The sequence below is a fragment of the Leptosomus discolor genome, unplaced genomic scaffold, assembly GCF_034619465.1.
Source record: "Leptosomus discolor isolate bLepDis1 unplaced genomic scaffold, bLepDis1.hap2 HAP2_SCAFFOLD_119, whole genome shotgun sequence".
Lineage (NCBI taxonomy): Eukaryota > Metazoa > Chordata > Aves > Leptosomiformes > Leptosomidae > Leptosomus > Leptosomus discolor.
Genome location: NW_028237834.1, coordinates 27410 through 170564, shown reverse-complemented (window position 1 = coordinate 170564; position 143155 = coordinate 27410). Strand labels below are relative to the sequence as shown.

The 143155-nt window shown below is 53.1% G+C and overlaps 1 pseudogene; it reads right to left on the bottom strand.

Annotated features, from left to right (window-relative positions):
- Window positions 1-60321: 60321 nt before the first annotated feature.
- LOC147412696 (axonemal central pair apparatus protein HYDIN-like) lies at window positions 60322-125329 on the bottom strand (annotated as a pseudogene).
- Between the last annotated feature and the right edge of the window lie 17826 nt (window positions 125330-143155).

The window sequence follows — 143155 nt, the reverse complement described above, 5'->3', positions numbered from 1 at the left end:
CACACAGTGGACGGAGATAAAGTCCCTGTGGTACACACGAGAGGTATGTTAGGAAAGACTGTTTGGATTAATCCCACATCAGGCAAAGGCACACCCCTCCATGGGGTTGTTTTTGCTCAAGGACCTGGTTACACTTGGTGGGTAATGCAGAAAAATGGGGAAACCCGTTGTGTACCACAAGGAGACCTAATTTTAAGTGAGAACTCTGTGTAAGGTTTCATTGTGTATATATGTATATATGTATCTGTAAGGGGGCATTGGGTTGGGTATGGTGTAGATGGTAATAGAATAAGGGGTGGATTATGTCCTGGGTTACAGTGTAAAATGTGCCAGAAAAAAAAAAAAAAAATAATTCTATTACCATCTTCAGGAGCTGTTGAGACCAGGTGGGGCGGTGCTCCCTGCCTCCCCCCTCTGGACTATCTCCTGTCAATGGGCACAACAATGCCTTATCGCCTGACCCATCGGTAACTCGCTCCTGGGCTATCTCCTGTTAATGGCCCATCAAGGAACTGCCTCACGACTCCCCATCCCATTGTGAGATGCTCCGCCCGGGGAGGGGGGGGGGGGGGGGAAGGAGCCAAGCAGTCCATGCCAAATAAAAACGGAGATTTTGAACACCCTAGCAGCCTTTCTTCCACTGGATTCCCAGAGGAGCTTTTCCCCCCACTGGAGTTCCAGAGGATGAGAGCTACCTGCCGACCACTGGACCTTCGGAGGAAGACCAGACTCTTTTACCTGATTGCTGCTTCCACAGAACTACACCCATCACTTCAGGAGGACTGCAGCCAGCATCTTATCGGACTGCTACTGCCACCCTAACAGGGTGTCAGGTTGTATTTCTGACTCTGTCAGTGTAAACCAGTGGGTTGTTTGTTTTTCCCTGCCTGGTGTTATATATATATATATATTAGTAAAGAACTGTTATTCCTGTTCCCCATATCTTTGCCTGAAGGCCCGTTAATTTCAAAATTATAATAGTTTGGAGGGAAGGGGGTTGCACTCTCCATTTCAAGGGAGGCTCCTGCCTTCCTCCACAGACACCTGTCTTTTCAAACCAAGACACATGGAATGACAAATAAACCCTCTGAAAATATTAGTTGCCATGAACTGCCATAGAAACGCTCTGGAACTACCAGTTGCCATGGAATGCTATCGAATGCTATAAAACTTCTAATTGCCATGGAATACCAAATAAAGGCTCTGGAACAACTAGTTGCCATGGAATTCTATAAAACGCTCTGGAACTTCTAGTTGCCATGGAATGCCATGGAACGCTTCAGAACTTCTAGATGCTATGGAATGTCATGGAAACACATCGCAAAAAATACTTGCTGTTAAACGCCATAGAAAGGCTCTCAAAATTCTAGTTGCCACAAAATACCATGGAACCCTCCAGAACTCATAGTTGAAATGGAATGACGTAGAAACACTCTGGAAATTCTATTTGCCAGGAATGCCATAGAAACGCTCTGTAAGTACTAGTTGCCATGGAATGGCATGGAACACTCCGGAACTTCTAGTTGCCTTGGAATGCCGTGGATCGATCTGGAACTTCTAGTTGCCATGGAATGCCATAGAAACGCTCTGGAACTACTAGTTGTCATGGAATGCCATGGAACACTCTGGAAGTCCTAGTTGCCACGGAATGCCATAAAAACACTTTGGAACTACTAGTTTCCAGGTAGTGCCATAGAAACGCTTTGGCACTACTGGTTGATATGGAATGGAATGGAACGCTCTTGAACTTTTAGTTGCCATGGAATGCCAAATAAACCCTCTGAAACTATTAGTTCCCATGGAATGCCACAGAAACGCTCTAGATATACTAGTTGCCATGGAATGCCATGGAACACTCTGCAAATTCTAGTACCTATTGAATGCCAAATAAGCCCTCTGAAAATACTAGTTGCCATGGAATGCCATGGAACGCTCTGGAACTTCTAGTTGTCATGGAATGCCATTGAAACGCCCCTTAATTACTAGTTGCCATGGAATGCTGCGGAACGCTCCGGAACTCCTAGTTACCATGGAATGCCATAGAAAGGCTCTGGAACTACTAGTTGCCATGGAATGGCTATGGAAACACATCACAAATAATAGTTGCCGATGAATGCCACAGAAATCCTCTCAAAATTCTACTTGCCATGTAATGCCATGTAATGCTTTTGAAATTCTACTTACCATGGAATACAATGGAATGATCCAGAACTTCTAATTCTAATGGAATGTCATGGAAACACATTGCAAATAAGAGTTGCCATGGAATGCCATAGAAACTCCCTGGAACTACTAGTTGCCATGGAATGCCATGGCATGCTGCAGAAATTCTAGTTGCCATGGAATGCCATAGAAACGCTCTGGAACTACAAGTTGCCATGGAACGCTATGGAACTTCTAGGTGCCATGGAATGCAATGGAACGCTCCTGAACTTCTAGTTGCCATGGTATGTGTAATGGGTCTGCCTGAGAAGCACCCCTCACCGTGCTGTGCAGTGGTAGCTTGGTAATACACCAGTGTTTTGACTAGTGCTGAGCCGGGCTCACACAGCACCAAGGCTGCTTCCCCACCATTTCCCCAGTAGGCTAGGGGTGGGTAAAAACTTGGAGGGTATATAGCCAGGACAGCTGACTCAGATTGTGCAAAGGGATATTCCATACCACATGACGTCTGCTCAGCAATATAAGCTGGGGAAAAGAGGAAGAAGAGGGGGACATTTGTTTCGCGTTTGTCGTCCAGAGCAACCGCTACACGTACCGGAGCCCTACTTCCCAGGAAGTGGCTGGACATCGCCTGCTGATGGGAAGTAGAGAATAAGATCTTTTGTTTTGCTTTTGCTTCCGCATGCGGCTTTTGCTTCATTAAACTGTCTTTATCTGACCCAACTGCCCGTTGTTATACTTTGTCTCCCCTGTCCAGCTGAGGGGGTGAGAGTGATAGAGTGGCTTTGGTGGATACCTGGCATGTGGCCAGGGCCAAACCACCACAGTATGCGATAGAAATGCACTGGAACTCCTAGTTCCCATGGAATGACATAGAAATGCTCTGGTACTACAAGTTGCCATGGAATGCAATGGAATGCTCCGGAACGTCTAGTTGCCATGAAATGGCATGGAACGCTGCAGAACTTCTAGTTGCCATGGAATGCCATAGAAACGCTCTGGAACTACTAATTGCCACAGAACGCTATGGAAGACACTGGAACTTCTACTTGCCATGGAATACCATAGAAATGCTCAGGAACTAATATTTGCCATGGAATGCAATGGAACGCTCCAGAAATTCTAATTGCCATATAATACCATGGAACGCTCTGGAACTACTAGGTGCCATGGAATGCTATGGAACACATTGGAACTTCTACTTGCCTCGGAACCCTCTGGAATTTCTAGTAGCCATGGAATGCCATATAAACTGTCCAGAACTACTAGTTTCCGTGGAATGACATGGAGTGCTCTAGAACTTGTAGTTGCCATGGAGTGCAATAGAAATGCTCTGTAACTACTAGTTTCCATGGAAGGCTATGTAACGCTCTGGAACTTCTAGTTGCCATGGAATGACATGGAACGCTGCGGAACTCCTCATTGCCATCAAAATGCCATAGAAATGCTCTAGAAATACTAGTTGGCACGGAATGTCACGGAACTCTGCGGATCTTCCAGTTGCCATGGAATGTCATGGAAGCACATCGCAAATAATAGTTGCTATGTAATGCCATAGAAACGCTCTGTAATTACTAGTAGCTATGGAATACCATAGAAACGCTTTGGAACTTCTAGTTGCCACCTAATACCATAAAAAGCTCTGGAACTTCTACTTGCCCTTGATTAGTGTGGAACGTTCTGGAATTTCTAGTTGCCATGGAATGCAATGGAACGCTCCAGAACTTCTCGTTACCATGGAATGCTATGGAACACACAGGAACTTCTAATTGCCACGGAAACCATGGAATTTCTAGTAGCCATGGAATGCCATCTAAAACGTCCAGAACTACTAGTTGCCATGGAATGCAATGGAACGCTGTGTAACTTCTAGTTGCCATGAAATGCCATGGAACGCTGCAGAACTTCTAGTTGCCATGGAATGCCATAGAAATGCTCTGGGTCTACTAGTTCCCATGGAATGCCATGGAAACACATTGCAAATAACAGTTGCCGTGGAATGCCATAGAAACGCTCTGGAACTACTAATTGCCACGGAACGCTATGGAAGACACTGGAACTTCTACTTGCCATGGAATGCCATAGAAAGTCTCTGGAACTTATATTGGCCTCCTAATGCCATAATAAACTCTGGAATTACTACTTGCTCTTGATTGGTATGGAACACTCTGGAATTTCTAGTTGCCATGGTATTTGATAGAAACGCATTGGAAATCCTAGGTGCTATGGAATTTCATGGAAAAACATCGCAAATAATAGTTGCCATCGAATGCCAAATAAACCCCCTGGAATTACCAGTTGCAATGGAATGCCATAGAAACGCTCTGGAACTACTAGTTGCCATGGAATGCAATGGAACACTCTGGAACTCCTACTTGCCGTGGAATGTCATGGAAACACATCACAAATCATAGTAGCAATGGAATGCCACAGAAACGCTCTGGAACTACAAGTTGCCACGCAACGCTATGGAAGACACTGGAACTTCTAGTTGCCATGGAATGCAATAGAAAGTCTGTGAAACTTCTAGTTGCAACCTAATACCATAAAAACCTTTGGAACTACTACTTGCCATTGAATGGTATGGAACGGTCTGGAAATTTTAGTTGCCATGGAATTCAAAGGAACATTATGAAACTTCTAGTTGCTATGGTATGTGATAGAAACGCACTGGAACTCCTAGTTGCCATGGAATGCAATGGAACATTCCGGAACTTCTAGTTGCCATGAAATGCCATGGAAAGCTGCTGAACTTCTACTTGTCATGGAATGCCATGGAAACACATCGGAAAAAATAGTTGCCGATGAATGCCACAGAAACCCTCTCAAAATTCTAGGTGCCATGGAATGCCATGTAATGCTTTGGAACTCCTGATTGCCATGGAATGGAAAGGAACGTTCGAGAACTTCTAATTCTAATGGAATGTCATGGAAACACATCGCAATTAGAGTTGCCATGGAATGCCATGGGATGTTGCAGAAATTCTAGTTGCCATTGAATGCCATAGAAACGCTCTGGGACTACTAGTTGCCATGGAATGCAATGGAATGCTCCGCTACTTCCAGTTGCAATGGAATGCCAAATAAAACATCTGGAACTACCAGAGGCCATCGAATGCATAGAAACGCTCTGGAACTTCTAGTTGCCATGGAATGCAATGGAACCCTCTTGAACTTCGAGTTCCCATAGAATGCAATGGAACGCTCCAGAAATTCTAGTTTCCAAGGAATGCCATGGTCAGAAGAAGCAAATGCATTGGGCTTTGGTGTTGAGGTCAGAAGAAGTAAATGCGTTGGGGTTTTCCGTTGGTGTTTGTCGCTGGGTTTTGGCATTGGGTTTTGCCATTGGGGTTTGGCGTCGTGATCAGAAGAAGCAAACGCGTTGGGGTTTGGCGTTGGGGTTTGGCGTTGGGGTCAGAAGAAGCAAACACGTTGTGGTTTGGCGTTGGGGTCAGAAAAAGCAAACGCATTCGCGTTTTGGCGTTGGGGTTTGGCGTTCGGGTCTGGTGTTATGGTCAGAAGAAGGAAACGCGTTGGGTTTTGGCATTGGGATTTGGCGTTGCGGTTTAGTGTTGGGGTCAGAAGAAGCAAACAAGTTGGGGTTTGGCCTTGGGGTTTGGCGTTGGGGTCAGAAGAAGCAAATGCATTGGGGTTTGGCGTTGGGGTCAGAAGAAGCAAATGCGTTGGGATTTGGCGTTGGGGTCAGAAAAAGCAAACGCGTTGGGGTTTGGTGTTGGGGTTTGGCGTTGGGTCCAGAAGAAGCAAACTCGTTACCGTTTGGCGTTCAAGTCAGAAGAAGAAAATGCGTTTGGGTATGGCGTTGGGGTTTGGCGTTGGGGTCAGAAGACGCAAACGCATTGGGGTCTGGTGTTGGGGTCAGAAGACGCAAACATGTTGGGGTCTGGCTTTGAGGTCTGAAGACGCAAACACTTTAGGGTCTGGCGTTGGGGTCAAAAGACCAAAACGCTTTGGGGTCTGACGTTGGGGTCTGGCGTTGGACTCTGGCGTTGGGGTGCGGCGTTGGGTTCAGAAGACGCAAATGCGTTGGGGTCTCGCGATGGGGTCTGGCATTGGAGTCTGGCTTTGGGTTCTGGTGTTTGGGTCTTCTGACCCCAATGCCAAACCCGAACGCCAAACACCAACGCCAGACCCCAACGCCAAAACCCAACGCCAAACACCAACACGTTTGCGTCTTTTGACCTTAACGCCAAATGACAACGCCAAACCCCAAAGCCAAACCCCAACGCCAAACCCCAATGCCAAACCCAACGCGTTTGCGTCTTCTGACCGCAACGCCAGACCCCAACGCCAGACCCCAAAGTCAGACTCCAACACCAGACCCCGATACCAGTCCCCAATGCGTTTGCGTCTTCTGACCCCAATGCCAGACCCCACCACCAGACCCAAGGGCCAGACCTCAATGCCAGACCTCAATGCCACACCCCAACGCCAGACACCATGGCTTTTGTGTCTTCTGACCCCAACGCCAGACCCCAAAGCGTTTGCGTCTTCTGACCCCAAGGCCAGGCCCCAACGCGTTTGCGTCTTCTGACCTGAACGCCAGACCCCAATGCCAGACCCCAACACCAGACCCCAACGCATTGGCGTCTTCTGAACCCAACTCAGAACCAAATGCGTTTGCGTCTTCTGACCCCAACGCCAGACACCAAAGCGTTTCCGTCTTCTGACCCCAACGCCAGACCCCAACACCAGACACCAACACGTTTGCATCTTCTGACCCCAACGACAGACCCCAATGCCAGAACCCAACGTGAGACCCCAACGCCAGATCCCAACGCGTTTGCGTGTTCTGACCCCAATGCCAGACCCCAACGCGTTTGCGTGTTCTGACCCCAACGCCAGACCCCAATGCCAGACCCCAACGCGTTTGCGTCTTCTGAAACCAAAGCCAGATGACAACGCATTTGCAACTTCTCACCCCAACGCCAAACCCCAACACGTTTGCAACTTCTCACCCTAACGCCAGACCACAATGCCAGAATCCAACACCAGACCCAACGCGTTTGCGTCTTCTGACCCCAACGCCAGACCCCAACGCCAGACCTCAACTCCAGTCCCCAACGCATTTGTGTCTTCTGACCCCAACGCCAGACCTCAACTCCAGACCCCAACGCATTTGTGTCTTCTGACCCCAATGCCAGAACTCAATGCGTTTGCGTCATATGTTGCGAGCGCCACCCCGAAAGTCAGACCCCAACGCGTTTGCGTCTTCTGACCCCAACAGCAGACCTCAACGCATTTGAGTCTTCTGACCCCAACGCCAAACCCCAAAGCGTTTGTGTATTCTGACCCCAATGCCAAACCCCAACGCCAAACCCCAACGCCAAAACCCAACGCAAAAAACAAACGCCAGACCCCAATGCGTTAGCGTATTCTGACCCCATCTCAAACCCCAAAGCGCTTGGTGTTCTGACCCCAACGCCAAACCCCAACGCCAGACCCCAACGCGTTTGCGTCTTCTTACTGCAATGCAAGACGCCAACGCCATACAACAACGCGTTTGCGTCTTCTGAACACAACGCGAAACCCCAATGCCAAACCCCAACGCGTTTGCATCTTCTGACCCCAATGCCAGACCCCAACGCCAGACCCCAACGCCAAACCCCAACAAATTGGCGTCTTCTGACCCCAAGGCCAGACCCCAACGCGTTTGCATCTTCTGACCCCAAGGCCAGACCCCAACGCATTTGCGACTTCTGACCCCAACGCCAAAACCCAACGCCAAACCCCAAGGCCAAACCGCAACGCCGAACGCCAACGTGTTTGCGTCTTCTGACCCCAATGCCAAACCCCAACGCCAAACCCCAAGGCCAAACTGCAACGCCAAACGCCAACGTGTTTGCGTCTTCTGACCCCAATGCCAAACCCCAACGCCAAACCCCAATGCGTTTGCGTCTTCTGACAAAAACGCCAAACCACAACGCCAAACCTCAAAGTCAAACCACAACGTGTTTGCGTCTTCTGACCCCAACGCCAAACCGCAACGCCAAACACCAATGAACGCCAAAACCCAACGCCAAACTCCAACACAAAACCCCAACGCGTTTGCGACTCCTGACCCCAACACCAAACCCCAATGCAAAACCCCAACGCGTTTGCATCTTCTGACCCCAACGGCAAACCCCAATGCCAAACACCAATGCGTTTGCGTCTTCTGACCAAAACGCCAAACCCCAACGCCTTTGCGTCTTCTGACCCCAACACCAAACCCCAACGCCAAACCCCAACGCGTTTGCGCCTTCTGACACCAAAACCTGACCCCAAAGCCAAATCCAACGCGTTTGCGTCTTCTGACCCCAACGCCAAACCCCAACGCCAAACCCTAAAGTTAAACCCCAATGCCAAAGACAAACGCCAAATCCCAACGCCAAACACGAAAGTGTTTGCGTCTTCTGACCCCAACGTCAAACCCCAACACCAAACCCCAATGTGTTTGCATCTTCTGACCCCAACGCCAAACCCCAATGCGTTGGCTTCTTATGAATCCAACGCCAAACCCCAACGCCAAACCCCAACGCGTTCGCGTATTCTGAACCCAACACCAAACCGCAACACCAAACACAAACGCGTTTGCGACTTCTGACCCCAACGCCAAACCCCAATGCAAAACCCCAATGCGTTTGCGCCTTCTGACACCAACACCTGACCCCAACGCCAAACCCCAAAGCCAAACACCAACGCGTTTGCGCCTTCTGACACCAACACCTGACCCCAACGCCAAACCCAACGCGTTTGCGTCTTCTGACCCCAACGTCAAACCCTGTCTTGGTTTGAAAAAAGACAGGTGTCTGTGGAGGAAGGCAGGAGCCTCCCTTGAAATGGAGAGTGCAACCCCCTTCCCTCCAAACTATTATAATTTTGAAATTAACGGGCCTTCAGGCAAAGATATGGGGAATAGGAATAACAGTTCTTTACTAATATATATATATATATAACACAAGGCAGGGAAAAAACAAACAACCCACTGGTTTACACTGACAGAGTCAGGAATACAACCTGACACCCTGTTAGGGTGGCAGTAGCAGTCCGATAAGATGCTGGCTGCAGTCCTCCTGAAGTGATGGGTGTAGTTCTGTGGGAAGCAGCAATCAGGTAAAAGAGTCTGGTCTTCCTCCGAAGGTCCAGTGGTCGGCAGGTAGCTCTCGTCCTCTGGAACTCAGGTGGGGGGAAAAGCTCCTCTGGGAATCCAGTGGAAGAAAGGCCGCTAGGGTGTTCAAAATCTCCGTTTTTATTTGGCATGGACTGCTTGGCTCCTTCCCCCCCCCTCCCCGGGCGGAGCATCTCACAATGGGATGGGGAGTCGTGAGGCAGTTCCTTGATGGGCCATTAACAGGAGATAGCCCAGGAGCGAGTTACCGATGGGTCAGGCGATAAGGCATTGTTGTGCCCAGTAACAGGAGATAGTCCAGAGGGGGGTGGGGGGGGAGGCAGGGAGCACCGCCCCACCTGGTCTCAACAGCTCCTGAAGATGGTAATAGAATATATTTTTTCTTTTGGCACATTTTACACTGTAACCCAGGACATAATCCACCCCTTATTCTATTACCATCTGCACCATACCCAACCCAATGCCCCCTTACAGATACATATATACATATATACACAATGAAACCTTACACAGAGTTCTCACTTAAAATTAGGTCTCCTTGTGGTACACAACGGGTTTCCCCATTTTTCTGCATTACCCACCAAGTGTAACCAGGTCCTTGAGCAAAAACAACCCCACGGAGGGGTGTGCCTTTGCCTGATGTGGGATTAATCCAAACAGTCTTTCCTAACATACCTCTCGTGTGTACCACAGGGACTTTATCTCCGTCCACTGTGTGCAAGGGTCCAGACTGGGCGGGACCAGCTCGATTGATGGACCCTCGGGTATTGACCATCCAGGTGGCCTTTGCTAAGTTCAGTTCCCAATTTTTGAAAGTCCCCCCTCCAAGTGCTTTTAGGGTAGTCTTAAGTAGCCCATTGCACCGTTCAACTTTCCCGGCAGCTGGTGCATGATAAGGGATATGATATATCCATTCGATTCCATGTTCTCTGGCCCAAGTGCTTATGAGGCTGTTCTTGAAATGTGTCCCGTTGTCTGACTCGATTCTCTCAGGGGTGCCATGTCTCCAAAGAACTTGCTTTTCCAGGCCCAAGATGGTGTTCCGGGCAGTAGCATGAGGCACAGGGTAGGTCTCCAGCCACCCAGTGGTTGCTTCCACCATGGTCAGCACGTAGCGCTTGCCTTGACGGGTTTGGGGAAGAGTGATGTAGTCAATTTGCCAGGCTTCCCCATACCTGTACTTCGACCATCGTCCACCGTACCACAGAGGCTTCACCCGCTTGGCCTGCTTGATTGCAGCGCAGGTCTCACAGTCTTGGATAACCTGGGAGATACTGTTCATGGTTAGATCCACCCCTCGGTCCCGTGCCCATTTATAAGTGGCCTCTCTGCCTTGATGGCCTGAGGCATCATGGGCCCATCGAGCTAAGAACAACTCTCCTTTATGTTGCCAATCTAAGTCTATCTGGGACACCTCTATTTTTGCAGCCTGATCTACCTGTTCATTGTTACGATGTTCTTCATTAGCCCGACTCCTGGGGACATGAGCATCTACATGACGGACCCTCACAGGTAGCTTCTTTACCCGAGTGGCAATATCTTTCCACTCATCAGCAGCCCAAATTGGTTTTCCCCTACGCTGCCAGTTGGCCTTATTCCACCTTTCCAGCCAGCCCCACAGAGCATTGGCTACCATCCACGAATCAGTATAAAGGTAGAGCTTTGGCCACTTCTCTCTTTCAGCAATGTCCAGGGCTAGTTGAACGGCTTTGAGTTCAGCAAGTTGACTTGATCCACCTTCTCCTTCAGTAGCTTGTGCGACCTGTCGTGTGGGGCTCCATACGGCTGCTTTCCACTTCCGGTTCATCCCTACGATGCGACAGGAACCGTCAGTGAAAAGAGCATATCGTGTTTCCTCTGCTGGTAGTTGGTTGTACGGTGGAGCTTCTTCAGCCCGCGTCACTTGTTCCTGCTCCTCTTCGTCAGTGAGGCCAAAGTCTTCACCTTCCGGCCAGTTCGTAATTATCTCCAAAATCCCAGGGCGATTTGGGTTTCCAATACGGGCGCGTTGTGTGATGAGGGCAATCCATTTGCTCCATGTGGCGTCAGTGGCGTGGTGGGTGGAAGGAACCTTTCCTTTAAACATCCACCCCAGCACCGGTAGTCGGGGTGCCAGGAGGAGTTGTGCTTCGGTGCCAATCACTTCCGAGGCGGCTTGGACTCCTTCATAGGCTGCTAGGATTTCCTTCTCTGTGGGAGTGTAGTTGGCCTCAGACCCTCTATAACTTCGACTCCAGAATCCCAGTGGTCGGCCACGAGTCTCTCCAGGCACCTTCTGCCAAAGGCTCCAGGACAAACCATTGTTCCCGGCCGCAGAGTAGAGCACGTTCCTCACCTCTGGTCCCGTCCTGACTGGGCCAAGGGCTAGCGCATGAGCGATCTCCCGCTTGATTTGGGCAAAAGCTTGTTGCTGTTCAGGGCCCCAGTGGAAATCGTTCTTCTTGCGGGTAACCAGGTACAGAGGGCTCACAATCTGGCTGTACTCAGGAATGTGCATTCTCCAAAAACCTATGGCGCCTAGGAAAGCCTGTGTTTCCTTCTTGCTGGTTGGTGGAGACATCGCAGTGATCTTATTGATGACCTCGGTGGGGATCTGACGCCGTCCGTCTTGCCACTTTACCCCCAGGAACTGGATCTCTCGGGCAGGTCCCTTGACTTTGCTCTTCTTGATGGCAAAACCAGCTTCCAGGAGAATCTGGATGATCTTCTCTCCTTTCCCAAATACTTCCTTTGCTGTGTTCCCCCACACAATGATGTCATCGATGTACTGCAGATGTTCCGGAGCTTCACCCTTTTCCAGTGCAGCCTGGATCAGTCCATGGCAGATGGTGGGACTGTGCTTCCACCCCTGGGGCAGTCGGTTCCAGGTGTACTGTACGCCCCTCCAGGTGAAGGCAAACTGAGGCCTACATTCTGCTGCCAGAGGAATGGAGAAAAAAACATTTGCAATGTCAATAGTGGCATACCACTTTGCTGCCTTGGACTCCAGCTCGTACTGGAGTTCCAGCATGTCCGGCACGGCAGCGCTCAATGGTGGAGTCACTTCATTCAAGCCACGATAGTCCACAGTCAATCTCCATTCTCCGTCAGACTTGCGCACAGGCCAAATGGGGCTGTTGAAGGGTGAGTGGGTCTTGCTGACCACCCCTTGACTCTCCAGCTCGCGGATCATTTTGTGGATGGGGATCACGGCATCTCGATTCGTCCGATACTGCCGGCGGTGCACTGTCGAGGTGGCAATTGGCACTTGTTGCTCTTCCACCTTCAAGAGTCCTACTGCAGATGGGTTTTCTGATAGTCCGGGCAAGGTGTTCAATTGCCTAATGCTCTCTGCCTCCACAGCAGCTATCCCAAATGCCCACCTGAGACCTTTTGGGTCCTTGTAATAGCCGTTCCGGAGGAAGTCTATGCCCAGAATACACGGGGCCTCTGGGCCAGTCACAATCGGATGTTTCTGCCACTCCTTCCCAGTAAGGCTCACCTCGGCTTCCAACAGAGTCAATTGCTGCGATCCCCCCGTTACCCCGGCAATGGAAACAGGTTCTGCCCCCACATGTCCCGATGGCATTAGGGTACACTGCGCACCAGTATCAACTAACGCTTTGTATTTTTGTGGCTCTGACGTGCCAGGCCATCGGATCCACACTGTCCAAAATATCCGGTTTTCCCGTGCCTCTCCCTGGCTAGAGGCAGGGCCCCTCTAGCACTGGTTACCATTCCCTTCCTGGACATACATACTAGAGGTTCCTTCAAGGGGATCTGTCAGATCATCCTCCCTTCTGTAATATCTGGCAGCTCGGTCCTGGGAGGTTGAGGCTACCTTCACTTTAGTGTTACTCCCCCGGTTAGTGTTTCCCTCCTTGAGTTGACGCACCCGTGCTGCCAGGACAGAAGTGGGTTTCCCATCCCACCTTCCCATGTCTTCCCCATGGTCGCGCAGGAAGTACCATAGCTCAGCTCGTGGGGTGTACCCTCTCCCTCTAGCTGGGGGACGTTGGGCTCCGACTTTGGGGCCTGTGACTTGTACCGGTGCCAAATGGGAACTGCTCCTCCTCACCTCCTGCTTTATTTCCCTCATCTCCTCTTGTAGGCTCTTAATCACAGCAGAAACGTTAGCCTGCATTGGGCCATTGATCATGCTTTCAAAATTTCTAAGCTTGCTCGTGACAGAACCCACTGTCTCTCGGTCGTTATCTGCATTAATCATTGCAATGAAGGTGGAGTATTCGGATGGCCCTAGATTTGCCAGATTCCACAACATTTGCCCTGTGCACCTGACTTTGTCAGGGTCATTACCATGCTGTCCATCCCTCCCAAAGAGTACTTCCAATACTGCCACTTCTCTCAGCTGCTGGATCCCTTCCTCAAGGGTCTTCCAGCGCATTCTGTGATGGTGCTCCTGCATTCTCTCTCTGTGGACAAACCTCTCTCTCACACTCATTAAAAGCCGCTCCCAGAGGGAAAGGGTCCCTGGCTCCCTTACAAATACCAGATTGACACCTGAGTCCTGAGTCAAGGGTCCCAAATTCCTTGCCTCACTGCCATCCAGTTGCACACCCGTACCCATAAGATCCCAGACCCGAAGTAACCAGGTTGTAAAAGCCTCACGCCCCCGCCGTACGATGTCTTTGTGCAGATTACGGAGACTGTCGTACGTCAGGGACTCTGTGATTATCTCAACCACTGGCTCGCCTGCAGGTTCTGAGGGCCCTCCTTTCTTAACTGAGTGGTCTGATTTCATCTTAGATTTCCTCGTTTCCACAGGGGCGACTGCTGCTGGCTCTGACTGCCCTTGCGTTTCAGCTGGAACCTGGACGGTTGTAACGTCTGTGGGTTCTACTGCTGCACCATTAGACTCTCCCTCTTCAAGGCAGGAGGAGGGATTCCCAGCAGCTGAGAGAATGCACTCCTTCAGCATCTGGCCCATCTCACGTATCTCCTTCACCCAATCCGAGTGGTTCATTTCTGATGTGAGCTGTGAGGCAGGGTCAGATTCTGGAGCAGCATTCCTAGTCAGGGTAGTTATCCAAGCCAATCTCCCCTGATCTCTGAATACTGAATAAAACAGGATTATCAGCAACACCAGCCACTGTATGATATCATTAGCACTTAGGAAAGCTCTGAATCCTTCGAAAACTGGTGGAGTAGACCCAAAGAGCTGGGTTAGGGGTTGGGAGAAAGTTTCTCCCGGTGTCATTTCCTCACAGTAGGTACCATTATTAAAGTAACCCCAAAAGCATACATTTAGTGTTTGATAGCTCCGAATCCATGTGCCCGCCTTCCAGAGGAAGTTAATAAGCCATGAATTCCTCACCTTATTAATCCATAAAACAAACTGGATAACAGTCACGGTAGCCTTAGTTATAGGACCCATGTTTAGATAAGGGCCTGCAAATGGGAGAAATACAGCCACCACCACATGCCACACGAACCGGGATAAGCTAGCCCACATGATGCCACTTAACAAGGAATCTATATCCAACGCACAAGAACCGTTATTCCTTTTATCTCTCGATGCCCTCGGGCCCCACGTTGGGCGCCAAAATCTGTCTTGGTTTGAAAAAAGACAGGTGTCTGTGGAGGAAGGCAGGAGCCTCCCTTGAAATGGAGAGTGCAACCCCCTTCCCTCCAAACTATTATAATTTTGAAATTAACGGGCCTTCAGGCAAAGATATGGGGAATAGGAATAACAGTTCTTTACTAATATATATATATATATAACACAAGGCAGGGAAAAAACAAACAACCCACTGGTTTACACTGACAGAGTCAGGAATACAACCTGACACCCTGTTAGGGTGGCAGTAGCAGTCCGATAAGATGCTGGCTGCAGTCCTCCTGAAGTGATGGGTGTAGTTCTGTGGGAAGCAGCAATCAGGTAAAAGAGTCTGGTCTTCCTCCGAAGGTCCAGTGGTCGGCAGGTAGCTCTCGTCCTCTGGAACTCAGGTGGGGGGAAAAGCTCCTCTGGGAATCCAGTGGAAGAAAGGCCGCTAGGGTGTTCAAAATCTCCGTTTTTATTTGGCATGGACTGCTTGGCTCCTTCCCCCCCCCTCCCCGGGCGGAGCATCTCACAATGGGATGGGGAGTCGTGAGGCAGTTCCTTGATGGGCCATTAACAGGAGATAGCCCAGGAGCGAGTTACCGATGGGTCAGGCGATAAGGCATTGTTGTGCCCAGTAACAGGAGATAGTCCAGAGGGGGGTGGGGGGGGAGGCAGGGAGCACCGCCCCACCTGGTCTCAACAGCTCCTGAAGATGGTAATAGAATATATTTTTTCTTTTGGCACATTTTACACTGTAACCCAGGACAAACCCCAACACCAAACCCCAATGCGTTTGCGTCTTCTGACCCCAACGACAAACCCCAACGCGTTTGCGTCTTCTGACATCAAAGCTAATCCCCAAAGCCAAACCCCAACGCCAAACCAGAACGCCAAACACCAACGCGTTTGTATCTTCTGACCCCAACGCCAAACCCCAACACCAGACGCCAACGTGTTTGCGTCTTCTGACCCTAACGCCAAACCCGAACGTGTTTGCCTCTTCTGACCCCAACGCCAAACTCCAACGTCAAAACCCAACACGTTTGCGTCTTCTGACCCCAACACAAAAACCCCAACGCCAAACCGCAACGTGTTTGCGTCTTCTGACCTCAACGCCAAACCCAACGCGTTTGCGTCTTCTGACCCCAATGACAAACCCCAACGCGTTTGCGTCTTCTGACCCCAACGACAAACCCCAATGCCAAACCCCAACGCGTTTGCCTCTTCTGAAGCCAACGCCAAACAACAACACCAACCTGAAAGCGATTGCGTCTTCTGACCCCAACGCCAAACCCCAACGCATTTGTGTATTTTGACCGCAACGTTAAACCCCAACGCCAAACCCCAAGGCCAAACCCCAACGCCAAACGCCAACGCGTTTGCGTCATCTGACCCCAACGCCAAACCCGAACGCGTTTGCCTCTTCTGACCCCAAGGCTAAACCCCAACGCCAAACCCCAACGCGTTTGCGTCTTCTGGCTCCAACGACAAACCCCTACGCCAAACCCCAACACGTTTGCGTCTTCTGACCTCAACGCCAAACCCCAACGCAAACACCAACGATTTCAAACCCCAATGGAAACCCCAGTGCCAAACCCCAACTCATTTGTGTATTTTGACCGCAACGTTAAACTCCAACGCCAAACACCAACGCGTTTGCGTCTTCTGACCCCAACGCGTTTGTGTTTTCTGACCCCAGTGCCAGACCCCAACGCCAGATACCAACGTGTTTGCATCTTCTGACACGAAGGCCGGACCCCAATGCATTTGCGTCTTCGGACCCCAAGGCCAGACCCCAACTCGCTTGCATTTTCTGACCCCAACGCCAGACCCCAAAGCTTTTGCATCTTCTGACCCCAACGCCAGACCCCAACGAATTTGCGTCTTCTGACCCAAACGCCAGACCCCACAGCCAGACCCAAACGTGTTTGCTCCTTCAGACCCCAACGCCAGACCCCAACACGTTTGCATCTTCTGACCCCAATGCCAGACCCCAACAACACACCCCAAAGCGTTTGCGTCTTCCCACCCCAATGTCAGACCCCAACGTGTTTGCATCTTCTGACCCCAACGCGTTTGCATCTTCATACCGCAAGGCCAGACCCCAACGCATTTGCGTCTTCTGACCCCAACGTCAGACCCCAATGCCAGACCCCAACGCGATTGCGTCTTCTCACACCAACGCCAGATCCCAACGCGTTTGCGTCTTCTGATCCCAATGCCAGACCCCAACGCGTTTGTGTCTTCTGACCCCAATGCCAGACATCAACACGTTTGCGTCTTCTGACCCCAATGCCAGACCCCAATGCTTTTTCGTCTTCTGACCCCAACGCTAGACCCCAATGCCAGACCCCAACGCAAGACCTCAATGCCAGAACCCAATGCCTGACCCCAAAGCGTTTGCGTCTTCTGACACAATGCCAGACCCCAACGCGTTTGGTTTTTCTGACCGAAACACCAGGCCCCAACGCCAGAATCCAACGCCAGGCTCTAACGCCTGTCCCCAACGTGTTTGCATCTTCTGACCAATACGCAAGGCCCCAACGCCAGACCCCAACGCCAGACCCCAATGATAGACAGCAACACGTTTGCGTCTTCTGACCCCAACGCCAGACCACAACGCAAGACCCCAACGCAAGACCCCAACACCAGACCCCAACGCGTTTGCAACTTCTGACCCCAACGCCAGACCCAAACGCGTTTGCATCTTCTGACACCAACGACAGACACAAACACGTTTGCGTCTTCAGATCCCAACGCCAGACACCAACGCGTTTGCGTCTTCTGACCCCAATGCCAGGCCCCAACTCCAGACCCCAACGCGTTTGCGTCTTCTGACCCCAACGCCAGACCCCAATGCGTTTGCATCTTCTGACCCCAACGCGTTGTTGTCTTCTGACCCCAACGCCAGACACCAACGCCAGACCCCAACGCGTTTGCTCCTTCAGACCCCAGCGCCAGAACCCAACGCGTTTGCGTCTTCTGACCCCAAAGCCAGACCCCAACGCCTTTGCGTCTTCTGACCCCAACGCTAGATGCCAGCGCCAGACCCCAACGCCAGACCCCAACGCCAGACCCCAACGCATTTGCGCCTTCAGACCTCAATGCCAGACCCCAACGCCAGACCCCAACGCCAAACCCCAACGCGTTTGCGTCTCCTGACCCCAACACCAGACCGCAACGCCAGACCCAAACAGCAGACCCCAACACCAGACCCCAATGCGTTTGCGCGTTCTGACCCCAACACCAGACCCCATCGCCATACCCCAACGCCAGACCCCAACGCCGGACCCCAACGCGTTGACATCTTCTGATCCCAACGGCAGATGCAAGACACAAACGCGTTGGGGTCCGGCGTTGGGGTCAGAAGTCGAAAACGCGTTGGGGTCTGGCGTTGGGATCAGAACGCGCAAACACGTTGGAGTCTGGCGTTCGGGTCTGCTGTTAGACTCTAGCGTTGGTATCTGGCGTTGGGATCAGAAGACGCAAATGCGTTGCTTTCTGTCATTGGGGTCTGGCGTTGGGGTCTGAAGACGCAAACGCTTTGGGGTCTGGCTTTGGGGTCTGGCGTTCGACTCTGGCGTTGGGATCTGGCGTTGGGGTCAGAAGACGCAAATGCGTTCGGTTCTGGCATTGGGGTCAGACATCGCAAACGTATTGGTGTCTGGTGTTGGGGTCTGGCGTTGGGGTATGGCGTTGTTGTCAGAAGATGCAAACGCGTTGGCGTCTCGCGTTGGGGTCTAGCCTTATGGTCTGGCGTTGGGGTCTCGCGTTGGGGTCTGGTGTTGGGGTCAGAACGCGCAAACGCTTTGCGGTCTGGCGTTGGGGTCTTGCGTTGGGGTCTTGCGTTGGGGTCTGGCGTTGGGGTCTGGCATTGAGGTCAGAAGAAGCAAACCCCTTGGGGTCTTGCGTTTCGGTCAAAAGACGCAAACGTGTTGTGGTTTGGCGTTGGGGTCTGGCGTTGGGTTCAGAAGACGCAAACGCGTTGGGGACTGGCGTTAGGGCCTGGCGTTGGAGTCTGGCATTGGGGTCTGGCGTTTGGGTCAGAAGACGCAAACTTGTTGGGGTCTGGCGTTGGGGTCAGAGACGCAAACGCGTTGGGGTCTGGCGTTGGGGTCAGAAAAGGCAAACGCGTTGGGTTGTGGCGTTGGGGTCTGGTGTTGGGGACACAAGACGCAAACGCGTTGGAGTCAGTCATTGGGGTCAGAAGACCCAAACGCGTTGGGGTCTGGCGTTGGTTTCCGGCGTTGGGGGTCAGAAGACGCAAACACGTTGGGGTCTGGCGTTGGGGTCTGGCGTTGGGGTCAGTAGACGAAAACGCGTTGGGGTTTAGCGTTGGGTTCAGAAGACGCAAGCGCGTTGGGGTTTCTCGCTGCGGTTTGTCGTTGGGGTTTGGCGTTGGGGTTTGGCGCTGGTTTTTAACGCTGGGGTTTGGCGCTGGGGTTTGGCGTTGGGGTTTGGCGTTGGGGTTTGGTTTTGGGGTTTGGCATTAGGGTTTGGTGTTGGGGTCAGAAGACGCAAACGCTTTGGGGTTTGGCGTTGGGTTTTGTCGTTGGTGTCAGAAGACGGAAACGCGTTGGGGTTTGGCGATGGGGACAGAAGACGGAAACGCGTTGGGATTTGGCGTTGGGGTTTGGTGTTGGTGGCAGAAGACGCAAACGCGTTGGCGTTTGTATTTGGGGTCAGAAGACGCAAATGCGTTGGGGTTTGGCGTTGGGGTTTGGCGTTGGGGTTTGGCGTTAGGGTCAGAAGACGCAAACGTGTTGGGGTTTGTAGTTTGTGTTTGGCGTTGGGGTTTGGCGATGGGGTTTGGCACTGGGGTTTGGCGTTGGGTTTTGTCGTTGGTGTCAGAAGACGGAAATGCATTGGGGTTTGGCGTTGTGTTCAGAAGACGCAAACACGTTGGTGTTTGTCGTTTGGCTTTGGCGTTGGGGTTTGGCGCTGGGGTTTGGCGCTGGGGTTTGGCGTTGGGGTTTATCGTTGGGATCAGAAGACGCAAATACGTTGGGGTTAGGCGTTGTGGTCAGAAGACGCAAATGCGTTGGGGTTTGGCGTTGGTGCTTTGCGTTTGGGTTTGGCGTTGTGATTTGGCTTTGGAGTCAGAATACGTAAACGCTTTGGGGTTTGGCGTTGGGGTTTGGCGTTGGGGTTTGGCGTTCGGGTCATAAGATGCAAACGCGTTGGGGTTTGGCGTTGGGGTTTGGTGTTTGGGTTTGGTGTTGTTGTTTAGCGCTGGGGTTTGGCGTTGGGGTCGGACGACGCAAACGCGTTGGGGTTTGGCGTTGGATTCAGAAGACGCAAAAGCGTTGGGGTTTGGCGTTGGGGTTTGGTGCTGGGGTTTGGCGCTGGGGTCAGAAGACGCAAACACTTCGGAGTTTGGCGTTGGGGTTTGGCGTTGGGGTCAGAAGACGCAAATGCGTGGGAGTTTGGCACTGGGGCTTTGCGTTTTGGTTTGGCGTTGTGATTTGGCTTTGGGGTCAGAATACGTAAACGCATTGTGGTTTGGTGTTGGGGTTTGGCGTTGGGTCAGAAGACGCAAACGCGTTGTCATTTGGTGTTGGGGTTTGGCGTTGGGTTCAGAAGACGTAAACGCGTTGGGTTTTGGCGTTGGGGTTTGGTGTTCGGGTCAGAAGACGGAAACGCGTTGGGGTTTGGCGTTGGGGTTTGGCATTGCGGTTTGGCCCTGGGGTTTGGCGCTGGGGTTTGGCGCTGCGGTTTGGCGTTGGGGTCAGAAGACGCAAACGCGTTCGAGTTTGGCGTTGGGGTTTGGCATTGCGGTTTGGCGCTGGTGTTTGGCATTGGGGTTTAGCGTTGGGGTCAGACGATGCAAACACGTTGGGGTTTGGCGTTGGGGCTTTGCGTTTGGGTTTGGTGTTGTGGTTTGCCTTTGGGGTCAGAATACATAAACGCTTTGGGGTTTGGCGTTGGGCTTTGGCATTGTGTTCAGAAGACGCAAACGCATTTTGGTTTGGCGTTGGGGTTTGGCGTTGGAGTCATAAGACGCAAATGCGTTGGGGTTTGGCGCTGCTGTTTGGCATTGGGTTTTGTCGTTGGGGTCAGATGACGCAAACGCGTTGGTGTTTGGCGTTGCCGATTGGCGTTCGGATTTGGCGTTGGGGTTTGGCGTTTGGGTTTGGTGTTGTTGTTTGGCGCTGGGGTTTGGTGCTGGGGTTTGGCGTTTGGGTCAGACGACGCAAACGCATTGGGGTTTGGCGTTGGATTCAGAAGACGCAAACGCGTTGGGGTTTCGCGTTGGGGTTTGGCGCTGGGTTTTGACCCTGGGGTTTGGCGCTAGGGTTTAGCGTTGGGATTTGGCATTGGGGTTTGTTTTGGGGGTTTGGCGTTGGTGTTTGGCTTTGGGGTCAGTAGACGGAAACGCGTTGGGGTTTGGCGCTGGGGTTTGGAGTTGCGTTTTGGCGTTGGGTTCAGAAGATGCAAACGCGTTGGGGTTTGGCGTTGGGGTTTGGCTTTGGGGTTTGGTGTTGGAGTTTGGCGCTGGGGTTTGGCGCTGGGGTTTGGCATTGGTGTCAGAAGACGCAAACACGTTAGGGTTTGGCGTTGGGGTCTAAAGATGCAAACGCATTGGGTTTTGGGGTTGGGATCAGAAGATGCAAATGCGTTGGTGTTTGGCGTTGGCGATTGGCGTTGGGATTTGGCGTTGGGGTTTGGAATTTGGGTCAGAAGCCGCAAACGCTTTGTGGTTTGGCGTTGGGGTTTGGCGTTTGGGTTTGGCGTTGTGGTTTGGCTTTGGGGTCAGAATACGTAAATGCTTTGGGGTTTGGCGTTGGGCTTTGGCGTTGTGGTCAGAAGACGCAAACGCATTGTGGTTTGGCGTTGCGGTTTGGCGTTGGGGTCAGAAGACTCAAACGCGTTGGGATTTGGTGTTGGGGTTTGGCGTTGCGGTCAGAAGACGCAAACACGTTGGCTTTTGGCGTTGGGGCTTGACGTTTGCGTTTGGTGTTGTTTGGCGCTTGGGTTCGATGCTGGGTTTTGGCGTTGGGGTCAGACGACGCAAACGCGTTGGGGTTTGGCGTTGGGTTCAGAAGATGCAAACGCGTTCGGGTTTGTCGTTGGGGTTTCTCACTGGGGTTTTTCGTTGGGGTTTGGTTTTGGGGTTTGGCATTGGGGTTTGGCATTGGGGTCAGAAGACGGAAACGCGTTGGGGTTTGGCTTTAGGATCAGAAGATGCAAACACATTGGAGTTTGGCGCTAGGGGGTGGCGCTGGGGTTTGGCCTTGGGGTCAGAAGACGGAAATACGTTGGGGTTTGGCGGTGCGGTTTGGCTTTGGGGTAAGAAGACGCAAACACGTTGGGGTTTGGCATTGGGGTCTAAAGATGCAAACGCGTTGGGTTTCGGGTTTGGGATCAGAAGATGCAAACGCGTTGGTGTTTGGCGTTGGCGATTGGCGTTGGGGTTTGGCGCTGGGGTCAGAAGATGCAAATGCGTTGCGGTTTGGCGTTGGGGTTTGTCCTGTGCCTGTACGCAGACCCTGATGAATTGGTATTCCTGCACCCAAATTATCCATCGCCTGCTCTGTTACTAAGTCGTAATATTCTAATTGCCAAACCTCACGGCGTGCCGAAAATAATGTTGTTTTCGTTAACATTTTCCAATCATGTGGTGTCATTACATATGCCACCCGCACTGCCTCTATTAATGCTACGGTGAACACATTTTGTAATCCATTTTCTGTAATAGTTTTTTTTTTTAAGCTCTTTAGAAACCTGGTGAGGCAAACCCTCATTAGTTGGGAACCGGTTTTATTTCTTTTTAACAGGGAAGGCAAAAGTAAAATTAGCCCGTTTTATAGCTGCTTCTTTACATTTCTGCGCTGCCGACTCGATCTCGGCTAACTCCTTCAGAAAGGGATTAGCAGGTGCCGTAGACAATATAGAACGTAACAGCGGTGGTGGTGAAAATTACAGCAGGGGGGTGGGGGGGGCAGTGTCTCTAATAGCTGAGGAGGTAATGGTAATAGAGGGTATAAATCTGGTTCCCCCTCTGCACTAAGCAGCCCAGGGTCAAAAGGGGCTTCAGTCTCAGAATTATTTGGGACAGCTTTAGCTCGATCATATATATTTTGGCCCTTTGGCTCCCGTTTCTATCTTTTTTCTTTTTTTTTTTTCCCCCTTTTTCTAACAATAGCCTCTAAAGGTTTGAGCTGCTCCAACATGGAGTATAAAAACTGCCGTGTCACAAGAACAGCATCAGGAATCTCAAAACCTAGCCCTTTAGGTGTCTGTAAGCATTCCTTTACTCGCTCCCACATAGCGCTATCAAGTGCGCCATCTACTGGGAACCAATTACGATGTTCTTTTACCAACAGCAGCAATCACATTAGATGGGTTTTAGTTACACGGTAACCAGCAGCACGCAATACCTGTTGCGGTGCTTTTTAGTGTAATTTAGCTCTTGCGAAGCCATCTGTCCCATTACAATGATCGTGTAGTTTTCCTGTTCAACGGGTGCAGGTGCTCCTATTTAAGGAAGGTAGCCACAAAAACCTTAGTAGAACTATAAAAAGCAAACTCGCCTGGAGGTTTTCCTCACACAGGGCACCTAGCTGCAGGTATGAAGGAGATGCAGACTTCGTAGACTTTTTCTAGGTATATTCTTTAATCGGCACGGATGTGCGGCATAGCAAAGGAAGCTCTCTTGCTTCTCTCTTTCAAGCAATTATACAGAGCGAGCTCATTCCTGAACTAAAAAGCCAAGGGGGATGTTTTAACATTCTTCCCTGGCGCGCCTGCGCTCGTGACTGTTTGTGGTTACGTCCTCTCTCACGCATCCTCCCAGGCGGTTTCCAGCCTGGCTTTTTTGTATGCTCAACATTCATTTTGCCATGGGGCTTGTTTGGAACACCTGGTCTTTTATCATGTTTATTCTTATATGTTGAACATTAGCTTCCCGCTTCTATTTTAGTCTCAATCAATCTTCCGTAGTATTGGCACTGCGCCCACAAGGTAGCAAATTCAAAAACTTGTTAGGGGGAGATTCAAAGTGGAACATAAAAAGCCATGGGCTAAAGTTTCTAGGACAGGAAATTCAGTAAATGATAACAGAAATAAAATTTTTAAAGCAACATGGTACAGGACAGGAAAAAACTAAATCAAGGGAAAGGGAACTAGATAAATGGAGACATTAAAAGAAAATTTAAATAGCCAGAGAGCAAGGAAAATGGAAAAAGAAATAGGGAGCGCAAACTGAATAAGGGACAAAAGAGTCAAATGTGACGGGGCATGTGACAGACAAGAAAGGATTAAAACTCAGGGATAGTCAGCTTAACAAAAGGAGACAGAGAAGGAAATCTGAAAATGCAAAAAGCTACAGTATGGTCATCAGACAACTGAAAATAAGAGACGGCAAACTAAATTACCTGTACAGGTGTAGAAACGCTTTTTAAAGCCAAGAGATTGAGAGGAAAAAAATTCAAAAACAGAGACAGCAATCTAAATTAATAGAGTTGTGGGGGAAAAAAAAAAATCATAAAAGAAGCACAGGCTGCAGGACTCATGGGAAGGAAATAACAAACAAACGTGTTAGCTGGGACAAAATTAAGCACAGAAGCCACATGAGGCAAGACAAGCAAACCTAAAAAATAAAGGCTGAAAAAAAGAGACACACATCAAAAGTAAATTCAAAAAGTGACCGGGTACTCAAGAAACTGGAAACTATTAAAAAGAAGGGTAGAGAGCTGGGTCAAAGGAGAGGGAAAAAAAAAAAGTGACTAGGTAGAGGACAAAAAAAAACAAACTTAAAAACACCACCAGCAAACTAGATAAAAGCAGACACAGAAACAAAATTTTTAAAGCCAAGAGACTAAGACAGGAAAGAATGGAACAATAGTCAAAATAACAAGAGAGGAAAGAACAAAGAGCCACAGCAAAAGAAAATGCCAAGGTAGAAAGAATATCTAAATAGTCAGGGCGTAGAGGAATGCACAAAATAATTTTAAAATGTGTCAAAATTAAGACAGCAAATGGGATCTAAGGAGACACAGTTTTAAAAGGAAATAAGACAAAAAAAATTAAACACAGTGATGGAGAACAAAAATGGATTAAAAAAAAGTAAATGAAAGAGCACTAAGGAAAGAAAGGAAATAATAAAAGTAGGCATAAAAAAATAAAAGATATGGTTACTAGGGAAATGAAAAAATTATTAAATAGGGACAGCAAACCAACAACAAGTAGAAAGAAAATGTGAATAACATCAGCACTAAGGAAAACTAAGAAATAATTAAAACACCAGCAAAGGGTATAATCACTGCTACTCTCCATTTCTTTCTCCTCATTTGCCCCAGTTCTCCCTAGTTTCCCCATCTTTGCCTCCGTTGGCCCCGGTCCCCCTCCCTTCTCCTTTTTATCTCTGTTTTCCCCCCATTTCCCCCCTGTCCAGTGTATGTGATGCTGAACCTGGGCCTTTCTTACAGCTCTTACCTGGAACAGACTACTCTGGTTCTCTCTGTGACTAAAGCCCAATGCCCGCACATCCAGCCAGCTGCGGAGCTGCCACCACCAGCAGCACCAGTGGAGCACCCACCCCAGAGCAGAATGAGCTCCCTGTTGACTTACCAAGAGCGCCACAGCATCCATTGGTCTTTCCTTAACCCCGCCGTCACCCTTGCTCCATTCCCAAGCGCACTATGGCTTCTGCCAGACTATCCCAAAGCACACTGAGCTCCCTACTAAATTGCTGAGAGTGCTGGGTCTTTTCCGGGCTTCTCAAAAGCCCACCAAGTACCCTGCTGCCTTCCACCATCCAAACTTTGGCAGTTATCTCTGTGCAGACCAATTAGGACCCAATTAGGTTAAAAAAAAAAAAGCAAGTGGAAAAAAAATATCCCCTGACTGGGTTTTTTTTTTCTTATTAGAATATCTTGGGTTTGGGTGGTGTGTTTGTTTTGGGGTTGTGGTTTGTTGCTTTTTTTATACAAGGCCTAGAAAAGAAAAATACCTTGACTTCAGCTACAACATGTTAACAACGCTTACATACTACCACACAACCAAAGCCAGACACATGCACAACGCTCACTTCACCTACCCTATAAACCACCCCTCCCTCTCCGCTCTGCCATTCGCCCACTGCTTGCCACCACAGGTCTGCGGCTCTCCTCAGGAACAGGGTTCCCGCTGGCCTCCAAAATCGCCCTGCCTTTGAAAACCCCAGCCCGAGGCCCTCCGCAGTCCAAACATTTACAATTAACAGTGCCACACAGAGTGATAGGGACTGGGGGAAAAAAAAACCCACACAGACAGGGCAAAAGAAAAAAAAGAGACCCGGCACCGTACGGTGCAATGCAGTCTTAGATCACAGTCAAGACCCAGCTCAACACAAAGCTGTATGGTGCGACACAAGACCCAGCACGACACAGAACCATACGGTGTGACACAGTCTTAGACAACAGTCAAGACCCAGTGCAACACAAAGCCGTACGGTGCAATGCAAGACCCGGCACAACATGGAACCGAAAAGTGCGACGCAGTCTTAGACCACAGTTGAGACCCCGTGCAATACAAAGCCGTACAGTGTGACACAAGAACCCCGTGCGACACGGAGCCGTACGGCGTGATGCAGTCTTATGTCACAGTCAAGACCTGGCGTGACACATAGCCATAGTGTGTGATACAAGACCCAGTGCCATAAGGAGCTGTACGGCGCGACACAGAGCCATAGAGTGTGATGCAAGACCCTGTGCAATATGGAGCCAGAGTGTGATGAAATATGCAGCCGTACGGTGCAACACAATCTTAGATCACAGTCAAGACCCAGCATGACACAGATCCGTATGGTGTGATGCAGTCTTAGATCACAGTCAAGACCCAGCACAATGTGGAGCCATACAGTGACACGCAATAGCAGGTGTGACACAGCCCTATGGTACGACAGAGCGCCGTACAGTGCAATGCAGTCTTAGACCAAAGTCAAGGCGTGGTGCAATACAGAGCCGTAGAGCACGACGCAAGACACAGCACAATAGGGAGCCATACGGTGCGACGCAATCTCAGTCCACACAAGCATGGTGCTGCAATGCAAGATGAACACAATGCCATGCCATACAGTGTCCTACAAAAACAGAACGCTACAGTGCAATACCGTATTAGGTGACCATCAGTACAGATACAGAGCAATACAATACAAAACCAGAACAATGGACATGTGAGAAGCTGTGCTTTAAGACTTAAGCCCATAAGGGCACCAGGATGAAAAGCTGTAGGGCAGCTTTATGGAAGTGGATTTTTCAAGAGCAGATCGTACCCGCCCACATTGCCTCTACAAGGGCGACCCTCCAGGAACATTCACAATGTCAGGCATGCTTTTGGCTCCGATGAAAATAAATGCTCAAGGGGCTTGATAGCGAAGCGGCAAATCACCTGAAACCCTACTGACACACGTACCAAGCATAGAGAGCCCAGGGGGCGAAACAGAGACCTGTGGAAGGCATCGTCTAAGAGACGGAATGCAGATGACAAATGACGCTAAGCCACGGACACGGGCTGGAACGGCCCTGCTCCACACACGTTCGCATCCTGTGTAACAGACCCCGGGCCCTCTAACCGCTCTCAGACTTAAGCCACCCCTAACAGCCTTGTCCACAACTCCAAATTTAAATGCCCTGCTAGCCCCAGCCACCCACCGCTTTTTGCCCCTTGACTTACCTTTCAGAGGGCAGGGTCCAGAATCCCTCCTCATCAGAAGCACACGATCCGAGTGGGATGCTCCTGCATTCACCAGGTTCTTCATCGCTTGCAAGACAGAACGCCACCCGTCACAGACATGCCACACCGCATTCATCTCTACCCAATGACACCCACCTTCTAAGTGCTGCGCCCAAGAAATCAGATATCATGTCCAGCATCTCCCACGGAAACCAGAAAACTGATGAAATATATCACCTGTTACACTCAGAAGTTACCATCCGCTCTGCAGTTCCTAGCCTGCCGCTCCTCTCTCATCCACCGACTCGCCTCAAACCCTCGGCCCTTTGAGGAGAGCCCACGGGGCACCCGCAAAGCCCAAGACAAATGCTTAACAGAGTCACCACGTGATCCTCAGCGATTCAAGCTTAACTATGCCGCTTATCGAGTCTCTTGCCTTTTCTCAACGCGCTCTTCGTCATGCGACTTCTCCCACCCCAGAAGGAATGCGGCACCTGCCAAAGAAACAGAGGAAAGCGTACGCTAAGATACCGCCCAAAGCCTTGGCTCGCTTGAGGCTCTTTCCCTCCGTCTCGGTCGCTTGACCGGCCAGAGTCAGATTCTTTAGTCTGCCTGCCCCCTGTCAAACTCAAACAACGGGGTATTATTCTGGCTACATCAATAATATGACATATCAAACTGCTACCATAGCACAGTGGTCATCGCGCACGTTGCCAGAATTTGCTCTAGCGTGGATCTCTCACTTGACATTTTGATCCGCACCTAGAAAAAAACAAATCAGCGTAATCTAGTCAGAACCACTGACAGTCACGTCGCATCTCTGATATCAGACACCTGCCCACCTTTGTCCGGCGCTCGACTTTCCTCTTCTCTCGCCCTTTGGCGTGGGGTTCGTCGCTCCACATCTGAAAAAGCGACCCAAACAAACCCTTTAAAACAGTTACCTGCATGCTGACCGGTACCTCGATGAGACCCAAGGCCTATCTTATTTTTGCATGTGCCTTCTAACTACAGCATTAAAACCACTAATTGAGCCCCACGTGTGCTGACTGCCACAAACTGCTGCTCCCAGAAGGTGAGACTCCAACCTGAGACGCACCCGCAAAACTCTGCAAGTCACTGTGGCAGCTGTCTACAGCTACTTGCCTGGAGATGGACTGTACGGTCTTCACCAAAATAATCCGGGCGGATCAAGTTATCACACGACAATAGAGTTATGCTACCCTGCCTTTAATATCGCTACATCCCCAGGCAAGGCAGATCCAACCCTGACATGAAGTCCAACAATACACACCAACACCATGAGAAACACGATCATGAGGCACAATAAGACCACAATCAGATGTGACTCGAGTGAGGAAGATGCTGCAGGCAGAAAAGCCCTATGGAGCCTCAAGGGAGGAAATTCTTCGCAGTCATCACAGAATAGAGTCGAATGTAGCGGTCCGTTACATGAAGTTATGGTCAAAACAGAAGACCGATGCACGAGAATCCTGACTTTGAGACCTACAAATGAGGAATGCCCAGAAACTCAAGAGATAGGAGACCGATCCACGTCTCACGCTTGTTATGCAAGAAAAGAAGCATCTGACTGACCCTATGCCGATGAGGCTGGGCATTCGAGATGCCCAGGATGGCACCCGAGATGCCCATCTTGCTCCTTGAGCACAAAGAGCAATGAGAACCTCGAAACCAAAAAACATCCAGGACACAGAAGATTGACTAGACAAACCACACAAGAACACAGAGACAGGCTGGAACTACCTTGCCCAGCACACAACACTTGTGTTGAAAAGTAACCCAGCTCCCTTTAACTGTCCAAAAGCAACTGCTCCTGGACAGCCCTCTCCCCTATACTAACTCTAAAATTCCCTCCCCCAAAATCCTAACCTTATCGCCCCACAAGCCACCCCCACCAACCCCAGGACCTGTCCCATAACTTAGCATTCAAAGGGCCAGGGTCCAAATCCATTCTCAAAGGAAACACATCAGATCAATGGGACACTCCCCTGGTATCCATTTCTTCTTTATCATCTGCAAAATCCAAACAAAACAAAAAACCCAGTCCTGGCAGATAGCATCACAGCAGTCACGAACAACCTTTCCCACAACACACACACCGCCAAAAAGCACCGTGTCATTCCACTCCTCAACTGCTCCTCACCTGTTCCAAAGCTGGACACTGCAGCCATCATCACTTATGGCACCTGGGATACTAGGAAAGAAAATTACTGTTGTGCTTACGAGACATCACCAGTCCCATGATCCTCCTCGCTAATAGCCAGCTCAACTCTAATGCTTGGCCGAGTCCAGAGGCGGCCCACACAGTGCCTGAAAAAACAAAGATAAGCGCTTAACCAAGTTGCCATGTAATATTTGGCTCTTGGATGCTGACCCAGCACACAGCCTCAGCTTCTCGGACAGTTCATTGGCATGCAGCTTCGTCCTTCCGAGCCCATGTGTGGCACCTGTGAAAAACAAGGCAAAAAATGTGTTCAGAGCTACTGCCCGAAATAGACGCTTGTCCACAGCAACTCCTAGCTACTGCTCCTTTACCTCGCCTCCTCCCTGGTCCGGTCTCCGTCATTTTGAGTGGCCACATTGAGGCTCAGGTACCACCTGTAAAACACAAACAACAAGGGACACCTAAAACTTCACCGACAATATGAAAACTGAAAAGTAACTGCTACTTCACCCACTAGCCACAGCTCACCTTGCCAGAGTCAGCACCGGCACCAGCATCCCGCTTTGCACATTGCTGTGCATGTTCAAATTAGAAAAAAGAAAACCATAATGTAGCCACATAGCCACCGGTCACAACTTCCCTCCAACACCCTGCACCGACTCACCTTCTGACAGGGCTCTGCTCACCACCTCTGTTGCTCTTCAGAGAGCTACTTGTCCCTCTGCATCCAAAAAAAATTTGTTACACAGCTTACCCAGGTGCCAATCAAGAGCTTCCCAATTCCAGAGCTCTCATCTCTGCTTCAGAGTACCACCTAGAGGCCAAGGGCAGCCTGCCATTCAAAACAACAGACCCAGCTTAGAGGCACACACACAAGTCTTATCACCTTTGAGATGCAATCTGCTTCGCTCCCACTAAACAACCCCTCCCAGAAGGCTCCCATCCTCTGTAGAACACTCCCGAAATGACTGGCCGCCCAGCCTGCCACCGGCTACTCAACCCAAGATGACTGTACAACTGTTGCCTAAACAGTTTATGGATATCAAAATGTTAACCAGAGACACTTATCACTATACCACCTACCCCTGACTCTACAGCCCCGGGCAGAGCAGCTCCAAGCCACACACACACAGACAAAGGGAGACCAATGCTACACAGAACTCTACAAATGAGGTGACAGAAAGATGAGAGAAAGCTATCGGCAAGAAGGATGACTCCCAAATGAGTTGCGTAGTCGGGCAAGACGACCTACAGAGCCGTAACGCAAGGTGAGGAGTTTCTATGGCAGCCCCAGAAAAAAAAAGGCAGGAACCTAATGGCCCATTCCGAGAAGTTACGGTCAAAACAGAGATGACTGATGCGCAAGAAGCCTGTCTTCAAGACCTAAGAATGCAAGGATGCAGGGAAGAGGTCTCAGTCCGCAGAAACGGACAGCTAGCAAGCAGAGCTGCCGGTACAGCCCAGAGCCACGCCACAAATGAGGACGGCCTGGAAACGTCCGAGATGCAAGACAGATCCATGCTTGAAACTCCTCACGCAAAGAAAGAAATGCCCAACTAGCACTATGTCAACCAGTACAGGCATTTGAGACCACAGGGATGACGCCCGAGACATCTGGCTTGCTCTTCAAGTGCAAAGCGGAATGAGGACATTGAGACCTGAGAAATTTCCTAGACACAGTGAATGGACTAGACAAACTACATAACACCACAGAAACAAGCTGGAACTGCCCTGCCCATGCTCATCTGGTGCCAAAATGTAACCCACTCCTTTCCCTGCCCAAGGAGACGTGTTCCTGGACAGCCCTCTCCCCTATGTTAACTTTAAAATCCCCTCAGCGAAATTCCCAAACTTATCTCCCCCCTACCCCACCGCCCCCTACCTCCAGCACCTGTCCTGCAACTTAGCTTGCAGAAGACCAGGGGTCCAAATCCATCCTCAGCAAGAGAAACACGCCAGCCAAATGGGACTCTCCCACAGACTCCAAGTTCTTCTTACTTGTCTGTAAAATCCAAATGAAAAACCAAAATATTGCTGCCAGACAGCATTGGACCAGTCAATGCCAACCTCTGACAAAACACACCCCCACAAGCCACCCCCCCAAGAAGGGCCATGTCATTCCACTCCTCACCTGCTCCGCACCAGTTCGAAAGCTGGGCGCTGCAGCCCTTGTCGATCATGGCACTTGAGATACCAAGAAACAAAATTACTGTTGTGCTTGTGAGAAGTCACTGGCCCCGCAGTTCTCTTCACTAATAGAAGTGGTTACACTAATAGAAGTTACCGCCCAGTAACTTCCAGCTCACCTCAAACACACATCCTATTCTAGAAGCAGCCTGCACATCACCTGCAAAAGAAAAGGTAAGTGTTTAACCAAGCTGCCATGTAAGACTCAGCTCTTAGATGCCGACCTAGCACACAGCCTCAGCTGCTCGGACGGCTCATCAGCATGCAGCTTCGGCCCTCCGAGCCCATGTGTGGCACCTGTGAAAAATGAGGCAAAAAACAAGGCAAAAACCGATTGCCATGCTACTGCCCAAAACCGATGCCTGTCCGCAGCGATGCCTAGCTCCTGCTCCTTTACCTCACCCTCTCCCCAGGCCAGCCTTCATCATTTCGGGCAGCTGCGTTGAGGCTCAGGTACCACCTGTAAAACACAAACAACAAGGGACACCTAAAACTTCACCGACAATACAAAAACTGAAAAATAACTGCTACTTCACCCACTAGCCACAGCTCACCTTGCCAGAGTCAGCACTGGCACCAACATCTGGCTTTGCAAATTGCTGCACACCTTGAAATTAAGAAAAAAAAACAAACCATAATGTGGCCACATAGCCACAACTTCCCTTCAACACCCTGCACCAACTCACCTTCTGACAGGGCTCCACTCGCCTCCTCTGTCGGTCTTTAAGAGCTACTCGTCCCTCTGCATCTGAAAAAAAACAAATTGTTACACAGCTTACCCAGGTGCAGATCAAAAGCTTCACAATTCCAGAGCTCTCATCTCTGCTTCAGAGTACCACCTAGAGGCTAAAGGCAGCCCACCTTTAAAAACAACACACCCAGCTTAGAGGCACACACCCACAAGCCTTAACACCTTTGAGATGCAATCTGCTTCGCTCCCAACTCAACCACCCCTCCCAGAAGGCTCCCATCCTCTCTGTAGAACACTCCCAAAGTGACTGGCTGTGCAGTCTGCCACCAGCTACTCAACCCGAGATGACTGTACAACCGTTGCCTAAATGGTCTAGGCATATCAATATGTTAACCAGAGATATAGCACCTACCCCTGACTCTACAGCCCCAGGCAGAGCAGCTCTAAGACACACACACAAAGACAAAGGGAAACTAACGCTACACAGAACTCTACAAAAAAGGCGACGCAAAGATGAGAGAAACCTCTCGGCAAGAAGGATGACTCCCAAATGAGTTACGCTGTTGGGCAAGACCTACAGAGCCATGAGGCGAGGAGGTTCTACGGCAGCCTCTAGAAAAAGATTTGAACATAACAGCCTGTTATAAGACGTTACGGTCGAAACATAGATGACACGTGCGCGAGAAATGTGGCCTCAAGACCTACGAGCATAACGATGCAGGGAAGAATTCTCAGTTTGCAAAACCCAACAGCTAGCGAGCAGAGCTGCCGATGCATCCTTGAGTGACATCGCAGATGAGGACCACCCAGTAACTTCCAAGATGTGAGACCCATCCGCGCTTTAAGCTTGTTATGCAAGAGAAGCGGTGCCTAACAGGCACTATGCTGGCACGTACAGGCAGCAGAGACCCCAGGGATGGTGCCCGAGATGTTAGTCTTGCTCCTTGAGCCGAAAAAGGAATGAGGACATCGAGACCCGAGACACATCCAAGACAGAAGACCAACTGGACAAACTACATAACAGACAGGCTGGAACTGCCCTGCCTGGCGCATCCTAGTCTGGTGCAGAAAAGTAACATGGCTCCCTTTACCTGCCCACAGGGAACTGTCTCTGCACAGTCCTCTCCCCTGTGCTAATTTTAACTCCATCCCCGCAACTTCCATCCTTGCCCTGTCCTCAGCCCTGGCCCCTCAACTTAGCTTTCAGAGGTCTAGGTGTCCGAATCCATTCTTGACCAAAAAACCACCCACATTAGCTAACTCAGATGCTGGTGCAATCCCCAGGTTCCTCCATCATCTGCAGAAAAAAACCCACCAAATAACAAATTCTGCGATCAGTAATCATCACATCAGCCAACACCAACCTCTGCCACAACACCCCCTTCATTGGAAGCACCACGGTGTTCTGTTCACCTGCTCCGATTGCAGTGTTGGATGCTGCAGCCATCATTGCTTGTGGCACCCGAGATACCCAGAGACGTAAGATTACTGTTGAGCTTACAAGAAATCACTGGCCTCGTGAGCCTCCTTGCTACTACACCAGCTCATCTCAAATGCTCATCCAATTCCACAAGCAGCCTGAGCACAGTTGCAAAACTGAAGAGAAACACTTCACTGAGTTTCTGCAGGATACTTTGCTCTTAGACACCAACTCATCCAACAACTACCTTGCCCGCTCGGACCGGCTATCAGCATGAAGCTTCACCCCTCTCAGGCTGTAGAACTGCATCACCTGAAAAAAAAAAAGAAAATAACACACACCGAGATACTGCCCAAACCACAGCTGGGCCCCATTGATTCCCATCTCCTGCTCCTTTACCTCACCTGCTCACCAGCCCTGCCTCTGCCCTTTACTGGTTGCTACATTAAGGCTTGTGTACCACCTGTAAAACACAAACAAGGGATGCTTATAACTTCATTGACAATGAGATGCCTAAAAAATAACTGCTACTTCAGCCCACTAATCATTATTCTCCTCTCCCATCCCACTTTGCTCATTGCTTTGTACCTTCAAAATAAAAAACCTTGAAACCTATAAGCTAATCAGGCAACCACCGGTCACATCTCCCCTCTGACAATACTTGCCAACACACCTTCTTCCATCCCTCCACTTGCCTCTCCTTCATCGCCCTTTAGCACACAGCTCGTTCCTCTGTATCCAAAAAAGCAATATCAAACAAATTGCCCAGGCGCTATCAAAAGCTTAACAATTCCAGAGGTCTCATTTCCATTTAGGAATGCCATCTAGAGGCCAAATACAGCCTGCCACTAAAAACATCTGGTCACCTGCCATGTCTCTGCATAGCAGTACAGAAATAACTCTCCTTGCTTGCTGGCTATACAGCTACTTACTCTGAAGTGGACCACTCAAAATCAGAGATGCTGACATGGCCCAGAACAATGACACCAAACCACACCGACTGGAAACTTCCGAGACATGAGACCTATCCGAGCTTTAAGCTTGTTACACAAGAAAAGACACGCCTGAGCGGCACCATGCTGACAAGTATGGGCATTCGAGACCCTAGGAATGGCGCCCGAGGCACGTGAAGTGCTCCTTGAGCACAAAGAGCAACGAGGACATCGAGACCCGAGAAAGGTCTGATACACAGAAGACATGCTACACAAGGTACACAGCTACAGGCTGGAAGAGTCCTGCCTGGCACAAGCTAGTATTGTGCCAAGAGCAACCCGCTCCCTTTACCTGCCCAAAGGGGACAGGTCCTGGACAGCCCTCTCCCCTACACTAATTTTGAAACCCCTCCCTACAGCTCCCAACCTTGTTCCCTCCTCCCAGAACCCCCTCCCAAACACCAGTCCCTCCACTTAGCTTTCAGAGGGCTGAGGCTCTGAATCCATCCTCAACAAAATACCGCATCAGCCATCCAGGATGTTCCTCAGTTACCAGGTTCTTCTTCATCTGCACAGAACTGGTACCAGCAGTAAGTATCAACACAGACTTCGTCCACAACATTCTCCTGCTCGAAAGGAACGTGGCCTTCCTCTCATCTGCTCCAATTTCAGCCTCGGATACTGTAGCCATCATCGCTTGTAGCACCTAAAATGCCAGAAGACGGAAAACTACCATTACGCTTCTGAGAAGTCGCATAATTTGTCATCTCACAGATGCATACAAGATGTTCACCCTAACCCCTGTTAGCTAACCTCACCATCAGTCCTATTACAGAGTGAAGATAACAACGATTAACACAGTATACAACAAATAGTTGTATAGCTTGATAGTTTCATCTTCAATAAAGTCAGGAGTTCCAAAAAAGCATGATACACCTAGATTACACTAAAAAAAAAAAAGTACACTATTAAGCCCTCTTGCCAGCCCAGAAGACTCAAAACAAAATTATTGACCTAAAAAAAAAAAACCTGTATATAAGCATACTTTCTGAGCTAAATGCAGCTGAACCTTAACCAATCCTGAAGCTCTTACCTCAGACAGAGTTCTCTGCTTCTTTAAACATCAAAACATATCCGCCCAAATATTTTAGAGAGGTCAAAACCTGCCATTACCTGAAGGTCCAGCAGAGCACTGACATCAGAGAAGGCCCAGAGCAGAATGAGCTCCCTAAGCAGAGTCCGGGGCTCATATACCCCAGGACCCGCCCACCACCCTTCCCGCAATCACCTGGGAAAGGGGCAGGGCCAACCACCACAACACATAAAGGTGGCTGGAGTAGCAGCAAGGAGTTTTCTCAGCTGCCTTCAGTTTATGGGGTGCAAATTGCCAAATGGAGAAAGCCACCTGTACCAGAAACAAATATTCCTGCTCTTTTACTGTAGCTACATTAATTGCATCAGCAATGTGACGGGATAGGGAATCCTAAAGAAAAAAAAATTATTTTTTTGGTGTGTAGGTAGGAAAAAAGATAGATGCCCTATGAAACTGTGTAGGAAAGTAGCTCATTAAATACAACAGCAATATTATTATCAAAAATTATGTGCTTTCCTTTATCTATAAAACAAACAAAATGGAAGCAATACCAAATTAAAATAGGCAGATAAAAAGGAAATTTTGAAGGAAGGATTAAGAACAGAGCATGGCAGGGGAGAGAAATAGGGTCAGCAAACTAAATAAGTGAAGATATTAAATAAAGGTCATGAAGGTGAAGATGTGCAGGAAGACATAAGCCACACGAACACGGACCCGGATAAATGGAGACACAAAGAGAAAATTTTGAGGGAGACTTGGAAATGCCATTTTCACAAGCAATGAGGAAGAATGAAGTAAGCTGGTGGGGAGACAGAAAGGAAAGGTACAAGGTGACAGTTTACAGAGCAATGCTAGCAGAAGACAGAAAAGCTTTGGGGAACGAGAAAGCCTGAAAGGCAGACAGAGGCAGGGACAGGCAAGGAGGCAGGCAGAGATCTGGAAAACTGTGGGAGGGATGGGCCGGGACCCATGTGAGGTGACACATGGCTCCTGGCGCCAATGGCAGACCTCCACCACCCCAAAGCTTATCTCTCTGTCTCTGCCCCTTCCTCCTCCACAGTGCCAGCTGCCTGACCTTAGGAGTAGGCAGTGGGTGACTCAATGCAGCTCTCCCATGATGTTTCCTGGACACGCAGCAGTTCAAGTGTGTGGCAGATGGAGGCAGCAACGTCCTGGTGTCGTGTGCCGGTCGGGTGCTCTGTTGGGGATGGCTCCTTCCTTGCCGCGGTGTAGTGGGTCTGTGTGGCAAGGTTTTGGTAGCGGGGGGGTTCTGTATGAAGTTGCTAGAAGTTTCCCCTATGTTGGATATAGCCAATGCAAGCTGGCTTTAAGATGGACCCACCGCTGGCCAAGGCCGAGCCAATCAGCAATAGTGTTTTTCGCCTCTGTGATAACATATTTAAGAGAGTGAAAAAGTTGTTGTGCAGCAGTAGTTGCAGTGAGTGAGAGGAGTGAGAATATGTGAGAGAAACATCCTGCAGACACCAAGGTCAGTGAAGAAGGGGAGGAGGAGATGCTCCAGGTGTCGGAGCAGCGATTCCCCTGCAACGTGTGGTGAAGACCATGGTGAAGCAGGTTGTCACCCTGCAGCCCATGGGCGGTGGAGCAGATGACTGCCTATACCCCGTGGAGGGCCCCCACATCAGAGTAGGTGGATACCTGAAGGAAGCTGTGACCCCATGGGAAGCCTGCACCGGAGCAGGCTCCTGGCAGGACCTGTGGCCTGTGGAGAGAGAGAAGTCCATGCTGGAGCAGGTTTGCTGCTAGAGACCCCGTGAGGGGGGCTCACGCTGGAGCAGTCGGTTCCTGAAGGACTGCACACCATGAAGGAGACCCTTGTTGAGGCAGTTCATGAAGGACTGAACCTGTGGGAAGACTCGGGCTGGAGAAGTCACAGAGGACCTTCTCCCGTGAGGGGGACCCCACATTAGAGCAGGGGAAAAGTGTGAGAAATCCTCCCCCTGAGGAGGAAGAAGCAGCAGAAAACAACAGTGTGATGAACTGACCCTAACCCCCATCCCCTGTTTTCCCCCCTGTGCCACTGGAGGGGAGGAGGGAGAAAAATCGGGATCAAAGTTATGCCCGGGAAAGGAGGGAGGGGTGGGGGGAAGGTGTTTTAAGATTTGGTTTTATTTCTCATTACTCCTCTATGAGTTAATTGGTAATAAACTACATTTCCCTTCAGCTGAGTCTGTTTTGCCCGTGACTGTAAATGCTGAGTGATCTCCCTGTCCTTATCTCAACCCCACAAGCCTGTTGTTGGTTTTTTTTTCCCTCTCCTCTCTCCTGTCTAGTTAAGGAGGGGGAGTGATAGAGTGGCTTTGGTGGGCACCTAGCATTTTGGCCAGGGTCAACGCACCACACACAGGGACCGGCTGCTCCTTGCTGGAGGCATCTCCTTGTGGAAGCCCCTTTGTTTGACTCCTCAGCCAGTTCCTGCAGTTGGGCATGCCCAGGCAGTCCCCTTCATAGCCCACAGCAGGGCCAGCCCTACCGTCAGCCTCACTGGCCACACCTGCCCCAGCTCCAGATGGAGTCCATCAGGAACAAGGGCCTGGCAAAAGCACACTGGCCCCTCCATGGCACCTGCCCATAGCCACAGGCTCTGCACCCAGGGGCTTGAAAGCCATCCAGGGGCACAGGAAAAGTTTACTCATTCCTGCTCAGAACAAATCCTGGCACCGAGTCGGCTACAAGGCTCGGTGTCCAAACACAGCAGGACAGCAGGAGACAAGAGAAGAGAAAAAGCAGGAGGCAGATAGAGAAGAGGTGGGGGACAGGCAGCAGGGAAACCAGACACTGCGGATGGGAGAGGGATGGGAAGCGGGGCAACAGTAGAGACAGGCTGACTGAGTGCTGCTGGCACGTCTTGTCCTTTCTTTCCATGGAGGAGATGGAAGTACAAGGGGAGATGAAGGCAACAGCTCAGGATGTGCAGGGACCCACCAGGCCCTCCCTGCTCACCTCTGCGTGGGATCCCAGTGAACCCCGGCAGGCACCATGATGCCAAACCTCTGTCCTCCTTTCCTGCTTTCAGGCTCAGCTCCACTTGTGTGTGGAAGATCTGGGCTGGATCATGGCAGCCCTTCTTGAGGCAGAGGTGACCTCTGCCTGCTTTTGTGCCATGGTCGATGTAAGTAGCCCTTGGACAACAGGGAAAGCGTTGGCCTGTCAGGAGCCAGGGCAGAGTTGTGGTCAGTGCTCAGTGGGGCTGGGGGCTGTGCGGAGCTACAGGGTGGCAGGGAGATGGAGAGGGCATCAGGGAGAGAAAGGCACCCGTCATGAGACAGACCCACCCTCCATCAGGTCCAGTTGCTGGCTCAGCTCACCCAAAGTGTGAGAGCGGGAGGGGGCCCTGTGGGTCTGCACCCACATGCTGGGCATTCCCGAGGAGCGATTCAGGCACCCCTGCATGCCACTGTGTCCCCTCGCTGCTGGCCACAGCCTCCAAAGGGAGCCCTGCCTGTGTGGGTGCTGGGTTTGGAGTCTCTGGGGGTGAGGGGGTGGCCCCTCTGCCCAGTCGCTGATCGGGGGCAGCGTGGGCACTGGGGCTGTCAGTGATCCTTTTCCTGGCCTTGCCCCGGCAGAGACAATGTGTCTGGAAGCACTTGGGTTCCTTGGTGGGGCTGCTGGGGCCTCACACTAGGGAATTCCTGGTGACGTCCAGTGAGCTCACAGGGTTGTGCCTGGGCCAGCTTCTCCAAATGCTAGGTGAGGAGAGCGGGCACTTCCCTGCCTTGGTCAGCCAGATCCCCCCCTCCCCTCCCTGCCTGGCCACCGAGATCCCGTGGGGCCATGCCCCATCTCCAGGAGGCAAAGTACTGGGCTGCTGTCACTCCCCAGCCCTGTCCGTCCTCTTCCCCCATGCCCAAATCTCCGATTAGCTCACTTGAGTTGGTGACCAACAGGTCCAGTATCGCATCCCTTCTGGTAGGGCTGTCTACTGCCTGGCTTAAGAAGTTATCCTCAATGAGTTCCAGGAGTCTCCTGGATGGCCTATGGCTCTCCCTGCTACCTTCCCAGCAGATGTTGGAGTGATTGAAGTCCCCCAGCAAGACAAGAGCCTGCAAGCACGAAGCCTCCTGTAGCTGGAGTAAGAAGGCTTTGTCCATAGGCTCCCCTTGATCAGACAGCCTGTAGTGGACACCAACCAAGAGGTTCTCTTTGTTGCTTCGGCCTCTGATTCTTACACTAATCATGGTGGTTACGGTGGACTTTCAGACTGCCTTCTGTCCCAAGGACAATTCTTGGGCTGGCAGACAGCAGCCAGGGCCACAAGGAAAAGGATTGGTTCCTTTTTTCCTCTCAAAACAACCATTCTTGGCATTTGGCCTCGAAAAGGGGCAAACGGGCCACTCTGATACAGGCAGCAGTTCCCTGAGAGTCGCTGGGACCTGTGGCAGAAGAGACTGGAGCAGAAAGCCTGGTCCAGGACCTTCCATGGCTTTCCCTCCACTATTCAGCTCTGCCCAGCGCCTCCTGCAGCTAGAGCCAACAAGCCCGTTGGAAGTACCAGCCCCTGTGGGGGCCCACCGTGCCCTGGGGCCTGTCCTCTGGTCATGATCACCGGTACCCAGGTAGCCGCTAGCTTCCAGTTCAGGGCGCGCGGCACCTGGTGCAGCGTGCTGAGGTCCAGAGGGGCTGCAGTGCCCTTTGCTCTGAGCTCAATGGCACCTGCTTGATTTTGAGAAGTGCCTACAACACTTGGCTCCTGGCCGCAGGAGACCAGAAACCTCCGTGTGCCAGGCGACCTATGGAGACACCAGAGTTTTTCAAGCTTGTCTACCAGGGACTCATCTGAGCACAGGTCTTGTGAGGAGGAAAAGGAGAGCAAACCGAGGTGAAGGAACACACTCATTCATCAACTGTTCCTCATTTTACTCTCCAAAGTGTGCTGGGGAAGAAGTGCCTAGCAGCACACCGCCTGTGCTGCTGCGGGCTACGCTGGCAGCAGACCAGAAGCTTAGAGAGACGGCGGAGACCGTGGTCCAAGAAGGGCTGGAGCGGGTGAAGGCGCTGGATCAGTCTGTCCACGTCTTAAGGAGGGCTCCCCATGAGGTCAGCAGAGGGTTGTTTGCCAGTGCCAGAGGGACAGAGCCGTTGGACACTTATCCTGCAGATTGCCGTGATGAAATTAGACTGGTGGTTCAAGAGATTGTGGTGACTGTGTTGGAGAGCTTTGGAGAGCGTTTGGTATCCAGCACGTCTGAAGCAGCTGAGCCAGGGCCAGCAGCCAGGCAGAAGCTGTTGGAGCTCGTTGCCGGAAGAGCCGCCCGAGCGGGCAAATCCAGAGAAGAGATAGAGGGAGGTGGAAGTAGCAGCTTCCAACAGAGCGTCTTTGCAGTCTTCTATTCACAAAATGACCAAAGAGGCTGTTGAAAGCATTAGTTCCACCTCATCATCCTTTGTAAGCTCTCAGTTTGAGCAGGACTTTCGCTGTCAGTTTTCCAATATCCTGAAGCTTCAGGGTGTGACAGGACAAGGATCACCCAGGGCATCAGAACGGCAGATCCCAGAAGCAAGCAAGAGAGAAAGCTGCCCGTGTTGCAACCACTGCAAAACGCTGCTGCTGTTTCACGAGTGAGCTGCGAGATTGCCAAGGAGAGCATCCAGAAAGGGATCTCCAGAGTTCAGCAGCTGGATGCAGAACTGATCAGGTATGCCAAAGCCACTGTCCTTGAAGTTCCGGAAATGGTGAGGAAGAAGTTAGAAGAATAAAGGAAGTCCAAGCAAAAAGCAGAGACACTTCCACCAAGAAAGGTCTCGCCACCTCTCAGCCTCCCGGCAATAGTCACACCTTCAGAGGAAGCAGGACAATTCAAAGAGGAGAGCTCACGTACTCTCTGCTCCAAGGCCAACAGAAGGTCTTCAGAAGGCCGGGGATTACATCTCCAGAGCCATGGTATGAAAATACCCCAAACCCCCTGATTCTGGGTCTGCAATGGGGAGAAAAAAAGCCAGCACAATTTGGGATTCCTGGGAAAGCCAAATCTGCCTGGATTAGTGAAGCCAGAAAGGAAAAAAAAAAAAAAACAACCCAACATTTTCATGCAAAAATCACCAATTTTTACATTGTGGAAAAGTGCCCAAAAATAGCCTAAACTGAGTATTTTGGAAAAGAACCCCCCCTTCCCCCAATTTGAGAAAAAATTGGGGTGAAACACAGGCAGTTTGAGGGGCATTGCTGGGTCACCCCAGTGTGGATTATCTGCTGTGGATTGCCCCAGGTGGACCCCCTGGAGCAGGTCATCCCTAGGCATACACATTTCCACCCACACTTACCTACCCCCTCGGTGTCTGTGTCTCCCCCCCTCCCCCGGTGTCTGTCTCCTGTCCCATCCACTCCCTTTACCCATGTGGGTTTCCCACCCACGAGAGTTTTTTCCCATGGCACACCACCCGCATCCCCTGCCCTCCTATCTCACGCCCCCCCCTTCCTCTCCCATCTCAGCCCCTGCTCCACTCCCCCATATTCAGCACTGCCCCCCCCCCCCCCGTCACCCCTCTACTCCAGACCCTGGGGCTGCTGCCTGCACCCTCCCACCTGCCCATTGCTCCCCACCCAAACTCTGAAACGCCCCCACGCTTCCCTGCACCCCGCTCCCATCCCACTCTCCCTCCTGCTGCGCTGTGTGTCTGTGCTGGGAACAGCATTGCTCCCCCAGGGGTGAGTTAGTCCCTGCTGAGCGGCGCTTGCACAGCGCCGGGGCTGTTCTGCCCCCCGCACCCCCGCCAGCGAGCGGGCTGGGGGTGCACCGAAGGTGGGGACAGCTGACCCCGAGTGACCCAAGGGGTGTTCCAGACCGTGTGGTGTCATGTTTGGTGGTAAAACTAGGGGGGAGGTTGGCAGGGGACTGCTGCCTGGGAACTGGCCGGGCATCGGTCAGTTGGTGCTGAGCAGTTGTTTCCATCTGTATCGCTTGTCTGTCTGGGGTTTCATTTTTCTGTTTTTTTTTTTTTCCTCCTTTTCCTTATGAGTTATTATTGTTGCTGGCATTATTTCTCTTTAATTATTAAACTGCTTTTATCTTAACCCATGAGTTTTCTCACTTTTGCCCTTTTGATTCCCCCACCCACCCTACCTGGTGAGGGGGAGTGAGTGAGTGGTTGTGTGGCTTAGCTGCTGGCTGGGGTTAAACCCCAACACCAGGTTACTCGCAAGCCCTACCTGGCTCATGCTTTAGGGTCTCCATGTTATTCCCACCATCCCGACAGCCCAGCCTTGTCCTTCATCGCTGCTTTATCGTGCCTTTTGCGCCATAAGCAGCAGCACTGAGGCTGCGCAAGCATACCTGTCTGCCAGCCTCTGGGAAGTAACTCTGCCAAAGACAAAGAGCAGAACAGCCATGGCACAGTCTGCTGCAATTCTGCCCCTCAAGGCACCTGGCAGCCTCTCTCTCTCGCCTCTGGCTCTGCCCAGCTGGGCAGGGCAGTGCAGCTGTTGCAGAAACTGCTACAGCCTGTGACTCCTTCTCAGGCTGTAGCTTTGCCTTGTGTACAGGCTGCCGAGGCCATCGACTGCCCGGGGGCCAGGCAGCCTGGAGAGCTTTACCCCAAGCCATTCCCTTCCCCTTTGGGCAGCAGCGGTTCTGCCGCTACTACAGGCAGCCGCCTTCTCAGGGCAAGGGGCTGGGACCACAGGCTGCTGCCCGCTCCCATCAGACTGAGATGCTGGTCCCTGGGCACCTGGTGCAGGGAACGCTGAGGCCCGTTCTGCACTGCCCACGGCTCTGCACGAGAAGAAGGTGTCTGTCACCAGCAGCCACGGGTCACTGTGCCCAGCGACTTGGCAGGTGTCCTGCTGGTTTGAGAAGAGGCGTATTTCTCACCCCGTAGTCTTGATGCCGAAAGAGTTGGGGGTTCAACTTACAAAAGTCTTTTGACATCAAAGCAAGATGACAGATTTTTACCAGCGCTGTATTTCAGCTGTGTTGCTCGCTGAAAACAGCCTGCAGGCCAGGGGATACTCAGAGGGGTCTGAAATAAAGAAACTGCGTGTTGAAGTGATTGTTTTAAGGAGGTGGATCAGGCAGCCAAGGGAAGCGAGCTGCTCACCTGCTCATTGGCAGGGCAGCCCATCCAGCCCAAGTGTTGCGTGTTGCAGGCAGCAAAGTGCAACTGCCACGGTTGCTGGCAGGAGGGGCAAGGAGAGCAGGGCTGAGACGGAACCTCCAGGGCTCTGCAGGCACCAGCTGAGGACACCTCATCTACCAGCCGCCTCTTTGCCTGCCCTGCTTCACGGCTCATCCTTTTGGCCCCCGGAGGGGGTGAGTGCCGTGGCGCAGTGTCCCCTGTGGGAGTGAAGCCTCGTGTGCGTGCAGGGCGGCAGAGCAGAGCACAGGCGGCTCAGAGGCAAGGGAAGGCGCAGCTGCCCCCACAGAGCCCGAGGGTCACCAGCGTCTCGCCTTCCGGGGGGTCAGCCCCTTGCCTCTGGCCAGCCTGGGGGCGCTGGTTCCTGGTCAACACCGCGGCCCCTCTCACCAAAAGCAGCCTCTCCTCTCCCTCCTTCAGCATGCCGCCGGGACTGCCTTCCCCCCCCCCCCAGTGTGTGCTCACCCACTGCTCTCCCTCCCCCAGCCCCGATGCCGCCTGCAGACTGACACAGGTGATAGGGGGCCGTATAGAAAATATACTTTCTAACCGAATATATATCAAAAATATTAATAGAGAGCTACATAGAAAACGCTAAAACTATTAAAACCTGCTTTCCCAGAACTAACATACATGCAAGTAGGCAATTAATTACTAACCCCTGCAAACGGCCTGAGAAGAAGGCCCGGAATGCTGGAGAAAGAAGCTGATAAGGGGAAACAGAAAAGATGAAACCAAGGATGTAATTCATGGTTCAAAGTTGTCAAAGGCAGGAGGAGATAAGGGCTAAGGAGGGCTAGCTAACATCCATCTTCAAACAATAACAAAAGGGAGGTAGCCAGATGTGCACGCAAGGACAGATCAGACCGAAACCGGTCTGGGACTGCAAGCTCAGCCAAATTAGAGATTTCAGGGGAGAGGTGAAAAGTACACAGCGAGGAAGACCTATGGCCTTCATCCCTGAAGACCCCTGTTCACGACCACCTGGAGGGACTGCGCAAGCGCACCAAGGAGGGGTCCAAGGCGGAGATTATGGAAATGGAGTGACTGGAAGGAACTGCCTTTTCGGGGATAGATCGTGAATACGTATAGGTGTCTCTGGAATATGTAGTGTTTTAATTGTATAAATACTGGAAAAGCGGCCACGATGGGCATGCACGTTTGTGGTGGAGTGATCCCCTGTGCATCTGCGCGCAATAAACATACCTACTTTATAACCTTTCAGGTCGTAAAGTTTTTTTTTCCGCATGTCACAGCAACCCCCGGGGCTCACTCTGGGGGAAATAAACCGTGTGAGGAAGGGGCAGCAAATAACTGCAGCTGCAGAGGCAAAGGGGCAGCCACCCCTCAGCTTCAGAGAAGCCCAAAGCTGCCTGGAGCCCCAGGAGCCCCTGGCGCCCCGGCCTGTCCTCGGCCCTGAAGTCCTGCGGGGGCCTGCCAGCACCAGGGAGACACGGGGACAGGAGCCAAGGACAGTGGCCAGCCCCGTGGGGAGAGCGGGGCAGGCTGTGTCCTTCCTGCTGGCCACAGGAGGCTGCCCTGGGCCACGCCAGGACAGGGTGTTTCTCTTCCCCATGGCCCGGGGGAAGGCGAGGCCTGAGGAAGGCCCCAGGCGCTGGGCTCAGCACGGGCAGTGTGACGGGGCAGGGCCTGGCTGATGCCAGCGGCTGCCGTCACACAGCTCCTCCTGCCCAGGGCTGTGGCTGGAGCACAGGCAGAGCCGCCTTTTGGGAAAGACTCGACAATCCAGAGCAAGCCCAGGGCAGCTCTGCTCTTGTCCCCCTCCCTCCCTGCGCCGGCCCAGGCCCCCGAGTGGACCGAGGGCGGGCAGAGCTGTGCCCCACCCTGTGCTGCCGCAGCCTCCGCTCCTGCAAAACGGCCCTTCCCGAAGGCGAGCGGGGGGCAGGGACAGGGACAGGGACAGGGACAGGGACAGGCCCACACCAAGCCCAGGCCCAGGGGTGCTGCAGGTGCAGAAGCAGGTAACTCCCAGCGTGGCCGGGCCTGGGGAAGGGACCTGGAGACCGCAGGGCCCACAGGCCCCGCCAGGGCTCAGTTCACCAGACCTGGGCCCGAGTGCTCAGCCCCAGGGACAGCCCCACAACCAGGGTCAGAGCGGCTCCTGCTGCTGCCCCCAGGGTCGCCAGTTCCCTCCCGCCAGCCCTGAGCCAGCCTGCAGGTGTCTGAGCCGGGGTGAGGTGGAGGAGTCTGGATAACAATTCATCGATGAGGCGAGGGAAGAAGGTGCAGCGGTTGTGGCCCCTGGGGTTCACTGACCCCCTCAGTTTTGTGTCTGGATCCGTGCTGGACTTGAGCACAGATTACTCCAGTTCAGAGCGGAATCCTTGTTACTAATGTGGCTGCCAGGCTGGTTTTGCCCTCTCCTCCCTGGTACAACCTGAGCACATGAGTACCCTCCTTGCTTCTGCCCTGCTGCTTTGGGACCTCAGGGATGAAAAGGAGAGAGGGACTTGTGTAGTTAGGGGAGCCCCTGGGTTGTCCGGGATTTGCTTTGCTGCTCACTCCAGTGCTGTTTCCTGGGCTGTTCACCGTGTGGGTGCCTAGAGAGGCAAATGAGGCCCTGAAATAAGTTTCTGGTTCAGGGTTTCCTCCTACAATAAAACACGCTTCCATTTTCTCATTGGTAACAGCCTGTAAAATCGACACCGAAGCAGCACGTGCCTCTTGTGACAACAGGTGACAAGAGATGGTTGTGTTCAGTTAATCCTTAGTAGCTTTGGGTGTAGGAAAACAGTAATGTTACTGTGTGGGCACCATGTATGTGGATGTCTGGGTTTCTGCCTATTTGTGACTGATCTTGTTTCTTTTAGACAAAATCTTGATATGTACTGCCAAGGATGGAACAAAATGCGAAGAACTCATAAAACAAGAGGTGCCAGTCAAGGAGGGCGTGCAGGTTAGCACTAGTTTTAAATTGTCTCGACTGTGTTCCAGTTAAAAGCCTTGCCTTAAACGACTGAAACAAGCTGAACCATTGGGTATTTTTCATCTGTGCACAACTCTATATTGCTTTGGACTTTACCAGCCAGAGTCATAGGACTCTGGGCCCGTATGTTAGTGAGCCCAGAACAGGAATTCAGGAAAAAGAAGTGTGATTTTTTCCAAAATTCTTGTGAGATAGAAGGCAACAACTGGCTGCACACAGGTGGGAGTACACAGAAATGGGCAACGTCACTCAGAATGAGGAAGAGCGGTGTGGGGACAGCCGCAGTGTGACAGTTGTGGTGGCCTTGAGCAGCATGGCACAGGTTTTTCAGGCAGCAAGGCCGGCTGGCAGGGTGGGTGAACGGCTCCTGCCGAGCGTGGAGATGGGCATGGGAGAAGCCAGGGCTGTTCCGTCCGTGTGTAGCGAGGGACGGTCAGAGGAAGCTGCTCTCAGGGCCTGTGACCAGGAGCTGTCGTCTTGGCACTCTGGAGGGTGATGGTTCCCAGGGAGCGGAGCTGCCAGGCAGGGGCTCCAGCTTGCAGCGTGCCATGGGGTGAAGGACTCCCGCTGCCAGCGTGTGTGGGGTTGCTGTAAAGGGTCTGCGGAGTTCCTGCTGCCAACTGACGGGGTTCAGACTGGACCCCCTTTGCTTTCTAAACATCCTCTCTGAGAGGAGTCTGGGTGCAGCTGGATCCAGCCTTAGCCCCCGACTGTGAAGAAGAGTTGGGACCCTCGGTTCTGCCCCAGAGCCAGTTTATCTCACCTTGAGTTGGCTGTCTCTGGAGAGGGACACCCCTGCGTGGTTTCCCTGTGCCTTTTAAGGCCTCACACTCGATCACACAACGTGCTCACGTGCCCGTCTGTGTGACAGACACCGACTTTTTGTCCAGTTAGCTTGTTTAATAACACGGCCCCTGGAAAAATGGCCAATTTTAATAAATCTTTTCATAAAGTTGGAACAACAAGCCCAGTTCCATGGTGTCCTTGCCATAGGGACCACCTCGAGTGTGCTGAGCAGACAGCGTCACTCCTGGCCTTTGCTGCTGCCTGCAGAACAGCACAGCCGGGCCCAGGCTGTCCTTGCAACCAAGCCCCAGCTGCCCTGCTGCACCACAGCACCCAGAGGGGAGGAGAAGCTTTGCCCAGCCTGTCCCTCCTGAGACACCTCAGGGCATGAAAAGGCACCCGCACTCTGCCAAGCTGGTCAGTTGTCATTTGTCCCGGCATCAAAACCCTCTTCTACTGGGGAGCCATGCTGGTTTTGGCTGGGATGGAGTTAATTTTCTCCACTACTAGCTGGTGTGGGGCTGTGTTTTGGATTTGCGCTGGAAAGTGTGTCGATAATAATACAGGGATCTTTTAGTTACGGCTGAGCAGAGCTGTGATGGGTTTGCGGGGCAAGGTTTTGGTAGTGGGGGGCTACAGGGGTGGCTTCCGTGAGAAGCTGCTGGAAGCCTCCCCCGTGGCCAAGGCTCAGCCCCTAAGTGACAGTGGTGGCGCCTCAGGGAGAACATCTTTAAGAGGGGAAAAAGTTACTGGGCAGCATCAATTGCAGCGAGAGGGAGGAGTGAGAAGGTGTGAGAGAAACTTTTCTGCATCCACCAAGGTCAGTGAAGCAGGAGGGGGAGGAGGTGCTGGGGTGCTCCAGGTGCTGGAGCAGAGATTGCCCCACAGCCCGTGGTGAAGACCACGGTGAGGCAGGCCGTCCCCCCCGCAGCAGAAGACAAGGACTGCAAACAGCACAGGGCCTTTATCAAGAGAGGGTGGTTGACGTTGTCAGTATCTCATTCCTGTGGGGGTGCCACTCCCCCACCCGCTGCCCAAATGACCGCAGGCGGAGAGAGACGCTGCCAAGCAAACATCCAACTCTTTAACGGGTTGGGACAGAACGAGGGACCTGGGAGAGGGCTGGGGATGGGGCAGGTGGGGTCAGGTCTCCCATTGTTACAATCAGGTTTCAATTTTGAATAGATAATTACTTTTCATTGATAACTAATTGCTTTTAATGAACAACTTAATTGCTTTAATGAATAACTAAAGTTTTGTGTTAATTCAATCAGTTTACATTACGGTAAGAAATATACAAAACCTCACTGACGCTCAGAGACAGCAGCCGCAGGCCTTATGAAGAAGGTCAAAGCTAAAGCTGCTGTGGATTGTGACATTGTCCAAAACGTAGAACAGGGAGGCAGGGAGACAGGTACAGGGAGTGAAAGTGCACATTCTTGATGTGTCATCTTATGTGATGAAACCCTAGAAACTAAGGAATGTTAAGGTGAAGACCCTCACGTCCTCCCCATCCTAATTTGCATATCAGAGATCTTGATCAGTAAGATAACCAATGATTATATTAGTATAGGAATATTAACGAAGTTAGTTAATAGGGTGGACCAATCATCATAAATGTCAAAATGAATAGCAGGCGTAACATGCATGCTTATGTTAAAATATGTTAAAGACCATGACTTTGCAGAAAAAGGATATAAAATGCTGAATTTTTAATGTAACTTTGAGGCACGTTAGGAGGAGCTATCCCCCGTGCTTCCCAGTGCTGCCATAAAGAAGTGCCGGCTTCTCTAGCACTGTGTAGGTAAGTTTGTTGTGATGGCGACCTTTCGTCAACACCATCCAAGGTCCTCTCTGCACACAGGTGGCGGGTGGATTGGTCCAGTATCCGTGTCTAATGAGTAGCCGTAATTGTCAGATATCTCCATGTCGATCTGCCTCTGCAGAAAGAACTGCGTCCGGCCCTGTGACATCTGCAGAGCCGCTCGCTCCCGCTCCTCCTGGGCCAGCTTCTTTCTGCGCTCCCGCTCGGGCCGCTGCTCGGGTGTGATGGGCACCGACTCCTCCTGCTCCTCCAGCGGGGTTGGCTTAGCCAAGGGGTACTCCCCAGGGCCCCAGGGGCAGTATGGAGCTGCGGGAGGGCGCAGCAGCTGTGGCGGCTTCCATGGGTTTTGCCCCTCCACGGGTGACAGGCGCAGCCAGCTGGGCTGCTTGTGTTCGGCAGCCTCCCTGGTGCGCTCCTTGCCGCTCAGTGCCACCGCTGGTGCCGTCTCCTTCTTGCCATCAGCTGGGGGCTTGGAGGCAGCTGGCTGCATGCTGGGGCATCTTGGGGCCACCGTCAGGGACTGGGGGACTCGGGGGGGCACCTGGGGTCTGGCCTGGGGCTCCGGATGGGGCAGTTGACGCACTGGCCCCGTCGTATTCACTCTTTCCCGCAGCAGGTGGAAAGTCCGGATGGAGGCCAGCCAGCGCGCCTTCAGGTCAGTGCAGGGCGTCCTCGGCTTCCCCGGCGCTTTGTCCTTCTTGGTCAGCGGTGAGTGAGATGGGCACGGGGCGCTTGGCTCCTGGGTGTCCCCAGGGATTCTGGGTCTCTTGGGCCCCAAGGTGGGCGCAGTGGTGTCCTCAGATGCCCTGCGCTTGATGCCGCCCTCTTGTTGCCTGCTGCTGCCTGCCTGCTGCTTGCTGCCCACTGCCACGCCGCCACTGCCCGGCTGCCCCTCGCACAGGGCTTTTGAGTGTTTGTCCTCCTGGCATGCCGCCGCCATCTTCCTCTTCTTCTCGGGTGGGTTGTTGTCCTGCGGGCAGCTCTCTTGCATCTCGGACGCGTCGGCTGGCGCAGGGCGCTTGGCCTGCTTGCCGCCTGCCTCTCCCGCTCTGGGCAGTGCCTGGCCGGAGATGACAGCCGGCATCAGCGGCAAGTGGCTCACAGCCTCCTGGGGCTGCCGCTGCGGCACCTTCTCCAGCTGCTGGGCCATGCAGAGCGGATCACGCTGGGGGGCTGCTGGGCAGCTGGTCAGGGGACTGAGCAGTGGGAAGCACAGGGGGCTCAGCCAGGGAATCTCCAGGGGACACTTCAGGGGGTTCTTCTGGGGACTCCCCACAGGACAGTCCTCTGCAGTCTTGGGAGAACTCTCCAGAGCGCTCTCCTTGAAAGCCTCCAGGGGACTCAGCGGCAGGCAGGTGGGGAGATCTGCCACCACCCCACCCTGCTCCCCCTTGGGGTCCTGCAAGGGGCTGGCCGGCACCCCCCAGAAGGGGTCAGCATCCCCCAACATCACCTCCGCCAGGCTCTCCTTGCAGCAGCTGCCCTCCACCGCGTGCTCAGAGAGGTCGGGGAGCTCCTGGAGGAAGGTGGTCCAGCCAGGGCTGTCGGAGACGTCGGAGGTGGTGTTGAGCCAGCATGTGGTTGTTGGTGGTGTCCTCTGCCTGCTCAGGAAAGGCCATGGAGAAGGCGGATGGCCACTGCTGGGGCAGATGCACGGGCTTCCCTGGAGCTGGCCCTGCAGCTGAGAAACTCCAGGAGCCTCCTCCAGCCTCCAGGCTTCCTCCCTCCAAGCAATTCCAGGGGCTCCTCCTGGCCTTCCTCTGAGATGTCTTGGGGCTGCCCCAAGCCAGCTCTGTCCCGAGGGCGAAGCTGGGCAGTCTGGCAGCAGGACATGGGGGGCACACTCCTTTTATCCTGCCCCGCAGCATTGTGACTGCTGCGTTGCCGGGTGTGGGCACTGTGACACGGGGTCCCCCCCCCTGCGCAGCCCCGCCTGCCGCAGCCCTGCCTGCCCCCCTCTGCCCAGCATCCTTCGGAGGAAGGCCTTTGGGGGGCTGGCCCCGAGGCAGCCCCGTGTGCCCAGGAGGCCCAGGGGGCTCTCCCTGCCCTTGGTGGCCATGTGCTGGGCACAGCTGCTGGGCGGCCCCGACGCCTCCTCTGCCCCTCGGCTCCCAGGGACAAAGGCAGTGCTGCTGCTCTTCTCTCTGGCTGGGGCAGAAACCCACCGTGTGGCCCAGAGACCCCCCCTACCCGCCGTCCCCTCTCTGCACCAGAGCCAGCGGCCATGAGGCCGTGCAGTGGGGAGGACGGGGGACCTGATCTGGGGGAGACAAACCCTTGCCCAGGGGCGCAGCGGGGGTGGTTTCAGCAGCTGCAGCCCCAACGGAACCGGAGCCAAAGGCTGAGCTGCACAGTGCCAGCGGAGCGCCATGGAAACAGCAGAGGCTTTGGAAAAGGAGGGAGCGGGGGTTACCCTGGGGTGGTGGAGACGTTGCTCCTTTTCAGGCCCAGAACACTGGGGTTCGTGCCAAAAGAACGGCGAGGCAAATGGCGACGCTTCCCAACTGTAAAGGTAGCCCCTGGCTGCTGGAGCTGTCACATCCCCTTTTCCCTGTGAAACCAAGCAACCAAGCTGCGCAGTCGGCTGTCTTGACGGGATACAAAATGTGTTCGGCCGTGGGGTGAAACTTGCAAAGCTCATTTGTGACTTTAATCTTTCTGAGATTTTTTTTTTTTTTTTTTTTCAGTTCCTAAAAGAAACTGTGAAAAACAATCTTCTAGCACACGGCTGGTAATTAATTTGGAAAACTTGTGGAATGAGTGCAGCCAGCTGATAGTTTGTGGTCCCAAAGCCTCAGTTTTAGGGTCCATAGCTGAGATTCTAGGGGTGAAAGCCTCGTTTTTATGCTCCAGATCCTCCTTTGAAGGGGCAACTCCCCACTTAGGACTCAAAGCCTCAGTTTCTCCATGTCCAAATTCTCATTTTCAGCCATCCAAAGACCCATTTTTAGGTTGGAAAGTGTGAATTTAGTGCCAAAATCCTCATATTTAGGTCCAAGGCTATCTTTCACACTCACAGCATCTTCTCGGTTCCCACAGCTGCGTTTTATTCTCCAGACCCTCAGTGTTAGGCTCCAAAGCCTCATTTCTACCTTCCAGGGTTTACGCTTTTAAAGGAACAAAGATTCATTTGAAGGACCTTGAGCGTCGTTTTGATGCTCCAAAGTCTCATTTTGACACCCCAAAGCCTCATTTCCAAGGTCCAAAGCCTAAATGATGGTGACCGCAGGCTCAGTTTTACTTTCCAGTGTCTTCATTTTTGCTATTAAAGCTTTATTTTAGTCTCCAAAGCCTAATATTTAGGGTCTAAAAGGTCAGGTTTACTTTGCAAAGTCTCACTTTCAAGGTCCAAAGCCTCATTTTGGGGATCTTGCCAGGCATTTTTAGGGTCCAAGATGCATCGTGAGTGCCCAAACCCTCATTGGGAGGGTCCAGGGACCTCTTTTAGGGCTCAAAGCCTCAGTTTGAGCTCCCAAGGCCTCATGTTTGGCTCCAAAGGGTCGGATTTCCTTTGCAAAGTCTCACTTCCAGGCTCCAAAGCCTCATTTTTAGTGTCTTCCCCAGCACCAAGGTCAGGCTGACAGGCCTGTAGTTCCCCAGATGCTCCTTGCGGGGCCTGTCTTGGAAATACTGATTCCATTGGCAGTGCCCAGAGGGCAACCAGGGTCTGTCTTTGTAGGTGCTGACACTCTTGGGGCAATCACACAGACACCTGAAGGGTTCCTGAGGGAAGCCCCACCCTGTTTGCAGCTCAGGACACGGGATACCAGAGGCTAAGGGAAGGATGTTTTGGGCGCTGCCCTGGCAGTGCGGAAAATGAAGCCTGCTCCCCTCTCCCCAGCACTCTGCCCTCCTCAGGGAGCTCGGTGAGAACCTCCGCCCACTGGGTCTGAACGCCCCGTCGTGTCGGGGAGCTTGGGTCTAACTGCAGCCTGTGCTGTCCTGCCAGCTCAGGGACTGGGCTGCCCTTTGAGCCCAGCCGAGGTCCAGCCACACAACCTCCCTCTGTCTTCTCCCAGCACTGGCTGGGGTGTGACACAAGTGTCCTGGCTCTCCAGGCAGGATAGGCAAAACTTTGATGGCCAAACTGGAACATTTTCCCTGGCTCGAAAGGTGAAAGGAGCCGACGTGCGCCGAGAGGCCCAAGAAACGCAGGTTCACACAGGGCCCGCCCCTGAAAGCTTCCCACAGGCCGTGGGACTTTCCCTTTCCTGACAGAGAGGGTGGGAATATGGACAATACAGTAGCGCTTCTTTTTCTTCTGTCTTTCTTGCTTGGCTCTCAGTATTTTTGAGCCGGTTTTGCTCCTTTCAAACTGGTTTTGAAAAGCCATTAGAGCAGTGAGAGGGGTTTTTCAACGTGGGCTGCGGGGAGGTGTCAGGGATCTTGTTCTTGGGAACCTGTCTGGGGTTGTGCCATGACTTTGGCTGAGCCCTAATGCCTCCGTCTCTTTTCTAGCCAAGCCTGAGCCGATGTCCCAACCCCTCAGAGCGATGGGAAAAGGTCGGCCTTGGCGGAGGTATTTCCCAGCTCCCCAGCGGTTCAGAAGCTGCAGCCTCCTTTGAGAGCCACAGAAGCAACGCTCCCTCTTTGCAGTCAGCCGCTCCTCCCAGCTCTGGGGCGGCTGCATGCTCGCTGAGGGTTCGCTCTGCCCCACAGCCCAGAGCATCAAGGAAGACGTTAAACTGAACTGGACAGGCATTGACCCCTGGGCTGTGCCTCCAGCTGGACTTTGGGCCACTGCTCACCAGCCTCTGGGCTTCTGCAGGTCCTGGTCCTCACGGGAGACTTGAGCTACCTGATACCTGCTGGAGAGGCAACCGAGCAAGGCACAAGTCATCCAGGAGGTGTTTGGAGAACATCGGTGACCATTTCCCGGCACAAGTGACTGAGGAACCAGTGAGGTGAGGCTCCCTCTGGGACTTCAGGCTTGCAAAGAAGGAGAGAGCTGGTCTGGGGCATCAAAGTCAGGGGCAGCCTTGGCTGCAGCAAGTGTGAGGAAGTGGTGTTCAAGATCCTGAGAGCAGACTTGGGCCTGTGGCAGGACCTGCCGGGAAGAATCCCAAGGCATATGGCCCTGGAGAGAAGAGGTGGATGTTCAAGGCTCTCGTCTTCAAGGCCAAGAGCAGTCCACCCTGCACCCCTCTGGGTGTGTGTATTTGTCTGTTTCTGGGGTAAGTGGCAAGATGAGGGGATCAAAACCAACTCCTGGGCAGACTGTGGCACTACGAGCTGCTCTGGGAGGGGTCTGTACCCAGGCTGTGTCACGTGGACAGAGATTTTCCACTCCCAGAGCCAACGCTGCAGACAGCAATGGCAGGGTTGGGAAGCAGTGTGGAGCAAGATTGTCCACACATGGATGGACCTGCACAAGAGTGCTTTTCCGAGCTGTCCAGACCTCCTTAAGAGACAAACTGGACGGATGGCAGCTGGAGAATGGCTGCTATCACTGCTTCTGGAAACGGAAAAGGAATGGAAAATACCCTGAGAAAAGCAAAACTCCTTTTCTATCGAGTGCTCCTTGAAATCTGCCTCTTGACCCACTCTCCTGAAACCTGCCCAAGGAATTGTGCAGGTCTCCAATAGCGGCTGTGCATGATGCAGCTCGCTGGGGCCCTAAAAAGGAGGTATCTGGATCCAAAATAAGAGGGTTTGGAGCGTGAATTGGGGATTTGCACCCTAAAAACAAGGGTTTGGGCCCTAAAAAGGAGGTATTTGAACCCTAAAAAGGAGGATTTGGACCCTAAAATGGAGAGTTTGGGCCCTGAAATGGGGATTTGCACCCTAAAAAGGAATATTTAAGGCCTAAAAAGAAGGGTTTGGGCACTAAAATGAGGGTTTGGGCCCTGAAATGGGTATTTTTATCCGAAAAAGGATGGTTTGGGACACAAAAAAGCAGATTTGGGCACTGAATTAGGTATTTGGGCCCTTAAAAGTTGGGTTTGGACCATTAAAAGGTGGGTTTGGGCCCTAAAAAGGAGGATTTGGACCCTTAAGTGGGGATTTGGACCCTAAGAAAGAGGGTTTGGTTTGTAAAAAGGAGGGTTTGGACGCTGAAATTAAGATTTGGACCCTAAAAAGGAGGGCTTGAAGTCTGAAATGGGGATTTGCACCCTAAAAAGGAGGGTTTGGGCACTAAAAAGGACGGTTTGTGCCCTGAAATGGGGAATTGGGCCCTAAAAATGAGGGTTTGGACCCTAGAAAGGAGGGTTTGGAGCGTGAATTGGGGATTTGGACCTAAAAAAGGACTACTTGGGCCCTAAAAGGGAGGGTTTGGGCACTGAAATGGGGATTTGCACCCTAAAAAGGAGGGTTTGGACCCTAAAAAGGAGGGTTTGGACCCTAAAAAGCAGGGGTTTGACCCTAAAAAGGAAGGTTTGGACACTGAAGTGGTGCTTTGGACCCTAAAAAGGAGGTTTTGGAGCCTGAAAAGGAGGGTTTCTCACTGAAATGGGGATTTGGACCCTAAAAAGGAGGATTTGGACCCTAAAAAGGAGGGTTTGGACCCTAAAAAGCAGGGGTTTGACCCTAAAAAGGAAGGTTTGGACACTGAAGTGGTGCTTTGGACCCTAAAAAGGAGGTTTTGGAGCCTGTAAAGGAGGGTTTCTCACTGAAATGGGGATTTGGACCCTAAAAAGGAGGATTTGGAGCATGAAGTGGGGATTTTGACGTAAAAATAGGACGACTTGGGCCATAAATAGGAGGGTTTGGGCCCTGAAGTGGGGAATGGGACCCTGAGAAGGAGGGTATGGGCCCTGAAAAGGGGATTTGGACCCTAAAAAGGGGGGGTTGGACCCTAGAAATGAGGGTTTGGAGCGTGAATTGGGGATTTGGACCTAAAAAAAGGACTACTTAGGCCTTAAAAAGGAAGGTTTGGGCCCTGAAGTGGGGATTTGCACCCTAAAAAGGAGGGTTTGGGCCCTAAAAAGGAGGCTTTGGGCCCTAAAATGGAGCGTTTGGGCACTGAAGTGAAGATTTGGACCCTAAAAAGAAGGTTTGGGCCCTGAAGTGGGTATTTGCACCCTAAAAAGGAGGGTTTGGAACCTAAAAAGGCGCATTTGTGCCCTGAAGTGGGGATTTGCACCCTAAGAAGGAAAGTTTGGTTTGTAAAAAAGAGGGGGTTTGCCCTGAAATGGGGATTTAGCCCCAAAAAAAGGAGGGCTTGAAGCCTGAAATTGGGATTTGAACACTAAAAAGGAGGGTTTGGACCCTAAAAAGGAGTGTAATGGCCCTTAAATGGGGATTTGCACCCTAAAAAGGAGGTTTTGGGCCTTAAAAAGGTTGGTTTGGGCCCTGAAGTGGGGATTTGGAACCTAAAAATAAGGGTTTGGTTTCTAAAAAGAGGCTTTGGGCACTGAAATGGGGATTTGCACCCTAAAAATGAGGGTTTGGGCACTGAAATGGGGATTTGGACCCTAAGAAGGAGGCTTTGGGCCCTAAAATGGAGAGTTTGGTCTCTGAAGTGGGGATTTGGACCCGAAAAGGGAGGTTTTGTGCAATAAAAAGGAGGGTTTGGGCCCTGAAGTGGGTATTTTTATCCTAAAAAGGATGGTTTGGGACACAAATAAGCAGATTTGTGCCCTGAATTAGGCATTTAAACCCTTAAAAGGTGGGTTTGGGCCCTAAGAAAAAGGGTTTTGGGGAATGGAGATTTCGACCTTAAAAACTGAGCATTTGTGCCCTATAAAGGAGAGTGTGGACATGGAAATGGAGGGTTTGGACCCTGAAATGGGTATTTGGACCCTAAAAAAAGAGGGTTTGGACCCTGGAAAGGAGGGTTTGGGCCCTAGAAAGGAGCATTTGTGCCCTGAAATGGGGATTTGAACCCGAAAAAGAGGGTTTGGAACCTGAAGTGGGGATTTGGACGTGAAAATAGGATGACTTGGGCCCTAAAAAGGAGGGTTTGGGCCCTGAACTGGGGATTTGCACCCTAAAAAGGAGGGTTTGGACACTAAAATGAGGGTTTGGGCACTGAAAAGGAGGTTTTGGGCCCTGAAGTGTGTATTTTTATCCGAAGAAGGATGGTTTGGGCCACAGAAAAGCAGATTCGGGCCCTGAATTAGGCATTTGGACCCTTAAAACTTGGGTTTGGACCGTTAAAAGGTGGGCTCGGGCCCTAAGATGGAGGGTTTGGGCCCTGGAATGGAGATTTCAAGAACACATTCGATGCAGCTTTGCCTGCCCTGGAAGGAAATCATCTCCTCTTTCTAAGACGTTCTCGATTTATTGGTTATTGTTTTAAAAAGCATTCATTCCCAGACTCACTGGCGTGATTACCTCTGGGGCACTCATTGTTAAAAATAAACAGCTATTTTTAACCTCTGAGACTAACCATTCAGTCCATTAGTACCGCCTTTGAATGCCCTTCCTTTACATTTCACGTCATGCGAAACAGTTTTCTGTGACCCTATGAAAATACCCACAGTAACTGAAAAGGTACTGAAGCCGAGAAAACTCACTAACAACAGTGTTATTCAGCAGGGATTGTTTATTGTGGCACCGGGCAGCACGGGGGATGGCTCCTTCCATACGTGCGCACTCAAGCGTTAGGATTCTTGTCTTGTATTTACAGCTTTCATGTTTATTCATTACATTTCTAAGAAAAGGTTGGGTTATTCTTATTATTTCCAGGAATTCATTAACATAAGTTCCTCTCACAGTCCCGCCTCAGTCTGCCCAATCTATGCCCCTGTCGGGGGTCCTTGGTGGTCGTTGGGGATGAAGGTCAAGTCTTCCTCAGGGCTGAACTTTTGAACTTGCCCTGTGGCGCATGCCCTGAACCATCCTAGGTCTTTTCCAATTCACAGAACCAGCTCTTGCTCGCTGCTCTCCCTCTCTCCTGCTCAGTCCTTTGTGTTCCTTGAGCCCCACAGTCTGATCGGAGGATGCCACCTGGTGTCCTTCGCTTGGCGCATTCTGCTTTGTTCTTATCTTTAGAGTGTGTGTTAGTTAGGCCGCAATGGATCCATGCATAAGGGTCAGTACAAATCAGCCTCCCTCCCTATCTCTAAAGGCTGGTCAGCAGCACTTTTCTAAAAGCCAGTTTTCTAAAAGGCAGTTAGCCATTTATTACAGAACAAGGTGACATCCCTGAACACCCAGCACAGCTTCACCGAGAACAAGTTGTGCCAGGCCCAACATGAGCCTTGCTTTGCAGAGGTGACTGTCCTAGGGGGATAAGGGGACAGCAGCACCTGGCATTTACTCTGCCTGTCGCAAGGCCCATGGCGCAGCCTGCGAGGGCATCCAGCTGGGTGAGGCGTGGGCAGGAGAAGGGGACTGCACGGTGGGAGGACCGCTGCCTTGTGCTCAGCAGGACAAATCGCCCCCCGCGGGGCAGCTGCTGGTGGTGGTGTGCCTGAGGTCAGTGGTGGGTCTGATGCTGATGATCGTCTGAAGGAAGGGCCTGGGTGGTAGTGGGACAGGCCACCTTCGGCAAGGTTGTGGGTGTCCCTTGCCATGTGGGGAAGGGAGCAGCTTGATGGAAGCCAGGGCCTCTCCTCCCCTCTCCCTTTGGGGCTCGGTGCAGAAGAGATGGCACCTCTTCACGAGGGGGCAGTGATGGGGGAAGTGAGCCCACACAACCCTTGACAATTAACAAAAGTACTGTTTATTGCTGGGAGAGGTGGCAGGTGAGCCTGTGGAAGTGCATAGCGTTTGTGTTCAGTTAAACAGGGCTTTTCCCTTGTGAACATGTGTTGCTACCGCCAAAGAGGGTGTTGTCTCTCAAGTGTTTTTCAGTAACTCCCAGAATGACCTCCATAATTTTACCTGACACTGAAGTGAGACTGATAATTTGGGAACAAGCAATTCATAGTGTTCAGTGCCTTCATTAGGATACTTTTACTCCATTAAAAAACCCCACCTGGTATAAAATTATTGATGTGACAGCCTAAAAGCCCCAGGATGTAAGGCACCGCCAAAGCACGAAGGTGGGCCTGGAAATGTCAAGTTTTCCAAAAGAGCCCCTTACTTGATGACAGAGATAAGGACGGGTGACAGGAGTGTAGACGCAGTCGCCAAAGTGCCAAATAAGAGAGGCTGAAAGCATTTTTATTCTTTTGTCGTTGATTATCGTCCCGTGGTGAAGGGGCAGAGGCTGGGCTGCTGGTGGGGAGCCAGCTGGGCGCTCCTGCGATGCTGTTGGCACCATGTCATGCAAAGGAGCCCGGGTGGCTGGGGTACTGCCAGGTGATGGCTGTGGCAGGTGGACCCACGGCCATGGTTCTTCTGGAGGTGGATCCACCTCCATGTGCTCCAGTGTCGTCCTTCAGTGGGCTGTCACGCCTGGGCCTCGTCCCATGCCTTCAGCAGATAGACATGCCAGGGCCCCACGCTGTTCCCCTGTGTGCCCACTGCGCTGCACTGGACGATGATGCTTGTGTGAGCACGGGCGACGGCTCTCATGGCATGAGGGGTGATGTTGTTCCTCCGTCTCCTCCTTCTCCTTTGCCGATTGTCCTTCTTCAGGCTCCTGAGAGGTGTCTTCCTCTCTGGCCATTGTGGGAACTGTCTCTGTGCTGTCCCACATGAAGGTGGGCAGCCACCCACCTCGTTGCTCCGGCTGCTCCCTGGCAGGGAGCTCCCTCAGCAGCCCCGCGGGGTTTATTCCCGACCGACCGCTGCGGAGGTCGCTGCTCCCCCTCGGTTCGCTGACGAAGGCAGCCTGAGGGTCACCTGGGAGCGGGGAGGCCGCGGAGGTAGTACACCCAGCAGATGCCAGCCCCCCCGGGGCAGGAGACCACCAGCTGGGTGGGGACGTGGGCCGGGCCACCCTCGAAGGAGACGCTGATGATGGTGGTCTTCTTGGAGCGCAAGCTCTTGGCGGCCCTGACTGTGAAGGCCGGGTGCTCCACCGTGTACTGGAAGGCCATGGGCTGCGGGAAGATGTTTTTGAAGGGGATGGAGGTGCTGCCTCCAGCCTCGATGGGGAAGGGGCCCTGGGGCTTGGGTGGGAGGGCGAGGCCGAAGAGGGGGATGCTGTAATCCTCCTCCAGCAGGGAGGAGAGAGCTTCAGTGTGGCCCTGGTTTCGCCCAGCTGGCAGGGCTCGTAGGTCACCTCCATGCTCACTTCCGAGCCCCCTGGGCTGGCGGGGGCCACGGTGACGGTTTCCTCTGTCTGGAAGTCAGCGCAGTCGGTCTGCACAGGGGAGAGAAGAGACCAGAGAGGGGGACAGGTCACAAAAGCACAGCCAGCACCTCAGGAAGAGACGGAGAGTCCCCTGCTATCATGCTGCTATCACCCGTCCCCACCCCCCTGGTGAATGGCCATAAGGACTGTCCAAACGTGCCCAGCAGGGACAACCCTGCACCCAGACCTCAGAAGACCTTCCTGCCAGAGCTGGGGTTGAGGGTGGAAGTCCAGCTACCATGGAACCTCCAAGAGCAGCTCCAACAAGGGCAGCAGAGAGTGGTCTGCAAGTGAGGACAGTCCAGCTGGGGACAAGCCCAGCGTCGGTAGGAAGTGCCCTGGGCTCACACAGCCACACTGGCTATGCCAGGCCGAGCCGGAGGGACACGATCCCTCCATGGAGAGGGCTGATGCTGGCCACATGAGCTGCCTCCCAGCAAGAGCCCTGGGCAGGCTGGAGTCACCTGGAGGAGGTAGTCTGTCTTCTGCTGGGTGTAATTCATGATTTTGGTGGTGATGGTCTGGCTAGAGCCCAGCGTGGTGCAGAAGTAGAGGGGCTTCTCCAGCCTGCTCACAGTGGCTTTCAGGTGCAGGTTGTAGTAGAAGGAGCCCAAGTCGCTGCTCTGGAGCACCAGGCGTCCGGTGCTCTCACCCATTTTCAGGGGCTGGTACTCAAAGATGAGGTCAGCCTGGGAGGAACGAAGGGAAAAGCCACTGGGTCAGGCAGAGGCGGGGAGGCCAGGGCTGGGATGGCGGAAACTGGTCCCTGGGGCGCTCACACAGTGCTGGAAGGAACCCAGCACCAGCCCTCACTCCAACTCCCTCTCTCTGGTGCAGAGCCTCGCTGCATCTAGGGAACGGTTCACTTGGGGGACCATTCCCAACATCTGAGAACCCTCCAGCACTATCCCAGAAGCTTCTCACCCTAAAATGCCCCCACTGTCCCCAGGGCACACAACGCCTCCTATCAATCCAGGCTGCAAACACCCTGCCAGTGTTTGAACATACCCACACTAAATAAGGCGCATGTGGCACAAGGACCGGCCATGCGAGGCCTGAGGGGAGCATATCACAAGGGGTAGCATGGTAGACTTCACCAGCACAGGGCAATTCCCACTAGGGATGTTCTCACATGCTGCTTCCCCTCCAGATTATGAGCAGGTGGGAGCTGTCACACTTGGAAAGCAGTCCCAGATGGTTCATGTAGGGCATCACCCTTCAAGAACACCCACTCCCAGAAAGGCTTCAGGGAGAGGAGAGCCTACTGGATGAGCTTTGTACCTACCTCTCACTGCACAGGAACTGTGAAATGCTGGGGAACGCTGACGTCAGACACCTTGCAATCTACGGCAAACGTCACTGGGACAGGCAGAGGGTTGTCCACCTTGACGGTGGAAGACGCTCTCTGTCAAACAGCGGTGGTCATTTCAACAGTGCTGATGGGTCCCGAAGCGGTGGCCTTGAAAGTCACCATGTAGAACAAGTACTCCTTGGTCACCTCGTTGAGGAAGGTCACCTGAATCAGAGAAAAAGGGAAGCGCTGGTCATTCTGCACACAAAAAGACACCAGCTGTACCCAGCCAGCCCCAAGAACCCCCTGGGATCAGCGCCCGACTTCCAAGAACAGCTGTAAGCAGCCGCCCAGGCAGAGCGCAAGACCAGGGAAAACAAAGCACGTGTGGTGTTTCCACGTCGTAGCCTCCCCATCGCCCATTGCGTCCAGCTCACCAATGCCCTGACCCACCTGGGCTTTGCAGTCCCCAGTGGGACCCTCACAGAGACGGACACCTGAGTGGGTGTGTGGGGAGATGCCTGCTGTTCAGTACCCACCTAGGACACCTACAGACCCACCAGTGGGGGTATGAAAACAGGCGTGTAGCTTCTCAGTGAGCCAACAGCTCCTTGAAGAGCCCCACAGCCCCATGTCCACGCTTACCATTGTGTTAAAAACTCCTTCCTTGTAGGAGCGGAACGTGAGCTTGTAGTCCTTCTTAGCAGAGCCTGGCACATCGACATATTCCAGTCCCTGCAGCACAGAACTGCTTTCCAGGTTTTCTGGTTTGAGAATGTCCACTACCACGAGGAACCTGTGGGTGAGAAGCGTGCAGTGATGGCCAACAGGAAGGACTCTCAGAGGACGCCTCTCGTATCGGGGTACAACACAGCCTCTCTCATCCTCAATGCCTCAAGCAGAGGGAGCCAGCTCTCATCCCCTCCAGGATGGGTCTGCATAGGCAGAACATGGGTAGTGTGATCCCAGACACCTGTGGCCAGAAACAGCCCAGCAGAGTGAAAAGCTTACAGGAAGGAGCTTCCAGGCAGTGGGAAGCCTTTCCTCGTGCTGCTGCATGGATTGCTGATGGGACAAGACTTCCAGGGCTGGACTCACCTCTGTGGTTTGTTCAGCCAGTTGGAGACGGGGATGAGCTCAGTGTAGGAAGTCCTACACGGGACCTGCCGGAAAATGGTCCCTGAACACTTTGGGGCCTCAGCAGTCCCTTGCAGGAGGTAGTACAAGCCTGTCCCATCCGGCAATGGGAAGAAGATGGAGCCCTAGAGACAAGAAACAGGGTAAGTGAGCTCTCCTGCTCTCTGTCCAGACCGGTTACTGGCTTTCAAGCACACCCAGAGTGTCCCAAGTCTCAGGCTGTCACTTGAGCAGCTTTGAGCAAGTCCAGCTGGCAGAGCTGTGACTGCAGTCCTGTGCATGCCCATCCTGCATGGCTGGAGATGGCAACATTGTACCTGCTCGGGCCAGCACAGCTATAGGACACAGAGGCAGCACGGCTGGGCAAAGCAAGGAAACGCTGGCCCTGCAGCAGAGCTGCTCTGCCCATCCCAACACTCCTTTACTAGCCTTACTAACCTGGGCACATCGGCTGCCAGCCCTGCGCTCGTGCAGGGACAGCCGTGGCAAGGAGGTGGCCGTCCCGGCTGAGCTCGACTGCCCTGGCAGTGCTGGGATTAGCCCCAACACTCTGGCCAAGAGCGCAGCCTGCGAGCTGGCATGGCAAGGTCCCACCAGCCAGGGTGGGCCCCGAAAAGCTCATAGCCAGTATGGTGCCAGTGGGTCACAGCCACCTGCCCTGGGGCATCTCCTCTGCCTCCAGAGCAGCTGAAAACTGCAGGGCACTTCATGCAGGGCTCTACATGAAAGAGATATGAGCATATGCAACCCTACAGGGCGCAGATCTGCTGAGCACCCTGGAGACTGAGCCCAGAAGCCTCTAGCCTCCACTCTTGCCCTGGCCTAAATTCTGGCTTAGTAGAGGGTCAGCTGGAAAAGGACAAGGGGCAGGTGCCTGACACCCACCTCCAGCACCCCAGAGCTGTTCTGAATTGAACCCCTGGACTGAAAAGCTTGTCCCTGGCATGTCTCAGAAATAGTGCCCATGAAAACAGAGGGGCCAGTCACACCCCATCCGCCCAGATTTAGACCTGCAGGAAGGGCTCTTTCCAAAGGGCCTGTATGACTGAAGGGGAGGTCAAGAGATCTCTGTGTCATTTCCCACCTGACTGCCCATGGCCGGGGGGCACTGAGAAATGGCAGGGCAGCTTCCCCCGCCTTGTTCCCTGCATGCTGCAAAGGGAACCTGCGAGGGCAGGTCTGGCAGAAATGGTCGTGCCCAGGGCTTGGGGAGCCTGTGCAGCTCACAGGGTTGAGCACGGGGGTCTCCGAGCCCCCCTGGGCTGCATGGGCAGGGACCAGGAGCTGCACAGACCAAACTTCATTGCCTGCACCTTCAGAAAGCCTGGCTTTTTAGGTTCGCTGCTCCAATACGTTTAGTGGTCAGTCCAGACTTCCCACCTGCGCTTTCCCTATGCCTGGCCTCCAGCTGCCAAGAAACCCAGCTTCCAACATAGCTCACAGGACAACTTCAGCTTGGACAGGACCTCTGTAGGTCACCTCGTCCAACCTCCTGCCCAAAGCAGGGTGAGGATGAGGGTCGGCATGCTGAGGCACAGCTCACATACCTGATGCTTGTTATTCACAGAGCTCATGGTTAGGGGCTTGTAGGTGATCCTGTAGGGCTTTTTTTGTTGATTGGCCTCCAGATGGAAAATTTCAGGCCCCTTCCAGTGTTCCCCCTCAATGACAGGCTGCACGGTCCGGGCCTTGTTGCTCGGGTTGGACAGGAGGACGGTCTGGCTGTGCTGCTCGTGCACATCGCACACGAAAGTCAGTGTCTGCAACAGAGGAGCACAGAGGCTGCTTGGTCATACTGAGGAACCCTTTCCACTCTTCTCAGACTGACCAGAATCCATGCCAGGACCCAGAGCACAAGGAGCAGCTTTTCCTTGTCATAGGCAAAATATCGATTTGGGCCATAGCTTTTGGAGTAAATCAAGTTGGTTGTTCTTAAAGAAGGGAGGGGAATAAGTCTTTTGCATGCTGGGTGAAGGGGCCTGCTGCCTCCCAAGGAGGGGAGAAAGAAAGTGGGGAGTCCTGGACGGAAATTCTCCTGCACAGGACAAGACCTGCAGCTGCACAGTCCCTTTGGGGGCAGGCTGAAGAGCAGCTCTGGGCTCTCATTTGGGAGCAAGAGCCAACACCTCCCAGCTGCACCCTCCTGGAATGCCTGTGAGAGCCAGGTGCATCCATGCTGCATCCCTGTGCCCCAGGGGCGGGATGCAGTTGCCTTGCCCACTCCTAGTGCTGGATGCCCTCCCCTGCCCCGAAAAGGAGGAAAAGTGGGGCTGCGGGTGCAATCCTGTGGCTATAGCTGGGTGGCTCTGTGGGGAGGGTCTCAGAAGAGCCCTGCAGGGTGTCCCCGTAGCAAGGCTGCTGCAACGCAGAGCCAGGACAGCTGGGGCGCCCACTGGAGGAGCGGTGCATTTAACAGGGCAGGACGGCAATTACAGGGCTCAGAAATTTTGGGAATCCTGCCCAGCAGTTTTCTCAGCTCTCTGGGATACCCAGGCAGGACAACAGGCAGGAGTGAGTCTATGCACGGAAACAGCCTGCCCTGGGAGGGATGTGGTGAAAATGGTGGGGCAGGCGGGGGACCCATCCTGACTTTGCTCTGGTTACCTCTTTGGTCACAGGGGTCTCCACGCAGCACTCTGCCAGCGTAAGCCGGAGCGGCTGACTGCCCTGGATGAAGCACCGCAGGCCCTCGCACTGGATAGCACGGCTCAGCTTAGAGGGGCGGAAGGTCACAGTGAAGGGGACATCCATTCCTGGAGAGATGTAACCCTTTGTGGGGCTGATGGAGAAATCTGGCTTGAAGCTCTCGGCGTCCCACTTAAACCTTGCCAAGGAAAGCACAAGGACAGGCACGAAGGGTTAGCAACTGGGAGGCTGCAAACACAGCGCGCTGTTTCTAATTCTCTCGTGGGCTTTTCCATCAGATCTCAGGCACGATGCTGAGCCACCTGGCAGTAAGGCTTCAGGCTGGGCAGGACTCAACTGCACCCATCTGTGAACATGCTTTTGGTGTATCCCTTCCTAACTTCCAGGGCCTAATGGCACAGCCTTGGCTGCACGACTCCCCAGTGGGATGGAAAAGCAGAGGGGAACTATCTGGGCAAGCTACAGCTCCATCCAACCCCCCTCCAAGCTCTCAGCCCTCAGAAAAGACGGGGTTTTGCATTACTTGACTCCTATGTCACCTGTGTTCTGCATGACGATGCACCGGGATGTGTAGCTCTGCTGCACCACCGCTCCAAAGCTGAGGTGTTCCTGGTCCAAGCTCACACAGATGCCCTGGCAGGACCCCCGCACCATGAAGAGGGAGCGCATCAGGCCGTTGCACTCCAACGCCACTTCCTCGTTGAACAGCTGGATGCGACGCTTTGGGGAGAAGGTCACCTCCACTTTACAGGTGTCTCCTTTGGGCTTCAGACTTAGTTTGCTGGTGGGGTTCAAGCAGAGAACGTGCCCAAAGAAAGGAGTGGAGACTGCTTCATCTAGCAACTGAGCTATGAATCCTCCCTCGGGTCTTCCAGTTCCTGTTCTGTCCCCATCAACGTTGGCCCAACGCTACTCACTCCCTGGTACGCATCCCTAGGCACCAAGGTACGTGTTCCTGTGACGTGTCCATCTGGCCACGGTGAGCTGGACCGTGTCTTCCAAAGTAATTTCACATGAGCTCCAAGAGAGCTGTAACTCTTGGTCTCTAAAGATTACCTTTCCGTATCTAATATACACGGCCACGTCCTAATGTACGTGTCTAAAACAGATGAGAGGAATTGTACCTCCCCTCACTCCTGGCTCTTAGGGGAGTTCTGACACCCAGCTCAGATGAGACATTTGTATTGCAAGTCTCTGCTGGTAGAGCAGCCCCAGCAGGGAGGACAGGACAGCATACAGGCAGCCAGGACAGCACACAACTGTAATTATCTCCTAGCTCCTGCCCAGAGCAGCTCATAGCTACCTGCAGACATCCCTGCAGGCATACCAAAGTGCTCTCCAGTGAAGGAAGAGGCCTTACCCCAGCTTCTTGCAGCTCTGGCGTGGTGGACATAAGACTGAGCTTAAAAGTGATTGGGACAGCACTGTTGTTTGCTATGGTGGCAATCTTCTTCACCGTCTGTCTGATGGAGAGGGCTCTCAGCTTCACCTTCTTTCCTGGTGGTTCCACAACATCAACCTGAGGCAGGAGGGATTAATGTAAAGCCAAAGGAAAGGAGGAGAACAGGTTTTCTGCCACGAGGGTGGCAGAAAACCAAAACATGGTAGGCTAGGGAAGAGATGAGGAAAACTGAGAAAGCCATGCTGGCTGCCTGCCACCTGGAGTTTTGGGATTTGGATTTCATCTCACCTTCATTTCTGTGCCCTTTCCTCGGACCTCAACAGTCTGCTGACAAAGCCCATTGATTTCAAAAGGGACGAGCTCGTGGTAAGATGCAACCTCTCTGGGATAGAAAGTGATGGGCACCTCCACTGTCCCTCCCGGGCGTAGGATGGACCCTGGGAAGTCCACCTCCAGGTGCGTAGTGCTGGTGAACAAGCAGTTCAAGCTGACAGAAAGCAGAGCAAAGAGGAGCAGAGGTGTCACAAGGCTGTGTGTGCTCAGATGACATCAGCGCTGCTTAGGGCTCTCCTGTCTCCTCTCCCTGCATCCTCACGATTTCGCCCACAGTGGTCATGAGGACATGGAGCAGGCACATGCCAGGCAAGGGCTGAAGGACTGCGCGGAGAAGGCCTACCTCACATCCTTGTCTGCCTTGTTTGTGATGACAACGGTCTGCTGGGCAGGTCCCATCCCAGCATGGTAGACGAAGCAGGCTCCAAAGTTGAGTCTGGTGGTGGAGAAGTGGACGGGGGGCACTACCACGGTGGCCAGGAATACACAGGTAAACGTGGGACCCTTGTTGATCTGGTGGGGTGAAAGAAAGTGTGAGGCAGCTGAAGAGATGGGAACGACAACTGCAAACACCAGAGGTGGCCGAGGAAGAGGATGAGGGACAGCTGGCTGCAGTGACAATAACAAAAAGCAAGTGCCAAAGGACCCCAGAACAGAAATAGAAAGGGGAAGGCTTGGTCTGAGAGGAAAAGGTTTTTGGAGAGTCACATCCCTGCTTTGCGCAGCCACGTGCTGGCAAGACCTTTCTGAGCTGTGGGACCCGACTCAGGAGGGGCCTGGCAAGGAGACACAGCTCCATCCCCACGCACATCTACTTTGGGGGGGGGTGGGGGTGGGGGGTGCACACACCCCCCCCTCCAAACTAGTGGCAGAGAGGGCCTGGGGGATATGTCCTGCCACAAAACTGCTTCCCAAAGTGGTCCTGGATAAGCACTTAGTAAAATACTCCATTCAGAAGCTGTCAGGCTTGCTATTTTGGCAGCAGGAGCCTCTCTACCTCATTCAGGCTCTGTAGTGATAGAGCTCACCCCTGGCTCTGGGCTCCTGCTGCCAAGCTGCTGCAGAGGGAAGGTGAAAGTCCTGTACGAAACGCTGGTGCCTCACCTGCAGCTTCAGCTCTACGCCCTCTAAAGAGCACATCTTCTGGGGGTGAAAAGCCAGCTGTGTCTCTGCTTTCCTCTCCGCCCGCACGGTGCCCGTGCGAGGGGTGACGGTAAGGACCTGCTTACGGGCTGCAGGGCCGCTCAGTTCCCACGAGAAGGGGAAGCTGAACTTGCTGCTGTTGCGGATGCTGAAGATGCGCTTGATGTTCTCGTTCAGCTGTACCTGCGGGGAGAAGGCGGCGAGGACCAAGGGCTGGAGCACACGCAGCGTCAGCTGGCCCAGCAAGTGCTTCTTCCTAACGTGCTCCTGCATCTTTCCCATTCAGCTAATGGCCAATGTGAAAAATCCACCTCCCTCCCTCTAGAGACCCATAAATGAAGAAAAGCATTCCCTCTTGTGCAAATGTAGTGGCAAAGCTCCTGGTTAAGGCCCAACCTGGCAGGGCTTCGTGGGGCAAATGGTTCAGGGAACTGCTCACCTCCTTGAAATCAATGACGTTGACCTTCTCCGTGCTGAGCTTGGTGACAGGGTCGTTGCTGTCCTCACTCCTGACAGACACGGTCATGCTATAGCCGGTGGCCTTGATAATCAGGCAGAGGGGCTGGGTCTTCCTCTTGACATCGCACTTGAGGTTGAAGACTGCCTCTCCTTCTAGTGTCGGTGTGAAGACGACTGTAATGGGAAACCTGGGGAGAGAAGACCCTTTTTGCTCCATTCACTGCCTCTTTGCTTTCTTGGCCAAACAGTGCTGGCTCTGCGGGAGAGCATCTGGGCAACGGCTGTGGTGAGATCCCAGGCCTGGGAGAAACCAGGAGCAGCGCTCTGCCCTTCCAGGGCTTTCTGCTGTGGAGCAAGCCCTGGTGAGCCCTGGTCAGGGTATGATGATTCCATGCAATGGAACAGCAGAGGATACAACAACACGGCAGCAAATCCTGAGCCAATGCTGACCTCCCTGCCCTGCCCACATGCTACAGGGCAGCACTGGGTTGAGACCCCACTTCTGTCCCAAACACAGAGGAGGGCACTCGTGGAGCTCCCCGATCTCTCCGATCTACATGGCAGGGGTAACATCCTCTTTGCAAAAAGGAATCATCCACCTCCCATGACAGCGGTACCATGCGGGTGCCACCAAACCGCATCTTTGTAATTTTTGTGGGTAACTTCTGGGCACATGATCAAATACAGCCAAACTGCAGAGATTTAAGGAATTACCACTTCTCAGGTGAGGCCCAGTAGCTGATGCAGGGTGCTCTCTTATCTCGCAGCCTGCGGCAAGCCAAAATTCAGCATCTTTTAAGCCACAGCAAAGCTGCCCAGAGCTAACACATTCTCCTTACACCCAGACAGGCTCTGAGTGGGCACAGGGACATCCATGGTGGACCAGAAGATGAGCTAGTGATCTGTTACACTGTGTGAACTCATGATCACGTCTGCTCGCAAGTCATGGCTGCCGTTTACAAGAGAAGAGCATCTGTTTTCTGACAGGTGATCCTGCAAAACAGAGCCAGTTGTGTAAGCCTGTTGCTGTCCCTCACAATGGGCTGCAGTGCTGCTTCTGTGCTTTGCTGCTCTTGGTAGCTTTGTATAGACCATGTGTGGTGGAACAGAGAGGAGAGGAGACCTCGCACACTTAGGGCTGCTGGCTCAGGGGGTCACAGGGTTAAAACCCTCAAACATGCTTTTATCATCAAAACTAGAAGATCCAAAGCCTAAATTTCTCCAGGAAGGGGGCCTAGAAGACCGGGGTAACCCCAACACAGCCACTTTATGGAGAGACCTGCAGTTTCAAGGCGTCCCCATCGGGGAGGAACAAAACAAGGCAGATGTATGCTATTGCTGAGAGCCACCTGGTGACCGAGGAGGGGAGAAAGCCTCAAAAGCAAAATGACAGTGCAACGTTGAGTACTACGTTTGAGGCAATCTGGCCTGTGAGCCCTGTTACCTTGAATGAGGAGCGATGGAGCCTTCCAGGGGCTCTTATTTTCACAGAGGCGTTGCATCCCGCTGAGAAGAGAGAACTTTTTCTGGAAGCAAAGCTGAAGGCTTCCTTCTCACGGTTGATCATATAGACAGTCCGCTGTACCTTGTGCCCTGGGGAGCAGACAAAGAAGCTGCTGAAAAACTTTTGTTCCTCTGGCCGCCAGACCACCACTGCCTGCTGCGTGCCTGCCTGCTGGCTGAGCCCAGCAGGCAATTTGCAGCGAGGAGCGTTGCCTGCAGCACGGCACGCTCAGGATGCCAACACGGAAATGCACTTCTGACCCCCTGGGCTCCCCTGCATCACCCCCAAACCCCCTCTTGGAAACAGCCCCAACCACACGCCTTCCTCCTTTCCCCTTCCTCTCCCTCGTACACTTGGGTGCCAGGAGCTGGATGATCTGCTCACAAGTGCCTGTTTCCATTTCCAGCTTCCTTGGTGGAGCCAGCTGGAAAAACAGGACTGCTGGGTCCCTGGAACGGTCCCCATGTGAGGGTGTAAGGTACAACCACGGTGCTCACCAGTTAACACCAAGTGGAAGTTCAGGTGGGATCTGTCCAAAGTCACCAGCGGGTCAGTGGTGTTGCCCACCAAGAGGAACGGGACTGAAACGCTCTGCTCAGGGATTGTGAAGACCCAGAATGATTCTGTGATATCCAGGTGCTGGGGGATGAATTCAAACTTCATCTGTGGGAGAAAGAGGCAAATGGAGGATAATTGCTGCCCTTGGCAGGGTAAAGGGAGGGGAGTGCAGCCTATACCACCAAGAAACCCCAGGAACCTCCACCTTATGTTGCTGCGGGCTCAGAGATAGGCTGCTGTGCCTCTCATAGCCCCAAGACCTGGCAGAAGTGGGGTACAGGGTGACAACAGTTCATCTGCCAGTTCAGTTACACTGCAGTCAAAGGTTTCTTCATGGTCTTGGCAAGCTCACAGCGAGCTGAGATGCCCAGTCAGTGCATACATAGCTGGTGTTAAAACTGGCATACATGTGTTCTGGATCTACCTTCTTAACTTTCTGCACCCACCTCTGCTTTCTTCCCTGGCTGGATCTGACCTCTCCCTGTGAGGCAGAAGAAAGCCACCCATTCTGGGGGAGCTTCAGGGTCTTGGCAAGTCCACTGGAAGGAATACACGGAATCAGTCGGGTTCATCACCATGAAGGTCCTGGGAACGCAAAGCAAAAAGGACTACTAAGGTGGCGTTGGGATGTTACTGCCTTGGTCCTGTAGCAGACATCAGGCACTGGCAGTCCTGGACACCATCTGGAAGGAGTTATTTGGCATAGGGGAACAACACTGGGAGCACAAACATCTCACCTGCTTTCTAGGGGCCCTGTTTGTCTCAGGTGGCTAAAAATTAATGGCTACCAACAAAGGGATTAGCAAAGAAAGTAGCCAAACACTTGCAGTTAAAATGGCAAGATGGTAAGTGAAAATAGTAAAACGGTAAGTGAAAATGGTAAAATCAAGTCCAGTAAGATGCCTTTGGAAGATGGTGTTCTCTGTTGTGGTTGCAGCCTTCACTGAACCTGTCTGACTGCTATTTCAAGGCAACAAGGACGTCCCAAGGATGCTCTTCAAAGGGACAAAGGAGCGAGGAGCGCTGTCAACCCTTGTGTTTCCTAGCGCAGGCAGCTTGTCTGATGGTCAAGATGGGAGACCTCAGCCGAAGTCCCTGATGCTCTGAATGTGCTTGTCTCCCTCCAGGTCCTGGTGTTGGCTCTTCCCCAGCACCAGGCACACTCGGGCTGAAGCCAGTCTGCTGGGCTGTGCCATCAGCTGTCTGGTCATTAGTTACGAAAGCTTGGCAAAGAGGAAGGCAGGCAAGAATGTGCAGGGCAGAGCAGTGTTGTTCCCCAAAGCCTTCTCTCCACCGTACACAAGAAGCACAATTCAATGCTGTAGGCCCCAGGGGAGCAGGACTTCACACTGTCCTTAATGCCAAGCGCTGAGGCTGGCTGTACTGGGACGTGAAACAGCACCCAGGAATTTTCCCAGATGCTGTAACACAGACATCTCTGCTGTTAGTTCCTGGACATGGTTTGGGAATGACCATTTGGCCAGGAAGCATTCTGCAGAAGTTTGCACCTAGCTCCCCACTCCTGGAGCTGGAAAGAGTTTAACAGCTTGGAGTGAAGCAGCAGGATTCAGTCCTGGGCCCATTTACTTTGCTAACAGAGACATAACCTTCCTGTCTGTCATCTGAGTGTCTATACAGGGTGAGGTTCAGCGGTGGGTTTTGATTCGAGCAGTTCTCTGGGTCTCTGCTGGGCCTTTTCACTGTGTTTGCTGCCCCCACCCTGTTCTCCCTTCTGTCTGTCTTCTCACTTTCACACCTCTCCCCAGGACTTCCTGGTTTAGGATTTATCAAGCAGTAACGCAGAAGCAAAATGCAAACTGACCCCTCTCCTGCTCTTCATTGGGGGGAGTCCTGCTGAAAGCACTTGGCCAGAGATGCTCCAAGTGCACCCCAGCTCCCTTCTGTCCACCTGCAGCGGGAGGCAGGGGTGCTGGAAACAGAGGATTTTCCCCTTGAAAGGTGGTGTCCTACTATAACCTCTTCCTTACTGCAGGGAATTTCCTCTCCTCCACTTCTAGTGCCTCTCTGAAGCTCCAGTCTAGCCGTTGTTCAAGCCAGCTGGGCAGCACTCTGGAGCTGGTCTCTTCCTCCCCGAGCTCATCTCTGAACACCGTCGGTGCCACCCCACCGTTCTCTGTCGAGCCCTGCAGCGGCACCATCCCTGCAGGACAGGAGCAGCTCTTCCAGATGAAGTTCTCCCCTGTGTACGTGGGGGACTTTGAGAGCCGCATGCTCTGCAGGTAGGAGAAGTCCAGGTTTGCTCACTTTTCAACTCCTGCTTCTGCTGGATAGCCGTGGGAATAGCTCTGATGGGGTGGGTGGGAGTGCAGAGCTGGGGACAGCCGGCCCCGGAGAGGCAGCAGAAACAACCAGCATACAGGGGCAAAGGAAGATGATCATCCAGCCTAGGTAGAAGCGGGTGCGGAGACACTGGGAAAAGACTTTGTTTCACCTCCGCTGCCTCCGTGGTGGGGAGTGCAATCCTGTTGGATTTGCTGCTCGATGCTTGCAGAGAGAGGCTGCAAGGCTGTGCAAGGAGATAGGCAAGCAGGAGATTGGCTTTGTGGGCAGGTATGTGGGCCCCAGCACTCAGCCACTACTTAGAAAAGACGAAACGATAAACGATTTGTTTAAAAGGAAGAACAGCAGGCGAGACTGAACATAAGGCCCTAGAAGGGACTCGGGTCCATGTGGGAGATCTCCAGGCCCCCAGGACGTGCCAGAAGATGGGCGAAAGCTGCAACCTCATACCCAGCAGGCAGCAGCACCCCCCTCCAAGGCTGATCAGCCTGTTAGAAATTAGAAGAGGTTTATTAAGTGGCTGAGCAGCACAGGACCATGAGCAGAAGGAAAAGTAGAAGCCACCAGAGAGCACAGCACAACTCTGGGGAAGCAGACACTGGGTCACCTCATGGCAAAGGCAGTTCCTACTCCCACTCACAGGTCCCTGCCCGGCCTCCAGCACTCACGTGAATGTCCTCGTCTGGAAGAGCAAGGTCTCCTTGAACTGAATCGTGTCCGTATCCAGCTGGAACTCGGCATAGTCAACAACAGTGCTGAGGCGAAGCTCCACCTCGCAGCTGCTCTTCTCCAGGACAGCGTGAGCTGGTTCTGGGACTGTCTCGATCACCTCCAAACAGGAGAGGGAAGAATCACTAAGCAGAGCCCAGAAAGCCAGCCTGAGCAGGGAGTCTCTTGGCCTCCAAAATCAGCCACATACAGGGTCTAGAAAGGACCATTCCCATTTATTTCCCCAGAAAGGGGACAAAATTTGACCCTTCCACTATAGCTTTTTTCTACCTACTGATCAAAGCAATCGCCACCATATGCCCATGGGGACGATGACTGGGTATCATTGCTGCTGCCTGGCCCCCCCTATAAAGCCAGCAGGGCTCTAAATTAGGATTAAGTTTCCCTGCTGGAGCTCTGTGAATGGAGAACCCCAAGAATGAACAAAGCTAGAAAGCACCTATTCCTTCTTGTCTTCGGAGAAAGCACTTTCCACATGTCTTGTGGGGGCCAACAGCTACACTGGTGGTGGCTGGGGCTGGGCATTTTGGGATGGGAATGAACTCACTAGGAAAGTCTCTGACTGCTGAGGTTCTGATGGGGAAGAAGTTTGGTTTATAGGTCTTACAATGGTTCAGAAACTGGGGAAGAATCATCACCCAAGAAAAGGGTGTTGGGCAATAATGATAGTAAAAGTGAGAGTTTCTGAAGATGATACTTCTCCAGACTCCTGTACGGCTGCCATACAGTGCCTGGGCTGCTCCGTAAGGAGATAGCCCACATGATACAGAGACCACCAGCAAAGTCTCTGGTATCAGCATAGGCAGGGCTCAGAGCTCACCCACAATGTGCTGGTGGGCTAGCCAGCACCTAGAGAGTGCTGGTGTTGCCCTCTACTTCAAACCAAGAGACAGAGCACAGTGGTTTTAACTCCTTCTTGGTGAAATGGCACCGAATGAGATGAAGAGATCTTAACACCATAAAATGTGTTACCACAAGACGTGGCCTCCCATTCAACACAGGCTGCAACACTTCAGCTTTTGGCAGAGCCCAACAGTTTGCATGTGCCTAAAACACCTCTCGCCAAATAGACTTCCCCATCTTGCATGAGCGTATCGGGTCACTGTGCGCCCACCCCTCCCCTAAAACGCACGGCTGGTTACCCTCCCGGGTGGATTAAACATCAGGAGGGAGCAGGAGCTGCAGATGGTCTGCTGCCGTTGGCAGTTGGTTTTGCGGAAGCTCCGTTAGCTTTTGCTGTTGGGCTTCTTACCTTCTTCTTGACAGGCCACCTGGCTGCTGGGCCCCTCGTGGTGTCCACCCACTTGATGGTGCGCAAGCGGTCGTCCCAGTCGGTAACCTGCTCTGGAGGCAGCAGGAAGGAGATCCTAGCCACCGTACACTTCACAGGGTGCCTTTTGAAGGTGACTGCGACATCCGATTTCAAGGTCACTGTGATGTCCTTAGCACGGCCAGCATGGAGGTGTCCCACCTAGGGAGAACCAGAGAGCCAAGACCAAACTGGAATCACTGGCAAGGGCACGACTGACAGCAAAGGGACTGATATGGTGAGCAGCTGCGCCAGGAATCTGCATCTTACTCTGCATTTGTCTGAGGTTTGATAGAGAAAAGTACAAAGGAAAGCTGCCGCCTCCCGTGACACAGAGCCCTTTGTGCAGGGCTGACAGCCCTGCCCAGCAGCGCCAGGGACCGCACCTCCCGCATGGCACTGGCGACTCCCTGCTCGCTGCCGGAAACCCACCGGGCAGGGCTTGAGCAGCGGGGAAAGGCAGAGCCACCCAAGCTCACCTGGGGGGAGAAGTGAAACGGGACGTCTGCCAGCCACTCAAACCGCATCCCCTCCACCCTGCTGCGGTTGGTGATCGCGAAGGTCACGGGGTAGGGCGTCCCAACATGACAGTCCCCAAACTGGATGTGATCCACTCTGGCAGCTGTTAAGAACAAGAGCAAGGGATCTCAGTGTGCGGTGAGCTCCGTCCCGACCCCTCATGCACACAGACACACGTATGTCCAACCCTTCCTTGCTCCAAGCCTTCCTCCCTCTGAGAGAGGCAGGTCCCCACCCTACCACTTTCAGGGCAACACCCTGACACGTCCCTAAACACGTGGCTGTGGCTGTGCAGAGGGACATGCAGTACCACAGGCATCGCCTCTGTGCACATGGCTGGCACCCTCACAGACCACCCGGTCTCGTGGGCAACAGCACAGTCCTGGTTATAGAGAGGACACAAATTATCAGACTTGGTCTTCATAGTACACCATGGGCTGGCAGACCTTCTTTTAGAGATACTCAGCTGAACGCTGGGATCTCGGACCCTTCCCTGCTAGCCTGCAAGCTTCTCCCTTGACAGAGGCTCTTCCCTTGTGCTCTTCCCTTGCGTGGCTGCTCTGCAGGCTACAAAAGGCAACGGGATCTGTCCACTAAGTCTAGACCACACCTGCACTGCCACAAAGTGAGCAGAAATGTGGATTTTCCTATTCCTTGCTCCATCTTGGCAGTCTCTCCTCTCTTACCCTCAATTATATCTTCCTCCAGATTGCCCTCTGTGTTCTCCTCCTTGCTGTCTGCCACTAGTCCATGGATGTTATCTAGCGTGAAGTCATCCTTGTAGCCTTCACCCACGAGCTGAATGTCGGTCTCTTCGTAGGGGTTGTCCACCACTGACAGGTGGACCTTCCCTTCCACACGCTGGGCCACGGTGGGTTTGAAAAGCTCGTCAAACTCCGCTAATTTCCCGTGATGCAGGACCAGGCAAGCAGTGTGAGGCTTCCTCTCTGCACAGCAACGGAAATCAGAGACAAGTGATACAGTGTGCAGAGGAAATACTGCCATGGGGTGTAAGAGGAATAAAAGGTTGAAACCCAGCTGCCTCTAAGCGGACGTTCTCCCACCCACAGATCCAGACCCTCCTCCTATGGTCACGAGACTGTGACACCACCACGCATTTCACTGCTGAAGTGTCTTAACCTCAGGTTAACACCCAGCTCTCACTCAAACTGCATCCAGCCAGCTCCTGCCATACGCAAAGCTGAGTCAGAGTGGTTCTGGCTTCTGTTGGCTTGCTGTGGGCTCAAAGGCTGCCTCTGTTCAGGCTGGTAACTTCCCACATGCAGCGAAGACCTCAGACAGTCTGCTGAAGTGGTGATAGGCCCCACAACTCAACCCACCGTGTCCAGAAGAACAGAAAAGCTTCCTACAACTTGCTAGGAGAAAATCTTGTAAAAGTCCACGTGCAAAACTAGGGGTACAGAGAGCCCCAGGACAGAAACTATGTCTGACACTTGGCTGCTGCTTGGCCAAGCCAAGAGCAGGACACACATTTCCCTGCATGGATGACCACATTTCATGGTTAATGACTTTACCTTTGCCAGGAGAGTCCTCCTTCACGCCCACAGCTTGGTAAATGCAGTGTGTGGTGGGCCTGGCTTTCAAGAAGAAAACTCCCCCTTCATCCAACAGGTCTATCATCAACTGAAAAAAGGGAACACAGAGCATGACCACACTGGTGCGGGTACAGGATGGCACAGGGACTGACACCGCACCGCTGCTGCTCCAGCACGGGGAACCCGGCACGCTGCCCTGCTTCCAACACAGCTTTTGGCACGAGGTTTAAGTGAAATCAAACAGGAAAAAAAAAGTGTTCAGAGGCACTGGGATACAATTAAAATATAACCAAACAGGACAGAAAGTACTAAAAGTAACTAGCAGAATGTAATTAAACCACAACTGAGTTTAACAAAGATGTAGTAAAATGAGATCAAATACAATCTAATCTAACTAGGACACCACACAGGCCCACATGAGAACCAAAACATGAGGAGACAGGGAGAAAAATACCCCACCAACTTCCCTGTGTTGTCTTTAACCAATAAAGGCTAGACCAGTCAGAAAATCACATTTCCAAGAGGAATTCCCTTTCTGGAAAGTAGAAGTCAGTCATTTGCTTAAACTGAATTTCTGAGACCTGTTCCCAGGTCTGCCATGTTTTCTGGGACCTTTCCTCCATGGCACAAGCACTTGTGCCCAGACCAGAGCATTCCGCAGCAGGTCCTCACCTGGACAGGTACGATGCCACCGTTGCGAAGGACCAGAGGGAGGTTTTCTGAAGCGCCCAGCAACAGCTTCTTGAAGAGCAGCAGAGGGTTCCCTCTCTTATTGTGAAGGACCGGGCGCAGGACCGTCACCCGAGGCAGATTCCCCTCTCCACTGACATCGAAGGTCAGGCTTTGTGCTTTAATTGCTGCAGGGCTGCAGAAGACAGAGGAGAAACCACTATGGCTGGCACTAACCCCTTCCCCACTCGGCAAGCAACGAAGCAAGGGCCACTCGCTGCGGTCTCCCTGGCTGGTGCTCCCGTACCCCACGACACAACTCCCCCTCACACCTCTCCCCTCAGTCAGGTCAGGGCCATGCACAAGAGGAAGTTGCTCTGAAATCTTCCAGAAAAACAGCTAAAAATCATTTAACTTAATAGAAACATGCAGTGCAGCAGGTGAATAATGACGCAACAGATGAGACATGGCAAATTCACTGGCTGCGGTGATATGAGACACATGCAAAAAGCACAAGCACAGCACGAAAACAGCAGAAAAGCAGGAAGGGAAAAGCAAATAAAGAACACCGTCAGTAAAGGTTATTTCCAAGGAGACTAAAAAAATGAATTGCCTATTAGGGCAGCAGACTGACTTATCTTGGCCCAAGTCAGTGACCAAAGGGTTGGGGAAGAGCAGGTCAGAGCCCCGGTACAAACACAGGTCCCAGGACAGAGGAACTGGGCTCCTCTCAAAGGGGTCTGATCACTCCTTTAACAGAAAAGATCTTCCTGTACCCCAGGTATCACACAGGAGCACAGGGACAAGGAGGAAATAACGCACACTGACTTGCTGGCACAGAAACTGCTTCACCTGACCCTTTGCCCTTGGAAAGCCCCAGCTCAGCTGTTGCACATCTCCCTTTTTTTTATGATTCAGTAACTTCCAGTTGGCTGCCTGTCCTCGCCATTACTCATATAGGCTAAATTATGACTCTTCACTTTTCTGCTCTGCTATGCCTAGGGGTTAAAGCTTCCTATACTATCTAATGTCAAGTACCCTCCCTAGGGCTACTAAGAGAGCGTTAACGAGAGGTCTACATGATTCTAGAGGAGAGGCAGCTATCAGAAAGGTCCCCCCCAAGATCTCCCGGGGTGACTTACCTTGCCTGGACATCAAGGGAAGCCTCAAAGGTGCACTGGTAGTTCTGCATCGTTTGCGGAGTGAAGGTCACCGTAGCGAAGGCGTGGGAGTGGCTGGGCACGCACATCCGAACGGGATCCACCTTGAAAACACCACTGATGCGACTGTTAAGCTCGGGGGAACCCACAGAGAGGCGTTAGGGAGAAACACCCTTCAACGTGATGCAGTCTTGCTCATACATGCATCATGGGGAACAGCCCCAGACAGCATGTCTTCCCTGCTGCTTCCCTGGACAGGCTCCTTCCATCTCAGGGGGAGACTCCAGAGTGGTGCTGACCTTGCACAGGGAGCTGCCATAAAGCCCAGGAGTGCAGAAGCTTGCTTTGAGCGCTGGGCAGGGAGGTGGGGACTGCACGGAAAACCCTGCAAATAACCTAGAAATGGCCTTTAAAGAGAAGGAAAACACCAGGGAGCCTGAGGAAATCATCTGCTTTGAGCCCCGGCACATCAGTCCAGCAAAAGCCCCGCTCTGAGTGTGCTTCCAAGAGATGTTCAGAAGGGTTCAGGTCTCCCACCGGACCCAGAGGCGTGAGCCAAAACCTCGCTTGAGATATGCTGAATTCAACCCAACTGTCACCCCAGCATCGCTGCTCTCCCCTGTAGCTTGACCTGCACTGAGCTGGACGGGTCCGGGCAAGACGAAGCAACAAATCTGGGGAACAAGGCTGGCTCCCACACAGCCTTTGGCAGCAGTCACCTCGGCCTCTTGTTCTTACCTTGCCACGGATGGGTTTGATTAAGAGGACCACGTGACAGGTGACTTTGCCCACATTGCGGATCTTGAAGCGGGCTGTGGCCCGGTGCCCAACCAGAACATTGGTGAAGACAAACTTGTTCTCATCTGTGATGAACACGCCCTTGTCCTGAACTGTCTGCAGGACCTGGCAGAGGTTGATGTTGCTGCAGATTCGATGCTCCTCAAAGATGGACTCTATGTTGTCAACCACGAATGCTGCGAGCAGACCAGAGGGAGGGCTGAGGATGGAGAAGCCTTCCTGCTGACCCCACTGGCCTCTCAGAAGGCTTGATAAGCCCTTTCAGCCCAGGTCACTGCAAAACCCAACCCTGGGTGGGGGAGGTGGCTGTGAGGCTGGCGCTCGGTTGCCCTCAGTCTTAAAGGGTATTGCTTTCCTTTCCTCTTTCCATGCATCCCTCCCAGCCTCTTCCCACTGCTGGGCTTGAAAAGGACTGGAACCTTTGAGGTTTTTAAGAGAGGACTTCGGGGTCAGGGTGCCTCTCTATCCAAGCAGCAAGTTTAGGTGCTGATCATCAGCAGGGCTGGCCATGGGAACCTCTGGACAGGATGTACCTGGGAGACAGGACTCGGCCAACAGGGCATAGGGGATGCTAAGGGGATTGTCCTTGGGGTCTCTGTTGCTGATATCGATGGACAGGTGCTCCTTAAACGTCCCCAGCAGCTCTGGGTAGCAATCCACCGCGATCATCTGCTGGCCCCCAGGAGGGATGGAGCCAAAGCCAGGAGACACCGTAAACATGCCTAGAGTGACGTGAGCCTGCAGAAAGAGTCCCAGGAGAGGCTGATGTCTCACAGTCTCACCTTTGGCATCCCCAGCAAGGAGTATGCCACTCCCTGGCCCTCAGCTGGGCCCAAGGCGCTGGCCCCAGGGCAGGGAGGGATGACTCCCCAGCCCAGAGGCAGCCCCAGGATGACATGAACAAGCTGGCAGGAGGTGTAGGCTTGTCCCGAGTGGCACAGAGAAGAGTTTGCGTGGAAAGGCTGAAGGAGGTAGCTGGGATCCTTAAACCTCCAGGGGTTAAACAGGAGAGCAGAAATAACTGTGAGAAATGATGGAAGAAGATCAAGGGGGCTGGGAAGAAGAACAAGCAAGATCATCTGACATCTACAGACTGGGAGTTCAAACAGGGATGTTCTGCATCTGTGGTACCCACAGACCTATTTGGGTTAGCAGCTACCAAACACAGGACCTGCCCCCCTCTCTTGACCCCACAACTCCAGGTCTGAGCCAAAGCGTGGGACTGTCAGTGGGACTGAGCAGCTCCTGCCTCTGCTGGGAGATGATGGACCTCCGTCGCGCAAGACCACATCCCATCCCGTGGTGATCCTGGGCACAGCGGCATCCTCCCACACCACCTGCAGCAGCACGTGTTGGGGAGCAGGAGCCGCCCACCTGCATGAAGGGGTTTGCGTCCTTCCGCAGCGACGGCTTGCTTTGCTTGACTGAGGGAGTCATTTCCTTTACATTTTCGCTCTCGTGGGAGTGGGCAGTTGTCATCTGACGTGAACTGAGAGGAGAAAGCAGAAACATCCGTCATGCTGAGCTCCCCTGCCTTTCTCCAAGGCCAAAGCTGGCCTTCCTCCCCATGGAGGAAAGTCCTCCTGCTTCCAGAGGGCTGCCTGCATCAACCTATGGCTGTAGCTTATCAACAGACCGGCTGCATCACCGGCTTTGTCCTACACACGGGGATGCAGAGGCATTTTTCTGCTCCCTGTTCACAAGCCAGTGACACCAATGGACAACCACCCAGGTGTCCTGGCTGCCTGTCACACACCAGCCATGCTGTGGTGCCATCTCAGGCAGGAAGGATGGTGCAGGTCTTCTCTCACCTCTTCCTTGGCAACAGAGCTGCATCCTGGTCTGCTTTGTAGATAAAGAATTTGAAGTCCAGGATGCCTTTGTTCTCCAGCGTGAAGGTGCAGGTTTTCCTGGTATCGTGCGTCATGGCACCGAAGCTGATGAGCGAGGCAGGGTAAATGCTGTACTTGCTGAACACAGCTTTCGCTGACACCCTCACTGGGATGACGGCGATGGTCTCGCCTCCTTCACAGAGGCTGGGCTCAACCACCTGCAACCGGAGGAGGGGTTGGTCAATAGGACAGAGGCCAGCCTCTCTCTCTGTCCCCCGATGCCACCTCAAGCCCCCACCAGCCTTCCCCAGAGCCAGATTTTCAGCTCCACTTAGGAAGTGTCACAAATGGTTTCTGAAAGACCTTGTTGTATATGTATGAGAGAGGATTCCCCAGCTAGAGCCTTCCTTCCAGAAGACATACCCTGCTTACACTCCCAAGCCATGGTGTGCTAACACTGCCTGGCCCAGACAGCTCACCTGGAAGTGCAGGATGGGTTTGTCCTCAACATTCATTTCCATCTTGGGGTGGAAGAGCAGCTGGACCTGCACAGGGCGCCCGGAGGCAGTCAGCACACCCTTCCACGGCTGGATAGTGAAGTGCAATGCCAAGTCGGGTATGTTGGTATCTGCAGTTTCCAGCCCAAAACTGGGAAGAAAGGGAAGGAACGAAGATGTCTGCAGTTAAAAGTACAGGTGGCACCAGCACAGCCAGCACTTTGCACAGGACCATAAGAAAAAATAAAAAGAGAAAGAGTCCAGCTCTGCTTGGGGAATCCCACATCTTGACACAGAGTGCGGACAATCCCGAGCATTGCAAGCTAACCTGAACACCAAATTTTTTCATTCTCTCCTTTAAAGAGTCTCATAAAGAGATAAGAGCTGACCCTCAAAGAAAGGCAATGAATCTCAGCAGTGAGTGGCTTAAATGTCAGAGTCTCTCCTCCTGGTTCCCGCTGAGCTGCGAAGAAATGCTGGTGTGCAGCTGGATTCTCTATCAAAACATCTGAGGTTCGAGAGCCCAGGTTTTGTATTGACCCAGACCATGAGGCAGTCAGCACAGCAACAGCCTCCAGCCATGGACAGAAGGAGAACGCAGGCCTGGGCAGATGGTGGCACCACGCGTTCACAGACCAGGCAGCTGGACCCACCTGTATGCAATGTCGTACTTCCCTTTGTTCTTCAGAGTCAGCACTTGCTTCACATCATCCAGGACCTTAACGACTCCAAACTCCACCCTGCCATCTGTACCTGCAGAAAACCCACAGAGCGAGGTAAGAAACGGTGAATATTTGTGAGCTGCTGCAGACTACACCGAGTGACAAGATACATATTTGGAGATCTCAGGCGGCACAAAACCCTTCTCAGCAAGTTTCCGTTCTCGGAAGTTTTCTCTGGCTACTTTGCTGCCCCTTCTCTCCTTACTCGGAGAATATCCACAGAGTTTAGCAGCTAAGGAGCTTGGCTTCCATCTCCTTGCTTCCAAGCACAGATCCAACAACTTTATTGCCGTGCTGAGCCTTCAGGAGCTGCCTACTGCTGGTTGACATCACTGTTGTTTCAAAGCCCCCAAATAAATCTGCACAGGAAGTTCCACACTTCAGAGGTGACAGATGCAGGGCTGGCTGTGCCCTGACAGTGCTTTACTCCCTGCAGCTTGCAGGACGTGTGCTTTATGTATCCACGCCACGCTTGCATGCCATCCCGTCCCGTCCCGTCCCAAGCGCTTTGGCTGCCCACCTGCCACAGCAATTTGTTTTGGAGGCATCCACTGACCTTGAGGAATGTCGATGCTCAGAGCAACATCATAAGCCTCCGCAACGATCTGGATATTTTCAACCTGAACAAACCCCCGGGACGTTTTCTGCATCTGAAACCTGGAGGCAGCAAGAAACAAACACTGCTTAGACCATTCTCCTAAATGCTTTTGGTAGACCACATACAAGTTCTTGTCTCTGCTGGCTGCTTCCACCATGGCCTCCCCTGCTTCACAAGCATTTGCGGACTCCCAGGCTTTGCTAACCTGTTCATCTCACGGGCTGACCCAGCGCGATTCTGCTGCAGTAAGAAACACTGTCAGCCCAACTCCGCACTCCTACAGCGGGGAACCTGCTGCCAAAGCATCCTGGGAGGCACAGCGATGTCAAAACGACCACAAGAAGGGCAAGGTGTCCCAGAGCAGGTGGCATTGACAACCACCCCTCTCCTCTTAATCACCCAGCATCCCCACTGAAAGGCAGCCCCTGAACCACAGCGAACCAAACCCCAGGGTGAGAGTTTGCTGCTCTGTGTTAAGAGCCCCAGATGGACCCCAGGATGGGTGCAGGGAGCACGCCCAAGTCTGGACAACCAATTCAACCACGCACAGCAGCAAGGCGCTTGTAGTACGGGCTCGGGACGCAGCCTCATAACGCAGGGTAAGCCCCGCAGAGGCTGCACCTGGTCATCTGGGGCGACGTGGATGCTCAGGGATGCGCTGTGTGTTCTGGCGAACCCAGAGGCAGCAGCAGCTGGGGGCAGAGCACCCTTGTGGCCGTCAGGTACACCTCTTCCTGACTCCACAGCATACTTGCCCCATGAAGCTCAGCTATAGGAGCACCTGAGTTGTCACTGAGTTTCCAAAACTTTACCCTTCAGTGAGTCCCCTGCTGCTATGGGCCTGGACCCCCTGGCAACGGGGGTAGAAAGGAATCTCATGAAGGCTCATCCTTTTGCCCTCTTTGCAGGGTAACCTTCAAGCACAGACTCCATCCCTAAGAGCACAGGGCTGGTCACTGCCCTGCTCTGCCAGGGAGGGCACAGTCCCTCTCACCTCTAGTTGGATCATCTTCTTAACGCTGAGAGCCTTCGTGGCCTTGAAATACAGATACACCACAAACTCTGTGCAGGGACTAACGGTGCCCTTGTCTTGTGACACAGAGAAGTCCTCTCCAAGGTTTTCCAGCCCACCGAGCCGCCAGGCCACGGGCAGTGGGGTGCTGTTTCTCAGGACCGGGGTCTTGCTGTCCCTCCTGCAGAGACACAAAGACAGGCAGCACCAGTCGTGTGACGGTCATGCTAGCCTTGCCACCAAATGCAACTTGGAGCAGCCCTATCCACGCATCTGAAACTGCAGTTAAGTGTTTTCTCTTTGCCACAGGCCTGAGAGGTGAGGTCCTTGGGGGAGAGCTTGGTGTTAGAAGTGTATCCGACAGACGGGAGATAAGGAGGAGCAACTGGATTGCTCTCTGAGCCAGCAGACAAGATGCAAATGCATCGGGACGCTCATCACACAGGATCGCCGGGGGGCTACAGAGCTGGTGGCTGTCACGGGATATCCAAGCCAGCAAGGAATGGTGAGCAAGAGACTGGGAACCACTGGGAGAAAGAGGCGCTAGCCCAACCCCCAACCTGAGCGGCCGCTGAGGAGGAGCTTGCCGACAGCTCTTGTCCCCAGCAGAGGGACCACGGGATGACTGACCTGTGCAGAAGCAGCTTGTTGAAATGCACCTGCTTGGGGCTGACCCCCAGCTCCACCTGCACCCCCTGGCAGCACAGGCAGAAGACCACTGGCTCGGGGTTCTCCTGAACGCAGCAGATGAGGTTGTCTTCCACGAGGCCGGCCGAAGTGGGGTACGCCCAAACACTCAGCTGCTAGCCCCGTCCCTGCAAAACAAACACCAGAAGAACATTCGGTGAGCAGGGAGAACGGCTCCTGGGCACTTCTGCTGGTGCCTGCCCTACCTGCCCGTCTCCTACCTGATGCTCGTTAGGTTTCACCCTCATGCTGGGGGGGTCTAAAAGGAACGTGCCCGCTTTGTGATCCCGCTCAAAGAAGAAACGCACTGCTGCTTCGAAGGGGGTGACGTTGAGGATGGTCAGCTTCTTGCAGTTGCTGGGAGAGTGCAGCGCCTTGTACCTTTCCATAAAAGGGGAAAAAGCTGCAGAGGAGACCGTTGCCTTTATCACACATCGAGGAAAGCCCCGTGTCCAGGCAGCGAGAGCCTGCGCTGGAAGGCCACGATCTAACAAGCAGGCTAAGAAAAAGGATCCCTTCCAGGGGCACGTTCCGGGGTACGGGTCTTCATCCCTGCATCACTTTGATGCCCGCCCCTATACTTGGTGCCTCCATCCCAGGAGAGTGACGATGCACAGGCCCCTTAAAGAGCGTCTTACAAAATATAAATTCAAAGGCGCCTGGAAAAATAAAAGTACGCCAAGCACATGGGTTCTTCCCCCTTCTTTGTTGGGCTTCCTTCCCTGCAGGGTATAAAGAAATGCTTTTGAAAAGAGGTTTCAAAAATAGCTAAGCTTCTCTCTTTCGAAAGTCATGACACTGCCTCATATTTTATGGATTAGCTCAAAGTCTGAGGGAAGGAAACAGAAGGGATTCATTCCCAAGAGGAATGCTAAATTTAACAAATGTCCCTTCTCTCAGGTGTGGAACAGAATTTGGAGTTAAAGGGTTAAAAAACCAAACAGAAATCCTAGACCACTCATCACCCTGGCTAAAGATCCTCTTTTGGTTTTTAAACTGTTTTGATTTAATCTCCTTGGATTGTCAAAATACCATTAGTTCTCCAGAGCTCCCAGGGAGACAAGAACTTCATTTCTGATATTAAAAAACCCCAAAAAGTGATGTTAAAACCAGAATTATGCCAGCAGCTACTATGACAAATTTTTTAGGCAGGTTTTATCCAGCAGGAAAATGCAATTCCCATTTTTATTCCTCTGCAGGTTTCCCCCTTGCCCACACTCATATTGGCAGGTCAAATCACAAAGTCTTACTAATATTACAGATTAATGAGCAACTTACAAAGCCATCAGCAGAATAATTCAGTCTACCCCTAGAGCTCAAAGCACTTTAAAGAAGCCCCACAAAGTTCATTTCACAGGTAGTGAAGCTGAGACGTGGTGGGGTGGGACACAAGCTGCCCCAAGTCACCTTCAGGCCGGAAGCAGCATGTGGCTGTGGCCACCAAGGCACCCACCAGGCAGCAAGATCAGCTCCATCTCTCCCCGGGTCCTCCAAGACTCATGTGCCTGCTATCTGCTCAAGTTCACACATCCATGGTCCTTCAGCCTCATGTATCTCCCAGGTCTCTGCCTGGGCCTGCCCTGAATTGTGCCACCAGGGCAGCGTGTCCCCAAGCGTGTCCACGAAAGCACAAGGCTCTGGAGAGCCCATCCCAACATCTCACTCTGGGCAGGCAGCGCATCAGCATGCTCACTCAGTGCAGGAAACACGTACCGGTCTCTTGACTCCCCACACAGCAGTGGTCCAAAGTGGAAGACGCCCGTGTTCATGACATACTGCTTGAAGATGATGTCATCATCTGCCTTGCTCTTCCTCCAGCAAGGAAACACCAGCCTGGGCAGAGAAAATGAGGAATGAGGAGTCGTGAGCTGCTCTAAGTAGAAAACCTGGTCAGAAAGCCATAACCCTTATGGGTGCTGAGGTACCAACACCGGTTCCCAGCTCTAAGCACAGGAAGAGATGCTGGGCGGCTCAGGCAGCGCGCTCTGCCCAAGCCAGAAGGTCACTGGGGTACAAGGGGCAGCCCTGGCTCTGAGTTCAGGGGGGAGCAGCGTGGGAGGCTCCCTCAGGCCAGCCTTACCGCAGGTCCTGGCTGATGGTGGGATATAGGCAGGTGCCCCTGCAGTGCAGCTGGTACAGGCGCCTTGTCCCCAAGATCTCAAAATGCAGGGTCTAATCAAACTGGCCCGTCACCGTGGAGCTGAAGTGGACCGTCAGTTCCACCTCGCCGCGGGCAGGCACTATCTACTGGCAGCTGCTCAGCCTGGCAATTAAAAAGGAGGTTTCAGACATTGCTAAAGAGCAAATGAGCAAGGAGGAGGGTCATGGACTGGCCATCCCATGGAGGGACTGGCAGAGGGTCCCTGCAGAGCTGGGGACACTGGACCTCATTTGGCAAGACGGCCGTAAAGCAGAGGGATCACCTCCTCCCTCACAGCTCACCTGACGGACCTCTCCAGGGATGGGAGCGTGTCCACACCGCTTTGGTACGCCTTGGGGGAAGGTGTGGGTGCTCCTGTTTCTGGCCACTGGAGACCTCTCCTGCCCTGGCCAGAGCTCTGCTTCTCCCTCGCAGCCTCCTGGCTGCCCGCGGCTTTCTGCTTCCTCCATCGGCCCCTCCTTGGTGTGACCTGCTCCTCCGGCATCTTTGCACCGAGGGAGAGAGAAAAGGGAGAGAGGTGAGACTGATACCTGCCCCGAGACATTCCTACCCTGGAAAGAAAGCTGCAGCTTGGTTCAACAGGAGAGAGACTAAATACCCCACCACATCTGCCCGTGGACTTGGTCTTCCTTATCAGACTTTGTTTTGCCTATGACACCTCTCCCTGCCCAGGACCCCTCCTTGCCCAGCACCCTCTCCTCACGGGAAGTTGAGGGGTTTAGGTGTTGGGTTTTTTTTCTCTCATCTTACAGAACTGCCCTGTCTCTTTTGGACAGACACAAGGGTTGCCTGCAGACATGGAGCCCCATCATGTCTTCACTGCTCCTCCACACTAATCCTTTTCCACCCCATCTGCCCCCCATCCAGCCTGGCCCCCGCCCTGGCACCTTCACTGCAGGCACAACGGGGGCATCCACAAGACTTTCTGGATCCTTCCTTTCTTCTTCCGCAGGGACACCTCTGGGCACAACAAAGATGAAGTGCTTGAGGGCTTCTCCGGCTGCAGGGGCCATCCGCTTCTCCGGGTAGTGGATCACAGAGTAAAAAGTGGTAGGTGGAATGGGAGGCCCTGAGGGACCCAGTCCCAGGTCATCCAGGATCTAAAAGCGTAAGAGAAAACCCTTTTTATACTTCCACCACCTTCATCCTCACACTTCCTTAAAGACACTAAACTTTTGGTCATGTTTTTTTTTTATTTCTATGGAGCGCGGTGCTTTTTTTTTTGCCCAGAGGGGTGGGCAGGCTCCAGAGCAGTGCCAGGACCTACAGAGAGAAATCTCTCCTCTGAGTGACTCAGCTGAAGGAAACCGTGACCATGAGCTGCCCTGCCCTGGGACCATCTTTAATGGTTTACAGACTGGGAAACTCTCTGAACAGACAGGGTGCTTGAATAGAGAGCACTCCCTCTTTCCACCCATCTGAGGGACAGTGAGAACCTCCACAGCCACGTGACTGCTGTGGAGCTGTCATGGAACATCACCAGTGGCCTGGACAAGGCTCTGTGCCATTGTCACCTGGTGGGACACAATGCACTAGGGCCCAGACCACGGCAGGCTCAGCATCTGAGCCTCACAGGGCTTTACCTGCTCTGCTGCCGGCAGCTTGCCGCTCTCCAAGATCGTCTTAGTGACATTTGCTGAGCTCAGCACCTGGATGTCCAAGCAGGACACTCTGACACCCTGGCCTCTGGCTGACCCTTCTGCTGCACCTTCCCCTTCCAGCGGAGATAACTTGGTGTCCTCAAGAGCCTTGAGTTTCTTCAGCCGCTCCTTCTCCAGCCACTCCTTCTCTCTGCTCTTCCAGTTCCTGTGGCAGGATAAACGCTGGCGCTGGTCTTCTGCTTGGTGCCGCACTTCCTCTCGACTCAGAGGGGACAGCAGGATACCCTGAACCCTGTCCCAGGATGACAAAATGCGCGCGACATCCTTCTGCGATGCCTCATACATCTCAAACCTCAGGGTCAAGTTCTTCTCACTGTCACTCTGAGCCTCATCTTTGGTTTCCCCCTATTCTGGGTCTGAGGGTTGCACAACCGCTGCTGGGCAGGCCTCCATCAGGGGAACCTTGCTCTGCTTTTTTGTATCTTCCTTGTCACCTGCAGAGTCTGAGTCCTCCTTTACAGATCCCTTCCTGTCTACCCCCTTGGTGGCATCCAGACGGTTGCTGGTGGACACCCTGGTGCTGCTGGCAGACGCGTTCACACTCTGGGCAGGAGAAGCAGGAAAAAAGCAGTGAGCATTTCAAAGCACTGACACAAACCATAGAATCACAGAGTGGAAGGGGTTGAAAGGGCCCTCTGGAGATCATCTAGTCCAACCCCCTGCTAAAGCAAGTTCACCCAGAGCAGGTTGCACGGGACCGTGTCCAGGTGGGTTTTGAATATCTCCAGGGAAGGAGACTCCACAATCCCTCTGGGCAGCCTGTTCCAGGGCTCTGCCACCCTCAGAGTAAAGAATTTTTTCCTCATGTTCAAGCGGAACTTCCAGTGCTCCAGTTTGTGCCCGTTGCCCCTTGTCCTGTCACTGAGAAAAGCCTGGCCCCATCCTCTTGACACCTGCCCTTTAGGTACTTACAAGTATTGATAAGGTCCGCTCTCAGTCTTCTGCAGGCTAAAGAGCCCCAGGTCTCTCAGCCCCCTAAGCATCTTAGTAGCCCTCTGCTGGACTCTCTCCAGTAGTGCCTCTTCAACTGGGTACCCCGGAACTGGACACAGCACTCCAGATGTGGCCTCACCAGGGCAGAGTAGAGGGGCAAGAGACTCTCCCTCGACCTGCTGGCCACACTCCTCTTAATGCACCCACAAGGGCACATGGCTGGCTCATGGCCAACTTCTTGTCTACAACTCCCCGGTCTTCTCCACAGAGCTGCCCTCCAGCAGGTCGACTCCCAGCCTCTACTGGTGCAGGGGGTTATTCCTCCCCAAGTGCAGAACCCTACACTTGCCCTTGTTGAACCTCCCGAGGCTCCTCTCTGTCCAGCTCTCCAGCTTGTCCAGGTCTCACTTAACGGCAGCACAGCCCTCTGGCGTGTCAGCCACTCCTCCCAGTTTGTATCGTCAGCAAACTGGCTGAGGGTGCACTGCTTCCCTTCAGCCAGGGCGTTGATGAGTATGTTGAATAAGACTGGACCCAGTGTTATTCCTTGGGGAACACCATGGGGTAGCTGCAGTAGGACAGTGATGATCTTTGCAATAGCACCCCAAGCCTCATCCAGGATCTGTGCTAGGTTCTCTACAAATCCCAATTCAGAACGCAGCTGGTACCCAGTTTAGCTCAACCGAAACCAAACCCTCCAGCATCAGGCTGATGAGGAGTCCTGCAAACCAGCTGAGAAACAGAACAGCTTCCCAACCCAAACAGGGAGCTTAAGACACATCCCTACTCCTGTGCAGTCCCTCTGGGCTCATTTCTGGTGTGCTGAGCATCCCTGACACTTTGGGAAGTCTGGCTGCTAACAAACACCTAAGGCCTGGTGGGATCTCCTGCCAGACCTGGAGGAAAAGACACCACATCCCAGACTGATCGTGTCTCAGTGGTGTAAGTCACATGCAGAGTGGGCAGAAATGCTGGCCTAAAACTATCTAGAGCTTCACAGTGAATGGATGGAGTTACGTGAAGCCATGACTCAAAGGCAGCATGATCCTAGAAGAGCAGCTCTACCAACAAAGCCATGGGAAAACACCCTGGGTGAAGCAGCAGCGTGATCAAGCACCAGCTGTTGTTTCCCAGTACAGCCCCACATGTTCCTCAGGGCCAGGTACTCATCCCCAGCACTGCTTGTGGCTGCTGGCTTCCCGGGAATGGCACAGCTCAGCTGGAAGGTCCCCAGGGCTTTTACTCATCTATAAACACAGCCACCTACCTGCCTGACTCCAGGCCGGCTTTTCTTCCCTGAAGCTTTATCTTTGTCTTTTCCAAGCTCTCTCGTCCCCTGCCTAAACTTCTGCTTCAGCTCTTCTTCCTCCTTCAAGCGTTCTAGCTCCTGCCGGTGCTTTTCCTCAAGCTCTCAAGCCAGCTGCTCCAGCTCCCTTCAGAACGACAAACAGAAAACAACCCTGAGAGACCACCAGAAATCTGGGTTTGCTGTAACCCCAGCTGGTTCTGCACTTCATCCATCGACCCTGAGGCTGTCGACAGAACCATTAGATCATCTCCATGGACTTCCCTCAACCTGGGGAGGCTGGGAACATCCAAAGTGAGGAAAGGTGGGAGGGGACCTCCAGGGCCAGCCAAATCTAGGCTTTGCTGTCATAAGGTCCAAATTGTGCTGCTTCTCAAGAAGGTCCACCCGGACACCTACAGCACACTGCTGAAGTCTGATCCACCGTCATTCCGCACTGATGCCTGAAGCCCTCTCGATTTCCCAGTGTAAACCAGCTCACAAATCACTTGCACTTACTTATTCCTGCACCAACATTTACTTGGCTTATCCAGCCCTTCTCCCCGGGCATAGCCCACTCCTTAGTGAGAATAACCATATCCATTGGAAAACAAAGGCTGCAGCAACTCCCCTCCTCTGGTCTGAACCACCAGATTTCCTGCTGCAACCCAGCTGTGACTTGTGCTGCCTGTCCTGGAAATCACAATCTGAAGCAGCCCTAGTGATACCCTCCCAGGGAAACAAGCTTCAGCTGGCACTGCAAGTGCTGAAATGCTTGCTTTAAGCAAGTCCCTCCCCGAGTTTTAGGCGGGGATTAATACAGGCTTACCCTTATCCTACCCATCCTCCTGAACACGGCTGCTTTGCTGGATCAGAGCTTCTCCCAGGCTCACCTGCTGCTGGAGCTGAAGGTGAGCCCCAGAGACACTCGCTTTTATGGCTGGTGTCACTCAGTAAGGAGAACCCTGGGAGACCAGCACTGCAAGGGCTTCATCTATGGCAGGACTGGTATCTGAACCAAGCCAGCACAGCTACGCCTCACACCAACCCACACCACAACCCCTCTGGTTTGGTGATGGGGGGATGACGATGATGAGAATCAACATCATTAACTCAGAGACACTCGTAAGTGCAGCGGCAAGCCAAGCACAGAGACGAGCTCCTTGCAGGTAGCGTCTAAGTCGGAGGGCTCACCGCTAAAATAGAGAGAAGATGTTCTCATCTCACCAGAGGAAGGTCTTTCCTCTGTTGGGAACCAGGGAGGTGGAACTGGCCATCTTTGTGCTGCCTATAACGGACACTTTTGGCCTTTGCTCTGTAACCCCTCTGAGCTCCACCAAGGTCTCTGGAGCAGGGAAACCCTTCGGGGACACTATCCTGGGGAATCACCCATGGAAGGCTTACAGACCTCTTCTTCCTCTCACGCTGGACTTGTCGGATATTGTTATTAAACTGAGTTTTCTGCTCCTCAGTGAGGGCATCGTACTCCTCCTCATCCACCTCCCAGAGATGTGTTTTCTGCCTCCTGGCAGCTTCTTCCTGCTCCCGTCCTTCAGCACAGAGCAGAGGAGAAACCATTAGCGACTGCAAGTGAAGCCTGCTGTTCCAGGTGACCCGCAAGGAGTCACAACTCTGTCCTGACCCAGCCTATCGCCCTACCAGGAGATACTGGGGAGTGCATATCCCCACTCCAAAATCCAGATAATCCCCCAAACTGTCGCTGCTCAGCAAGTTCCCAGGCCTTACCTGGCTCACGTGCACCAGCGCTGTGGACAGCTGGCCAGTGGCCAGTTACTGAGCCACAGCAGCTTGCACTTGTGCCCAAGCTTTAATGTTAGAGACTAAGGCAAGGCTTACAGCCTCAGCTCTGCTGTATTTTAAGCAGCTGGGAGCTGAGTACTGGCTATACTGAGGCAGAAGGAGGAAGGATTAATAAAAACATTTCTTACAAGCTCTGACGGTAGCCCAAATACACACAGATAAGGTTGAGAGCTTGAGAGAAGATTGAGAGGTACAAAAATGAGAAGTCTCACCTTCCTGCTCTTTTGCAGCTGTCTCCCTGGCTTTCAGAGAAGCATAATCCTGGAACACGTTCACAAAATAGATATACGGCCCATTTCTGACAGCTTTGAGCAGGCAGAGGAGAGCAGATGCCATGTTGTGTGCAAAGAGGGTCTCCAGGCCATCAAACACCATGCCCTGGTAGCAGTCACTCAGCTGTGAATCAAGTTGAAAAGGAGAGAAAGTCAGCTATTGCACGCACTGGGCTCTCAGCGAGGCAGTAAACCCCAAGGTCAAAGGACACCAGCCGTCAGCTCAGACAAGCTCTGATCTTTCCCCGTGCTCTGCCAGCTTACGGCATCTGCAGCTTCACCCAAGGATCCCTGCACACAGCCCGGGACCCCTCCAACAGCAGCTACAGACCTCCTCCTCTCCGAATTGTTCCTCACTGCCTGTCTCTCTGTAGCAGGAACGTATCATTTGCCCCCACCCCACGTACCTGCAGCCTTTCAGAGAGGATGGCCACCAGCAGGTCCTCAGGCAGCACGCAGCTCATAAAGCCCAGCTCTCCTTCTGTGCTGCCGGTGACGCTCAGCCGTCGCTGTGCAGGAACACAGGGAAGGGGAGAACCGAGACGAGAACTGGACGAGCCCTGCAATGTTGAATACCACAGGAAAAATAAACCACTTTGGAAACGCCTGAACAATTCCAACCATTGGGCTTGCAACTGGGGTTTCTCACTAGTGGGAGACAAGAACAAAACGGCAGGCCAACAGTTCTAGGGGACACCCCGGAGGGTACATCCCTTGGCCAGCAGAGACCCAAGCTTGCAAGCCCCCGCCACAGCACCCTGCAGCTCTGCCCACTGCCTGCAGCCACGTTAGCCAGGGCTGCACTTTGCCAACAAACTGTTAAGACCCAGTGGAGTTCTTCTGCCAGAACACGGGGTTTTGTTGCCACCCCAAGCCATACCCAGCCCGCCCAGCTGGCTCTGCACTCTATGCGCCCGCACCGGGCTCTGTAAGCAGCCCCTTCACTTCCCACAGGCAACAGAAAAGTCCCGGGCATTAACCAGCGTGGATCGTGCTTCACCTGGGAGCCTGCTGGATCCATTGAATGCTGCTTCAGCGATGGGGATGTGTGGCCATGGGTCTTCCTCCTGCCCGGGGCAGCGTTCGCCCAGCCTCGGGAACGGACGGACCGCAGGCTGACTGTGTCCCCAGAGCTGGGCCGGCTCAGGTCTGAGCCGCGCCTGGCCTCTGCACTGAACCGCAGGCCGAGGGACACCTCTGCATTTTGACCTGCAGAGAGGACAGACGGCTCAGCGGGGAGCGAGCAGGCACCTTCCACCCCAATGGCACAGCCCTGCGCCCTGGCAGGGACACGGCACTCGTCCCCCAGCCTGCCGGGCATTAGCAGCGCTGCCCTCCAGAAGCAGCTCCTTCTCTGCTCCTCTTGTTAGCACAATCAAGCACAGCATCTGAGACTGGATTTTAAAACCAGGGAGTTTTTCATGCACAGCCCTGGGTCCCTCCTACGAAATGCGCACACAGGTGACACCGCACAGTCGCTCCCCTATGGATCAAATCAAGGATTCCTCCTCCAGGACCATCGTTTGCACCCATCCTGCATTCTCACATGGAGACTGTAACACACAGCCCTGCCCCAGCTGCAGCACTCATCTCCACTGGAGCTAAATCCTCTGCAGTGGATAATCCCACCCAGGACCTAGACCCTTCTTCCTTCCACCAGCTCCCAACCCAACCAGGTTCAAAGCTGAGCAACACAAAACTTCCCCCACCAAAGCCAGGGTCTGGCCTCACCCTGCAGAGCTCAGGGTGGGCACCAACCACTCAATAAAGTTTCCTAAAAGTCGCCGGTCTCACATGGAGAGCAGCACCACATGCACGAGCTGCGTGACCTGAGAGCATGTACAGGAAAACCTCTGGAGAAAAGTGCTCCTCTGCAGCGTGTGTCTCATCTGAAACTCCTCTGGGAGGTTATTCTTCCCTTCCTCTCATGTTTGTGAAGCCACACTCAAAGTCAGTCATCTAGTGCTTAATGAGCCACTTCAGAGGGCTTCTTCCCTTGTTAAAGTGGGCAGCAGTTCTGCCTGATGGCCATGAGAAGCACGCTGGATTCAGCTTTGAGGAAATATTAAAAACTCAGAAAGATACAAGTGTGCTTCGCTGCTCCTAGAAAAAGGAACATGGGCCAAGAAGCCCAGAGGCAGTAACAGTGCCCCTGTCTGAGCCCTTAAAATAGAGATTTTTTTTTCTTTTTAATAACCAGAGATGCTTTATGAAACAGCTTTGCATTTCTACGTGCTGCACCCATCCATGTTCCCTAAGACACCCAAGAGCTGTCAAACTTCCTTCCCTGGAGCAGGCACAAGTGGATGGTCATGGCAGGTTTCTGAAGAGCTGTTCTGCGTCCAGCATTTCTCCTTACCGGCATCCTCTGACTCCTTGCAGCTCTGCTCGATGGCAGCCCTGATGCACAGCTCCCGGGCACGGAGCCCTGCTGAGCTGCTCCCGTCCGAGATGGCTTCCGTCACCACGGCATCGATGGACAAGCAGGCAGCGCCGTAGTGTTTGGACAGGGCGACTGCTGCTGACGTCTTGCCTTGAGAGAGAGGAGGACTGGTTGGCGACACTTGCATGTGAGGCATTTTCAGGGACAGGCTCTGAAAATCTCCCAAAGAGGTTTTCAGAGTCTCAAGGCTGGTCAGAAGGCAAGTGTCCTTTCAGGGATAACCACGAAGGAGGCAGCTTGAACATGGTTAAAAGTGTTGTCCTCTAGAGCCAGGTGCATCATCTCCACCTCATGTTCAGCTGAGGACTTTGCCCCTCGCGGTGACCTCAACCCTGGGCCCAGGGTGACGTTTCGAGCCCTGTCCCACCACCATTCAGACCGCTCGTGTTAGCCTGTGCTGGCTGGCATTGCCTCAGGCAACATCCAGGCGCGGTTTAGGGGTCAGTACAGGCTAAGGGCTGCTCCCACGAGGCAACACGGACACTAGGCAGTGTGGTCCCAAGCAACAGGGACACGAGCACCCTGTCTGGGGGAACGAGAGCCTGACTGTACAGACACAAGATGAGCCACACCACTTGCACCAGCTAGGCGAAGGCCTCGGGCAGTTTCATGTGCCAGCAGAACTGGGGCTTACCTTGCTTCACTTCAGCTGGTCAGCCAAGCCCCATGGTCCACCAGGACATCTCTCTCCTGCTCCCCCACTCCTTGCAGCCAAGGGCTGCGGCTCACGTACCTGCCAGGGGTGCCCCATGGACAATGACGACAATCCCTCTGCGGTTTCGGGCTGCGTGCCCTTCTGCAAAGGTATCGATGCCGATGTGGCAGGCGATGGCCCTACAGACAGGGCTGTCACCCAGTTCTCCCGCGGCCTCCTGGCTGCTGGCGGTGCTTTGCCGATGCTCTGCTGTGCAGAACCGGATAGAAAAGTCAGCCTCCTGTCTACCTGTGACCCTGACCATCCTCCCTGTCCCCTCAGATCCCAGGTGAAGAGACTCTGATGAAACCAAGGTCACACCTGAGGTCTCACCATGCCCTTCCTCTAGGCTTGTGCAGGCCAGGGTCTGCCCTAGACACTGGTGAAGGTGCCTGTTCACAGTATAGTAAATGTGACGGCAGAAAGAGGAAAGAACGAGCATCCAGCAATACCTAAAAGGACTGGGCCGCATCTCCTTCCATGAACTGGCAACATGGTCCTCATGGGAGTTTGGTCCCGGGTCCTGCTGAGTGCGGGCAGGGGGACAGGGAGAACTGGACATTTCACACAGTTCCAAGGAGAGGCTCCATTTGAGGATCAAGCAGTTATCCAAGAGCTGGGTGCTTTAGGAATATTACACCAGGAGATGTGGCTGGGCTCTGAATTCACCGTAACAGCATTTACAAAGAGCTCCCACCATTGCCCTTAGGAGGTCACAGAAAGCCCCTTCAGCTTGCAGCGTCCCGCAGGACAGAGCGTGCTGCCCTGCCTAGGAAAAGGAACAGCATCATCCTGATCCCAGCAGCTCCTGGGGGCAAAGGTGCTCATTTGGCAAAGCCAAATGGAAAACCTCCCTGGCCTCTCACTTGTCCCTGGCCCAGATTTCTTGGGATCCTACAGCCTTTGCATAGAAGAACAGATTCAGGGCCTACAGGAGTGAAGATGGCCCCAGGCTGCAGTGAAGTGATGGAGGTGACACTGAAGTTCTCCACTGAGGCCCTTTTGCCACAACAGAGGATTACCTGTCCTGCATCTTTTCTCAACACCTTCCTCCTCCTCTTCTCCACATGCAGACTGAGAATCCACCTTCTTGGACTGGCTTTCATCAAAAATGGAGGAGAGAACGACTGAGCTATGGGATGAGATGGTGTGAACGATCCCAGCAGAGTGCTTTCCTCCTTGTTCTGACAGAGACTGGACACCTTCAGAGTTTGCTGAAGAGGAAGGACACGGAGAGGGAAGAAGAGGGTGAACATGGCCAAGCAATCTGCTCTTTGCTATTTGCCACTTCGCAAGGCCACACGCAAAAGACCGAAAATTTCCCAAGAAGGGAGACTCCTGAGGCACTGAGAAGCCTGTCCAGGCTGTCTCTCCCCTCATGGGAACGTTGAGCTTGTGCTTTTGTTGCTGGGAACGAGCAAATATAAAACAGTTAGCGATATTAGACCTGGTCCTACTGGCTGAAGAACTCATCCAGTCCTACCCTTCATGGCTGAGGGACACAAGGGGCATACTGGTTATTTCTCCAGTGCGTGGCAGGCAGATAGGAGCTTGCTTTGGCTGCACTCAGGGCTGGTAAAGGAGACGTGTTACGAGCCACAGACTTTCACCCGGGAATTCCTCTACCAAGCTGGGGAACGGGCGGCTGCTAAAAGCATGGGCTTCCCATGGAGAGCTCAGGGTACGTGGGCTGGACTCCTTGCTGTGCCTACATTCAGCACAGCCAATGCCAAACCCTCACCATTGTCCTGGTCTGCTGGTTTGCCAGCCTTGGACTGCTCCTGCTCATCCTGCAGCCTCTTCTGGTCCTGATAGTACTCCAGCACCTCCAGGGGCAGCTTCTCACCCGGGGCGCGCAGAGGCAACAACAAGGTGTTGTGGCAATCGTAGTCCTTCAGCAGCCGCAGGATCTGTGCACGTGGGGAAGAGAAACCACAGACGGGGTGCATTTCTGGACCTTCATCCCATGAACAGATTCACACACCAACCCATCTTCTCCCTCGTTCCTTCCTCCCAACAACACGGACTATCCAAGCGCCTTCACAGCCCGCGGGCAGAGCTGCCTAACCCTGAAATGCCACCAGGCTCTGCCCTGGGGACTGCCTCCATCGCCCTGGCGCGAGCCTGGGAATGCTGGAGTGCTGTGAAGCTACGGGAGCACGCACAGGGGGACCAGGCCTTCCCGCTCACCTGCTCCTCAGCAAGGTACTGCTGATCGTTCTCCAGCGAGTAAAACTCAATGGGCAACTTGTACGGGTTCTTCACCACCACTGTCCCCTCCGCCCCACAGCTGTATGGCAGCAACGGTCCCAGCTCCAGCACTGGGGGGCTGAACTCCAGCTGGGGCTCCAGCCCCTGCCCTGAGACCTGCAGGTGGAGGTGCTGGCTGCTCTGGCAAACGTTAATCCTCAGCTCACTTCTGTAGGACTTCTGAAAAGAGAGAAGCGCAGAAAGCTCCTTCATGAAGTCCCAGGTGACAGGGCCTCAAATGCAACCCTTGCACCAAGGTCAGGGTGTCACCAGTACCTCTAAGGTGAAGGGAAAACAGAGCAGGGGCTACAGCATCTGCATGCTGGCTCTGAGTAACTGGAACGAATCCTGGTGTGATGCGTAACTGGATATTTGGGTATCAGACAGATTTAAATGGACTATCAGATGTTTTCACCTCACACGAGGGAGTGCAATGCTCAGGAGAAAGGTCCTCAGGGCTGTGCTGCCCAGACGCAGTCCTGGCACTGCTGTGTCAGGCAAACAGCAGCTACATGAGAGGCAGAAGAGCTCTCACTGGCTAGAAATAAGGGTCGTCTTCTCTGCTCAGTGTTTGGCTCTGGTCAAAGCCAGAGACAAGATGGTTACACTGCTATTAGCCATCTAAACACCCCTGGGACTATTCCCAGGCATGGGAGCACTTGTGTCCACACTGTTACACCCTGCCAGTTTCCAAGTCACGGTGGCCACATGCAAACTGCCTTTGGGAACGCTCCGGCATTGATGCCGCCTCCCGAACTGCCTGGGAACGTGCAGGCAGGCTGGGCCAGAGACACAGGGGCTGCTGGCAGCACACTGCTACAGGGGACTGTCCTGCTGTGCCCAGGAAGGTGTCTGGTGGCTGTTTTGTCTGCTGGTACCAGCAGCAGGATGAGCCTACGTTGCCTCTTCCAGGGTTATCCCCTGCAAACGTGCCAGCTGCTCTGCACCAGGGTGCTGCACCCTGCAAATACGCCCATGCAGGGGGGAAGATGAGGGGAAACAGGCAGATTTTTCCCCCCATGCACCCAGAGGCAGCCACACTGCAGTGCCCTGATGCTCTCTGTGCAAGCTCCCCATGGGAATTTCAAAGCACTTCTCAGAAGAGTGCACTGCAGGGGAAACTGAGGCACAGTGGGTACAGCACTTGCAGAAAGCTCCACAGGGAGGCAGAGCTCATCTCCTGCTCCCTGCACTGGGCTCTTGTTACCACACTGCCCTGCCAGATCCGCCAATCTCACCTCTTCCGTGGGTGAAAACCTCACTCGCACGTTGCATCGCTGCCCTGGAGCGAGGGTTCCAGACGAGGGCAGCACCTCAAAGACACAGGACTTGGACTGCAACTGCTGGAGCAGCTTCTGACGCGTGCTCACTGGCAAGTGTTTGTCCACCTGAGCACAAAACACAGCTGTGTGAAGTCTCCTTGGTCTGTGAGGACAGACCCTTGGCACCCACATCCAAACCAGCCATGGCCACCACTGGCCTAGAACTGGAGGGGAAACATGTAGGCAGGGCAGGCAGAGGGGGAGGCACTGTCCTCGGAGGAGAAGGAAGAATGGGTGAAGATGGCAGAGCAGTGAAGCATCAGCTAGTGAACAGGTCGAGGTGAACCAGCCTTCCTCTGTGCCCTCAAAAGCTTCCTAAACAAGGCGTAGCCCAAGTGCTCAGGCAGCCACAGGGGCAGAAAGTGCCAGAGAGGCAAAGAAAACCCAACCAAGAAGTCTGGTGTTACGTGCTGTCTGTGCTTTACCTTCTGAACAGGCTCATTCACGGTGATGAACCATTTACAGGGGACCTGGAGCTGATTGTGGAGCTGGATGGTTTCTTCCTGACACTGCCCACACTGGACAGCAGAGAACTCCAGTCTGTCCCGGGAGAGGCAGAGGGATGGCACAGCCACGGTGGCACGGAGGCGGACGTGAAATGTGGGGCCTCCTGCTACCTAGTGAAGGACAAAACATCCAGCTCAGAGCCCAGGTGACATCTGCTGCTCTCCCAGACCTCCTGCCTGCCCCGAAAGGTGGTGCAGGCATGCGGAGGTGAGGAAGCATCGATGGGTACCTTGATGGGCAGGAGCACATCCACCTCTCCCAGTGGCAGGTTGGCGCTCTGTGGATCAAAGCGCACTTGGAATGTTTCCGTCTCGCAGCAGGGCAGGTGCTTCGCATGGTCCAGCTCCACGCTGAAACCTTGAACAGATGGAGATAAAGCAGCTGAGATACACGAGCAACATGAGATGTGTCACAAGCACGTGAAGGCCATCTGGGTGTCTGGCCAGCAGCTCTGTGAAGGACCCCTTTGCATCTCTGGAGGAGCCTGCCACTCTTTCTCCCTTGTCACTGCACAAGGACAAAGGGTTTTCACAGCCAGAGTCCAAGGCCCACACGGTAAAAAGGAAATGTATCAGCTGAGAAGCTCCAGCAATTCCTTCATCAGGCATCCCAGGGGAGGATGCACAGACCTCTCCAAAGGAGAATTCCCAACTGAGATTCCTCCATGCTGTGGTGCTCCCTGGAAAACAGCTTAGAGGAGACACCTGACCACCCTTCAGACACAGCGAGTCACCATGTGATGGGGGCCTGTTTCAGGAGCCTATTTCGATACAACAGAGGACCCCACAGGCTGTTTTCTCAACAAAGGCTGAACAGAAGTGCTGCGACATTATGAACTCCAAACAAAGCACTTCCAAACCACGAAGGGTCCATCTGTTTGCAACACAAGCCCACAGAGTGCACAAAGAAACTCAGATGATGCTCACGGTAGCCAAGAGCAGAAGATACTGAGAGGTGACCAAGGTGATCAGCCCATCCAGCCCCTGCAACGAAGTGTGAGGGCAGCCACAGGCAGGCCAGGTCTCTGAGCACCGCTGGCCAGGAGAACTCGGGCTCTAAAGCACCAGGCAGAGGGTCCCCAGGAGGAAAAAAACCTACACAAGCAAGCACTTAAAACCCGCCCCATGTCCAGTGGCTGAAGGTAATCTGTCAGAGACAGCTCCTTCAAGTGCACACAAAGTCTCTCCAGCCCTGGTTACCTGTGTCACGCAGGACCTGTCCATCAGCATGGAAGGACACAGGGAACCGCCCGGTGTTGGTGATCTTCACCATGTGCGTGCAGACGCTACAGAGAATGACATAGCCAAAGTCCAGGATGTACTCGGGCAGCTCAGCTCTGAAAGGAGGAACAAGGACAGCCTGGCTACATTTCCAAGGAAGATGCAAATAAAGTGGATAGTTTTGTATCCGCCGTTGTAAAAACTCAATTCAAGCCTGTGAAACCCAAGGCCTGACCACCTGGTAATAAGGCTTTGGTGAGTCACAGGGAATGTGGGTCCCAGGTTTCATCAGCTACCAATGGGACCTCAAAATAAAATTAGTTTAAAATGGACACTGGTCACAGCTCCTCTGCTATGAAAAGCCACAGTAGGTAAGTCCACTGGGCGTCCACTGGTCTCAGTGACACTGCTAAGCCTGGTGCACAGCCCAAGCCTGAAATTACTTCAGGACTTTGTAACAAGATTTGCCTGCACAGGAAATCTTCACTGCTCTGCAGCCAGATCTGCCCCCAGAGCAGCACCGGTAAATCAACACCTACAAGATTCACGGGAAGGGCCTTTTCCAGAGCAATCCCACTCAGAAAAGCATCTAAATGATCTGGTTTGCAGACCAGCTTCTTCCTGAACTGAAGCCTACCGTGCCCGTGCCTCATCACGAAGGAGCAAAGGGAAGGGCCAAGTTACCTAGGTAAGCCCTGAAGTCCCACAAGCATCCAAGCCACCTGATTTAGGGTTTGTCAACCCATGTGATTCCCTGCTCTTTGTGCTTAGTGTGGTCTGTTAGTTGGAACAAAGACACCAGCTTTGAGTCGCCTCTTCCAGAGCTGCTCAGCAGGGATGGCATCTGGGCTGTCAGGAAGGGCTTGATGGTCTGCACTGGGCCCCCTCAGCTCTAAGAACAGAACCCAGCATCTGTGGGGAGTTGAGCACCTCCAAAGCTCAGGGTGGCACTGTGGACGTGAGGACACTCAGCTGCTCACTGTTCAAATGTCAAAGCCATCAGGATCAGACCCTTTCTGAAGTCCCCAGCTACTCCCAGCTCTGCAGACACAAAGAGCTCTCAGGAGCAGGGGTGCACTGCTGGGTGTTACCCTTGGGGCATCTGGACATAGGGTACAGGAGTCCCTACTAACCTGAGAAGCCTCCGACGAGCATGTTGGTCAAAGGCAGCGGCCTCCAGAGGACCAGAGGAAAGAGCTTTTTGCTGCTCCAGGGCGTGTTTCTCTATCAGCACCTGCTCCATCTCCATCTGCAGACGAGTGTCCAGCTGAGGAAAGGCAAGACAAGGGCTGGTTAACAAAGGTCCTTCCCAAGGCACAGGCTTGTCTCTGAAAGAGGACCCACCCTGCTCTTGTCAAGACGGGTGATGGGGTCCTCCTGTCTCATTGCTCAGTGTCTGTGACACCTCCTGCTCTCTTAGTCAGGACCTCATCTCAAGGGAAACGAACTCCAGCATCTTTGCCTGCCCAGTCACTGTTATGAAGGCTGACCTGTCCAGACAGACAGACAAAGTCAGGAACCTTCCAGAGCTCCAAGTATTTGCCTGCCCCCAGCTGCCACCAAAGCCTGGCTGGGACAAAAGCTCTCTTGAAAAGGGAATCGCAATAAAGCTGGTGCCCCTTGGGGATGAGCACTGACAGCACAGTCCCAGCCAGCCAGGCTGCTGCTATTAAGCCCCGTAAACCTGGCAGGGCTTGGGTGGCGAGCAACCAACACCCCAGTGATGACCTACATGCCCATCACAAAGTACCAGAAATGCAATCACTCGAGCATGGTCTTCAGGATCTCCCTGGGGTAGTCAGGAAGCTCATGATCTACAGAAGGAACAGGTGAGCAGCCCCTGGGGCAACGCAGAGCTGATGCATGATCATGGCCAGGTGTGGGCAGGGAGGTCCCAAGTGCCAGCAGGGCATCAGGAAGCCTGAGCAGGGTGCAAGGGGATCAGATGACACAGGGACAGGGTGGCATGTGCCAAATGGGGCAGCAGCCATTCTCACCACAGTGCCAGAGTCGTCCATGGGTGGCTCTGCAGCCACAGCCTCCTTCAGAGCAACTGCTTCATCTCTCTGTCCATCTTTCTCCATCTTTTCTGTCACCTCCTTGAGGACCTTTTCGTATTTTTCATTTCCTGAAGGAAGAAAACATCCACAAATAGCAGCATGGGCACAGCACCATTCCCAGTGAAGCTGGGAAGCCCCACTTTCCCCGATGCTGGCCTCTCCCAGAAACACACTCTTCACACAATGTATGGAAAGTGAATGCTGCTTTTCCTCTATCAATCCTGATGTTCCCTCCCACCCATCTTCCTCCCCACAGGAACATCTCATCCCCTACAACATGATGCAAATCCATCCCTGCCCAAATCCCTGCCAGCCTGTATTACAGCTTTCCCAAGCACTTCTGTCTAGCCATCATCTCTCCAGGCCTCCGACAGATACGCTGGCAAGCTCTGCATGATGGTTCCCGGGGCGAAGCCCACAGGGGCTTCTAGAAACTCAGGAAGCAACCAGAGGGTTGAGTGTTGGTCTGACAGCCCTGAAACCTCCAGCCTCGGTGGAGGTGGGTGTGAGCTGCCCTGTGGGTGTACGACATGGGGGAAAAGCCAGGGGACCTTCCTGGGGAGCAGACAGGCAGTGCTCACCTTTGATGTTCCTGGGCAGGTTCAAGCAGATCCTGGGAAAGATCCCCTCTCCTTTCAGGGAAATTTCTTGTGGCTCCAGGTGACCCACTCGGATCTGGAAAGTCCTGCAGAAGACTCCAGGCACTCCCGGCAGGTAACAGACTTTCAGCACTTGCTCCTTGCCAGGTTCAATGTAACACTGCAGAGCGTGAGAGAAGAGGGAGGGAATGCACCAAATAGGGTTTGGGGAGGGATGGTTCAGACAATAGACCCAGTGAGAAGAGGAGATGGGTTCCCTTATAGAAGAAAATGTCAGATAACATCACTTTCTAGCTTTCCGGTATCCAAAAGCTGAAGTCTCCTACCCCAGGATGCAGGATGTCCTTCAGAGGGCTTGTAGGGAGGCACTCCCACACGGCAGACCAACAGACTGCGCGTGGCTCAGCACGAGCACAGCTCTTCTCTGATGGTGTTTACCCTCTGCTAGCAAGAGCCAGACCGAGTAAATAAAAGCTCTTGTACCAGCCGCTATGGAAGACGAGTGCAGTGCCCACACTCTCAGCAGGGCTGGCAGCTCCTTTCACAGCACATCAGTGGCTCCCAGGCTGGTGTCGAGGGGCCTGGCCCCTTATTAATAATCCCAACCAAACATCTCCTGCCTGGGCGGTTACACCAAGGGTGCACAAGCCTTTCCAGACTCATGCTGACCTGAAAACAGACATCCCTGGAAACACAGGAGTAGAGACTAGGACGAGACCTAGGGAAGAAGGTGTTGCCGGGAAGGGCACCTCTTCTCCGGGCTTCCAGAAGGTCTGTCCAAGCCCCAGGCTGGGCTCACACCAGCCGGGTTGAGAGCATATGCAAGCAGACAGCAACACGGCTCCGGGTGACAGGACACAGCTGCAGCTTTCCCTGGCTCACGCTCTGCACGCAGGGCTGGACCCTCGGCTCCCCGCTCCCCTCCCTGCTGCAGGGACAAGCTGCTGAGTGGGACAGATCCTGCCACTCGGTTCCCTGAGCCCTTACTCCAGCCCACAACACAGCGCAGCGAGAGCGAGCCCCGCCGAGCTGCCAGCACCGATGGTGCTGTTACATCGCTGACTGCGCGGGCCCAGGCAGAGCTGTGTTTGTAGGAGCTCGCGGGAAGAGGGTGTCCGTGTGTCCTCCCTTGTGGGGGCCAGCGTGAGGAGGTGTGAAAGCCATTTGGCTTCCCCTTCCCGTTGCAACAGAGGGACATAGCTAGGATGGCTGCTCCAGCCCAGACATCCACGCCGGACTGAAGCTGGGCTGGCGGGATGCTGCAAACTCCTCCCCGCCCTGTTCCAGCCCTGCTGCTTCCTGGCCCCCTCGCTGCCCCACAAAGCTGCCGCAGAGCAGTGAGGCTGGAGGAGGGAGGGAGCGGTACTGGGGCTGTCAGGATTTCTGGCAAAAGAGCTTCATGCCCGAGCAAGGAAGCGTTTAGGTCTCGCCTGGCTAGTGCTGGCAGAGGGCAGGCAGTGTTGGTTACAGGCAGGAGCAAATCCCATCCATCACACAGCCCCGTGAGGTGACCCTCAACAGGGCCTGAACCTTCCGGCTCCGGTGCCAGCACCAGCAGAGCGCTCAGCAGCTGGGGCCCAGGGAGGCACCGGAGCAGTCGAGCCTCCCGCTGGCAGTTGCTGTGTGACGGCAGGGCCACCCGCCAGCAGAGGCCATTAAGGGAGTCGATTAGGACTGTGCCCACTTGGCCTACTCTGCCCCCAGCAGCCATTGCTTACAGCCCTGCCTCTCTCCTGGCGGCTTTTGTGGGGTTTGGTTGGTTTTCCTTTTGTTTTCTCCCTTTTTCCGCTACAACCCTCTCCTGGGCAGCCTGACACAGGGCCAGGGTTAATCATTTGTACCACCTCCGTACTCACCGCGCTGGGCACGACCAGGGGCACGCCGGGCAGAGGGCTCTCTGCAGTGGCTGCGCTAGGGTTTGGCACCACGTAGGTGAATCCCACCTTCCCGCTGTTCTGCAGGGTGACCTCCGCTTCGGTGACTTTGTTAAACATCTAAAGAGAGGACGGAGGAGTGGGAGGCTGAAGACACGGCCTGATACTGGGGATCTCCTGCTTTCATTGGGGTGAGAGCGAATGAACACAACACAGGAGAGAAGCAGAGACTGAGGAGGTTCAGGCACTTGACTCTCCCTGGTTGACATGGGGAACCCACAGCCACAGGGGGCCTCTGAGCCCTACACAGGAACAAACACTTCTGGCAGCATGCAGAGGGGCAATGCCAACCCCATGAAGATCAGTAAAAAGGAACCAAAGAGGATACAAGTTCTCTGACCTTTAAGGTGTCATCTGACGCCCACCTGAACCAAAGGAGGTGGCATCAAGACACTGCAGAAGAAAAGGCACCCACATACAAGTACTTGCGGAGCTTGCAGCGACAGCAAAAGGGGAGACAGTGCAACACATGCATGGGCCAACAGCTGGAAACATCCGGGGGGTTGTAACTGAAGAGAAGTGGGGACTATTCTGGGACACGCTCTCCAGCTACAGTGACTGGGAAGCCCAAGTTAACTTCCTCCCTGGTTCATTCTGTTGATTAATCAAAAGCATTGAAAGAAAGCATCTCCTGGGACCTCAGGCTTTAGGAGTGGATCAGCAGATGAATGCCTCTGGGCACGTCCCTCTGGAGATCACCCCTGGGATCCTGCCTGCCCCATGAAGCAGCATTAGTTACCTTGAAGAGGAGCAATTCCCAGCTTTGGGGAGGGTGGAGATGGCCATTAAAAACCAGCTTGGAGGAAGGACGTACCACTCAAAGGTTGTACTTCCAAGGCACAGAGCCAAAACAAAAAAGGAGCTGGAAAGGGGAAGTGAGCCCTAGGCCTAGGTGGGCAGCAATCCGCCAGTGATGGTCTCAAGACCAGGACCTTGGCCAAGAGAAGCGCGCAGTACCTGCAGCCCGCAGTCAATCTCTGCGGTGTCTAGGAGGTAGTTGATGACCCAAGCCTCCCTGCTCAGCGCCACCTCGTAGGTCGGGCCTCCCTCCACCCTGCACAGCGCCATGACACGGGCAACGATGTTTGCGTGGCCGAAGAAGGTGAATGTGACCCGCTGGCTCTCGCCTGGCTGCAGCACGCCGTACAGCGGCAGGATGTCGAACACCTGGAGGGAGGGGAGGAGAGATCGAGATGTCGAGCATGGAAATTGATGCGGAAGAGCAGCCACAGCTTGGAGCAAAGTACAGACATGGCTGGAAGGGCCTCTTCCTCAACACAGGCAAAATCATCCGAACCTCATCCTGCATCCGCTCCACTTACCAGTGGAGGGACCATGGGAACAATCTTCTCCCATACTCCCTAATTAATACACTACATTAAAGTAATTTGGGACGTCTCCTGGCAGCAAGAAATTCTCTCCACTGCAGAACTTGCCTTTAAAACCACCTTTTACTGCCTTTAGAAAACCATGAGATTCAAAGGTGAGAGCCCCTGGGGCCAGGGGCAGGACTGCAGCCCACCTCATCTGACTCCTGATGCTTTTCACTCTCTCCCAGTTGCACGCTGCTCTCTCTCAAGACGCTACAGCAAAGCTACTGCAGAAATTTCCCGTCAACCACTTGATTAGTAGCAAGATGAACAACGCCCTCCGCAGCTGCTGCGCAGGTGACACCCTCAGTCAGCCCCACGACATGTCCCGCGTGGCCTCTCCAACGACCAGTTGCTTCAGCGGTGCTGTGCAAGGTGCTTGGAGGGCTGTGAGGCTGTTCCGTGAGCGGCGCTGAGGGCCACCAGTGGGAGTGGCGGCTACATAACTGCTTGCCACACTGGAAACACGGAAGCAATATAGATTCCCACTTACCTCCTCCATTCCCAAGGGCAGGGGCTCTGCCTCCACCAACGACATCAGTTTCTTGATCCCCACCAGGCTCTGAGGCTCCGCAGCACCTGATGGCAGCATCTGGAAAACAAGCGTCATGGGCTGTAGCATGCAGCTGGCTGGTCTGGGTGAGACCTCTCTGCTGCAGGCTCCACCACCTCATCAAGCCAGGAGCAGCTGAGATGGGACCTGGGTGCAAATCAAGTACGGGTCTGTCCATGCCATCAGCTGGGTATGGGTCGAGTCCACCCACAGATGACACACGGGCTCCATCTGCGCTTCCTACGCACAAGCTGCACGAGGAAGCTGGAGGCACCCAGCACTCAGTCCTGGCAAAGACCTCAAGGCCATTTTGCACCCTCACGCCAGCCCAGCTTTGGTCACTCCTGCCCAAGGACACACTGAGAATCCCCCAAGTGGACAGGTCAGGTTCTCCACGACAAACACAGGAACACAGCTGCAAGGGAGAAGTATCAAAATCAGGAAAATAAGTCCTTGGCACAACCATCCAATTTCAGATAGTGCTTAGGTTTCATCTCGCACACTCATTGCTGCTGGAGGGCTGAGGATCTCCCCTGGGTCATTCTTCTCGAACGACACCTTCCTGAAGAAGGCAGCCAAGATGTTTTTCTGTCTTGCAGCAGCTGAGAGCTGGTGTTTAACCTCAGAGATGTCATTTTGCAAAAGCAACCTTGTTCCTGGGCTTCTGACCCCTATTTATAAACGAGGGCTTTGTGATGGCTCTTGAAGTTTAAGAACCCCTGCTTCAAGAAGTGCTTTGGGCTGGGGCCTTGACTTCGGCAGAATCTGCAAGAATATTTACGGGACTTCCTTAGACCTAATCAGAGGCTACATCTCCCCAGCAGATAAAGCACTGGGGAGGGCTGAGATTTCTCATGCTTCAGTGCTCTTTCTGTCGTCTCCACATTTTCCAACCCAGCAAAGCTTTGCCAAGTGCGTATTCCCAAAGATGCTACCCCACATCTTTCCTAGGCCTATGGTCTCCCACCACCCCAGAGGCGTTGTGTGGATATTGCCTTGATGCAGTGACACAAGCAGATGAAGCTGCAATCCAGATGCATCCCTTGAAAGAATTCTGGATCCCACTAAGCCATATCCACTTGAATTTCCCTGGTTTATTTGTGCACATCTGGCAACAAAGCAGGAAATCAAGATGATTTCATACTTCTATCTGAAAACATTCAGCCACACTATTCTTGATGCTTACAGGGTATCATTTCTCCTATGTCAGAAAAAACGTGCAGAGCTATAACGTCAAAATGACTGATATTTGGATGTAAGCAGGTACAACCCCTCTGCTTGAACTTAGTGCCGACACTGGCACTTTCAGAACCTCCTGTGCTTTCTTACATCCTTTTTTATTGCCCCAGGAGCAGCCTCTGCCCCACACGATGCAGAACAAGGTGGCAGTACTTGGCACAGCTTGATACAGGAAGGAAACTGGAAGCCTTCACATCACAACACAGATAAAAGCCTCATTTTACATGGTAAAAAAAAAAAAAAAACAAACAAACAACAAACCACCCTGAAAAAAAATCCCAAACTCAACATAGGTCAGTAGGATCTGACTGGGCTTCTCCAAGCAAAACTACTCCATTTCTCCCTCCCTAGCAGCCCCGTGTCCAGCTGCTGGCCCTGCTGCCCAGCCCGCTCTCAGGGTACGCAACAGCGGGGCAGCAGAAAGGGAGGTTGGCACGAGCACGGCTTGTCAGTGGAAGCTGGGGAGGCAACGCAAGCGGCAGGTGTACAGGAAAACGTACCTTCGCTTCTGGGGAGTGGTCTGCATCTGCTGGCTCTCGGGCAGGATCCCCCACTGCTCCCAGGGCTTTGGCTGGCTCCTCCACACCTCCACCATTGGAGCTGCTCTCTGCAGACGCTGAGCGCTCTGACCAGGCTCTCTCCTCCTTCGGTGGTTGGGGTTTGACGAAAAATTTAGGTGTTGGAGGACTGAACCTGGAAAATAATGTCATTTTGATCACGGACTTGCAGTGGGAGGGAGGGGAGCCTGCACAGACCCCCCAGCAGGATGGGGCTCCTGGGCGGGCACTGGTGGTGTGAGCTCAGCAATGGGTCTGACCCAGCAGAAACCAGCATGGAGCAGGTCAACGCTTGGGGCTGCCCAGGGATGACGCTGGTATAGCGGTGGTGCAGGCAGCTGGTTGCAAGGAGAAATGGAAGAGGACAGCGGTGAACACCTTGTGGAGAGGTAAAAAACACAGCAGGAAAGGAAGAGACACTCAAACCGTGCAAAAAGCTGAGACAGAGACCCAAAGGGGCAGATCCGGACAGCGATGAGCTAGTGCAGAGCCACCAGTGCCCTCCTGAAAGCACCCACGGCCATGGACTGGGCCTCCCCCGCCCAGCAGGCCAAAGCGACAGATTCTGCAGCTCTCCTCGGCATTTATCCTGAATATTGCCCCTGACAACGACCCGCAGCTTCAGGTCGGTACCAGCAAGCGGATCCCCGTGGCTTTCTCCAAGCACCATCCGGCAGGAGCAGGGATGGAGCCCGCAGCCCACTGTGCCCCAACCCTGACAGAGCCCAGCACTGCCCAGGGGCGCCCACAGAGCCCCGCACGGGACACCCTCGCACACACAAGGCAACGTGGAAAGACACATCGAGCAGCTCCAGGCAGAGACTCACAGTGAAACAGCCCGTTGACCCCTGATGAGCACCAAAGCAGCAGCGATCAGCACTTTGGGGAAGGAAGCTCTGGTCAGTTTTAACCCATACATGATGACAAGATGTAGCTCCCTGCTGGGCTGCAGGTATTCCCTGGTCACAAAACAACAGCTCTAACTGCACCTCGAGCTAAAAGGGCAGCAGCTCTGCTGAAATTAGGTTATAGCCCATGTGGCACTTGCCGATGGCGCAATTCCCTCCCCAGCAGTTTCTAAACACAAACCATTTGAGGACCAATGTGGCAAATGATTCAAGCAAAGCAGTTCAAACTCAGCTCTGTTCCTTCCTAAAACAAGCTGTTCATAGCCTGCCCAACATCTGCCAGTAAAAGTAAATGGTTTCACATTTTCAAACATTCCCAGGTGACTCAGGTTACATTCCCTGGTGCACATCACAGCAGGCACTCACAGTAACTCTGTTTGTATTTCTAACGCCAAATGGATGGACACACTCGAACCTTGCCTGCCTGGCACCGTGCCTATCTGCAAGTGTTCCCCCCCCAGCCAAACAAGGCAGATGTTCTACAGCAACCTGGCTGCTTCATTCCCAGCTGGGAATTCGGTGCCTTCAATGATGTGCTCCCAAATGAGGATTTCTCTTTAGCTTTGTAGCTAATTATTTAAGGCTGGTTTTCATGTTTGGATTAGAGGCTCTGCTCTTCCTAACCTGAGAGGTCCCACCTGACTTGTCCTTCCTGCAGCTGCACACAAGAACAAGGCTTGGCCCAGCTGAGCTCCTCTGCAGCCTTCCCTGTGCCTGCTGCTGGGACCCCCCAGGGGACCCCGAGCAAGACCTCGGCACCGTCCCCGTGGAAAATCAAAGCAGGACTGGAGGGGACGAAGGCGTTCGCTTGCCCCTGCAGAGCGTCGCCTGTCTCCTGGGCAGCTACAAGGTCAGCAGAACAGCAGTTCTTCACGCTGTGGCTGTTTTCAGGGATGAAGAGATGGGCCAGCTGGATGGGAGAGGATTTTTTTTTTTTAAACATTTAACAGAGTTCATCACAGCATGGAGAGGCTCCTCACCTAGAGCACGGGGAGCTGGGGCTGCGGGCAAAGAAACGATTTGGGAACCAAAACACTGGCTTTGGCCACTTGGCTTTGAGAGGAGCAGCAAGCATCGCTTCTGCTCCACACTGGGATAGTCTCCTGCCTCCTCAGTGATACAACAGGAAAACAGAGCACTGGCACATGCCGGGCAGATCCCACCCTTTCTGAAAAAGACATTTGTGATGATGTTTTGGGAAACAATCTCCCTGACTGGTGCTCTCCTTGTCTGCCTTAAACCAGCCAGTAAGCAGCAAGGGATCTGAAATCCACCCAAACCCCACACTGTCCAGCCACCACCCCAATACCAGCCTCTCGAGGGGAAAGAGCGGCTGTACAGAAGGACAAGCATCAGTTTCGCTGTCTTGTGAGTGTCCAGCCTTACGCAGGACAAAATCCCTGTTCTCTGCAAGGGTTTTTGCTGCAAATCCCTGTCTCGGCAGCAGCCAGCTCAGGGCTGATGATGGCACCGGCAGGAAAGCTGGGCTTTCCATCACCTCTGCACTAGGAGGCTCCTTGGACTAGAAGGAATCAGCACAAAACTCCCCAGTGCACATTTACACCCCAAAACATGTGACCATTTGGCACCTGGACTCAAATTTGGCTTGAGCCTCTTCTCCTAAGAGTTTACAGATTTCTCAGCCACCCTGTGAAGACAGGGATGCACCAGGAAAGAGCACAGCGCTCCTACAGATGGCACTCTTGGGCAGGACAATGCCAGTGCGTTCGGATGAATTTCCCCCTAGGGAAAGCTGTTTGGTGCACAGCTTGCAGGAAGCAGGAAAAGAATGACGGCTGAGAAACAGCTGGAGAAGTTAGAGAGAAGAGAGGTCTGGAAAATTATGTCACCTTACTCATTCATCATTGCCACATGCAGTGACAGCAGGACAGCAAACCAGCAGGAGTAAACAGCCCATCCTGCCACCCAGATTTCATCCAATGGCTTCCCTGCTCAGTGCTCCACCAAAAAGATGAGCGGAAGCAACAGCAGCAGTTCCCCAGTTGATACTCTCGCTCTGCCTCAGCCAGGCTACGACAACGAGCAGCTCCCACAAACACCACCACCGCAAAAATCCACATTTTGTCTCAAAGAGTAAAGCTCTGCAGAGGTGGGCCTGGAGCTGCAGCCTCCTGCCCAGAGGGAATTAAAGCACCAGCCATCCAAGCAGCACAGGCGGAACGGCATTTCTAGGGAGAAGGACGCTGTTGGCAGTGCAAGCGCACCTCGGGTTCCCGCTGCGTCCTTGGGCAATGAAGATGGTCAGAAAGCAACGAGAGAAGGCGGCTGCTCCCCAGGTTTGTCAGCTGAACACCACTGGCAGAGCAAGAAGTCACCTGCCAGGGAGACAGCCAGCTGCCTGACGGCACCTTGGGTGGGATGCGCAGTGCTTTTCACCCAAGCAGCGCTTTCCCCTTTGCCTCCCCTACCCTCAATCTGCTCCTCCAACCCCCCAGGGGCTGCTCCCCAGTCCACTGAGGCAAATGACAGCTCTCAGGGTCTGTCACCCTTGTGCAAAGGAGGAGGCTGAGCCTCAGAAAACCCAAATGCAATAGTCAAAGCGATTCCCATGCGGCTGTTCTGGACTCCAACCTCCATTGCAATGGCCTGGGTAAAAGTCCTCCAGGCGCATGACAGCATAACCAGTGGTCAGAAGCTCTGGGGCAGCAGAAGCCGTCTCAACCGTGCAGTCATCAACCAGAAGGTGCCATGCCCAGGCCTGGGCAGGCTGGCTGACTTGCCAGCAAGCCAGCTGGGAAAAGAGCAGCACCATGCTGGAAGAGGCACAGAGATGGAGGGTGCATGGTGATGGTCACCATGCTGAAGGTGAAGGCGGAGAAGGAAGAAGCTTGCAGACATGTTACAAATAGGACATCATCACCCCCCAACCTCTGTCCTAATAAAGCACCACTGGGCCCCACCCAGTATCCAGGCTCACGTCTTTCATACAGACTTGCTGACAACATGTGCTCGCTTACGCCTGGCTCCAAACCCCTCCTTGGCAATCATTTTAGTTACTTTTCCGCCTGTCTGGGTGGAACAGGGAGCAAATTTCCGTCTCGCCCTCGCTTCAGCTCCCCACTGTCTCTGTTCACAAGTACACAGCCTCGCCATCAGCCGTTCAGGGCAGCCGGACTGCCACCTCAGAGGCGAAGCCTGCCTGGCACCCAGTCCTTGCTCCAAGATACTTCACCTCTGAGAAATAAGAGGCCACTTCTCTGTTACACCAAGCAAACCGCTTCCCTGCTGCTGCCAAACCACACACAGTCCTGCTCCTCCTTCCCTGCCCATCTCCCTCCACCTGCTTTTGCAGACTTTCCTTTCAGGGTCTGTTCTGGAAGGTGCCATGCATCAAGGGCCACGCTAAAGCCTGCTTGGTAAGACCTAGCTGTGCATGGGCTACCCGAGTGCCCAGGTCTTCTCCCCCAAGCCCTCCTCATAGCCACAGCTAATCTCCAGTTCCCAATAGGTCATCTCCTCTGAGCCAAATCCCAATTCCCTAAACAAAACTCTTTATTGATGATCTCTATTATTCATAATAGCAGCACTTCAAGGCACAATAGTTAACTTTGCTCGGTTTCCTGGGGCATTATGGAAAACCCATTTGCTACTGTAATTAAAATTGCCCAGACAACTTTTGTACTATGCAGAGAGGCCACAGCGGGAGGAACTGCTAGAAATGTGTTTATAGGTGTGCTCCAGCACGACTGCAAGATCGCTCTCAGGCTTGGAAACCACGGACTTACTCTGGATGGCCCTGGGGATTCCCAAGTATGTCCAGACAAGTGCTCCCACCAACATCTACAGCTGTACCTACAGCCGCAGCAGAACCTGCCCCTTCACTGTAAAACACTAAGTAGCTGTTTTGTGAACGTGACGTGCAATTCGACAGACAAAAACTCACTTCACCGAGGTGGCGCTTGCCTCAGGCCACAAAGGTCTGAGAAAGCAGCTTTCCACACCAGCTTTCCCTCTCAGGGAACCAGCACAGGGGCTACAGCAAAGCAGCAGCAAGAGACTGGGACAGCAGCACATCATTCTGGTGGCAGTGCCTGTGTAGGCTCTTAGCATGAGGTGACAACACACAGGGTCGGCAGGGAAGGACACGAGGTCATGCTCTATATCTGCGTGTCCAAGTGCCTAAGCACAGCTTTGTAGCTCCAGAAAAAGAGCAGGACTCTGGGTCATGGGCTATGTGAGAAGCGTTGGCAGTGTTTTACAGTCCCAGCTTGGCTGCAGAACGTTGTCTGCTTCCAAGAGTCACACCGGTGGAGATCAACTCTCCCCCGAGCATCTAGCCTGACCACAGCCCATAGGTGTTATTTCCACAAGGGAGAGTTGAAAGCGATTTGTCACATCCCAGGCAAACAGCCTTGGGCTTCGCAAGTTACAACCAGGAGATCAGGAAGAATTGCTTCAAGGAGAGAGCGAAGGTGCACGTACCTCATCTGCCTCACGTGGCCGTCTGGCAGGAACGACCAGTGGTACCGGACGAGAAGCGGGCTGCAGTTGGTCATCTCGACGTAACGCACATCTTCAGTGTCATTCAAGATGCAGCCAAAGTCCAGGGCCACAGTCTGGATACGGAGATTCGGGAAGCAGACTTCTCCCCAAACGGTGACCAGCTCCTCACAAGGATGCTCAAGGAACTTGATCTTCAGAACCTTCTCCACTACCCAGATACTCAAGTCTTCTTCATAAGCAGGGTTAAACCTGATAGACAGATGAAGTTCCTCCCTTATCTCCAGCTTGATGGGCTGTAAGGAGATGAAGAGTATTAACCAGCAGGGTGATGAAGTCCCAGGGTCTGATAGCACAAAACACGCCAATGTTCAAAGTGTGACCCCCAGCTCAGGCTTCTCAGTTCATCTCTTATTTTCTGCACAGTGTGCGCCTGACCGCAAGCACCATGAGACTCTCGTCTGAGACTCTCTCAGGCTCACGTCACTGTGCTCTGCACTAATACAAGAGGGAAATAAATATTGTTCTACTGAGTTCTGGACCCACAGAAGCTATACACTAAATACACAACCAGATCAGCACTCTGGCACGCCAGGGCCTTTTGCCCTGCCTCTAGAGGAACTCCTTCACCTCACAGCACAAGTGACACAGCGTCGCTGCCTCGCCCTTGCAGGGGCTACTCACTGGCACAGCACAGAAGTGGCGGCCATGCCCACAACAACACGTGTTTAGCAGAGTCCATGTCCAACAGCTTCTACTGACAGTGGGGCAGGTGCCAGGCAGCAGCTGGAGAAGCGTCCTCAGCCTTCCTGAAAGCAGGGCTGCCCTTGGAGAGCAAGCTGCTCTGGAGGTTATCTGAGGACGGCTGCTGGAGAGCTGGGATGGTTTCCAGCAGACACCTTTACCACATGGCTTGCCCAGACCTCGCTGTCTGTTCCCTTCTCATGTCTCAGAGCCAGGACGAATCTTCCCAATTCAGGTATATTTTGTTTCCTTCAGCAGCTCATTTCAAACCTGATTTAGTTCAGGCGAGTCTACTGCTGACTCTAAGGAATAAATTTGTCTGCTAGAGGACCTCCCCCCACAAACGCACCACCACGTTCCTCCCTCTGCAAACGCCCCCAGCAGGAAGGTCGGTGGCTGCTCACCTGAACGTCTGCAGGGAGGGGCTGCTGGTCCACCTCGCAGATTAAGAAGGGTTGCCCTAAGGCCAGGACAATGCTGAGCGGCAGGGAGGAGACGTTTTTTAAAGAGAGGCTTGTACTGAAGAGTCAGGACAACATTGGGTTGCTACAGAAACAGGAGACAAGGGAAAAATAACCTGAAGTGGCCATGGATCTCCTTCCCCTTCCGATGCATTTCAAAGTTTTCAACCTCAAAGGTGCATACATCTCTCTTTACTATTTTTATTAGTTTCTACCCTTCAAGAAGGTTCTTCTCTAAGTATATCGGATGTTTTTCATGTTCAGAAACCACAGCATCCCCCAGGGGACAGGGAAACAGTCTTGCATACAGACGAGGGAACAGGACGCTGAGAGGAGGCAGCTGCCTGAACAAGATCAAAACCAGAAAGTGAACCCAGACCGTTTGTCTCCAGTTTTGTATGCTCTCTTGGGCACAATGGCACAAGACGATCTTCACTCACAGACAGTCATTTCTTACAACCTTATCGGTTCTAGTAGCCTCACAAAAGCAGTGATGTTAGTCAGAGGAGAAAAGCAAGCAGGATTTGGCCCATAGTGGAGAGCCTGCAGTAGCCCAAGGTTAGCTTTGAACACTTCAAGGCACATACAGCCAGCTAGAAACCTCTACAGTCCGCTTGCAACGTGTCTCCTGCTGCCCCTGCTACAGCGACAAGGTGTCTGTAGCCTCAAAGCTAAGCTCAACCTAAGCTATTTCTTCCTGTTTATGCATTGCTCTGGGCTTCCTGCATGGTTTACATAAACTGAACAGTGTTTGGGAAACCAGTTCTGGATGTCCTGATATCAAACAGCTGCAGTGTCACAGCACTTGAAAAATCGGAGCGCATGGCATCAAGCAGACCACAGGCAAGACATCAGGGGTGGCTGAGAAGCTTCTTATTAAAAGCTGAACTGCCTGCTCACAGGAATTCATGCTTCTCTGAAAGCCTGGGAACCAGAGAAGAGACCTGAAAACACAGGAACTAAATAATGAAATATCTTCTCTTTTTTGACACCTCATGGGAGAGGAAAAGATGATGCAGGAGTCAGGATCAGAAGACCAAAGGGCACCTGCTTTGCGTTGGTGTTATCATCACTGCAGCTGAAGGACATCTGCAGGTCCTTTGAAGAAAGTAAGGCTTGGGGAAATGCAAAGAGCTACCATCCATACCAACAGCAGAGAAGGCAAAGAGGGACAAGGGATGACAGTTTTGCCTCATCAGACTGAGGAGCTGACAGGAATCTCAGTCTGTCTCAGCTTCCCTACAGAATCGGTGTTAAGACATCACCGTGCCCCCGAGGATCCTCAAAAACCTCCCCTTTATACCAAGTACAGAAACTGGTGGCTCTCTAGAAGTGGCCATGATCCCCGCCATGATCTCTGAGCAGCTGTAATCTCAGTTTTACTTTGGTGAAGTTAAGAAAACCAGTCCCATCTCTAAAAACAACCTCACTTACTTTACAAAGCACCTCAGAAAGGGCAGGAGGGGGTTTAGCATCTCTCAGCTGCAGCGATCTGCTCTCCCACCTGCAGCCCCAGCATTCGAGGTAGCTGTGCAAAGCCCACGCTGTTCTTGTGGGTCCCCACACATCATCTCACCCCGTGCCCTTGGCTCAGCAGCTCAATTCTGTTTCCACATCAAGAAGGGCAGAACAGAGCTACTGAGACTGTCCCCGACCCCAGAGGAGCAAAATGACGATCTCAGGGCTAACGGCAAAAGCTTCATCCCGCTCAAACCAACAGCCAAAGCCCCATGGACTTGGAGAAGCTGCTTAACTTCCTCCTTTGAACACCAGCACACACGCCCCACAGGCTTCCAGTCCTCAGCCATGCTACTGAATGCCAGGATGCAACCCAGAGACTTACCTTCTCCATCCGGAAGGCGATTTCTCTGGAGGACAGTTGCAGAACGGGAGCAACAAACTCACACGTGACATCCACTTGCATTATCTGTGCCTTCCCTGCCTCGCTCCCCACGACGGCGTGACACAGCAGTTGCTCCTTCACCACCTGCAGCAAGAGTCACGCATCACCCAGAGGGTCCAGAAAACACCCTGCATTTGCTGGCCACCCAGCCACGGGCCGTGTTACTGCCACACAGTTACAGTCCCTGGTCTCCTCAATTGCCCCCTTTTCTCTTTGTGCAGCGTCCTATTTATTCTGCCCTCAAACGCCCGTAATGCTACACCCCAACAGCCACAAACGGCACTCGCGAGTGACGTGTTGCCTACAGCTGTGATAACCCCTGCCCCAAAGGATTATTGGTTTGGTTTGTCCTGTTGCCAAGCATAAGGCTTACAGAAAGCTGTAGGAACTAATTAGAAAAAAGTCTGGAACTATATTAAGAGAAAGAGGTGACAGAAGGGCCAACGGCAGCAAACCCTCCTTGGAAGCCGAGTGGAAAGCATCCTTGGGAAAAAAAAATCAGTCCAATAGCCAGCCAGCCTTCAGGTAAAGGGATCACTCCTTCCTAGGACGTACTGCGCCCTCCTAGAGCCGGTTTTAAAAGAAGTCTCCCCAGGAAAGACTTGTCTTGCACTTTACATAAAAACCCTCTGCTTAAGTGGGATGCTTTTGCATTCAAGACTTTTTCCTGATTTCTCATGGTTTCACTTCCTCAAAGTCTTCCCTTCATTCCTCACTCTTCCCTCTGGTACAACACCACAACATAGCTCCTCCTCAGAGCCTACAGACTTCAAAATAATCTGTGTTGCATGTGCAATGCAGGGAGTTGGGCTTCTGGCCAACCTGCAGAGTATTAAGTTCTCAAGGCCTCAGGAAGGTGGAAAGTCTGCTCCCATGGTCTTGGCTTTGACTGCAGGAGCCAGGTAGCCACAGCTGAGCTCACAGATCCCCTTTTGGCCTTCCAGGCAAGACACCCTCACCAGTGCCCTGATCACTTTATTTTCTTTCTGGTACCTTTTTCCCCTCTTCAGCAAAACCTCTGGGCTCAGAACTGCACAGGGACAGTCCCATCGCAGGCACCCAGGGGAGTAATCAAGTCTGCCTCAAGCTACCCCTAAGGTAACTCTTTAAGACACCTTTCAAAACACCAGTATCAGCAGAAGCTTAATGCAGATTTATCTCACATTTGCTTAAACATCTGTGCCCAGTGGTCCTGAAGCCAGGGAATGCACACGAGGGTCAGCTGGCAGCTTCTCCGCAGAGCTGGGTTCCCCTGGGAAGAAGGGCACCCAGGGACCCTGCTGACATGTTCCCCTCTGAGCTGCCACCCAAGGGTGCTGCAAGACCCGACTGCCCTTGGGACACTGGGGCAGGCTCTTACGGAAATATTGTCAAAAGTCAAACTGTCAACTATAATGATCCCTGGGCACTGTTTCCCATGTGGACGAACGCCACTCCGATCATGAGAGCTGACACCCTGTGTTCGTTTTTCTCCTCCAGGACTCAGCGCTGGACAAGCCCTCTGCCCACGTTTGTCTACAGAGGAAAAATGATGCTGCTCCCAGACACTCCCTCCCTTCGCAGGTGGTTTTACTCACTGCTCCCCCAGATACATTACTTGGCAGTTTTTAATTTACTTTCTGCCTGTATTCATCGTCTCAGTGAACTTACTTTCTCTGCCCTCCTTTCCTGCCTCAGCACACAACACCTTGTAACCTGCCATTGGCCCCTGAAGCAGCAATACTTCCTTCAGCCCGCGTTCTGCTATCAGCAAATTGGGTTTATGGTAGCTATGGCAACACAAAAAAGCCTTAGCAACTGACAGTGGCCAGCAAGGAAAGCCACTGGGGCTGCCACGGTAACTTGTGGCCTTAAAACAGTTTCTTGAAAGCACTTGCTCATTTTCGCAGGCAAATGTCAAGGGGCCGCAGAAGAAGTCCCAGGGGAGGTGATCTGATGGGGAAGGGACAGCCCTCGTGAGGGACCTCACCTGGGGAGTGCTGGAGGAGCCTTCCAGCATCATCTCCACGGTCTTGCCCGGCATCAGCTCTGCCCTCAGCGGTCGAAGCTTAAACACAGGGCAGGCAGGCTGGGGCCTCTGGGAGGAGCTGCTGCCCTTGGCCTTACTGCTGGCAGGGGGGCGATCACGCTGGCGAAACGGGGCAAAACCTTCCGTTGTCCAGTAGAGCTGATGGGTGCATCGCCCTTTGTTCGTTATCTTGAAGCGGTAACGACAGGGATCCAGGCTAGGAGAGAAGCAGAGAGGGAAAACGTCACGGGAGCTGCTGTCTCCCAGCGGCTGCCCCGCTTCAGCACCCTGACGGCGTTCTCTGACGGCACGCTCAGCAATAAAATCACCTCCAAAAAGGCTGACCCAGATCAAAGCTTCAGCAAACGTCAGACCTTGGCTGCCCCTAAGTTTATCACCATCCAGCAGCTGGTCTCTCTGCCTACAGCAAGGAAAAGCTTCCTGAAGATCACCACCTCAGTTGCTGTGGACAGAGCATCACCAGCCTTTGGTGCTCAATAATCAGAGCATTTCTCCAAGGTGCTTCCTGCAGCTCTCACTGCATCGGATGCTCAGCTGGCCTTGTCCTGGCTGCACGGGGATGGAGGAACAGCTTCATTGCCATCTCACCTCCCCCTGGGGAGCTGCTGCCTCAGGTGGCTTCCTTTGAAGATACTATTGGGAAGCTGCAGGGTGTATGGACTCATCTGGTGACCTGGGCACCACTGGCCTCGCTGGTGAGGCCCCTGCCCTGGCACCCATGTTAGCCCTCTCATCCCCCCACCCCTCAGGGAGCATCCAACTCTCATCGCCCCCAACACAGCACCCTTTGCCTGAACGGTGCAGCTGGTTTCGTGTTTTAGGAACACAAAAGCACTATGAGAACACACCATCAACAGAAGCTTCCCCAGTACGAACACAGCAGCAGGACCGGGTCTAGCTGCTGAGGGGGAATGAAGCAACAACAAGGGATGAATAACTGGAGCCGATATAAGCCAAAATGGATATTCAATGGAAATTGATTCCTTCAGATAGAGAAACACTAATTGCAGGCTAGTCTGGAGCAATTCTTTTACCCTCTATAAATCTGAGCACAGCCAGGAAATGTTTCTGGAACAGCGACTGGGGTTTTTTGAAAGGTACAGAATATGAGGCTGACAAAACGCCTGTCTGCCACAAGCAGCTAAATACAAACACAGAAGTGACAGCACAGAACAAACTAGTCTTTGAAACAGACTGGTAAAAATGATGTGTACCAGCTCAGTATGAAATGGTTTATGTTGCGGACAGCAACAGCTAAAAGTTTGGAGAAGCTTTGGGTAGATGCAGAATTTGTGGCTCTGGGAAAGCCCAACTTATCTGAGGTGTTACCTGGGTCCCATCTCAGCTCATCCAGTGGCAGCTCCACAGCCAACAGCGATGGCAACAACTCCAAACCCAGTATGCAGGCGAAGACATGAAGGGTGGCAGAAGACAATGGCACTGATCCCATTGACATTGTCCCCTCTGTTGTGTAGCAAATTTGTGGCTGCACAGAGCACAGCACCACCCTCCCTGCAACGTCCCTGCTTATGTGGATGGCTTGTGGGTGCATATTTAGCCCCCTCCCCAAATCTATCCTAAACGCTTAAGGTAGGATTAACCTCTCCTTTCTACCCCAAAATTTCAGTATCAGAGCACTGTGGACCCTCTTTGCAGCCAGGGAAAGGAACAGACACTGAGAAGACCATTCTTCTCATCCCAAGAGGTCTCCAACACAAGGCAAACAGCACTTTGAAAAGCCTTATTTTTCTCTCATTTATAAGAACGTGCGCAGTTTCAGACACAGGCATTAAGATCGGTGAATCCCCTCCTTCGAGCGAAGCTCTTTCAATTAACACTCCCAATTTATCCCACCCAACCTCAGCGGGCTTCTCCCCCTCTCCCTTTCAGAGCTGGTCCTGCAGCCACCTCACCTGCCTGTGCCTCGGGCTGCTGCTGCGGTGCAGGCAGCCAGGAAAGCCAGCAGGAGAAACGAGGGAAGGGCGACTGCGTCTGATAAAGAGCAGCCTGGCAGGGGAGCTGGGAAAGAGGAGTGAACTGAAGCATAATGCAGGGCAAAGAAATTCTGCTGCTCCTCCAGGACTGCTGGGCAGAAGGGAAACAAAACAGCACCATTCATTTAGCTGAGGGGTTGGTAACGAGCTACCCACCAAGGTTTGCTGTTGTGGCGAGATGCTACTCCATAGCGAATGGAAAAGCAAGCAATGCTATTGCAAAGGGAAATAGGTTTATACTTGTAATGTAGCATTTTCCAGCTGGAGGCTTCTGGGACCTGCTGTTTTCCTCCAAATCTTTATTTGGTAGAGTGAGAAAACAAATGGTTTATAACTAAAGACAATTCAGTGACAATTGAGCAACTGCTTTCCATCTGGATGGCTTTTGAGGGTATCTAAGAACTTTCAAGTGGCCATCAAATGTCTCTAAAGGAATCCCTGGGGCTTCAGTGAAACAGAGCCAGGACCTTGAGCACTAAAGAACCAGCCTGAAGGACTACAGCCAAACTCCTCCTTGCTGAGCCCACGGGAGAAGTGGGAGCTGAGAGATACCCTACCTGAAGTGCGGTCCCAAGTTGAGCTCCGGAGCAAATCGTTCGTCGGTGACAATCGTGGTGCCGATGCCAACAGCCCGGACAGGGATGACGTAGGTACAGCTGATCTCGATGTACAGGTTCACCTTGTCCTTGAACTTCTCAGTGTCGTCCAAGCTTGCTATGACAGCCACAGACAACTCTGCCTCGGAGGGGATCACTCCTTTACTGGGTTCAATCCTCCAGCATGAGCATTTGCCAGACTGTAAGACAGGGCAAACAGGATGGAAACCAGGGAGCCTGGGGGAGGGCAGGAAAAGGAAAGACCAAAGATACGAGGGTAAAAACCACAAAGGCTTAATTTTACCGTGTCTGGAAACAGCAGCTATGCAGGAGCTTATACAGCCTCTATTTTACCTTCCTTTAATAGACTCACTTCACTAACCCAGTTTTGCCCAACCCAAGGGATGCTCATCCTCAAAGAGTTATTCCCCCTCCAGCCTCTCTTTTGGAGTGTGCGACAAGAGAAGCTGCTTTCTCTCTCCTGGCTTCCCGACAACAGTGGCCGCGTTTGGAAAATCCAGCTCTAAGTGTTTACAGCAGGGCAGTAAAGTCATAAGCACAAAGAAAACTGCAAGAAGTGCCCTGTGGACACGGCCCCGGCTTCCCAAGCACTCTCCTCCTCGGGTTTCTCTTGGACCTCCCTCTACAAATGGGGCAATAAGGGTGCTGGACCCCCAGCCCATCTAAAACCACAGTCACAGGGAGCAAGCTTGCTCGCAGAAGAGAAGCTGCATGCAATGCACCTTGTCCAGCACGAAATGCACCAGGGCCTAGATGTACGCCTTCCAAGTGTCCATCACTGTGCTGATGGTACCTGCACCCCACAGTTCAGTGCTGGGTTTGGGACGACAGGCACTACTCACCTAAAACTCTGCAGTATTGTAACAGAAGGGGGCTTTCCTTTTTTTTTTTTTTTTTAATAGAAACCAACACTGTGCTTGGAGGCCTGACACAAGCCAAGCAAGGCTAGATCCAGGTGAAGTCCGCTTGAGTTTCCATCTGTCAGGCTGGCAGCACTGAGCTTTAACAGGACACCAGCCAGCCCGAGGGAGAGAAGCATCAGGAAACCAAGCAGCACTCCAACCAAAGTCATGGGAAGCATTTTAAATAACCCCCTCAGAACAACCTCTGTTAACAAGGGTAAGACAAGCTGGAGGCCAGGGAAGCAACAGCCCGGTGAGCACTCAGCGTCCCCGCAGTATGTGTAGGTGCCTGAGCTACGGCGTCTCCTTAGGCTGGCTGTGCCCAGCACGGAGAGCAGGTCAGGTCTGCACGCCTGCATCCCAGGATGGAGCACGCCAAAGGCATCAAAAGGATTCCAGGCGCTGGCAAAACTGATAAACCCAGCTCCATTTAATTTGTCCTCTAGAGCTGCAAAAGAAAGTCTTAGGTAAGAATGGGATGGAGGAAGGCAGTTGGCACAGGGTGAACACTCACTGACCACACAGGATCCCACCAACCCTCTTCTGCTGTTCCTGCATCCCACCCGTAGCTGATCGCCAGGCCTCGGAGGCAGCCACTGCGCTGCCATCGGCCCAGGGCCACCCAGCAAACACGTTCCTACCGAGCTGCTGGGCGGGAGGTTCTCACTGACATCAATGTACAACTCTTCCTCTGATTCAGGCTGAGACAGGGTAGCTCGCTTGAAAAGGAGACCTGACAGCTCTGCTCCAGAGGTGAAGCTGCAAGTCTGCTCTCTGACAAAGCTCATTTATCAAAGCTTGGCCACAAGCCGGGCAGTAAATTGTACCCAAGAAGCTATTACTGAGGAACAATGACAGGCTGTCTCGATGGAGCCAGACTCTGAATCTCCCAGAGTGGCCCAGCGCAGACCCAGCAGGCCCTGCAAGGCCAACAGCCCGCTCCAGAGGAGCACAATTTGCATCGTGTCCTCATTCTTTCAGGTAGCATTTGGTGTGGGTCCAAGGGGCAGCACAGGGCATCGCTGACCAGGAGACCTGCCAGGACCAAAAGGCTCTGCTGGGCTAGATTCACTCGGGTTTCTAGGTCAGCTTCTGCCTACACCCATCCAGGCTGTGTCCCAGAGACAAGAAATCTCTCAGAGTCACACTAAAAAAACTCCTCCACTTAGAAGACCACGCTCTAACTTCTGATAACATCCCTGCTACTTGTTTATCCTTGAATGCTCCGGAAAATGATGCAATAGCTGTATGCACTGGATAGGCAAAGATGGTGGCTATTTTTGCCCCTGTAGGGACTTACACTACTGGACATCAAATCCCTGAGTTCTAGGCAAGCGTTGGGATCAATCACTCAATCAAGAAGTTCAATGCTGAGATCGTTAGCTTCTCCCAGGCCAGATTTCATTGTGAAGAAGAGCTGCCAACATTTGGTTATAACCAGCGTGCATCTGAGAGACGGCTGGATGGCTGCCCTGAGGGACAACTGAGGAGCCACCACACTCAGTTCTCCGGAAGCTACTTCAGCACCAGTTAATTAAAGGGATCTGGTCGTTCCAGCCTTGCGCAAGTGAATGAGGAACCAGAACTCAACATTAAAAATGCAGCTGTGCTTTACCAAGGCCCAGTTCTAGCAAGATAGCATTCACACCTCGTCAGGCTGACCCATCGCTCCTCACAGAGGTTGCACATGAAGGGGAAATAAAGCCCCATCCTACCTCAGCTGTGCACAGAGCCTTGTCCCAGCTGTCCCAGCAGTCCCAAGGTGGGGGACCCCGTGTTCTTCATTTCAAAGCTACTCTTTATCACACAGGCTGCCAGTGACAGAAGACAGCCCAAAAGCACCCCAAGCCCCAGGAGGAGGGGGGAGATCAGAGCCCGAGGCTGGCTAGATGCTCTCACCAACAACCAGCCTCCTCCTGGCACCTCAGCACCAGCATCTCCCTGGCAAAAGCACAGGCACCACTTTGGTTTAGCCTCCGCCCCAGAGCACCATCAAGGGGATGTTCTACTGAAATCAAGAGACATGGCCTCTAAAGCCAGCAGAAAAGATAAAAATTGAAGCGTGGCACTGGCTGCCACTGACAGTGGAGCCTAATTTGTCACGCTTGGTTCAGCTAATAGACTGCCAAGTGAGGTGACAAGGCTTGTCTCCATTTGTGTCCCCTGCCCATAGCTCACCCCTCCAGATCCCATCTGCTCTCCCCATTGGGCTGGGGAGACCAGTGCCACCACTCTGCACATCGGGGTTCTCCAGCCAGGACACAGCTTGGCCGGCTGCGGCCAAGCACAACAGTTAATAACCAAAATCCTGCTGCTTTTCCTCTGGGAAAAGCACTTAGCAGAGTCACTCTTGCTTGCAGGAGTGTAATTCCCTTGAAGACTTCTACCCTTCTTCAGTTCAGCTGGCCAGTGGATGCAGCACAATACGACAAGTTTAGTTGCCCTAGACAAGCAGAATAACAATTTCTTCAATTACTGAAATACAGCAATTTTGAAAGGGCATGAAATCGAGTAAGATACCTGACATAAGGAACAAACTCTTCCCCATGGCCAGGTTTCAGGGACCTTTTTCAAGGTCTCCTCCAAATCTCTGCTCCCCTTTTTAAGGGCCACATGCCCTGGACCTAACTAAGCCTGCTGGACCTAAGCCTGGGTGACACTGGGAGGGACATAGCCTTCCACCTTCTTCAGGTTTTGGTACAACCAGTCGCCAGCACAAGACTGCACACTCTTGGCCATGACAGTGGGAGAAAAGGGAAAAGCAGGAGGAAGGACAGAGGGACATAGAGAAGACGTGGAGGACAGGGAGCCAGAAAACAGGACACTGCAAACAAGGGAGGGACAGGCAGCAGGACAACAGTGTAGAGAGAGGAGAGCTGAGAGACTAAGGAAAAAAATAGGGAGAGAGAGATGGAGGAACACTTATGAGAGAGAGGTGGAAGGGAACAGCGGGACAAGAAGATGGAGACAAGACAAGGGGAAAGGGAAAAATTCTAAAGTGACAAAGGAAAAGAAACATAGGCAAGAACTAACACATAGGGTCAGGGAGATAGAAAGAGGGAGATGTAGAAATCAAATGGAAAAGTGGCGGGGTACAGGACGACGGGGTACAAGAAACACAGGCAAGAAATTAAAATTAGGTCAGGGAAACAGAGAGAGAGGGAAAGGGAGCAAGAAAATTTAAAAAGCAACTGGGTTCAAGAAACATACACAAGACTTAAAAAAAATAGGGACGGAGAGGTAAAGTTCCAAAAGCAATGGGGTACAAGAAATACAGGACCGAAAACTAGGGACAGAGAGCCTGATAGGAGGAGATTGTGGTGGGTTGGCCTTGGCTGGCTGCCAGGTGCCCACCAAACCGCTCTATCACTCCCCTCCTCAACAAGGCAGGGGGAGAAAACGCAACATAAAAGCTTGCAGGTCAAGAAAAGGACAAAGAGATCACTCCCCAATTACTGTCACAGGCAAAACAGACTCCACTTAGGCATTGTTTTTGTTTGAGTTATCGTTAATCAAAACCAGAGTAGGATAATGAGAAGTCAGAACAAATCTAAAGAATACCTTCCCCCCGCCTGGGCTCACCTTCACTCCTGACTTCTCTACCTCCACGCCTGGAGCAACACAGGGGCACAGGAGCGGGGTCTGCGGTCAATTCAGCACAAGTTGTCTCTGCTGCTCCTTCCTCCTCACGCTCCTCCTCTGCTCCAGCGCGGGCTCCTCCACGGCTGCAGGTGCATGTCCGCTCCACCGTGGACCTCCATGGGCTGCAGGGGGACAACCTGCGTCACTGTGGTCTTCACCACGGGCTGCAGGAAAATCTCCACTCTGGTGCCTGGAGCACCTCCCCCCCTCTTCTCCACTGCCCTTGGTGTCCGCAGGGCTGTTCCACGCTCACACTGCCTCTGTCTCAGCCTCTGAGCAGCATTTTTCAGCCCTTCTTAAACAGGCCATCAGAGAGGCACCACCAGCGCTGCTGATGGGCCCAGCTTTGCCCAGCAGCAGATCCTTCCTGGAGCTGGAAGTGGCTGTGCCCAGCTCCTGGTGTCTGCTCACAGAACCCACCCCTGCAGCCCCTGCCTCCCGCCGCTAACGGAACCTTGCCAGTAAACCCAACACAACAGCAATCGGCTGCAGAGCAGAGAGGGGGCACTGAAAAATAGGGAAAGGGAGCCACAGTGAATGAGGCACAGGGAAAAAAATGAGCGATGGGCTACGGGACAGAAAGGGCGAAAGGAGAGGGAACCAGATTGAGAGAGATGGACAAAAAGAAAGAACAGCGACGGGCCACAGGGCAGAGAGGGAGGATTTAAGAAAGGGGTCAGTAAGGGGCACAGAGAGAGACTCAGAAATACCAAAAAGACTCGATGAGCTCAAGGGGAAGAGGCAGAGCAATTAAAGACCAGGGACAGGGAGCCAGACAGAGATCAGCGAAGGCAAGAACGGGCTACAGGACAGAGGGGGAAGAATGAAAACACAGGGACAGGAACCTGGAACGAGAGAACGTCAGGGGCTTCTGGAGACACTTTCCATGTCGTCTTGCCGCCGGCATGACGGCGTCGGGGGCGGCCTGGAGCTACAGGACAGGCTGCGGGGGAGGTGCCGGCGCTGGCGGCAGCTGCACGGGCGAGCGGGGCCGGGGACGCTCAGGGGCGTCTCTGGCGACCCGGGGTCTGCGTCCGGGGTGGGAGGGGGGGCGGCGTCCGCCTCCTTCCCCTTATCCCCACTCTCGGCAGCTCCCCGGGGCTGCCCCGGCCCGGCTCGCCTCCCGCGGACCGGCAGCCGCCGCAGCGGGGGGATCGGCGCTTCCCGTGCCGCCACCCCCGGGCGCCCCGCGGGCAGCAGACATCCCCGCGCCCGCCCAAGGGGCTCGCTCGCCTCACCGCTGGCCTCGGCCCTCACCCGCCGCCGCCGCCACCCGCGCCCGCCGCGCCGCCACGCTGCTCCTGCCGTGGCACCGCGCATGCGCCGGTCCCGACGGCGCGGCGCAGGGGCCAGAGCCGGCGCGCGACCGCGGGGCTGCAGGACCGCGCTTCGGCCACGCGGCGGCGGCGCGGCCCGAGCGGGAGGGGGCGGCGAGCGCGAGGCACCGCCCCGCGGCACAGTGCTGCCACGGCGCATGCGCGGCGGCCCGGCCACAGCAGCGGGCGTCGGCACTTTGGTGGTGGCGGGGTAGGGTCGCCTTGGTCGTTGTGTCGCCTTAATGACTCTGTGTCCTTAATGACTCTGTGTCCCTAATGACTCTGTGTCCTTAATGACCCCTTCCGAGCGCCCAGCTGGGCGGGAACGGCCGGTGCCTCAGCCCCGCCGGAGCCGCCGAGCCCCGGCCCTGCTCGGGGCACAGGGCTGCCGGTCTCTGCCCGGCCCCGCTCGCAGTCCGGGCAGCGGCAGTCCCGGCCCTGGCCCGCACGGCCCCGCGGGGCCGGAGCGGTTCGGCCCTTCACCTTCGGCCGCTGGGAGACCTGGGGCTCGCTCCTGCCCGTGCCCCCGCCCCTCTCGCTGGGGAGGAGCAGCCGCGCAGAGAACCCCTCACACGGGTTTGTTCCCCCCGGAGACAGTCCCGGGGGTCGCTGTGTCGGTCTGCAGGCGGCATCGGGGCTGGGGGGGGAGAGCAGCGTGTCAGCACACGCTGGCGGGGGGAAGGCAGCCCCGGCGGCGTGCTGAAGGCGGGAGAGGAGAGGCTGCTTTTGGTGAGAGGGGCCGCGGTGTTGACCAGGAACCAGCGCCCCCAGGCTGGCCAGAGGCGAGGGGCTGACCCGCCGGGGGGCGAGACGCCGGTGAACCTCGGGCTCTGGGGGGGCGGCTGCGCTTTCCCTCGCCTCTGAGCCGCCTGTGCTCTGCTCTGCCGCCCTGCACGCACACGAGGCTTCACTCCCACAGGGGACACTGCGCCACGGCACTCACCCCCTCCGGGGGCCAAAAGGATGAGCCGTGAAGTAGGGCAGGCAAAGAGGCGGCTGGTAGATGAGGTGTCCTCAGCTGGTGCCCGCAGAGCCCTGGAGGTTCCGTCTCAGCCCTGCTCTCTTTGCCCCTCCTGCCAGCAACCGTGGCAGTTGCACTTTGCTGCCTGCAACACGCAACGCTTGGGCTGGATGGGCTGCCCTGCCGATGAGCAGGTGAGCAGCTCGCTTCCCTTGGCTGCCTGATCCACCTCCTTAAAACAATCATTTCAACACTCAGTTTCTTTATTTCAGACCCCTCTGAGTATCCCCTGGCCTGCAGGCTGTTTTCAGCGAGCAACACAGCTGAAATACAGTGCTGGTAAAAATCTGTCATCTTGCTTTGATGTCAAAAGACTTTTGTAAGCTGAACCCCGAACCGTTTTCGGCATCAAGACTACGAGGCGAGAAATACGCCTCTTCTCGAACCAGCAGGACACCTGCCAAGTCGCTGGGCACAGTGACCCGTGGCTGCTGGTGACAGACACCTTCTTCTCGTGCAGAGCCGTGGGCAGTGCAGAACGGGCCTCAGCGTTCCCTGCACCAGGTGCCCGGGGACCAGCATCTCGGTCTGATGGGAGCGGGCAGCAGCCTGTGGTCCCAGCCCCTTGCCCTGAGAAGGCGGCTGCCTATAGCAGCGGCAGAACCGCTGCTGCCCAAAGGGGAAGGGAATGGCTTGGGGTAAAGCTCTCCAGGCTGCCTGGCCCCCGGGCAGTCGATGGCCTCGGCAGCCCGTACACAGGGCAAAGCTACAGCCTGAGAAGGAGTCACAGGGTGTAGCAGTTTCTGCAACAGCTGCACTGCCCTGCCCAGCTGGGCAGAGCCAGAGGCGAGAGAGAGAGGCTGCCGGGTGCCTTGAGGGGCAGAATTGCAGCAGACTGTGCCATGGCTGTTCTGCTCTTTGTCTTTGGCAGAGTTACTTCTCAGAGGCTGGCAGACAGGTATGCTTGCACGGCCTCGGTGCTGCTACTTATGGCGCAAAAGGCACGATAAAGCAGCGATGAAGGACAAGGCTGGGCTGTCGGGATGGTGGGAATAACATGGAGACCCTAAAGCACGAGCCAGGTAACCTGGTGTTGGGGTTTAACCCCAGCCAGCAACTAAGCCACACAACCACTCACTCACTCCCCCTCACCCAGGTAGGGTGGGTGGGGGAATCAGAAGGGCAAAAGTGAGAAAACTCATGGGTTAAGATAAAAGCAGTTTAATAATTAAAGAGAAATAATGACAGCAACAATAATAACACATAAGGAAAAGGAGGGGGAAAAAAAAAAAAACAGAGAAAAATGAAGCCCCAGACAGACAAGCGATGCAGATGGAAACAACTGCTCAGCACCAACTGACCGATGCCCGGCCAGTCCCCAGGCATCAGCCCCCTGCCAACCTCCCCCCTAGTTTTACCACCAAACATGACACCACACGGTCTGGAACACCCCTTGGGTCACTCGGGGTCAGCTGTCCCCACCTTCGGTGCACCCCCAGCCCGCTCGCTGGCGGGGGTGCGGGGGGCAGAACAGCCCCGGCGCTGTGCAAGCGCCGCTCAGCAGGGACTAACTCACCCCTGGGGGAGCAACGCTGTTCCCAGCACAGACACACAGTGCAGCAGGAGGGAGAGTGGGATGGGAGCGGGGTGCAGGGAAGCGTGGGGGGCGTTTCAGAGTTTGGGTGGGGAGCAATGAGCAGGTGGGGGGGTGCAAGCAGCAGCCCCAGGGTCTGGAGGTAGAGGGGTGACGGGGGGGGGGGGGCAGTGCTGAATATGGGGGAGTGGAGCAGGGGCTGAGATGGGAGAGGAAGGGGGGGGCGTGAGATAGGAGGGCAGGGGATGCGGGTGGTGTGCCATGGGAAAAAACTCTCGTGGGTGGGAAACCCACGTGGGTAAAGGGGGTGGATGGGACAGGAGACGGTTTACTCTCCTTTTCCTCCTCACAAGACCTGTGCTCAGATGAGTCCCTGGCAGACAAGCTTGAAAAACTCTGGTGTCTCCGTAGGTCGCCTGGCACACGGAGGTTTCTGGTCTCCTGCGGCCAGGAGCCAAGTGTTGTGGGCACTTCTCAAAATCAAGCAGGTGCCGTTGTGCTCAGAGCAAAGGGCACTGCAGCCCCTCTGGACCTCAGCACACTGCACCAGGTGCAGCAGGCCCTGAACTGGAAGCTAGCGGCTACCTGGGTACCACTGATGGTGGCCAGAGGACAGGCCCCAGGGCACAGTGGGCCCCCACAGGGGCTGGTACTTTCAATGGGCTTGTTGGCTCCAGCTGCGGGAGGCGCTGGGCAGAGTTGAATAGCAGAGGGAAAGCTATGGAAGGTCCTGGACCAGGCTTTCTGCTCCAGTCTCTTCTGCCACAGGTCCCAGTGACTCTTAGGGCACTGCTGCCTGTATCAGAGTGGCCCGTTTGCCCCTTTACAAGGCCAAATGCCAAGAATGGTTGTTTTGAGAGGAAAAAAGGAACCGATCGTTCTTCTTGTGGCCCTGGCTGTTGCCTGCCAGCCCAAGAATTGTCCTTGGGACAGAAGGCAGTCTGAAAGTCCACCGTAACCACCATGATTAGGGTAAGAATCAGAGGCTGAAGCAACAAAGAGAACCTCTTGGTTGGTGTCCACTACAGGCTGTCTGATCAAGGGGAGCCTATGGACAAAGCCTTCTTACTCCAGCTACAGGAGGCTTCACGCTCACAGGCTCTTGTCTTGCTGGGGGACTTCAGTCACTCCAACATCTGCTGGGAAAGTAGCAGGGCGAGTCATAGGCCATCCAGGAGACTCCTGGAATGCTTTGAGGATAACTTCTTAAGCCAGGTGATCCGCAAAAGAACTCCGCAATCCAAGTTGATGGTGAAGCAGGTCTGTTTATTACAGCTCTGCAGCGCTGGGTGCAGCAAGGGTCCGGTGCAGAATGCTGCATCCCAGCTGCAGTAATTGCGTCCTATTTAAAGCAACAAAACTTACATATTTACATATTTATCACTCTGTCCCACTTCAGATGTAATTTGGATCTCCTCCCCCTTGCGCAGGCTCAGTCTTCCCCTTCGGGGGTCTTTTCGTGGTCTTGGAGAGGGAGTAAGAGTTCCTCGATAGTCTTCATCATGATTGTCCTTTTGAACCCATCCTCCAGAGTGCGCAGTTCAGGCACAGCAAGGCAACATCCCCCTCCGTGGTCACGATCTGTAGCACAAATACAATTCCTCCCCCAACCCCATCTCACCTAAAATAATGAAGCAGGCCTTCGAGTGATCAAGACCCTACTTGAGCACAATGAAGCAGGCCTTCAAGTGATAAAGACCCTACTTAAGCCCTGCCAAGGGCAGGGGGTCACACTCTTGTTTACCAAAGACAAGGCTAGCTAGCTAATATTGCAGAGACTAAAGCATATCACATATTTCAAAAAGAATATTTTCAGATATTTTCTACTTTCCCATATCACAGGCAGTAGACAGCCCTACCAGAGGGGATGCGATACTGGACCTGTTGGTCACCAACTCAAGTGACGTAATCGGAGATTTGGGCACGGGGGAAGAGGACGGACAGGGCTGGGGAGTGACAGCAGCCCAGTACTTTGCCTCCTGGAGATGGGGCATGGCCCCACGGGATCTCGGTGGCCAGGCAGGGAGGGGAGGGGGGGATCTGGCTGACCAAGGCAGGGAAGTGCCCGCTCTCCTCACTTAGCATTTGGAGAAGCTGGCCCAGGCACAACCCTGTGAGCTCACTGGACGTCACCAGGAATTCCCTAGTGTGAGGCCCCAGCAGCACCACCAAGGAGCCCAAGTGCTTCCAGACACATTGTCTCTGCCGGGGCAAGGCCAGGAAAAGGATCACTGACAGCCCCAGTGCCCACGCTGCCCCCGATCAGTGACTGGGCAGAGGGGCCACCCCCTCACCCCCAGAGACCCCAAACCCAGCACCCAGACAGGCAGGGCTCCCTTTGGAGGCTGTGGCCAGCAGCAAGGGGACACGGTGGCATGCAGGGGTGCCTGAATCGCTCCTCGGGAATGCCCGGCATGTGCGTGCAGACCCACAGGGCCCCCTCCCGCTCTCACACTTTGGGTGAGCTGAGCCAGCAACTGGACCTGGTGGAGGGTGGGTCTGTCTCATGACGGGTGCCTTTCTCTCCCTGATGCCCTCTCCATCTCCCTGCCGCCCTGTAGCTCCGCACAGCCCCCAGCCCCACTGAGCACTGACCGCAACTCTGCCCTGGCTCCTGACAGGCCAATGCTTTCCCTGTTGCCCAAGGGCTACTTACATGGACCATGGCACAGGAGCAGGCAGAGGTCACCTCTGCCTCAAGAAGGGCTGCCATGATCCAGCCCAGATCTTCCACACACAAGTGGAGCTGAGCCTGAAAGCAGGAAAGGAGGACGGAGGTTTGGCATCATGGTGCCTGCCGGGGTTCACTGGGATCCCGCACAGAGGTGAGCAGGGAGGGCCTGGTGGGTCCCTGCATGTCCTGAGCTGTTGCCTTCATCTCCCCTTGTACTTCCATCTCCTCCATGGAAAGAAAGGACAAGACGTGCCGGCAGCACTCAGTCAGCCTGTTGAAACTTTCTTCACTGCTCAGAGGTGGCTTCAGCCACCTGGCCAGAAAAAAAAAGGAAGAGCCACTTTGTGGAAGCGCCCCACTTCCTTTATGCAAATTAAAATAAACAATAGCTCTTACCATTTTGAAAAACACAAGAAAAACTTGTTCGCAAGAGTAGAAGCCAAAGCATGGGGATAGAGTTGACATGTTCTTGCTACCAGGATTGCCCAGGAAACCCCACCAAGAAAACGCAGCATGCTGGAGGAAATGCCACGCCCTAGAATGGATGCATTGCAGTCAGCCTGTAGTCTTTCAATACCCAAGTATATTCCTTCAAATCTGCAGCACCTGCTTCACAAGATATAGAATACTTTGTCCACTTCAGCCGAGAGCAGATCAACACCGTGACTTTATACTGTCTTTATTTAAAGACAAGACCATGCAAGAACCAGTAAGAATAAAGAGGACTAAACCATTTGAGAAAGTAAGTGCAAAAGTACTGACAGCAGTTGCTCAACATGTGTAAATGCTTACGCTGTGATCACTGATGGGTGCTGGCTTTGTGGAGTTACCACCTAGCACACATCTCTGTGCAGACATGGATTAAACAAATATCTCAACTCCATGTGTTTTTTTGGCTCATTGCACACTGGGTAAAGAACTCTGATTTTTGGGACAACAGACTGAGTTGCTCCCGAACCAAAAATTGTGTTACTAAGCTGCAAGCAGGCTAGCACTAATACGGTACTAATACTAGCTTTGAAAAGTTATTTAGCCAAGAGATTCGGAGGCTGATCATGTATTGTAACGAGCAAACAGTGCACAACGAGCCATCAGTATCAGAGACCGCAAGGTACTTACCTCGGTGGTGAGGAAGAAAAGTGAGACATTTCTGTAGCTGCCTTACTACTGGTTAACATCCAGAGAAATGTAAAAAATTTGACAAGGTACACGTCTTCTGTATTTTTACTTTCTACCGTGCCTGAGATGCTATCAGCTACCTCACGGGGCAGTTTTCAGTGCTGCAGACCGCTTGTTAGAGCCGTGCCACAGCCCACTGCCAGTCTGTTGGCAGGTGACCATCCTCTAAAGGAAGGCCCCTCAGCTGTGCGCATGAAGTCTTCCAACGTGTCTGCGCGAGGAAGGCCAGGCCAAGAGAAACACTTCTCGAGGCTCACTTGTACGGGCAAAGTACGCCACATGGGCACCTGCGGGTGATTTCACAGAGCAGTTTGTGTGCTCACAGCACAGCTCCTGCTGACTCTCTGCAGAGCCCACAGCACGGCCCTGCCGCAAAGCCTCCAGCTGAGCAGCCGGAGAGGAAGGTGACCAGAGGAGAAGGAATCAGAGGTCCTGCAGGACACCCAGAGGAACACCATGGCAGAGGTACTGACAGAAGCCTTTCCACTGACAGTCAACTACCTCACTTTTCAGGCTGCCCCTCCCTTTTCCTGCATGCAATTACCTCATTTCCAAGCCCCTTCCTACAGCTAAGATTAAAGCAAGGCTCCTAGGGACAAGCTGGCTTTTTGATGCAGCTGACTTATTCCCAAACCATGGGCAGGGGAGAAGTGTACCACCAAGATTCTTATCCGATGTACGGTCATCGTGGAAAGGAACCAAAAGCTCGACTTCAGCCTTTTCATGCTGCATAAAATAGTATTTTAGAAGGTGCTCAGGAACAATTTCTTTTTTAGTTTTGGCTTATAAGACATTCACTACGAATACGAGTCTTGAACATGAATAGTCTGTTTGAAGAAGTTGCACAATCTATCAAGGTGAAAGCTTACTCACTCTTAGATTTCTTTATTTCCTCCCAATGTTTTAGTTTTTCAAACAATGCCTGAAAAAAATCTGATCTTTCCGCACATCTAGGAAACAACACAAACAGCATCTATGTCAGCACCAACAAAGAGATTCCATTTCTTCTGTTGTTGTTGGAAGTCGCTTTCAAATGTTAGAACTATGACTAGACAATGAAAGTTCTACCTTTAGTGTGAACTCCAAGCCTGTAAGACCCGAATGTAAATATTTGCCACCAACATTTGCTGCTGCTGAAGGGGGAAGATTCTGTGGGCAGAAGAGAGTTTACTGTAGAATAGAAGAAACACACTGACCTATCTGCAAGTTACTGGAAAGACCACAACAGCCTTCATAAACAGTGTCTTCTCACTCCCCTGCGGAGCTGTTAGTCTAACAGGCTGATGCTATTTTTCTGAAGTGAGTGCTTGCTACTCAAAAAACCAAAGAAAAAAAGCACAGCACACCCCCCACCCCAATGTAGCATTCCTTTCGTTAATTTACCCAAAACAAGACCTATTGTTAGTCTTCCCTGCAGCAGGCACACCTGAAGCAGCTACACAAAAGGCAAGTCTCCTGTCACAATGCCAAACCAGATTGGGTGCTGCAGGCTGTTTGGGGCAAATCAGTGCCTATTTACCATCTACCTCACCCCACAACACCTTGTTTCAGCTTTGTGAACTGCTACAAGTCAACTGATGGAGCCACTTCACAGATTCAATCAGTGTCCCAAAGACTTCAAGATCTTCACCTGAAGTATCTTTTATACCTTATTTCAGTGGCAGTTACAACGGCTCCACTCAATACTTCAGAAGAAAGTTAAAAGTTGAGCTTTAGCATAAATCCCAGTAGTATGCCCTTTAAAAGAAACAAAAAAGCTTCAGCTGTTTTGAGAAGAACATATAAAAAATCCTTACCTTGCTCTCACCAAGGTCTGACATCCATTCTTTGACCAAGTTACTCAGTTTTCCAAGAACAACCAGCCTGTAAAGAAAACTCATATTAAGTTTGCCCTAGAAGACTGAAGAAGTTAACAAGATTTACAGCCTTGTTATACCTGCTGTGGAAAACATAGGCATGATTTGTGTCAAAATAGAATATGGTGTGATAAATGTGATTGTTGTGCCCTGTGTGAAGTAGTTTGTAGTCACTGCGACCTATATCATGGTTGTGATGAATGTTTGAATCAAACTGAGAATTTGTGAATATAAACAAGTGTTCTTCTCGCTTCGAACAATGTAACCACTTTTTAGAGAAAAAGAAAAGGAAAAGAAAAAAAGAAGAAAAAACCCCGCTTAGAGCGGATGTCACCTCTGCTTAGAAGAGCCCGCCAAAAGATGGGACCCTGAGACTTTCAAAGGATCCAATAGGAGAAAAGTGCACCAAGAATATAAAAGACGCTGCCTTTAGAACTTGGTGTGCGTCCTGGTAGAGCAGAAACTCCCGGCACACCCAGCGCTGTTTGCTTATCTCTATTCATTTAATAAATTGGAAACTTTGTTTAAAAACTTGATTTGGGACAAAATTATTTATCACACCTGCGATTCAGTTCTTCCTCTTCTTCAAATACCCCACATGGCTTCATCGCTTCAACCAGCTTCTGAGTATGATAGCAATCTATGTCCTTAGAGGGAGCCAAGCTAATTGCAGAAGTAATTGCATAGTGCCCCTGGGGCTGGTTCTGCAGCCTAGAAGTCCTGTGGGAGAAATTAAAATGCTGAAGACTCCACAAAAAAGAAACTTATTGGAAAACACCCTTCAGCTTACAGGTTTCCAAATCAGCTTCTGCTCTTCTACCCAGCATTAACATAAATGAGAAAAAAAATCCTGATTATGATTTTGAGATAATTTGACCCAATTTAGAAGCCACAACTACTTCTTTTAAAAAACATTTGGGGATAGAAGAAAAGATCCAAGTTGCTGCCATCTTAACACAACTTATTTGCATTGCTCTGGACAGGGAGAACTAATCACCAGGAAATGAAAAGGTCTGAATCCCACTAAGGGTCACACAGCAGAAGTTTTGGACCCATTTCCAGTTCCATACCAGTTGTGATTTAAGGATATTCCCATCAGCTTCCTGCTGACATTAAACAAGATAGTTTAACACCGGCTTCTTTTAGTTAAATATATTTGCTTGCTGCTGCTGATTCTGGAAGGGCCTTCTAGTGGAAGGACATCTAACGAAACGGGCTGTTAAACACAGCTTGTAATAAGTAACATATTGTGCTTTGTTCATTAAACCTGTATGGGAAGGTATGGATGGAAGATTTATGTGCCTGCAAGGCTTGATAGCCCAACCGAAGGACATTCTTGCATAAGTCAACAGGACCCGTAGCTGAGGGGGTTGAGTAGTCACATTCTTGCATAAGTCCACCCACAGGGCAACGAGGAAGACCTTCAGCCTTCATCCTTACCATCACCAGGAGGCAGAGAAAGACCCCCCAGCAACAGAAGGAACATGCGCAGAGTATCGACCTGATTGCGACATCACGAATGCAGGAAATGAGACTGTATATAATGTGCTTACACGAGGCGGGAAGTTGCGAGCCGTTGGCGGAGCGCAGACTCCCCGGCCGCCCAGCGCTGCCTTTGCTCTTGTTCGCTTGCTAATATAATAAAATTCGCATTGGATTTTGACACTTTAAATTGTCGGTGTCTCTACCTATCACACAGCTGATGCAGTAAATTCAGTATTACCTTGGGTTTGTTTATGGAAGAGTGTGAGAACATGAACCAATCTGCAGGGAATGCTGCTGGGAGAGCCTCCTGCTCGTAACACGGTGTTCAGTTTTTATAGTCCAGAGGCTCAGCTGTACACACGGTTGTTTTATCTAAAGCAGTCAGCATACAAAGCAGCCCAAGCCAAGCTCTGGTTGTAGAGGTGTTCAGATCTGGCTCAGCGAGCTCACTGCCCAGTTAGGCAGAGCACGACACCAGGCACCTGGTTTGGAGGCTGCCCAGGTTACTGCCCCGGAACTCCAGTTACAGCAAGGCACAATTTTCACCTCCCACCCTCCACTTGTCCTGCGTGTTGAGGCTCATTTGCAGTCAGAAGCAGCACAGGACCGACAGGGCAGGGCAACATTAAATTAAAGGCAGCATTAGCTTTTTTTTTCACATCATAGAACACTTGTTTTAGAAAGGGAAAAACGGAGAAAACCCACGACTTTTCACTACCAGCTGAAACCAGCAGAGAGAGACAAGTGGAACAGGAGGCAAGAACTGTACTTAACAGATGAAGGATCTCTACAGAGACACTAGTAGCAAAAGGGAGTGACCCATTAAAAAGTCTGTTCAACTCCTCATGTTTGTCACAGTCCATATCCAGACCCTAAGGCTAAAGGCATTAATGAGGCCATTATTCAAACCGGGCATTTTCCCATTTCACATATGGACAAGTGCAGAGATCAGCTGGGTCAGTCAAGAGATGCTTTTGAGGTACCTGACCCACTTCAGCTGCAGTGGGATTAGGAAATGCTCAAAGGACAGCTTCGACACTGGGGTTAAAAAAGGACACCTGATTACAGCTCCTCATTTCTAATCGTTGCCTTGACTCTCCCATGGAGGGAAGATGGATGTCTCTCTCTCAGAGCAGCTTTATCCAACTACAGACATAGCTCTTACTCATCTAGTGGATTTTCTTCCCCCCTCCTCTCTATGAGCTCATTTGTCACACTTTCTTCTATGTGTTTTTCAAAAAGCTGCGGGGAGGGTATTAGCACTGTAAGTCCTGTTGTCCCCAAAATCAGCGTTCTTTTACTTGGTGTGCAAAGAGTTGAAAAACACAGTCAGGATATTTGTTTCATTCCAATTCTGCACAGAAAAGTGTGCTAGGTGGTAACTCCACAAAGCCAGCACCCCTTCGGGGAAATAAACCCGATCTTATATACAAAATAACAACAAAGAAACTGCAGTGAAGTAAATGATGTCACTCCTAACTTTACATATGAAATCAGACATTTACCAATCTCTTCTCTCCAAACTCCTGTTGTCTTTGTTTGAGAATAGTTTGGTGCCACCAAGGTCTGATGTCCCTGTCCCCACCCCCATCCCCCCACCCTCCCCCATCAACTACACAAGCCCACCTAGTTGTGAAACCTGGAATTTTTGTGACTGTTCACCCTTTTCTTTTCACAACACCTGAAGGACATGGGGACACCTGCTCGTGTCAGTGCTTTGCACAGCATGCTCCTCAAAGCTTTACCATTTTGAAAAACGCACCTGAGGGTCTTCAGCTCCTCATGCAGATCCTGTCATTCAACTGATCGTACAGCACAAAGCAGAACGAAGTGACTGTTTATCAATGGATTTTGCTAAATGAAATCAATCCCAAGCGCTGCTGCCTTTTGCACTCTATACCCGACTTGCCCTAGGTTGGTGTGCGGCCCAGGGAGGAGGGATCACAGCAAGTGCTGAGCCGCCCAGGAGCAGGGGTGGGGAGAGCATCCTGCCACTGCAAAAACCCATCCTGAAGTGATGTGTAAGGAGGTTATGGCATCACATTGACGCTGCTCCCTCTTCCCTGCTTGGTTCTGAGTTAAACTGATGCATTTTGCAAGTTCAAGCAGCCAAATTCTAACACACAGTGTTAAAAAAAAAAACAACTCAGTGAAATAAAATCTCCAAGTACTTTCCTGAAAAGACAGTGCAAGGCTGATGCTGATGCGCTCAGGGACATGGTTTAGAGGTGGACTTGGCAGCGTTGCTGTTATTATAAATCAGCCCTTGTTAAGATGGATGCCGTAAGTGTAATATCAGTTTGTTTTACATTCACAGTATATAAAGGAAATTAATTTTGCAGCTCATCCAGTCATTCGGGAGGATCCATAACACCAGCAATATAATTGCTTGTTTACCACTATGTAAGTCAACAGCTAAACCGGTAGCATGGGGAATGCTAACTCCAGGTTTAAATGCTACCTGCCAGGCCATGCTAGGGGAAGGCGATGGAGCACTGCAATTAAAAGAAAAGAAGAACTTCAGCATGGTGCTAGGACTAGGACAGGGGTCAAAGTTGTGGAAGGTAACCAACTCCGACCTTACATGTTGGTGAATACGGACCAGAGACAGTGATAATCTTACAACAGTGCTGGGAACTAGTTTGGCCTCTAAATCTGGGCCGAACAAATGGATTGATCCCGAAGGAAACTGTCATTTATACCCATGGGGCATGACAGTCCCCAGGGTTTGGAAAAAACCAGAAACAGGAGATTGGGAATATATGCAAATTACACCTTGGTGTATTACTTGGAATTAAACTGTTAGGAAGCACCCCAGATGGAATTGTAGCTTGACTTGTAGCTGTTCCACGTCAAATAACTCCATTGAAATTCAAAGAATAGGTCCGGTGACCCAAGCATTAAAATGGGGGTGTGAATGCTCAAGTCAAACTAGTTCCCTTCTGGATACATGGACCGATCAAACAGAAAGGTTCCGTTCAGTTGATTGCAACCGGGACACTATCCCACCCACGGGTCACACTGTTTGGGTCAGCAGCGGTGGGACTTGGGCTGCTCCGTTACCCTTAAAGGGAGAGGGACAACATCCCCCAGGCACATTAACCTTGTGTCTGCCATGGAGACAGAGACGGCTGGACTCCTAAGGGTGGGGAAAACTGAAATGAGACGAGACAGACCGACGGAGGCCTCCTTCTGCGGGAGCAAAAGTGGGATGGGTATCGGAACCCATCGGCCAGAAGCTCAAGGCCCTAAAGCAGAGGGGAGGAGCCTCTGGAGAGGAGTCTTGGGTGGATCCCGAAGGAGCGAGCTGTCTCCAGACGGGGAGAAGCAGCACCTCGAGAAGCTTCCCTGGGGGAGCCGAGGGCTGTTCTCTGGGACCTCGGGTCCCTAAAGCAGAGGGTGGAGCGCTCCGGGAGGCGCCTGGGAGGGAGTCTCGGGCGGGCCCCGGGGCAGGGGCCTTCCTCCAGGGCCAGCAGCCCCCTCGGGCAGCTCCCTCGGAGGCGCCGGGGCTGCCGCCCGCCCGGGCGCCCCTGGAGCCGGCCGGCCCCGGCCGAGGCGAGCTGCCCGCAGCGTCCCGGCCCGCAGCCCCGGGCAGCCCCGGCGCGCAGCGGCTCCCCTCCGGCGGGGACCGGCCCGGGCCGCGGCGGGACCCGCCGCCAGCCGGCAGCGCTCCGAGAGCCGCGGCGCGGCCTGGGCGTTGCCGGGGCAACGGCGGGAGGTTCGAGCGCGGCGCAACGGCCGGGAGCGGCCCGTGGCCGGGGGGAGCCGCCGCGGAGCCGGCCCGGCCCGAGCGGGGGCCCCGGCACGGCCCGGCCGCAGGGCCGCGGCCACCCCAGCCGCGGTGAGGAGCAGTCCGGGGAGCGCCGGCGACCCGCAGCGGATGGAGGGGACGGCGGAGGTGAGTCCA